Source organism: Pholcus phalangioides, unplaced genomic scaffold (assembly GCF_987345545.1).
Source record: "Pholcus phalangioides strain wild (caught in Gottingen) unplaced genomic scaffold, Ppha-v1.0 ptg000002l_1, whole genome shotgun sequence".
In the NCBI taxonomy this organism is placed as follows: domain Eukaryota; kingdom Metazoa; phylum Arthropoda; class Arachnida; order Araneae; family Pholcidae; genus Pholcus; species Pholcus phalangioides.
Genome location: NW_028301595.1, coordinates 4787952 through 4896713, shown reverse-complemented (window position 1 = coordinate 4896713; position 108762 = coordinate 4787952). Strand labels below are relative to the sequence as shown.

Here is a 108762-nt window from a genome sequence, read left to right as displayed (position 1 = left end):
CAAGACCTACTGCGTCCGTTTTTCTACTCAACATCTTTACTCTACCAAACATAAACAAAAACATTGTGTTGCCACACACTTGCAACTAATAATAAGGATGAACTACATAATCGATATACAATCGATATATCATAATAGAGAGATATCATAGTAACCTAGTAAATCTGTAAATGTGCCACGGATCACTTAAGGCAGTAGTTCCAAAGCCTCCTAGATACTACTTCTCCTAGTACTTCTAGGAGGCTTTGGTAGTTGTTCCTGTGGCGCTACTTGTCTTTTACAATTTTTATATTTTTGTTATATTTTTTATGCCACTTACTAGCTAGGCATTATCTAGTGTGTTCTTGTATTGGAGTTCAGTCTGGCTCCAACTGTCGACCGAACATGTCCTAAAAGTCTCTCTCTCTTCTATTAAATAACTAAAAAAAGAAAGGAGTCATGACTGTATGTTTTCCGAAATAACAACCAGACACATCCACCAGCACTAGCATCACCATAGTACTGGTGACCCGGGTAAAGCAGATGTTTGACAGCCACGAACTCGAAGAGCAGACGAAAACAAGTACTCTTTCTCCCTTCGTAATATGTTACTTGCTGCTTTTCTTCTTTTTTTCCCTGTGGGTGGTGCGTTTGCTGACTGATTGAGGGGGCATCTCCTCAGTTCTCTTCCTGGATTGTGCTGAACTTTTTTTGGATATGCCGAACGCTACCGAAGAAACAGGTATGTCTTCTGAATTAGAACTTTCGCGTGTTTCTTTTCGCGCGCCTTCGATTTGGAAATCCGATGTCGATCTTTGGTTTCTTCAGATTGAATCGAACTTTAAAATTGCCGGAATTACTGATCCTAAAACGCAATTTCACTGTGTTGTGACAGCTCTCGATGTTGAAGTTTTATCATATGTTAGCGATTTGATCAGAGCTCCTGTTACAGACGATTCTTACAACCAGTTAAAAACACGCATTTGTCAACAGTTTTCACTGTCGGAAACTTCCCGCTTACGAGTTCTACTCCAAGAGCTCATTCTTGGGGATAGGCGACCTTCTCAGTTGTTGCATAAGATGCATACATTAGCTGGCAAGAAAATTTCAGATGAAGTGCTTAAAACCCTTTGGTTACAACGTTTGCCTATCCATACACAGCAGATACTTTCTGTTAGTAAGGATACATTGCCGGATTTAGCAGAAATGGCAGATAAAATTACCGAAGTCACTGGGCACACACCGACTATTTCTGAGGTCAGCCGTAATGAAACCATCAGCTTGCAATCACTTCAAAGTAAAATTTCGACTTTGACCGTTGCTGTTGACCGCTTATCCCGCTATAGAGAGAAAAATTTTAACAAAAAGGGAAGAGTTCGTTCAAATTCTCGGTCTAGAGAGAGGTCTAGTGGCGATGGTACACCCAAACGTAAACCTTATTGTTGGTACCATTTCAAATTCGGTCGAAAAGCATCAAAATGCATTAAACCCTGTGATTGGTCGGAAAACTAACTGGCCCATCTGTTTTGGCGACAGCAGGTGATGGCCGGCGTTTAGTTCGCCTTTTTGTTCATGATCGAAAATCCGGTACTGGTTTTTTAGTGGACACAGGCGCTAGCATTTCGGTTTTCCCACGAGATACACAGGTACATAAAGCAGCAGATACAAACTTTTCGCTATACGCAGCTAATGATACTAAAATTTCTACGTATGGTTGCAAATCTTTATCAGTGGATTTAGGGTTACGCAGACTATTTAGATGGTCCTTCGTTATAGCTGATGTTAATCGCCCGATATTAGGTGCTGATTTCTTAGAACATTATGGTCTATTAGTTGACGTAAAAAAGTCTCGTTTGATTGACAGTTTGACTTCACTTTCAATCAAATGTAGCAATGCCAGTTGCCCTACATTAGGCTTAAAGACCATTAGTGGAGATTCGCCCTACTTGAAAATTTTATCTAAATTTCCTAATCTAACGAATCCTTCTATGCTTGGCGCTACTTCTAAAAAACACTGCGTTACACATTGCATTACTACTAAAGGTTCTCCTGTCTTTACCAAAGCCCGCAGACTTTCTCCAGAGAAACTTGCTATTGCAAAGCGTGAAGTTCAAACACTAATGGATCAGGGCATACTGAGACCTTCAAAAAGTCCATGGGCAAGCCCGATACACATTGTTCCTAAACGTAATGGAGAATACCGTTTATGTGGGGATTACAGAAAACTTAATTCTATAACGTGTCCAGACAGATATCCTATACCACATGTTCATGATTTCAGTTACGGTCTGCAGGGAAAAAACATTTTTTCTAAATTGGACTTGGTTAAGGCTTATCATCAGATACCTTTAGATCCCGAGTCTGTTGAAAAAACTGCCATTATTACCCCATTCGGACTTTATGAGTACTTATATATGTGTTTTGGATTGTCTAATGCGGCACAATCATTTCAACGGTTCATAGATATTGTCTTAAGAGACTTGAACTGTTATGCATATTTAGATGACGTACTAGTTGCATCAGCAACAGAAGAAGAACATCTTAAAGATCTAGAATTGGTTTCTGAACGTTTAAACGGTTTTGGTATAATTCTTAATCCTGATAAATGCATATTTGGGAAATCTGAGATAGAGTTCTTAGGATTTTTGGTTAACAGCAACGGCATTTCTCCTTTGCCAGAAAAAGTCGACATTCTTCGTAATTATCCGCAACCAAAAACGGTTGATGAACTTCGAAGATTTCTAGCAATTCTCAACTTTTACCACCGTTTCTTAAAAAACGCAGCATCTGACCAGGCTTCCTTACACGATTTGTGCAAAGGAAAGAAGAAAAAAGATAAATCTCTCATCGCCTGGTCGGGGGAAACTATTGCTGCTTTCGAAACGTGTAAACATGCTATTACCAATGCAACGCTTTTGGTTCATCCTAAACATGATGCTCATCTTTCGTTGACAGTCGACGCATCAGATTTCGCTCTCGGAGCTGTCTTACAATAAACTTCCGATGGTGTCGTCGAACCACTCTCATTTTTTTCTCGAAAGTTAACGACAACTGAAAAGAACTATAGTACTTATGATCGCGAGTTGCTTGCGGTTTATAGTTCTATTAAACATTTCAGACACATGTTAGAAGGCAGACCATTTACGATCTACAGTGATCATAGGCCTCTAACTTATGTTTTTCACAAAGTTAATGATAACAGCTCTCCCAGACAACGACGTCATTTAGAGTATATATCACAATTTTCTACGGACATTCGTTACATTCAGGGTGAGCGAAATGTTGTAGCGGATGCTTTTTCCAGATTATCCGAAATTAATTTACCTGACTCGATTGACTACGCAGCTATTGCTACTTCACAGAGTACAGACGCTGAATTAACAGCCCTCCGACAACCAGGTGGGGTGCTCGATATAAAACCTATCAAATTCGGTCCTCAGGGTACAGAACTTTTTTGTGATTTATCCACTGGAATTATCCGTCCCTACGTACCAGAAAAACACAGATATCACGTGTTTACGGTCCTTCATAACCTCGCCCATACAGGCGTTAAATCAACTGTAGACCTTATTCGTCAACGATTTGTGTGGAGTTCAATACGCAAGGATGTCACACGATGGACCAGGGCGTGCATCGAGTGCCAACGCTCAAAAGTGCATCGCCACACTCGATCTTCCATCGGTGCATACCCTTTGCCCCAATGCAGATTCTCACACATTAACATCGACATTGTTGGTCCTCTTCCTCCTTCTCGGGGTTTCACCTACTGCCTTACCTGTGTGGATCGATACACCAGGTGGGTAGAGGCTTTCCCGATGGAAAACCAAAAAGCAGAAACTGTCGCAGAGACATTCTACTCTGGCTGGATTAGCAGATTCGGAGTTCCGGAATCGGTTACCACCGATCAAGGGAGACAATTCGAAAGTGATTTGTTTCGCGCATTCGTTCGTTTTCTTGGAACTCAGAAAACACGCACGACAGCGTATCATCCGTCCTCCAATGGCATCGTTGAAAGATTCCACCGGCAGCTCAAAGGTGCCATACGCTGCCATGCCACGGAACGTTGGACTGAAGTGTTACCTACTATACTTCTGTCCATCCGAGCCAGCATCAAACCGGACATCAACACTTCTGCTGCTGAGATGGTTTACGGATCACCATTGCGCCTACCTGGTGAATTCTTCCGTAGTTCCGACCCTCAGCCAACACAGCCGGAATTTCTACGTGCTCTACGAGATCACATAAACACTTTACGTCCGATCCAAACTTCAAGGCATGGGACTCACAACGTTTTCGTTCATAAAGAACTTGCTGTTTCTTCCCATGTGTTCGTGCGGCTGGACACCGTACGAAAGCCCCTTCAACAACCATATTTGGGGCCATATGAAGTGATTGAACGATCTCCAAAAGTATATACAGTGAACATGAAAGGCAAACTAACGAAAATCTCAATAGACAGATTGAAACCAGCATTTTTGCTTGATTGCACTTTTAATGAGCAATCACCGTTCACTGAACCGAAACAGCCTTATGTAACTCGATCAGGGCGTACGGTTCGTATAAGAATTGCCTGAAATTATTCTTATTTGCATATTTTTTGAAATTAACAATATTATTGTTTTTTGCAACATTTTTTGAGAATTAATATTATATTTTGCAAAAAATTTTCATTTTTCAATGTTCTTATATGTATATTATATATGTCTATTATCTATTCTAGTAATCCTTTTTGCATATACGTACATTTACTAATTTTTGATCATTTGTAATTTATTTTTTTTGCTCGACTATTAATTTGTGCATAAGGTATTTTCGTATTACGTATTTTTTGCATTTTTCGAACAAAATTTTGTTTTTTGCACATGTCAATGCCATATTAGTTGCCGTAACTATATTGTCAAATCGTCGTAACTATAATGTCATTATCGTCGTAACTATATTATCATATTTTGTACATTGTGCCATATGCCGTCGTTCAGACTCGTGGGGGAGTACTGTGGCGCTACTTGTCTTTTACAATTTTTATATTTTTGTTATATTTTTTATGCCACTTACTAGCTAGGCATTATCTAGTGTGTTCTTGTATTGGAGTTCAGTCTGGCTCCAACTGTCGACCGAACATGTCCTAAAAGTCTCTCTCTCTTCTATTAAATAACTAAAAAAAGAAAGGAGTCATGACTGTATGTTTTCCGAAATAACAACCAGACACATCCACCAGCACTAGCATTACCACATTCCCAACTTTTTGAAGCGCGAATCCCTTTTGACAAGAAATTCATTAATGACCCCACCCCCAACATAGGATGACTGAGTTCCCGGGACATTCCGATTTTTACGTGTAAATGTGTTGCTCTGAAAGCACATTTCGGGTGGGGGGGACGGACGGACGCTTGTTTCGATTTCAATTCGGTATACATACTTTTAACGGCATTCATTATTTTTTTAAAGGCCCTTTTTCAGTTTCAACATATTTTTAAAATAAAATTTAAAAAAGTAGTCTTATTTTTGGAGAACCTCTCGCGGCTCCCCCCCCCCCCCAGTTAATTGACACGACCCGCGCTTTGGAAACCACTAACTTAAGGGATCCGGAAATGTGCCGCGGGTCACTTGTGACTACATAATTTTTAGTGTTGTAAAACACAACTGTTTATTCGTGTATTGTGAATAAAAAAAAAATGGTTGAGTGCTGCATTCTATTTGTCTACAATTCCTAAAATTGGTGACGTTTTAGCCAATGCAGTAAGTTGCCAAAACATAGTAATTTTTATGTGTATTTGAGATTCCTCGATAAATATTGCATTTAAAAGTATGAAAATTTTCACAAATGCAGGGGTGGGAAGTGACTAAGTCCATTTCGGAGCAGCAAAATTCAGGATTCGGAGCAGTTTTGGAGCAGCAAATTCAGGATTTGGAGCAGTTTTGGAGCAGCAAATTCAGGATTTGGAGCAGTTTTGGAGCAGCAAATTCAGGATTTGGAGCAGTTTTGGAGCAGTAAATTCGGGATTTGGAGCAGCAAAATATGGGATTCGGAGCAGATATTTATAAATTGGAGCAGTGAAATTAACAAGAATATTTTCATTAACCCTCAACCCTTTTCAAAATAAAACTGCACTATCTTTTGTTATCAAATATCTTTTCGTCAGCTTGATTTTTGTTTTTGGTGTTTTAGGCTTTTGACATCTTGTTTGAAAGAGCGGCTATCATAAAATTTTTTGCACCCGTCTATTTAAGATGATTTTTGCTTACTGAGGGCACTATTTGCTGCCTGGAACAGCAGCACTTCAAATGAGCTAAAAAAATTTTATGAGTTTTTAATTTTTTTATACTTGGAAAGAAATTGTTGCAAAATGGGAGAGAATTTCGGAAGAATCAACTCGATGTTTGGCGATTCAGCACTCATTATCTGGCGAGATTGGCGATGACACTCGTTATTTGGCAATATTGGCGATTTAACGCTCGTTATTTGGCGATATTGACGATTTAACGCTCGTTATTTGGCGATATTGACGATTTAACGCTCGTTATTCGGCAATATTGGCGATTTAACGCTCGTTATTCTGCAACATTGGCGATTTAACGCTCGTTATTCGGCAACATTGGCGATATTCGGCAAAGTTTCTAAACTAACATTCGTAATTCGGTGGACATGCACTTTTTACTCCCGGAATGAAAATTTTTTTCACGAAACATCGGGATTTAGCACAATGACAATCGACTACAGTAATTTCTGCTGCTTCCAGTGACGACTTTTTTTTTAAACGGAAACACTCGAATTTGTACTTTAAAGCTGAAAGGCATTGCAAACCATCTTCAGTTCCACGATCACAGACAATATCGGGGTTTCGCGCCGATAGTTTAAGTATAGTGGAATAAAACACGCTCTTCTCGTAAAGAAACGTTTCGTGGCTAGGAGGAACAAAAAATTTTTGGCGTCCTTTCCGAAATTCCGGGCATACTGAAGCAAAATTCGCTATTTGGCGCAGAAAAATGCGAAAATACGCTATTGGAGCAGGATGGCGCAAGATATTAGTTTTGGCGCAGTGCGGCGCAATTGGCGCAGAGTTCCCACCCCTGCAAATGCCCTTCCTGAGCCGCATTTACATTTGAATAATTGGAAGTTTTGGCACACAGGAACTACTTTTCGTTAACTGAGAGAAAGCATGTTTCTTACGTCCACGGTTGCAGAGACATCTGCTGCACAAATAATTTGGGACAAGCCTGTACACTAAGCAATGAAAACTGGTTTTAAAATATTGCTTGACAAGGATAGTCCCCTTCCCTTAATTTAGCCACCATCCCAGAAAATTCTGAAATATCTGGACTCAAAGAATTGTACGAGTTGAACTTAGTCTGTTCACTGCATTTAAAGATCTTGTCTAATTACCTTGCAGATCTCGCATTAGATGTGAGGTGGGGATGGAAAAATTAGTAGACTGAAGTGTATTTTTGTATTCTTTTCATCATGTGTTTATTATTTTATAATTTTAAACTTGCAAAAAAAAAAAAACCTGTGCAAATAACTATCATTATCAAATACATTAACAAAACATATTTGCTGCAATGAAAAAAACTTATTCTGAATCGTACATTTATCCAGAATTTGATATCAAAGTTGTCTGAAAGAGTTATCCTTATTGAACCTCGTTTTTCCTAACATGGACCAGACAATTAAAAAAGCTGCCATCGCCAGATTTTTTACAGCATGCTGGGGAATCCAGTAATTTCAAAATTGCTTTTAGAAAACATTTCAGAACCAATTTCATAACCATTGAAAGAAATTCTAGAATAATTGGAAAAAATATTCCAATATTGATGAAAAATATTTCCAAAATAGCCCAGAGTTCTGTTCAACCCGCCACAAGAAACTACCATGTGAATACAGTCAAACATCGTTAATGAGTCACTCTTGGGAGAGCAAAAATATGACTTAGTAAGCGGAGTGACTCGTTAAACGGAGTAAGCCCTAGCTGTGCCAATTCCTGCCCGAGGACAATTGGGACTTCCAAAAAAGTGACCCGGTAAGCGGAGTGACGTGTTAACCGGGTGACACACTAACGAGGTTTGACTGTATTTGTTCAATTACTTCGTTTGTGATGTTTCCTTGAATTATGAAATTGTGACGCACTAACGAAGTTTGACTGTATAAAGGCCCATTTAATACAGAAGTGTGAGCGCTATTGGACCCATCTAATTAGATGCTGTGTGAATAGAGATTCTGCAGTATTACTTGTTGGGCCGCTATGTGTAAAAAGTCAGAAGATTCTTGCATTAAGGACTACTTGCACACGTAACCAGCATCTTCAGATACAGAATACAATCTAAGGGTGTGATTATAGTGTACATGTGTTTCCAATTGGTTAAAAACCCGAATTTCAAGCTAAAAAAAATTGCAATTCCAGTTTTTAACCAATCGGAGATGATGCAGGTTTCTAGAAACGGAAGCACGCATGCACTATAATCTCACCCTTATACATGCAATCCTGCAGCTCCCCATAATAGTTTAGCGAATCTTCTCACTTATTAAAAAACAACTTCAAAGCATACATAGGCACAAATATGAATATCTCCAGCTTGCTGTGACACCTCTGACAAAGGTTACCAATAGCCCTAGGAACCATGACACTTTTAGAAGCATTCACATAATTTCTTATTTTAAATAACATTCTTTTATCAACTTGCCCAATATATATATTAACATACCCGTAAATTCATAAAAATATTCATAGGACTTGATATCCAAAAACACTACAACTTCATTGTTCACAAAAAAGTGCTTTTTTATTCAGATAATAGAGCAGAAGTGAATGGACATTATACTTCCAGATTTTCCCATTAAAAAAAAAAACTTATGTAATTTATATATAAAAAAGAAAAAGATCACACAGTATAATCTTTGAATTCCAAACAATATTTTTTTCGTGTAACAAGTATTTTCACAAGTACAAAAAAGAAAAGAAAGCATATTCAGGAATGAAAGGTATATAATCCCATTATTTGGTCTCATTGAGCAGAAAAAAGCACATTTTTTTCCTACACAGCCTAGACATACATATATTTATAGTTATATATATTTTTCCTATTTTGACCAATCATTAGAAGCCAAAAACATACGACAATCACTAAAATTATACACTTTTCCTTCTTCATACAAGAAATTAAAAAAAAATACGAGTTGCCATCACACAATATGGAATTTTTCACCTTTACAAGATGGTTTAACCATTTTTCTTTTCCAATAGCACAGGTAGCAGGCATCTTAATACCACAGATCAATGATGGTATACACATACATCGAAAAAGCTTATTCTCATAAGTTCAGAGCTGCAATTTTTTTTGGAGAAACAGCAGCAATGCACAAAATGAAAAAATAAGGGGGAAAAGGGAAAAATTTTGTTTTATTAGAAAAAAAACTGATTTTGCAGCATCACAAAAAAACTACTCTCTTTCTTCATCACCAGAGTCAAGCTTCACCTTCGAAAAATCAAAATCTTCACCAGTTCCTCTTCGGAATATGTCCAACACATCCAGACATGTTGTTTCAAAATGCGATGTTGCATCATAGGATTCACTGATGAATATCTGAAATTTTCAATACCAAAATCATTGTGATGTGAAAAGATCAATTTGGACATCTTCAGAATTTGGCATTACTGAACATAAAATGAAGAATAGCTATAGGTGTCAATATCTATACTGGGAAAATCTGGGATGCCACTTAACGACACTTCGCTGGTAAAGAAAACATGTCATACAAACAAAAGGGGAAATTATGGATTTTTGAGAGAAGGATCGCATAGGGTGACTGTATGATCTGTTTTAGCGGGACATTCCTGAACTAATAAATTATGTTAAGATTATGACTATAAATATGAATATTCATCTCAAAAATATTTGTCATGTCAAACTTTTTCCACAGAATTCATTTAAATTCACTGATCAGCCAGTGCTTCATTTCCTGCCTTTTGCAAAATTTTTAGAGACTTCAGTAACATATTGGCAACTCTGCTCACTTTTGGCATCATATTTAATTAGGTAATTTTTGATATTTGGAATCAAACAATTTCCCACATTTTAATCTATGAAACAGTCAACCTAGAAATGCAAGAACTGGAGAATTTTCTTTGGGGATTTTTCATTTTTATTGGCATAATTTGATTTTAGGGATTTCTCAAAAACAAAAATTTGAGAATCTGGTTTCCGACTGGATTTCAATAAGGCTAAAACATCAGAAGCATTGGCATGGTAATTAGTTAAGCAAGCAGAAAATGTAGTAAGGACTTTTCAAATGACATCCCATAAAACATTTCTTCAAAAAACAACTCATGAGAAACCCTTTTGAGAGTTACATAAGAAAAGAATACTGCATTGTGTATCATGATATGCTTTAAACACTGATGTTTCAATAAGATGTTTTTCATTATTAAACAAAGATAAAAATAAAATTAGTAAATTAAAGTATTACAATATAAAATTTCATACCTGACTTTCCTTGCCATCAATTTTAGGCTTATACACATCACTCACCCACACAAACCTAGAAGAAAAAAAACCAATCAATCAAAAATATTATGCAGGCAACTTGTCAAATATTCAGGGTTCCCAACAAAATCTTCCCAATAATTTCCATCCCTTTCTTTATATTCAAAATCTTTACCTTTTACATTTTCAATGACTTTTCAGGTTGCTGGGAACCCCGATATAGCTATCACATTATCATTGATTCACATGTTCCACTTACCGTAATTTAAATTTCATAGATTGAAACAAATAATCGTTTGTATTATCATTCTACACAAGATAGCTTAATTGATGTTTTGCTAATAAAAGCATAAAAAGTGCAGACATCATTTGAGATACTCATTTTATTTTTCAAAAGATGCTGTGATCACACCAAGTCTTCCAAGTTAGTTACTGTTGATGAAAAATGGTAATCTTATTTTTTTAAATATTTTGGAAAATATAAAAGATATTAATGATTGAAATGAATCTTGAAGATTTTTACTTTTAAAGAGACACTTGAGCCCCCTTTTTCCTAGGAGTAGGTTCTTTGCTCCGCATACAACATGGATCACCCAGCACGACATTTACTCACCAATAGGAAAAGCAGTATGAATGTTTTCCCACAGAGTGCAAGATGCCTCATGCTAGCACTTAATGTCAGGTGTGATTGTCTGACTGGTTCCGAAAGTCAAAGGTGTCATACACACATATTTTCACTATATTTTTGTAAGGTGTCATACACACATATTTTCACTATATTTTTGTTATGTTCAACAGAAATGAAATACTTAGAGATATGCAGACAATAGAACAGCTGATGCAACACGTTGGGAAAACAAAATCGTAGCGTGATAAAGTTACATGTTTCTGGTTTCTGCTGATGTGAAAGAGTTCTATTTAGTTCATGCTATGTAATAACTCTGCTTAAACATTGTAGAAGGAATCTGGAAATTTGTTCCAAACATTTTTTCAACGTGTTACAGTTGGATCATTGTGGACTTGAAGTCATTGGGCTAATGATGCACAGCATGCTATGTGCTGACCTTGAGAATATTGTTTAGAATTTACCATCCATGTTACGTGTATTGGCTATTGCAAAATACTTTGTCAGCCAAGTAACATGCTTTAGACCAGTGTTTCTTACCCTTTTTCAGCTCATGGGCCCCCCATGGATAACTTTTTTTTCCGTGGCCCTCTGTCCTCATCCAAGAATGAGGTACTTTCTACTTATCAAATTTAGTTGAATCAAAACTAAGTTTATGAATGAAATTTTAATAAATCAGATCAATCTCTGGAATCCTGACTAGGCACGGATTCAAAAACGTGGATTATCATCTCTCCCAGGAGTCAAATTATATGGTAAAACAGTCTGTGTAATATACGGGACGATCACAGGAACCTGCACGATAAATCAACCCTTCCAACACATCAACCATTGTTCTGGGAGACCTCCATATTTAGCTGGAAGTAACAGCTTACGTATGAAAACCACAGTACCAGATCACATATAGTGCAGTCCCCCTCCCTCCACCATAGACATGAAGACCCGGGTCATGCCCACATAGACCCAAGGGTTGAGATGGCCCTGGTTCTATGGACGGATCCGATGGATTCTGAAAGTAGTAATATTTTTCAACCATGTTTCACTTTTAAAAGCTTTTTCTCTTCACAGCTCTCTATGACTCCCTTTACCAGCTGTCGTAGCTCACCTTCTGATTTTCTCCTGTGGTCCCCCTAGAATATCCCAGGTTGGGAACCACTGCTCTATAGACCATAGTTTCCAACCTTTTTTGCCCCATCGCCCCCTTCTTCAGAAATTTTTTTCTCCCATCGCCCCCCCCAACGCAATCTAACCCATAGGATCCTATGTTATACCCGTAGTTTCTACTGCCCCCCTGGAACTTTCCATCGCCCCCAAGGGGCCGTTAATGCCCACGTTGGGAATCACTGCTCTAGATGAATGCCAAAGGAAGACCCACCGATGAATTCATCAAATGAACCTACGTTGCATCTCTGATTTCGCATAGTGAAGGCTATGACCAGAACCGGATTGCATGTAATTTTCCAGCATGGCCCAAGGTCTTTGATCACCTGCTTATCTGTTGAGACAGCAGCAAGTCATAATAAGGTTTTAAGGAAGGGTTGGGTTTTTAACGTCCAGTTTTTGACGTGACAAGTGTCAAAAACTGGTTTAAACTGTCAAAAACTGGTTAAAACTGTCAAAAACCTAAATGAATGCTTTGGGATGTTTCAAATAGAATAGGTATATAACTTAATGAAGAGGCACTTTGATATTACAATGTTTCATTTTCAAACACTAATTCATTAAAATTGAAACAAAATATTAATTATAATTTGCAATTTTGAATTTGAGGTACAAAATGTCTAAAATAGATATATAATTAATAGTATGGTTCATTTTTGCCACGTAGCATCCAATAACATGTAACTAATTTTGCGCATTTTTCTACACCTAAACGATTTCTAAGTTTTGAATGGACAAATCCAAAGTTAGAAAATACTCTTTCAATGGAGGCTGAGCTGGCGGGACTGGACAGCAAAAGCATTGCTAGTTTTATGAGTTCAGATGCAGGCTCAGCTGAAAAAGCATTACATTTAGAAAGTCCTTTCCACCAAATCACAGGGTTTGTCATTCTTCCTGCTGCACTGAAATAAGAAGGTGGAAAAGGAGTTTCTTCCACTTCATATGAAATTAGCAATGGCAGACAACCGTTAATTTTCTCTGTCGCCCATGTGCGAGCCGAATCACTTTGCACATCAGTCAGTCCTTCACCTTTATATTCTGGGTGCAAATTATATGCCAAATAATGAAATGGTCTCAGAATCTGGTTCATCCTGTTTTGTATCTTTTCAATGCGAGGCTGAAGAGCACTTTCTTTGAGAAGGCTTAGCCAAACACGGCATGAGTCAGCTATTGTAGCTGTATCTGTTTGAAGAATATCCAATGCAACACTTATTGGCCTGAGTTGGAATGAAAGATCTTTACAGTGTTTGTATAAATTATAATTGTTGATTAAAATAACAATTCCTTTGTCAATGCCATTTTCGTGATCTATTTTCTGAAAAAATGGCCCATTGTGTAAAAATGTTTCAAGACAAGTAAGTGTACTCTTCCATCGAGTATCACCAGGTAATTGGGGTTTTATTAACCCCATATGTTCATTAAGCATTCCCGAAGGCAAATGATGGTTTCTAAAGTATTTTTACCACCTGTTTGAGCACAGCTCCGGGTGTTAGATCTTGTCCGAGTAAGTTGAGCCAATGAGAAGAGCACCCATATTCTATTAAATTTTGGTCAATCTCATTAAGCAAAAGTTGCCTGGCTTTCTCCATTACTTTCGCATTATCAGTTACAACTGCCTTTACTTCACAAGAATATTTATCGTGGGCCAAACGTATGGAATTGCCAATTATTTGCTTGTGGTAATCTGCATTTTTCATAACAGCACCACACTCAACAGCTTCAAGAAAATAGGATTTACCTTCAGAATGTATACATGTAGCTATGACTGGATCGTTATGAATATTGCTCCATCCATCTTCAATTAAAGTTACAGCTTTTCCACTGAGATTGTCTTTTGCAGTTTTCTCAACCTCTCTTGTAACTTCATCAAGCAGTGACTGAGCCAAAGCTTTTCTACTTGGGGTATTATAACCAGGTCGCAAAGCAGAAACTAGATCTTTGAAACTTGAATGTTCACCAAAACTGAATGGGATATTATTGGCATAAAAAAACTTTGCCACTAATAAATCAATTTTTTTAGTTGTAGCAGAATTTGATTTTGCAATAAAGTCAATTTTTTGCTTCTTTTTTTGAGTGAAAATTTCAGGTTCTGTTGATTCCAACAAAATAATAGGCTGTGAAGCAGTGGACTCAGTAGATGTTGATGTAGTTGCTTTTTGTACATCAGGTATTTGTTCAACATCATTGCCCCTTCCAATACACTGAGCTATATGGCTCTTCATCTTGTCCACACGATTACATCGCATAACTCCACAATTAATGCATTTTGCATATATCTTTCTATTTTTCTCTACTTTATCAAAATTTTGCCAGGCTATATGCTGTGGCCTTCCACTACGATTCATTATATTTTAAACTAATAGTAGACTAAATATTTATGATTTCTTAGAAATTGGTTTCACTAAACATAAAAAAATATCAAATGAAATTTCTGAAATTGGTTTCCATATTAATCCTCACTACTTTACAATTCAAATAATAAATAGCAAAGTTGGACTTTTCTCTAGTACACTGGTCTTTGTCCTCTAAGGGCAGCTGGTGTCTTTATTGGATTATAAGACCATCTGCCCCTAGCATGATAATGCAGTCACTACTGTTGCTGCTTCTTGGTGAAGGAAAAAGAAAACCCTGAGAGATAATATACCACTACATTTAGATCTGTGATGCAATCCCCATTCATGAATTTTCTAAAAATAGAACGTCAGAATGCATAGCCCAAGGTTAGAAAATGTGGTAAGAATTAGCAATTTTGATATTGTAGTATAACTTAAGTAACTAAGATACTTTATATAAAAAAATATGTATATTCAGGCTACTTTTATAAGGTCTTTTTGAAGGGGGGGAAAAAAACTCTTATTTAAAAATATACCACCAAATGTAACCCAAGAATAGAAACTGTGGTAACAATGAAAAATTTTGATTAATAATGAACTAATTAATTTTTCAGGGGAAAAATTATTTTAGGATAATTTAGTATTTTGATTGCTGGATATACATATATATATTCTAATGTTATATACAATAAGAATATTGTTTTAAATATCTGGGATTGTCTAGATAATATAACAGAAATCAACATTATATATAGCAAGCATGAAAGAACTTTTTAAACATGTATCTGTTGTAAAAATAAAAAAAGTAAAGCAGATGTTGATATGCAAATATATATATATTCATATATAAATAAACAGTTGAAGAAATTTTAGAAGGTTGAAACTATCTTGAATACATTACATATCCTTCTGTAGTTTTATGCTATGCTCTACTCAAATTCTATATTTTACAAGTATATATACATGTATATAATTGTCCAAAATAATTATGTGGGGGGGGGGGGAAGATTATTTTAAAATCACACATTATGTATTGCAGCATAGTCACTTTAAGCATTACATGTATGGTGATGCTAGTGCTGGTGGATGTGTCTGGTTGTTATTTTGGAAACATACAGTCATGACTCCTTTCTTTTTTTAGTTATTTAATAGAAGAGAGAGACTTTTAGGACATGTTCGGTCGACAGTTGGAGCCAGACTGAACTCCAATACAAGAACACACTAGATAATGCCTAGCTAGTAAGTGGCATAAAAAATATAATAAAAATATAAAAATTGTACAAGACAAGTAGCGCCACAGTACTCCCCCACGAGTCTGAAGGACGGCATATGGCACAATGTACAAAATATGATAATATAGTTACGAAGATAATGACAGTATAGTTACGACGATTTGACAATATAGTTACGGCAACTAATATGGCATTGACATGTGCAAAAAACAAAATTTTGTTCGAAAAATTCAAAAAATACGTAATACGAAAATACCTTATGCACAAATTAATAGTCGAGCAAAAAAAATAAATTACAAATGATCAAAAATTAGTAAATGTATGTATATGCAAAAACGATTACTAGAATAGATAATAGACATATAAGAACATTTAAAAATGAAAATTTTTTGCAAAACAATACTAATTTTCAAAAAATGTTGCAAAAAACAAAAATAATGTTATTCATTTGAAAAAATATGCAAATAAGAATAATATCAAGGAATTCTTATATGAACCGTACGCCCTGATCGAGTTACATAAGGCTGTTTCGGTTCAGCGAACGATGATTGCTTATTAAAAGTGCAATCAAGCAAAAATGCTGGTTTCAATCTGTCTATTGAGATTTTCGTTAGTTTGCCTTTCATGTTCACTGTATATACTTTTGGAGATCGTTCAATCACTTCATATGGCCCCAAATATGGTTGTTGAAGGGGCTTTCGTACGGTGTCCAGCCGCACGAACACATGGGAAGAAACAGCAAGTTCTTTATGAACGAAAATGTTGTGAGTCCCATGCCTTGAAGTTTGAATCAGACGTAAAGTGTTTATGTGATCTCGTAGAACACGTAGAAATTCCAGCTGTGTTGGCTGAGGGTCGGAACTACGGAAGAATTCACCAGGTAGGCGCAATGGTGATCCGTAAACCATCTCGGCAGCAGAAGTGTTGATGTCCGGTTTGATGCTGGCTCGGATGGACAGAAGTATAGTAGGTAACACTTCAGTCCAACGTTCCGTGGCATGGCAGCGTATGGCACCTTTGAGCTGCCGGTGGAATCTTTCAACGATGCCATTGGAGGACGGATGATACGCTGTCGTGCGTGTTTTCTGAGTTCCAAGAAAACGAACGAATGCGCGAAACAAATCACTTTCGAATTGTCTCCCTTGATCGGTGGTAACCGATTCCGGAACTCCGAATCTGCTAATCCAGCCAGAGTAGAATGTCTCTGCGACAGTTTCTGCTTTTTGGTTTTCCATCGGGAAAGCCTCTACCCACCTGGTGTATCGATCCACACAGGTAAGGCAGTAGGTGAAACCCCGAGAAGGAGGAAGAGGACCAACAATGTCGATGTTAATGTGTGAGAATCTGCATTGGGGCAAAGGGTATGCACCGATGGAAGATCGAGTGTGGCGATGCACTTTTGAGCGTTGGCACTCGATGCACGCCCTGGTCCATCGTGTGACATCCTTGCGTATTGAACTCCACACAAATCGTTGACGAATAAGGTCTACAGTTGATTTAACGCCTGGATGGGCGAGGTTATGAAGGACCGTAAACACGTGATATCTGTGTTTTTCTGGTACGTAGGGACGGATAATTCCAGTGGATAAATCACAAAAAAGTTCTGTACCCTGAGGACCGAATTTGATAGGTTTTATATCGAGCACCCCACCTGGTTGTCGGAGGGCTGTTAATTCAGCGTCTGTACTCTGTGAAGTAGCAATAGCTGCGTAATCAATCGAGTCAGGTAAATTAATTTCGGATAATCTGGAAAAAGCATCCGCTACAACATTTCGCTCACCCTGAATGTAACGAATGTCCGTAGAAAATTGTGATATATACTCTAAATGACGTCGTTGTCTGGGAGAGCTGTTATCATTAACTTTGTGAAAAACATAAGTTAGAGGCCTATGATCACTGTAGATCGTAAATGGTCTGCCTTCTAACATGTGTCTGAAATGTTTAATAGAACTATAAACCGCAAGCAACTCGCGATCATAAGTACTATAGTTCTTTTCAGTTGTCGTTAACTTTCGAGAAAAAAATGAGAGTGGTTCGACGACACCATCGGAAGTTTATTGTAAGACAGCTCCGAGAGCGAAATCTGATGCGTCGACTGTCAACGAAAGATGAGCATCATGTTTAGGATGAACCAAAAGCGTTGCATTGGTAATAGCATGTTTACACGTTTCGAAAGCAGCAATAGTTTCCCCCGACCAGGCGATGAGAGATTTATCTTTTTTCTTCTTTCCTTTGCACAAATCGTGTAAGGGAGCCTGGTCAGATGCTGCGTTTTTTAAGAAACGGTGGTAAAAGTTGAGAATTGCTAGAAATCTTCGAAGTTCATCAACCGTTTTTGGTTGCGGATAATTACGAAGAACATCAACTTTTTCTGGCAAAGGAGAAATGCCGTTGCTGTTAACCAAAAATCCTAAGAACTCTATCTCAGATTTCCCAAATATACATTTATCAGGATTAAGAATTATACCAAAACCGTTTAAACGTTCAGAAACCAATTCTAGATCTTTAAGATGTTCTTCTTCTGTTGCTGATGCAACTAGTACGTCATCTAAATATGCATAACAGTTCAAGTCTCTTAAGACAATATCTATGAACCGTTGAAATGATTGTGCCGCATTAGACAATCCAAAACACATATATAAGTACTCATAAAGTCCGAATGGGGTAATAATGGCAGTTTTTTCAACAGACTCGGGATCTAAAGGTATCTGATGATAAGCCTTAACCAAGTCCAATTTAGAAAAAATGTTTTTTCCCTGCAGACCGTAACTGAAATCATGAACATGTGGTATAGGATATCTGTCTGGACACGTTATAGAATTAAGTTTTCTGTAATCCCCACATAAACGGCATTTGAACTTCACGCTTTGCAATAGCAAGTTTCTCTGGAGAAAGTCTGCGGGCTTTGGTAAAGACAGGAGAACCTTTAGTGGTAATGCAATATGTAACGCAGTGTTTTTTAGAAGTAGCCCCAAGCATAGAAGGATTCGTTAGATTAGGAAATTTAGATAAAATTTTCAAGTAGGGCGAATCTCCACTAATGGTCTTTAAGCCTAATGTAGGGCAACTGGCATTGCTACATTTGATTGAAAGTGATGTCAAACTGTCAATCAAACGAGACTTTTTTACGTCAACTAATAGACCATAATGTTCTAAGAAATCAGCACCTAATATCGGGCGATTAACATCAGCTATAACGAAGGACCATCTAAATAGTCTGCGTAACCCTAAATCCACTGATAAAGATTTGCAACCATACGTAGAAATTTTAGTATCATTAGCTGCGTATAGCGAAAAGTTTGTATCTGCTGCTTTATGTACCTGTGTATCTCGTGGAAAAACCGAAATGCTAGCGCCTGTGTCCACTAAAAAACCAGTACCGGATTTTCGATCATGAACAAAAAGGCGAACTAAACGCCGGCCATCACCTGCTGTCGCCAAAACAGATGGGCCAGTTAGTTTTCCGACAAATCACAGGGTTTAATGCATTTTGATGCTTTTCGACCGAATTTGAAATGGTACCAACAATAAGGTTTACGTTTGGGTGTACCATCACCACTAGACCTCTCTCTAGACCGAGAATTTGAACGAACTCTTCCCTTTTTGTTAAAATTTTTCTCTCTATAGCGGGATAAGCGGTCAACAGCAACGGTCAAAGTCGAAATTTTACTTTGAAGTGATTGCAAGCTGATGGTTTCGTTACGGCTGACCTCAGAAATAGTCGGTGTGTGCCCAGTTACTTCGGTAATTTTATCTGCCATTTCTGCTAAATCCGGCAATGTATCCTTACTAACATAAAGTATCTGCTGTGTATGGATAGGCAAACGTTGTAACCAAAGGGTTTTAAGCACTTCATCTGAAATTTTCTTGCCAGCTAATGTATGCATCTCATGCAACAACTGAGAAGGTCGCTTATCCCCAAGAGTGAGCTCTTGGAGTAGAACTCGTAAGCGGGAAGTTTCCGACAGTGAAAACTGTTGACAAATGCGTGTTTTTAACTGGTTGTAAGAATCGTCTGTAACAGGAGCTCTGATCAAATTGCTAACATATGATAAAACTTCAACATCGAGAGCTGTCACAACACAGTGAAATTGTGTTTTAGGATCAGTAATTCCGGCAATTTTAAAGTTTGATTCAATCTGAAGAAACCAAAGATCGACATCGGATTTCCAAATCGAAGGCGCGCGAAAAGAAACACGCGAAAGTTCTAATTCAGAAGACATACCTGTTTCTTCGGTAGCGTTCGGCATATCCAAAAAAAAGTTCAGCACAATCCAGGAAGAGAACTGAGGGGATGCCCCCTCAATCAGTCAGCAAACGCACCACACACAGGGAAAAAAAGAAGAAAGGCAGCAAGTAACATATTACGAAGCGAGAAAGAGAACTTGTTTTCGTCTGCTTTCGAGTTCGTGGCTGTCAAACATCTGCTTTACGTGGGTCACCAATTCTGTGGTAATGCTAGTGCTGGTGGATGTGTCTGGTTGTTATTTCGGAAACATACAGTCATGACTCCTTTCTTTTTTTAGTTATTTAATAGAAGAGAGAGAGACTTTTAGGACATGTTCGGTCGACAGTTGGAGCCAGACTGAACTCCAATACAAGAACACACTAGATAATGCCTAGCTAGTAAGTGGCATAAAAAATATAATAAAAATATAAAAATTGTACAAGACAAGTAGCACCACACATGCAATCAATGTGCGTATTTTCAATGGGAATTTATATGTTGAAAAGCAGTATTTGAGGTTTTTGACAGTTTTTGATGGAGGGTTTTTGACGTGACAGTTTAAACCGTCAAAAACCTGCCAACCCTGTTTTAAGGAGAGTTGTATGCGGGAAAGGGAAAAGATAACACAAAAGCACAACAAATTTGCAAAGAAAAAGTGTCACAAACCAAAATTAAAGTGAGTAAGCATATGTAAGGGTACGTTTAATATCTTTTTGTGAGCAAACTTTACCACTATGTAATGGTGAAGAATTTTTTAAAAATCATTTTTCTATAAATTAGTGATTAATCAGGATGTGCAATTTCATGATGTGTATCCTTTCTTCTAACCTTATTATATGCACAAGATTGGAGGTGGTTTGGTGAACACTACCATGTTTGGCTACTTCTCCCCCCCCCCCCCCATAGAGAAAAAAAATAAGGAAAATTTACACCTGCCTCTTTGGTGGATTTTTTAGTTTCATGCCCCTTTCCCACAACTCTAATTTTTCCTCTATTGCCAAATGAAAAATACCAGCCTTTTTCATGTGCCATGTAAACAGAGCTCTAGGACAAACAATCACCTGATATATTTGTGCATGTATAACAGAACCCAAAAGAGAAAACACTTAAATTAGACAACGGAGAAAAAAAAGATAAATTTCTAACACCAACTCTTTTCCCTCTCAAACTAGGAACAAAGAATAGTTCCTTATCTCTGCAACTGAAGATGAATGAGATTGTAGTCAGACAAATTTAGACATCTGTCTCCTGTAAGTGATTTTATATATATAAAATCAACACAACATAAATATAGCACTTTGTGGGCAGCAACTACCTCGCATATGATTTGCAAACAGAAAGATTTGCCTGCATCCGCACATTACATACATTTTAATGGTGACTTAAGTTTTGAAAGTTTGTTTACACGTATCAAAAACCATATTTTAATATTTTCAACAGTCATTCTTATTGATTACTATAGATTGATGTACCCAGTATTATCTGAAAATGTAATTTTGAAGAGTAATTTCTTAAAATTCTAAGGGGTGTTTTTGTGAAAACAGGTTTTTTAAAAAATTAGTGAGAGACAACTATTAAAAATATTACCCAAAATTAGAAGGGTATTTTCATTACTGACAGATTTAACGTAGTAAAATCAAATTTTGATGCACAAATCTTGCATCAAAACCGAGTCATTTTTTTCAGACAAAAAATCTGAAAAATTACATATTTATATACATGGTAAACTATACCCACATATAACTTTTTTTTAACTTACTTTTGTTTAATTGTTCCCAGCAAGTCAATACCAGGTTTAATTTCAAGCTCTGGATTGTCAGTTTCCACAGTTGTGCTAACCATAGCGATGAACCAGTTCTTGGCTGCAACTTGATGGGTGTACGACACGAGAGAAACATAAATATCTGAAAAAAGGGGAAAAAATTATTATTCTTAACAAATATACAAAGATGAAAATGATTCACATCAATGTGACTGTTTCATGAATCAAAACATGATTCAAGTTATTAAGGCTTTCTCCAATTTCAGTTGACTGACACAATTTGAAAAAAAAAACCAAAACAGCCGTTTCTCTCCAACCTTTTTTATGTCGCTGACCCCCTGTAACAAAGATGGAAGCAGCATAGATGCCCTGTAGCGAACAGGATGAACCCCCACTGCAGCATAAAATCAAAAATTATAGGTTTTCATAATTTGTGTCACTATTTCACATCATTCATGCAATGGTAGTAAACTAGAATGATTTTCAAGGACTAATTTTGTTCATTTTCCACAACAAACAGGTGGGCAGAGCTGGGTAAGCATGTTGTATTGGATTAAACCATCTTTGTAGGTTGTTATAATGCATGCAAAACAAGGTATGAATAGGATGCTATATAATGTAGAAAACATTTAGGACTTATTGTACTGGTCAATCCAATGGAACAGGTGCTATTTTTATGAAAATTAGGGTTTTTCACAATTTTTGAAGAACCCCTTGTGGCAGCAATCTCCTGTTGCCAAACTGGAAATGTCAAGATTAGCTTGAAGCTTCTAGATTTGTGTAGAGAATCTCGATCTTTGGGAAGAGGCCCCACTCAAACTTGGTACTACGAAAAAAAATTCTCTGGACTGTCTCTCTAAGGTTCGACGAGTCTATAAAAACGATACAGACAGAAAGGAAGAGTCAGTGTTGTTGGACGTTAAGCTTAGTGCAAGATTCTTATTTGTCGATCACGTTTTGTCTGCTTGTAAATAGCTATTTTATATGTGTTTTCTGTGAATAAATCTGACGTCCTGAAAACTACTTCTCTCTCTCACCCTCTGATCATTTCAAGGACTTGTGAGACATTATCCGGAACACTATAATACATGATTATAACAAGCTTTGACTGTTATTAAAGAATGAACATTTAATATAGGTCACATGCAACATAATCAGAAATTTGAAATTTAATCATAAATATATCTTCAATCTAATTCAAATTGTAAATCTTTTTCAGTTACATCACAATAATTGACCTACCCATTTTATAAGGTTCAGTCACATTTAATAAATACTACAGTGTAAATCATAAATTTGTAAAAAAACTGTTCTAATACAAAATATATTTGAAAGTACAGAAATTACCAGAATTTCGACCAATTTGTTTCTGTGGAATGATAATTTGACATGAAAGAGCATCCTTTGTGTTTGGAATAGGATGGTTCAATAAACAGATACAACGCACAACCTAAGGGGGGAAAAACTTTTGAGAAAATGAATTTATACACATCAAAATACAGTGAATACAGTTTCTTTTTTTCTTGTTTGGAAGAAAACTATACAATTTTATCTTTTTCGCTCAGCTGTACCACTGAGTACAAATTAAAAGACATTTTCTAACCAAAAAAAAAAATCTGAACATTGTCGACTTTTTGATTAATGTAACAGGCTTGAAAATGGTTTACAACCCCCCCTCCCAAATCACCTTAAAAATAATATAATTTTTCTTTGGCAGAATCATTAATTGCAATCTACATTGGCATCATGTGTCCACGATTCCCTTAAAATCATGATCCCGCAAAATTAAAATCAATTGTACACATTTTGTTAAAAAAGTAAGACAAGGGGGAGCCCTGCATTCAACAAAATGAGCCATGCCGGACTGTTCTTACGCATTAATGAGCGCAGGTAAAATTAAAAAATTAGAAAGTAACGTTTCTTGTATATATATGCATGCCGATACCAATCAATTTTGCACAATCCAAAACTTTGAAAATGAGCGTTTTATTTATTAACCATATATACGAGAGCCGAAACTATTGTTTAAGAGTGCATAGCTCAGTCTGTTTTCCAATTAGGAAAGAAGCACAGTAGAGGACGGATCCAGCCCGGGGACTCTAAATGAGATAATTCTGTTTTGTTTTTTCACAGTGCGAGGCTGGTGAAAAATATTTCCCGAGCCAAAAAAAAAAAGATAGCTTAGGGAGCCCTACTGCAAGACGTGGGGCCACTAGACCAGTGTTTCTCAACCTTTGGTTACCCGCAGCACAGTTGATTTCTTTTCCTTGATTGGAAGACCTAGGCATACACAATATTAATGGGAAATAAATGAGTAAAAATGAAGCAATAAACCACTCGCTGCCCAGTTTGGCGGCTGCAAGGGCCCAGCGGTTGAACACTGCACTACACCAACCAAGGGCCCTTTTGAAGGACGGATTTCACATTCCTTTTCCTATTGAAATTTTTCAAAGTCTAATGTTAGACTTGTTATTTGCTCTATCGTCATTCTTAGGAGTCCATCTAGATCAGGCATCTTCAATCCATTGCTTGCGAGCACCCAGAGTGCTCGATGCTCATGCTCAATTTGGTGCTCGCGAGCACTTGAGATCGTTTCATTTAAACACCTTGTGTGAATTGCATTCAATTATTAAAATCATGCGAATTTCATGGCCCTAACGCCCGGGACAATCACCATCATTGTTTTTTTATGAAAAATTTATTACGGCCCACCCAGTGAAAACGTTGGCTTGCAGACCCGCAAAAGATCCAACACCCCTGCTCCAGGATGTGTGGGGAAGGAAGATCATGTCCTTTCAATAGAAAACCAATATTGTTCCCAAGAGGACTGGCTACTGCTGTGGTCTATTACAGCCCCCTCCCCCCTTCTAGGAATTATCACGTGATCCTGAGAACATTACTTTGGGGGAATATTAGATGTTGAAAGGTGTATTCAAGCAAAGAAAAGGTTTTTTTGCTCATCCAGTCTAAATAGCTTTTTTGTCCCACCCACATAATGCCAGCCGGCTACATATTGGCATTATTTTCTGTTACTAATCCCCCATCCGTCCCTCCGGGGAAAAAATAAAACCTGAGAGAAGAAATATTGAATGCCACAGCTTCTCCGAAGCCTAGATTTTAGGGGGGGGAATCAAACTCTGGAGAATAAAAAAATTGGTGACCTTTACTCAAATTTTGTGACTTTTTCAAGACTCCCGTGACCTTTTTCCTCATTCCATGACACAGCACCATTCTACTGTTTCCGTGTCATTTCACCTGCAAGATCTCAGTGGGATAACGTAAGGAAAATTTTTCTTGGTTAGACCGAGTTGATAGAAAGAGCCATGTAAAAAAAAAAAAAAAAAAAAAAAATCGAGTAATCGCTAAAAAAAATTATTTTAACACAAGCAACATTTTCAGCAAGTACTCTGAATCATCCAAAAGACAACAGGTCCTTAAAACTAATGCTGCTGTGAATAAATGTTCCTTTAGGTTCTACTCAGTGGTCAATTACTGAACTTCAAATATAATTTTTACTCAATCTACTTTAATATCAATAAATTTTAATTTTTCAGATTATTTATCAACCATCATGACAGTCTTATGGCCGTATTCACAGACAGAGTTTAAACTACAATCGCAGGTTAAAGGATTAGAGATGGACACGGATTGGTTGAAATCGTGAATCTGTGTCGATCACCAATCCTTCCACCTGCGATTGTATTTTAAACTAGGTCTGTGAATATGGCCATTAGTAATTATTAGGTGATAGGAAATACCTATTCTGAATGGTCAGTCATTCAAAAGAACAATATCAGCCATTTTGCATAGCATGATTTAGCTTGAATGCTCATTTTTCAATTCCTAAAAAGTTTACCTTATCGGCATCTTAAAGCTTATCGGCCAATAAATAATTTTTCACACATATTTTGTAATTGTGTTCATTTTCGGGAAAGCAGGGGTGGAAAGTGACAAAGTCTATTTTGGAGCAGCAAAATATAGGATTTTTTTCGGAGCAAATATTCATAAATTGCAGCAGTGAAATTCCATGATTCCCCCTCCTTTTCAAAATAAAACTGCACCGTCTTTTGTTAAACATCTTTTTATAAGCTTCTTTGTTTTTGACACCTTGTTTAAAAGAGTGGCTGTCATAAGATTTTTCCCACTAGTCTGAGATTATTTTTGCTTGCTGAGGGCACTATTTTCTGTCTGGAGCAGCAGTTCAAATGGGCTAAAAAAAAATTTCTATAAGTTATCAATTTCTTTTATACTCAGAAAGAAGTTGTTGCAAAATGAGTATTTCGGAAGAATAACCACAATGTTTGGCGATTCAGCACTTGTTATTTGGCAACATTGGCAATTTAAAGCTGTGGTTATTTGGCTCTTTATTAGTTTCTAAAAATTAGCATTCATAATTCGGCGGACATGATCTTTTACTTCCAGAATGAAATTTTTTTTATGAAGCATCAGGATTTGACACAATGACGATCCACTACAATAATTTCTGCTGCTTCCAGTGGAGATTTTCTTTTTTGAAAATGGAAACTGACTAACATTTGCGCTTTAAAGCCGAAAAACCATTGCACACCATCTTCTGTTTCTCGATCATGATATTTGGGTTTTGCGATGGAAAGCCCAAAGAGGGACCAATAGTTTAAGTACAGAGGAATAAAATATGCGTTCTCGGAAAAAATATCACTGCAATTAGGAGCAAAATATTTTTGATGGCAACTCCAAAATTCCGAGCATACCGAAGCAAAATAAGATATTTTGGCTATTCGGCACAGAAAAATACGAAAATACACTATTGGAACAGGATGACGCAAAGCCCCGAGAATTTTTTTGCATGGGTGGCTGTAAGTTAAATAAATTTAGAAACTATGTTTTACAAGAATAGGTTAGTGAATGAAGCAATTAAATTTAACAGGAACCTCTTTGTATAAATATAATTTCAAGGAAACATTAGGAATTTTGAATTACCTGACCAACTTTTTTCGCCATATCTGGTACATATGAAGGATCACAATAGACTTGTTTGCACTTAGCCGTTTCTTCACCGGAACGCACACCAACGACTCTGCCACCTTCCATGACTATTTCATCAATTGGTTTATCTAGCATGTATGTTCCACCATAGATGGCGCTCAACCTAATTATAAACACAAATTAAAAAAAAAACAAATCTATAATAAAAATAAAATTCAGCCAAAACAAATTATCTTAGAAAAACTGCAATGCATAAATATTGAAGAAAACTTTGACAATTTACCTAGCAAAACCTTGGGGAAGTTCACCAAGGCCGTAGAGAGGATACAAATAAGGACTCTTGCCATAACGAGCAAGGGAGTCGCTATACAACTTGATCCTGTTGATGGTCTCTAAGCAGGGCTTTGTCAAGTAACTACAGATAAAACAAATATATTTTCATCATGTAATAGTCATAACCATCACCAGTAACAAAAAAAAAACCCATCTCAAGAGATTAAAAATTCAGGGCAATTCGAAATTTTTTTTTTTTTTCAAAATTCTGCATTTTTTCAAATTAAGAAAACTAACAATACAGAATAAGAACTACATGAATATGAAGGAAAAACATCGAGGTTTTAGATTATGAACAATCAATGATACTAGTGTTGTTTATGAAGTTTTTTGGTGAACAGAAATTGTGTCTAGCACAGAACGCTTTGTGCTCTTCGGGGGTGCATGATGTCAGCCAGTAATCACTGTTCAATGTGTTACAAGCCATACAAATTACATAAATTGATCATGAACTTTGATGCTCGGAGAAAAAAAAATGAAAAATAGACGATAAATTAATATTCCCCACGATGGCTCACTCCCAATTCCCAATCAATTTTTAATCTTATTCTAAATTATATTGCACCATTTCTCAATGAAGGAATATAAAGGCCAGTAAACATATTACTGTGCTATGCTGAATGTAGTGAAAAATATAGGTTTTAGCCATATGCAGTATTTCAACAAGTGCAACATTCATACTGTCTTTTTTCAGCCAGATGCATTTTCATTGCAACATAACAAAATAAGTTTTTTTATTACATGAATCCAATGTACAATTTTCCAGAGAAGTTAAAGGTTTACTACGATTTTTTCTTCATTCAGTATTATAACATCCTAATACAACATTCGTTTTCTGCAGAAGGGGGAGGGGGTACAATAAAAGTGGACTGTATTAATAAAGCATTGTTGTGGAAGGTTTAATTGTTCCTTCAGACTTTTGTTTATATATATATACAATGGATTGATGTATTTACAACACGTTTAAATCATAGAAACAAATACTGGAAGAGAAAAATACGGCATGTGTCCAGAGACCACAGAAACATTTGCATCTGAGTAAGACATGAACAAAAACAGCCAGATGGGTTTGATTCAAAATTCCTGTGTGGTGTTACCACCAGGAGAAATAAAATAATTTTATGAGCTGGGGAGACACCACAGCGCCATCATGCGGGAAGCACTACAAAGGTCTATAGTATCAAGAGATGACAACGTCAAAAGCAGTATAAAAATTTTTGGTGGCACATCTATAAGTATTATTAATCAGTGTTAGTATACCAGAAAAGCAGCAAAAAATTATAATTGATTAGTTGTTTAATAAAATTATGCATCGCTCCTGTAAAGTTGTTTATCACATTACATTGATATATCCATAAATATCAATACCGACAACCTCATTAAAACTTTCAGTGATCAAGTAATGTAAAATTTTGATGTTATTAGACATCCTGGAAAGAACCAGCGGCATATTAAAAAATTAATTTTTCATAAAAGTATTTTATTATTGAAATATTGGAGAGAAAAATATTAAAATATACAAAAATTTGCAGTTTATGGAATGGGATAATATTTTCTTACTCATCATCACGATACAAGGCCAAAGCATGCCCAGTGAAATCAGCTGTATCTTTGTCTAAGCCGAACTTCTCATAAAGCTGAGCGGTAGTCATAACATTAGAGTCAACATCTTTATGTGTTTTTGGATCATACAATTGGAATTCTTGAACATAGACTAGGAAATTTCTGAATCGTCTCTTCTCAAACATACCCATGAGGTCTGAAATAAAAATTAAAGGTATTATAGTCATATCTTCGATTATATTTTGTAAAATTTTCAAAAATTCAGCATACTTATTGAACTGATTTGAAAAACAAAAAAAAAACTCAAAGCAATTCTTAAATAACTTCAATGTACAAAAAAAAGAACAAATATCTTCACAACTAGCAAGACAATGAAACATGATTTTGAATAATTATAATACGATTATAAATAATCATACCAGTGCAGTTAAAAAAAGAATTTAAGATGTTGTGGTTTGTTACATGAATTTTACTAATTACCAACTTGTAATATTATGACTTAACATTCAAAACATTACCATAAAAAAACCAGTAATCTATATTACAGTAAAACCACTTTTGCTGAAATTGGCGGGACAAAAAAATTAGACATCTGATATTCAAAAATCATACTTTTATCAAAACGGGGAAATCATTATTTGACTGTAAGAGAAGAGTGACCACATTCAACACCATCCACAACAAAAGGCCTCTGCAAAAAACTCATGAGGTCACTGAAGTTATTTCACCTGTAGCCATTGAATACAGGTTGATGCATGAGATAAGGTGTTGCCAAATCTGAGGGGGATGTCCATTAAATCGGGTTTTACTGTGATATGCAAATTCAATTCATATACAAACCCAAGTGTGAAAAAAAATCATGAATGAAAATATGCAAATGAAATCATTGATTGAATTTGCCTGAATTACTTGATGCAAGTGCCTCCTTTTCATCAGCTGGTACCTTATAGATCTTGCCACTTTTGTACACATAGCTTCCTTCAATAGATTTAAATTCTAAATACCTAGTAACACCAGTATGTATGAGGAGTTTGACAAGCTGCCCTGGAAAAAAAAAATTCAGTCAATTTCATTTTAACATAGATCATTTGCATTTACCAAGCTGAATCAAAGAGCACGACATTCAGAACAGAATTTAAAATGAATTATTCTACCATAGCAGTGGCTCCCAATCGTTTTTAGACAATGCCCCACTAAAGCGTCTGAAATATGTAATATATGTGCCCCCCCCACAACAAACTTTTTTGAGGAGTACCCCCCCCCCCCATGAAACTTCATAGTTCTTTTACAAAATTTTGTTCTTACATAAAAAAAATTTCAGACATTTCAACTACTGCGGTGGACATTATCGCGCAAAAGGTGACAAGCTAGGAAACGAAGCGGCCATCTTGGAGGACCACCTATTAATGTCAGATACGGCACATGTTCCATGCCTCTAAGACGAGATAGAATCCATAGCATCTTCAGCCGAAGCACCAGTAGACCACAAGATAGAGTGGGTCTCATCCAAGGAGATAGTTTCATTTCCTTGCTTGCTGTTAACTGCACTGATGTGATGTCAATCCACTGCAGTAGCAGACTGAAGAGTCTGCTGATAGAAAGCTGCAAATGCAACAGTACCCACAGCACAACAGCTTGAAAAGTGTATATATATGGATACTCTACTTATTGTTTTCACATTGCTATATGAAGAATATTATTTTGTTTGGGGTGGGGGCATGACAGGATTCGCGCTGCCGATCGCCATTGCGCCAAAATATTTCATTTGGCGAATAAATAAAAGATCGAGTTCGCCAAATCAAGAGTGTCCATCCGGCCTCTTGATGGTTGAATCAGCCATCTGATGCATGTGCAAAAATTTGGAAGTGAAATTTTTGTTGGCCAATCACAAACAATGTTCAGCTACTTTCAGTACGGTTCCAGAGGAAGGTGGGAGGTTGACAGGGACGATCAACCTCATCTAGAAGCGTTACTAGTTGAGCGCACCCCCCCCCCCAAGAGCCTACATGCAAAAAACAACCTGTTGTCTGAACCCTTTACTAGATGATAATCCTTCCTTCAGCAGAGATACCGCCGACGCACTACTGCGCGTCAAATACCCGGAGTTTCGGGAAAGGATGCATAAAAATTTTGTTCACGCTTCCTGTGGGACGCGTACTTTCCGAGTTTTAAGGAAAAAAATACGGAGGGGGATACACACCAGTGTACCAATTTTATTTTTCCTCCTCCTCACCGTTTATCATGATCGCAATGACGTGTTGTGACATAAATGAATGAGGCTGACGAAATATCAAGTTGCGTCCCAGAATGAGAGCGGCTATTATACTGAATTTTCAAATTTCTGAGTGTTTTCCTCCTGCGGGTTATATGTCAGAAATTACGGCGCGTTCAAGGCTACCCACCTACGTCAGAGACAGTGTATTTACCGCTTAAATTTGCTTCGTTTTCACGAGATTGCAAATGCGTTTTTTGGAGAATCGCAATACAATTTTTCCAAGATCGTTGGAGAAAAAGGAAAAATCTGTAAAAAAACTATCACATAAATATCCAGTCATCAAGCCCAAGCCGCTATGCGGTTGTGAGTTTCATGTCATGAAAATCCGGGTTTCGAAGAAAAAAAAGGATTTATATGAATCAGAAGATGATCAGAGTCATTTGCTTTAAATTTATTATTGGAGCTAAGGTTTTCAAATCAAATTTATTCATTTTCAACATACAGAGATTTAGATTAGTTTAAAAAAAACATCTAGAGGCTGTGGTGCCTGTACGGATGATTGAAAATTTACATGATAATTAATGAATTAAACATAAAACATAAGACATGAACAGCAACATTTTAAAAAAAGACACATACAACATAAAAGGGACAAAATTATCTCTTTCAAATAAAAAATATATGTAAAGATAAAAAAATCAAGAACGAAAAAACATACACAACACAAAAAAGACAAAGTTCTTAATGCATGGCAAGAAATGTAAAATAAACAAAACATTAGATAAAAAATATATTAAAAAAATGAAACTCGCACATACATAGACAAACACAAAGAACAATTTTTTTTAATTGAAAAAATATGCGTAATTAAAATGACAAAGCTAAAGTGAATAAATTTTATTGCTCTTCCTAAAGGTCAAAATAAGAGTCCTCTATTGAAATTAATAATTTGAATAATGATTTTTTTTTAAATGCCACGTATGTGGGTATATTTTGTATCTAGTGGTAGTGAATTATATAATTTCGGAGCTAACTAATAAAAATGTTTGCGAAAAATTTCTTTCCTAAAAGTAGGAATACGGTAAATCATACGAGGTCTTCGCTCAGAAACATTATCTTTTAAACTGCATAAGCTTTTATTACAGTTTAAAAAAGAATACGAAAAAGAACATTATGGCTCTATATTATATTTTTCTGAAATGAAAAATCAATCAGTGAAATTATAGACTGATTTATTAATAAATACTATAATTTGTTTAACTTAATTACATTTGTTTTAAATTAGTTACACATGTTAATTCCTCGTTGTCTATGGGTTGATGGTTTTAAGTTGGAAATCTGATAGTGAATTAATATCACGTATATAACTGTTTGAATATAAACACTGTTTTCAGTTTTTTAGTTCGTCATAAATGTTATTTCTACTCCACATCTTATTTTTCATGTATGATTATGAGGCAGGTACTGTATTTAGTACAGTGATTGTCCAAAACCCTGCTGAATCTCTCCAAACACTTTTCTTTAAAAAATATATATTGAAGGTACCAAATACGCATAGTCAGTTATAATCATTACATTATTGTGAAACTCAACATAAATATTATTTTTTATTAGATAACAATATAATGATGTGAAAATATATAAATGGTGTAGTGTTTATTTGATGCAAATTGTTCTGTTTTGACTTTTCAAACTTTTTTAATTTTGAAAAGATCTTTCAATTTTACATTCCCAATTTTTAAAAACTAATTATAAATAAAGGAAAATATATCTGAAGAAAACTATGCAGCACCTACTCATGACTAATAAAACACAATTTCACAAACACTGATTACGCCTATATGATAAAAGACTTCAAGACCCAAAGTTTTTGTTAAATTTAAATTTCCGCGGTTATGAGGCTACGAGCTAATATTTTACCGAATTTTCAAATTTTATCTTACAAATCATTTTGGCACAGATAGGGCAGCTAAATTAGTTATGTGTCATATCAAATGTTAAAAGGTGCAGCTGTGCTTGATTATTAGTGCTAGATTATTACGTAAGTTTAATTTTATTCTGTAGGTTTTTTTCTGATTTCCATGCAACAACTTTTTATCCCATTCTTGTATCTTTCATGTTTTCATAAATCTAATATCTAACCTCAAGACAGTTCAGTTTCAATTGTTTGATAACCTGATAGTTATATAACCCTTTGCACATACTGTTTTGAATTTCAAAATTTTATATTTAATGTAATTTTTATATTATAATTTATATAATATAAAATTTATTATTTGATTATAGAAGTTACTTCTTCATCGAATTGCCAAGTTTTTCACTTAGTTATAAATATGAGGTTTTGGACAGATTAGGACAGTTTTAGACAGTACGATTTTATATTTTACCGCACTATCCAAAATCTTGCCAACTCTGGCAAATATTGTTTATGCCTATTCATGCCTTAAAAATACAGAAGACAACTGAATGCTATTGGGTAGCATCAGAATCACCAAACTTATAATAGGCCTATGTATCTAACTGCTTTGTAATGCAAACTGTTGTTTCACCTATTTGCACCATAATTTTGAATGATGAATGCTAGTTACTGTCCAAGACCATGAAGAATAATAAATACAAAATTATTTTTTTTTCAACCAGCAGAAGTTTTTAATGACTACTGTACTTATTGAACCCTCAAACTAAGCAAATGAAAAACTAATAAATCAAATGGTCCACATACACCCCATCCCCAAATAACCTTCAAAGCGATACAATTTCTGCTTTGGCAGAATCATTAATTGTAATCTCCAACATTTGTAATATTTGGCAATATATCAAGGATTCCCTGCTCAATTAAAATCAATTACATAAATTTTGTTGATAGAATTTGGTAAAAAGTAGGAAAAACCCGAGCAAGTAGGACATTTTACTGAAAAGTAGGACAAGCGGGAGCCCTGAAAATGGGTGCTTGTTGCACACCTCTAGCCAGTTTAATTTCTGACCTCACAGCAAAAAATCATGGCTCTTAATTAGTATTCTTGTACTGAAATGGGTATTCTACTACCTCTCTAATATTTGGTCTAACTTTTTGAAACACCCTGTATTGTTTTCAAATAAAAAAAAGACATTCAGAAAGTGACAAAAAATTTATAAAATGAAAAATAATTTACACTCTTCCCATGTTTCCTCTTCGTTTCCAACCCTTTGCATATACTGTTTTGAATTTCAAAATTTTATTATATTTAATGTAATTAATAATATAATTTATATAATATAAAATTTAATTGATTATAGAAGTTACCTCTTTATCAAATTGCAAAGTTTTTCACTTATAGTTATAAATAGGAGGTTTTGGACAGTACGATAAAAACCACGGTATTTACCATGGTTTTTACCGTACTGTCCAAAACCTTGCCAACCCTGGTCTGAACAGTTTTCTGGCACTTTCGCAAGATAGCAGCTCTGAACATACAAATTAGAGGGTTTATAGCAGGGAACAGATTTCAGGCACTTTCCCCTAAATCTTTGTATTGAACTTGTCTTTAGAAAACAATTATTTGTTTGATGCACATGGGTGTCTGTAAATGATGGGGGGAACCAACTTTATATTTTTTCGAGAGGAACCCACTTTCACTCAAAAAGAACCCAGATTATGCCAATAACCTGGGTCTCAGGGCATCTCTGCCACAGTATCATGAACCTCATTATAAAACAGTTGCAGAACAAGAATAAATGTAAAAAATATGTTCCTGTAAGTGGTCCCAACAGGCAACAATTGAATTTCAAAAATGCTTTTGAATTGTGGACAGCAAAAAAAACTGCAAATTCTTGAGAACTACAATATTTTTTGTACTGTAATTTACATTTTATATTAAACAATTTTTATTTGTACATGATTTGCATTATGATTTATATTTTCATCTTGAACTTAATATAAGTTGTTTTGGAATCTGCATTTTATGACGCGTCAATTTGGCTAAGGTTCTCTCTCTTTTGACTACAAACTCCTAGCAGACAAAGAAGGCAGTATTTGGAGCAGGCAAGCACAGAAAAAAATAAATGTTGTGAAGGGTATCTGAAGTCCCTGCCACCCGAAAGCCTACTTCATTGAAAATATATGAAATTTTTAGGGAGGGGGTTAGTGATTTCTAATCGTCGCTTAAAGAGTTAACAAGTAGAACACCAGAGATTATAAAACGAGTGTAACAGATACTTGCGGATGATCAACGGCTGACTTAAAAGTTACGAATTAGCACGACCCCCTCAGACTTTATTCCCTGGCTCAAAGTCATGACAGGCCTACACTTTGTAGAGATACGTACCAGACATCCAAGTCAGAGTGACATCGTTGCTTTAGGCAATTCCAAAGAAACCTTATGCTAAGTTTTCAGTAGCTTTACAACAGTTATAAAAAGTGTATTGTAACTAATGAAGATTACTTTGAAGGCCAATAAAAAGGTATTCAGAAATCATCAACGAATAAGGCAAATACCAGGAAATATTAAAAGTTCCTAATGCATTTCGACAGCCATAGATTGTCAAAATACATTAGGAATTTTTAGTATTTCCTAATATTTGCCTTATTTGTTAATTTTTTGAACACCATTAGGCAGTCATCTATTCTTCCACAATAAAGGTATTCTATTTATATCTTTGGTTTCTTTTATTTCCCGAGACCCACTCACCACACTTTTTTGAATGCACCTTGTACATTAACTGTGGAGCAGAAAATTACGATGCAATAGGTCATTCTGATAACATTGCTAGATTGGGAGTTCCATTTAGAGGTATCCTTCATTTTATACCAGTATTTCTATACAAGATCCTAAGGGTTGCTCAAGTTGAGGGGTGATGAGAAAAAATTATAAAAATAAGAGGGACAGTAACACAGATAAGTTCAGGAAACTGCTTCACACAATTTATATGAAACCTCTCTCAACAATGATAATTCTTCCTAGAATATTTTCTCGCACAACAGAATTGCATGCAATTCAATGTTAAACTCCCTTAAAATACAATGATTTCATTTACTGCAATAAATCAGTGCTACGATGCTAGAATTTTAATTCAAGGAGAGAAAGTCTATGATGAATTTTTTTTTTTGTTCAGAATGGCATAAAGATGATTATTAAATTACCATTTGCCATGAGAAACTTAGGTATCAGGTCAACATTCCAGTCTCTAGACCTGCCATATTCTTCCAATTGAGTGGCAGGCATGTTGAACTTAGCGAACAACTCTTCCAGAGGAGTAATAGAGGCACTCTCTCCTCCATAGTACTTATTACGATCCATATGAAGAACCTTCTTTCCGCTTACAGACAGCATTCCACTCAAGATACATTCCTAAGGAAAAAAAAAAAATTTTTTTTTAGACTTCCCCACACCGACATAAAATATAGTCAGCAGCAAAGTTTGTTCAAAATTCATGGTGAAAATAAATTGGTGTGATAAAAAATGGTGAAATAAAAAACCATGTTAAAGGATAGGCAAACTATCAGGGTTCATACGAAATTTCAGAAATAAAAATTAAGTTTTTAAGCATCGCATGAACCCTGTCAACAAAATATTTTGCCTGTTTCAGCACTTGATATATTTCTGCTTGACACACGTGCCACCTATTTTAATAGCTCATTTTCAACTTGGACAAGCACTGATACCTGAACATATTTTTTTGTCAATTACATTTTTATTTGTGTTTCATTTCTCCGTTTTTTTTCATTGATTGAATGGTGGGGGGGGGGGGGGAAATAACATATTTCTAATTTCTTTGTTTTGCAAGAGCACAAGAGGCACTCTCAGACGTGCCAACTTTTGGAATTAAGAAACCCGGAAATTCTTCCGAAGCACTCATAGATTCGATCAAAAAAAAAAAAATTTCGAAAACCTTTTTTTCGACACAAATTATGAAAAAGTTCCATTGCCCCCCACCCCTGAGCAGAATATAATTCTATGTCAGTCTCTCCATGCAGAATAAAGAAATCACATTTATGTATACTGTTCATAAATCATAAGTTTTTTTTCGTGGATGCCATCAGTGATTGATAATCTTGAGTATATGAACTCTCAAAAGCTTTATATTCAGCTGTATATAGCTTAAAGTTTTATATTTTCTTTTTGAAGACATATTTAATCGGAGGAAACAATCAAAAAAACTTCAAAATACAAAGCTGCTGACGAAAAAACTTGTGTTTACTGCAGGGTTGTTTTGGTTTAAACCACGTTTGTTTAAACCAAGTGGTTTTTTTCAAAAAAATCAAATAAAAGTTACTTAAATAAAATTTTTGTCCTTGAAAAATATCATATTGGTTCATTATTAGCCAAAATATTTTATTTTTACCACATTTTATATCCTTGGGGTACATTCTGATGGTATATCTTTAATTGACATAAGATTTTATAAGTGGCTTTTTTCAAAAAGTCTCAAAAGTGGCCAGAATATATATATAGTTTTTACATGAAGTATCTTAGTCATTTAAAGTTATATATAAAAGCCAAAATTTCTCATTCTTACAACATTTTCTAACCTTTGGCTACATTCTGATGCTCTATCTTTAGCAAATTCATGAATAAGGATTGCATCACACATCTAACGGCCGTATTCACCGTCCAGGTTCAGAACGCGATGCAGGTTCTAAACCGCGTTTCACCTCAAAATTGGTACTCACCGCCCCTGAATTGAGATCCACGGACCAGCTTTTCGAGCCTGAAACTGAACCTCTGATATCGGCGATCCAGCAGGGTGGATCGAGTTTCAGCGCATGTGCAGTGAGCATTATCGGCGCTGCAAACACAAACAATGGCGGTCGCGCTGAATTGTTTTTACGATGAGCCGGAATGAAATAGGGAATTTAGAATAATTTATTAATTATAAGGTGATGAGTGACCGCGTTTAGGTATTAAATATATGTTAAGTAATTATCCCCGATCAATGAAAGCTTTCAACTACTTCTTGAAGCCATCAACAAGTGACGAAAGAAGGGGAGTAAGTGAGTAATGATACTTTTCTATTATTTCCTTCATATCTGAACTTCACTCGCTAACAAAATTATCATTATCAAATAATGATAGAATTGTATGTGTAATATACTCATGTATTGATATTAATGACAAATTCGTCTTTATGGTACCTGAAACAGGGTCGTCTTAAGAACACCATGGGCCCCCGGGCCAAGTGGCTTTTCTGAGAACCTACCAGGTAAATTACAGAAAATTTCAACCAAATCTCATTTTTGTGAGGCCCCCGTGCCGTGCCTGGGTAGGTCCATCCGTTAAGACAGCACTGGTAGTGGGCTGTCTTGATGCAGACTTTTTTCTTGAGTGGGGGCCCTTGAGTGAGTATTATGTAAAATAAAGTGTACATTTTTGTGAGGGTCCCCGTTCTCTCGGCCCTTGGGAAGTGCTCCGGTTGCCCCAGCTTATTTACGGTACTGACCTAAAGGTTAAAATGGCAGGGTATAGTGTCACGCTTTTGAAGTTTTTTTCCTCTGAAAATAATGTATCATTGGTCTGAAAAGAAGTCATGAATATCTCTCTTGAATTGCAGGAATAGTCACTTGTGTATACAAAAAAAAAATTTCCCTAACCAGGGCCATCTTAAGAGCATGATGGGGAGCCCCCCCCCCCCCGAGACGAGAAATTTTTCTGTGGTCCTACCTGGTAAATTCTAGAAAATTTCCTTTTTCTCTTGAGGAGCCTCGTACATTAAGAACTCGCAAAATGTACTAGGCAAAAGTGATCATTACAGTAGTGCATTTTAATTCCTAAACAATACAATATTCACCAACACTCTAAAATATAGATTTGTGTATGAAATGTTTCGTCTCTTAATATGAAAATATTTATATTAATGCCAAGCAAAATATATTACCTTTTTTTAGCTTTTACTTCTTGGCAGGAATATATTTATTTGATGCTTTGCTGATATTTTGCTGCTGTGTGTAAATATGACATTTTCCTTCTATATTCAGTTGATCTCGCTTATAACATTCCCATGTATAATATTTTCCTGCTTAGTACTCGAATTAATTTTTATTAAGATTTCCTGTTTAAAGAATTTTCCCCGCTTACATTTTTCATGGTAATTTTTTGAAAAAAAAAAAACCTTTATAAGCAGAATCCACAGTATTTGCACAAATGAAAACACGTGCACAACAAAAAATATTTTCTGTGATGCACTCTCATTATCAAAATTCATATAATTATCCGCTAATTTCATTCTATTTGTGCATCAGTATTTTGCATATAAATATCAGTTCATTCGTTTATTATTTACAGTTAAACCTCACTACAATGATACTTGATATAAAAATAAATCCCTCTACATCGATATTTTGAAAGTCTTGTTTGGAAATTCCTATAGTATAATGTTAAACTGCTGCCACTCGATTAGAGATGCGAGATGAGAATATTAATATGAGAAATAACTTGAGAATAATTCTTATTATTTTTGATAAGAATATTCCCCAGTAATTTATAAAAGTAGTCTTTCCAAAGAATATTCTCTAGGATATTATATATAATTATATTATAAATAACTGGAGAATATTCTTATTAAGAATAATAAGAATATTCTCAAGTTATTTACAATAGTAGTCCTTCCAGAGTCCTTCGTTACAATATTCTCAAGAATTTTACATCTCTAATCTTAATACAACAGCAATCCCTCTACAATGATATTTTTTCTTGATTTGCAGAATATCATTTTATTGAGATTTTAGTGTGTGATCATACCTTTCGTGCTCAAAACCCCAATTCAAAAATTGATGAAATTACTTTTTGGAACCTTATTTATGTGCAGTTCATGCCAGCATTGGGCAATGATTGAAATTTATAATATTTAAGTAATCTATCATTACTTAACTAGTACCACGTGATTGCTGATTACATGTGCTTTATTCGTACTATGCAGTATGATTTCACTGTATTTGAAATCACAACACATGAGTATGATTTGCTTCATTCTTTAGGGAAATTTTTTTTCATGAAAACTATGTTTTTAATTTTTCAGATGAAACAAGTATTTGGGAGCAAAAGTAGGGTGAAAACGCATCTATGATAAAAAGATGAAAAAGATAAAGCTCGTCTTCAGTGGCCACAAAAAATGTGGCCACTGAAGACGAGCTGACTACATCACGGAAGAAAATCTCTATTTATTTACAATGTTTGTGTGTGTGTTATACGTACCATTATTTTTTTAGCAATCTCAAATACTTCCATAGAAATATGAATAAATTATTTTTGATAATTGATTTGTCGTTATTTATTAAGTGAGGAAAATGTTAGCTTTTGTTTACGTAGTTTGAATTTGTGCCTTAATTATGTTCAAGTTACAGTGTAAATTTTGAAAGTAAGGAATTACTAGATTGTGATTATCATGTAAATACAGTATATATTTAAAAAAATCCAGATTTAACTACCAATCCTGCTGGTAAAAAGAGGGATGGAAAATGATTTTGTTGATGAATAATGACGTTGAATCTATCTATATATGTCAAGTTTTCTTTAATTTTTAGTCTTGGCTATTAGTTTACCCTTTAGTTAAACATGATTCAAAAGGCAATGCATTTTACACATAAAAAAAAATTGTCCATACACAAATGCTTGTATTGACTGTCAGATTTGAAACTTTGTTTACAGATTTTTTATTTTTAAGAATCTTTCAGCTTCAAGGACGTCCTTTCAACTTATATTTAATAATATAATGAACTGTTTTGAACTGAATCTAACTATTTATGTAAGCTAATCAAAAAACTAGTACACATGTTCGAACAGTTTTTTGTTGAAAAGAAAACTGTTGGGTTTAGCATTTTATACATTGAGAGGGAGGCACATCTTGTATGTAGGATTACAACTATCATACAAGTTTCAACAAATATAATTACAAAAAATCAGTCTCAGATATTAACTTATTTGGCTAATAGGAAATGTAGCTATTTATGTTCAGTAATTTAATATTCAATGTGCATCGGAAGAATTACTATTAGCACTAGTGCTAATTACGAATTTTTAATGCTAATTACTATTAACATAAATTTTTTTTTGGAAATAAAATTTACTGAATTTTGTACTTTCATTTTAATATGTATCTAAAAATTTGATTTCAGGTACAAAACAATCATAATTTAAAAAATATTCAGATAATTATTTTTTGAAAAATTTCCAAATATAAATTTTACACAATTGCGACCGTCATTTTTTCTTTCATTTCATTCACGATTAATAAAATTTGTATGTGCTGATACATTTTTTTTCCTTCAAAGCAATGAAAAGCGCATAAGCTGATTGTACGTGCGATATATAATTTATCTAATCTGAGAATATTAGCAATTCCGTAGCGAAATGAAAAACCATCATTATAGATGTAGCGGGAGTAGGAAAGAAAACCGTAGCTGGAATGAAATGGAATTTCCATTAAAAAGGGGATGATAAAACCATATTTTGCTTATCGAAAGAAAATTGTTGAAAAACGTAAACACAAGAATCCTACCGTTGAGTTTTCTACTTCATTAGAAGATCAAAAACCCTTCATCCAATCAGCGTCGGATCTACTCTCGCCAAGCTAATATACGCCAAATACTCGCCAACTGAACCGAGTTTCACTTGATATGCACTCGAGACTCACTGGTGAATGCCAAATTCGTTCTAAAACTGAAACGGGTTTCAACTGATCCGCGTTTCAGGACCGTGAGTGGTGAATACGGCCGTAAATGTAATGGTGTATTATCTCACAGAGTTTCTTTTTCCCTTTACAAAGAAGCAGCTACAGTAGTGACACATCATGCTAAAGGCAGGTGGTCCTATAATCCAATAAAGACACCAGCTGTCCTTAAAGGACAAAGACTAGTGTACTAGTTGTTACATTACCTCACATACATTTTCATTTTTTTTCCCATAAGAAGTAGCACATCTCTTACTGTATATCTCCCAGTCTTAATATTCTCTCTCTCAATAGTTGTTTTTTTTATACTTTCACACACACACTGTTAAGCCTAGTTAATCAAGGTTCTTCTGTATAGTAGTAACAGATTTATGAAAAATAATCAGCTATATACAGCGTGATTATAATTTAAGTTTTGATTCCAAAACTATACAATAAGTACTGATCAGAATGACTTGAAAATTTCCATGGATACTCCTGAAACAATGGAAGTTTCTTTCGCAAAAGAAAAAAGTGTGAAATATACAAGTAGATGATGCTGTACTTGGCGAGCAATATAATCTATTTTGTGCAACCACATCATTTTGGCACTTCCACAGCATCAGTGTGTGGATAGAACTATCAAGATGCACATTGCAATACCGGCAAAGCAGCTGCTGAAGACTCATTTTGACACGATGCATCTTAACCCTTAAAACTTCTAGCTGTGGGGGGTACCTCAAAATGTTATAAACAGTGGTCAGATTGCAAACTTTGGTGAATTGCAATTTCCAGCACATTCCCTATATGTTACAAGTTCCTCAGGAATATTAACGGGGGGGGGGGGGCATTTGGTTTAATAAAGCTGAATTGCAAGCACATCCACATTATGACCATGGCATACTCAGATTCTGTTGTTGAACAAGAATTTTTGTGCTTTCAATCTCATAGCCAGAACACGCGGTGGACAACATATTTAACATTTCTTAAGTAAATTGTAGTTAGTCAAACCTCGTTAATGAATCACTCTTGGAAGAGCAAAAATATGATTTAGTAAGCAGAGTGACTCGTTAAACGGAGTAAGCCTTAGCTGTGCCAATTCCTGCCCGAGGGCAATTGGGACTTCCAAAAAAATGACCCAGTAAGCGGAGTGACGTGTTAACCGGGTGACACACTAACGAGGTTTGACTGCATTTGTTCAATTACTTCGTTTGTGATGTTTCCTTGAATTATGAAATTGTGAAATGCTATAATTAAGGTATCATTCTGCCATGACTGGCTATCATTTCCATTCTGTGAGCAAATTTCCCACATGTTGGATGTCATTAATTTTACATTTTTAAGTATTTTTTCCCCTTTATCAAATAAAGTTTAATATTTTTAGGAATATTCATGTAAATTTTCAAGTCATTCTGACAATCGTTCTTTTTTTACAGTGTTTCGAAATCAGAACCTTAGTTATAATCACCCTGTATATCGTAAATCATTGCTAATTAATCTGCATTATTTATGCTTTATTAAATACATTATATTCACCTAATTTTTATTACTTTTTGCAAAATTGCTTCCTAATTAAATATACTGAAAGTAACTGGAGAAAAACCTTTATATATTATATGATTAATAACAACATTAAAAAGAATTTTCAAACACACAGTAATTGATTGAGTTAAGCAAAAAATAATTAAATTGCAAAAGTTGGTTTTTGTTAAAATGTAATAAATATTTATTGATTAATTAGCATGGGAATAGTGTTAATTACATTAATAAACATTTTATTTTAGTTAATTATTGGAAGTTTGAATGATTTTTCAGAGATTTCATTGCTTTTAATGTTAATACTGTTTAAAACAAAAAAACCAGTTTAAACCAAAAAAACACGTTTTTTTTTCAAAAAAACCGGTTTTTTACCAACCCTGGTTTACTGCTTGGCTGTTAATGGAATATGAGGCGGACACTGTTTACCGCAAAACGAAGAACATCTTTGGTTTTGGTTTGACTTTGAGACTGGAACTAAAACTAAACTCTCCTCCCCCCAACTCCTGACGAAGATCTTTCATATATACTGTATCACTCGCTGACTCACACAGAGAAGCATGTTCACGTTCAGTTTGTCTGATTCTTAGTTGTCTTATATTTGTGTCTTGGTAATTTGTGCTAAAATGTTTAATAAATTTGTGTTATGTGTACGCCTCGGCTTCAGTGGTGACTCTCAAATGAACAGAACCTTCTGAATAAACTTTTTGGTCGTATTTCCAAGCTCTGGATTATTTTCCCTCTGTTTCCATTGGCATGATGGGATCTTCTCACGGTGAGCTACTGTTTTCGCTAATCTTCCGGCCTTTATATATTTTTTTTTCCTGTAAAATTCTAATATTGTTTGCATAAAATAATTTTATAGTTGGAATTATATCTTCGTTTTCCCCCATCTATTTCGTTATTGTTATTACGAGATGGATGACGGTACGGATCCCACGGTGGTCGCAAGGGTATCTTGTAAATTACCTCCAATGTGGATAAATAATATTGCTTTATGGTTCGTGCAAGTGGAAGCTAATTTCGCAGTAGCACAAATAACTTCCGATATAACGAAATATAACACTGTTTTAGCAGCTGTAGATGCCGACTCGCTTCATTCGGTTTCAGACTTGGTGCTTAATCCACCAGCCGAAAACAAATACGAAGCACTTAAAAAAAGGCTTATCGCTGAATTTACAGATTCTAAATCGATACAAATCCGCAAACTGTTATCTGAATTGACTCTTGGGGATAAGAAACCATCCTCTCTACTAAGACAAATGAAAGAGCTGGCAGGAAATTCAGTAACTGAAGATTTTCTAAAAACTATTTGGATGGAAAGGTTACCTTTGAACTCTCAGGCCATTTTATCAGTGTCAACTGCAGATTTAACTTAGTTGGCCACACTAGCCGATAAAATTTCCGAAATACGACCAATACCGAGTATTTCTGCGCTTTCTCCACAGTCAGGCCCTTCATCAGATTCTGTGAAATCTGATATTGCACAATTGCGTAGTGAAATATCGCAATTAAAAATTCAAATTGCAGATTTGTCAACGAAAATTAAAAATGAAAATTATTCAAGAGGGCGTACTCATTCTCGCTACCGAAGCAACAGCCGTAATTTTAGAAATCGTAACTTCAATACTACACAAACACTATGCTTCTATCATAATAAATTTGGTGAGAAAGCAACAAAGTGTTACCAGCCGTGCACATACAAATCAAAAAACTAAAGCACGCTGCTGCATCGTTACAGCATACTTTTTCCGGTGCAGCAGCAGGTCCTACTAAATGTAGACTTTACGTATATGATAAAGCGACAAATTGTAATTTTTTAATCGATTCGGGTAGTGACATCTCTTGCATTCCTGTGTCACCCAATGTGAAGGACAGTTCTTCACATTTTCTCTATGCAGCCAACAACACGAAAATTCCAACATACGGAAAAAAACATTTAGAGCTAAATTTAGGGCTTCGTCGAAATTTTCGTTGGACTTTCCTCATTGCAAAAGTCAATACTGCTATTATTGGTGCTGATTTTTTAACACATTTCGGACTCGTGTTGGATTTAAAAAATAGAGCATTAATTGACTCTATCACTAACATGCAAACAAAAGGTGTACTGTCCAATGCTGCAGTACCCACAGTGAAATTGATTGTTGGTGAATCACCATATCATAAAATTTTTGAACAATTTCCAATTTTGGCAAATCCAATACCGCAGTTTTCCCGTCCTCCAAAACATAACACTCAGCATTTTATTGAAACAAACGGAAGTCCAATTTTCTGTAAACCTAGAAGGCTGCATCCAAAAATATTACAAGCAGTTAAACAAGAATTTGAATATTTGATTGATAATGGAATTTGTCGCCCATCAAAGTCACCTTGGGCTTCTCCAATTCATGTAGTTCCGAAATCAAATGGAACAACCGAATTTGTGGTGATTATCGTCGCTTGAATGCTATAACTGTCCCAGATAGGTACCCATTACCTCATATACATGACATAACTAATGTTCTGCACGGAAAGAAAATATTTTCCAAAATTGATATAGTAAGGGCATACTATCATATTCCGATAAATGAATCCGATGTACCAAAAACTGCCGTTACTACTCCCATTGGTAGTTTTGAATTTTTATATCTCCCATTTGGTCTGAAATGTGCACCAATGACATTTCAAAGATTTATGAATGAGGTACTGAAACGTCTCGATTTTACTGTCAGTTATTTAGACGATGTCTTAATTTTTTCTGAAAACGAAAATGATCATATTAAGCACGTGGAACTTGTTTTGGAAAGGTTTAGTAGGTACGGACTAAACATAAATGCTTCCAAATGTGTTTTTGGTCAACAACAAATTTCCTTTCTGGGTCACGAAATATCAGCAGGTGGTGTTCGACCTTTGGACGACAAGGTAAAAGCTATAATGAACTATCCACGTCCAGAAAATCTGGTGCAACTCAGAAAATACTTGGGGTTACTAAATTTCTATAGGAAATTCATTTCACATGCTGCTGAAGTACTAGCACCATTAACTGGCCTATTAAAAGGGTCTAAAAAGAAAAATGATCAATCTCGCATTACATGGTCTAAAAATTTGTTAGATTCATTCGAAAAATCAAAAGAAGCTTTGCTAAACGCTACTTCGCTAGTGTTTCCAGAAAATGAAGATAAGTTAATACTTCATTGTGATGCTAGCGAAATTTCAATTGGAGCTACCTTAAGTGTAATGCAGAATTTAGAATATAAACCCCTGGGATTCTTTTCAAGACGTCTTACACCTACACAAATGAAATATTCAAGTTTTGACCGTGAACTATTAGCTATATACGAGTCTGTTAAATTTTTTAAACACATGCTAGAGGCTAGAAACTGTAAAATTGTTACAGATCACCGTCCATTAACATAAGTTTTTCGTAAGGCAACGGACACTTACTCGAATAAGCAAACACGGTGGATTTCTTACATATCAGAATTCACTACTGATATCGAGTATCTAAAAGGTGAGCGAAATGAAGCTGCCGATGCACTATCGCGCATAAGTGAGGTTATTGTCCCCCAGCCTCTTAATTATGATGAACTCAGTAATGATCAAAAATCAAACGAACAACTGAAACAACTCATTTCAGACACTAATACTGGGTTGCAATTGAAATTAATTCAATTGCCCAATTCAAATTCTCAAATATATTGCGATCTTTCAACTGGAAAAGTAAGACCTTATGTCACTGCTAAATTTCGCAAACAAGTTTTCCTAAACTTACATTGCCTTTCTCATCCAGGTATTAGAAGTACTGTTGACCTTATACGTAACCGTTTCGTTTGGCAGTCTATGAATAAAGATGTTCGTGAGTGGGCACGCCAATGCATTGATTGCCAACGTTCTAAAATTCACAAACACACGAAATCAGAATTAGGAAAATTTTCACTGCCAACTGCACGATTCCAACATATTCATTGCGATCTTGTGGGACCCTTGCCGGAATCAAACGGGAAAACGTATTGTTTAACTTTAATTGACCGCGTAACACGTTGGCCGGAAGCATATGTGATTTCAGATATTACCGCTGAAACAGTCGCAAAGACAATCTACTCTGAGTGGATTGCCCGATTCGGCACACCAGACCGCATAACAACTGATCAAGGCAGACAGTTCGAGTCAAGACTAATGTCTCAGCTCGCTGATCTTCTAGGTGTGGAAAAGTGGCGAACATCACCGTACAACCCAAAAGCAAATGGGCTGATCGAAAATTTTCACCGTCCATTAAAAGCTGCAATTATGGCTCACCACACCACCAAGTGGACAGAAGTCCTTCCAACCATTCTTCTCGGTTTTCGTTCAGCACTGAAAGAAGATATAGGTGCAACACCAGCTGAGCTTGTCTACGGTGCTTCCTTGCGCCTTCCTGGCGATTTTTACGATTCGAGTGACAAAATTCAAGATCCGTCCATGTTCATCGAAAACCTCAGGCAACACATGAGAGCATTAAAACCGAAGCCAACAAGCTCTCATAACAAAAATAATGTGTTCGTACATAAAGCATTAAACATCTGTTCTCATGTATTTATCCGACATGACAGGTTGAGAACATCGCTTCAAGCACCCTACTCTGGACCGTTTCCGGTGATCAGCAGAAAAGAAAAGAACTTTAAAGTTCTGATAGATGGAAAACCAACAAATGTATGTATCGATCGAATCAAACCTGCATTCACAGTGAATGAGGATGCTACAACTACAATTTCGAATACAGTGTGTCCCAAAATTAATGTGCTTCCGAAACCACCAGACCGCTTCACGCGTTCCGGAAGACAGGTTCGCTATCCTGTCAGATTTAACAATGTTGTCAGACTGTGTCGTTAGTCACTGGAAGGGGGGTACTGAGGCGGACACTGTTTACCGCAAAACGAAGAACATCTTTGGTTTTGGTTTGACTTTGAGACTGGAACTAAAACTAAACTCTCCTCCCCCCAACTCCTGACGAAGATCTTTCATATATACTGTATCACTCGCTGACTCACACAGAGAAGCATGTTCACGTTCAGTTTGTCTGATTCTTAGTTGTCTTATATTTGTGTCTTGGTAATTTGTGCTAAAATGTTTAATAAATTTGTGTTATGTGTACGCCTCGGCTTCAGAATACAATAACGATTATACAAGAATTTCGGCAACCAAGGTCATGCCCCAGATAAATGATTGCTGATAAACGCTATGCAAACAAAGTCACGTCTTTGCCAGTTGCTTAAATGCAGTCACCAAGACTTTTTTGATACGGCTGCTCGATGGAAATGACCACGGCTGTCCTCTATAGGTGTTTTCCCTAACGACGACTACTTTCATTGACGTCACGACAATGTGAAAGCTCTCTAAAATCCAATTTTCAGCGAAAATCCGGAGAAATTTTTAAAAATCCAGAGAGCGGGAGGAAGGATGAAAAATCCGGAGTCTCCCGCCTAAATCCGGAGAGTTGGCAGGGCTGCACTCTCAAAGACTTCAGATGAAACATTACTGCAGCTTGATGTTGCAGTCAAGAAATTTTTACAAGGTTCATACTCTTTGAAAATTAAAAAATTCAAGGAAATTCATATCGCTCGTGATAAAAATTGTGACGTTTGCAAAAAATTAAATTTGAATTTTCTTAATTTATATTCAACATTCTTATTTTTAATTTAGTGTTTGAAAATGCCAATTTATTAAAGTTATATAATTTTTAAAACAACTATAGTTCTCATTTCAATTTAAATGCAATATTAAGTTCTTGTTTTAAAAAACTTTATTTTGTTTGAAACTATTGAAATTAACCTTCGATAAAAGAATCAGAAACATGAAGTTATATATGTAGACAGACATGCCAACATTGGCTTAAAGCTCGCCAGTAATGATGAGTGTTCAGCTTTGCCACCGGGGGGGGGGGGGGGGGGGAAGGGGGGTCCCCTAGGACAACATAATCATTGTACAATAAAAAATAATCACTCAAAAAAAATTTTTTCAATTTTAATTCAAAGTTCATTAAATACAGCATCTCGGTGACACTGGAAGGTAAAGGGCTTGGGCCATATCAGCACCCCTTCCAGAACATTGTTTCGAGGTTCCAGATTTCCTAAATAATTCATGAATTTGAATGCAATCCCAACCTGCATACGCCCTTGTGGGCCATATAACGAACACCTAGCAACCCTATAGCTCCTATTCCCATTTTCTTTGTATCAGAGCTCCTGTGGCACCTATGACGAAACATTCTTTCCGATATAAGTTTTGTGAGGTCTACCATGCACTACACAAATGAAGCTGGGTCCGCACCCGCAGCGCTGAACCATTCAAAAAACATGTTAATTATCCACAGCGTGGGACGCTTTTTCACAGAAAACAGCCTTTTACACATTTGAGCATCGAGTAGAGCCAACACCTATAGCAGAAAGCCTCCGCATGAAGCTTTGACGTCACTGAAGTTGCTCATTTAACCTGCAACCACTAGATAAAGATTTCACATACGTCTGCCTGCTTTACCTTTTTTTGCAATATATGCAATGACTATAGGTGAAATGGACTACTTCAGTGACATCATGAGCTTCGCGCAAAGGCTTTCTGCTATGGAAGGTGTTGGTAGAGCGGTGGGTTTAGAAGTGACTTTATAGACAGCCTTTGAGCACAGACAAAACAGATCGGCTCCAAGTTTGTTTTCTCTCGAACTCTCACATGCGTATAGGAACTCGTAGTTAGAGTAAAGAGATCGATGCAATTCGATAAAAATAAGTAAAACATCACAAGAAACTCAAAGACCTGATTTTTTAAATCAGATTTCTGTAGTATGAGAGTCTCCCATAGCCACGTAGTTCATTGTGGCTGTCCGTAGAAACCGTAGTAGGTGACAACCCTGTGTGGGTGACATATGATCCATATTTCCTGAGACATTCTCATAGTTTTACGTAATTTTGACCAGCCAGACGTTTTCAAAAATGTCCTATTATTCACGTATTTTCAACAAAGGCTATTTGAATTTCTATTCTCCGCTGTGAAATCAAGTATTAAAATTATTTTTTCAACTATAAATTATATAATTATGGCTTTAAATATGAATATTCATCTCCTATATTTGTCACCAACTGCATAGCATTTAAATCACTGCTTCAATGAAACAGTGCTTTATTTTCTGCCTGTGGTGAATTTTTGGGTTTTGGAGCAATAATTGCCAACTTTTGGCATCATTTTTTGGCGATTTTCTCATTTTTTTTTATCAAAGAAATATGATTATCCTACAAATATACAACTAACATTAACTGCTTCAAAATATTTCAAGCTATTGAATTAAAATGTTAAGCACAGTGTTTTGCTGCTAGATTTTAGACATCTTTTTAAGCACAGAAATACCTCAGTATGTGAATGACCGTGTCTTTTTTTAAACATATTGTCTTGTAACTCATCGCACTCACTTTCACACCAGTGGAGCATGGTTCATCTGGGATTTAGTTGGGGTGAGAATAAAATTGTATGGAACAAATTCACACAATTTTTCAAGCACTCATAAGCTCTTGGAAATAGTTTTTTTTTCAAGGACTATACGAACCCCGTTTTAATTTTATTTTATATATTTTTTAAGGAAGATTTTTATATTTATCCCCCAAAACTTATGATCAAACATTCCTTCTGATCACCTAATGCCAGGAGAAAGATATTTTCATATGCTTTGCAACACTGATAAAAACTATATGTTGAAAGCATGTGCTTTAGGGAAATAGAAGGTTCTGAGCTGAAATACATGGCGAGATGAAAATTTTCATTTATATATTCCTCATGAAAAAAATAGCCAGGAGAAAAGACATTTAATAGAAACTCTTTTTCTGAAAATATCTAACTTGTGCAGTAATTTTCCAACTCTAGTAGATTCAAAAGAAAATTGAGATGTCAAGGAAACAGTTATTTTCCGGATATTTTGCTGAGGTGAACTCTAAAATATCCGGAAAATAACTGGTTCCTTGATATCTCTGACTGAGAAAAAGCCATTTATCTCACTCTAAAATTGAGATGACTATATTGCTACCCCCTTTTTGACACAAAATTTAATTGGTTTAAGTCCTGCAACACCAGCTGCCACTTATGTTCTCAAAATGCCCCCCTCCCCAGCAAAGCAACATTCCAACAGGGTTCATACAAAATTTTCAAAACAAAAATAAGATGAGTTTTTCAGGAGTCATGGTCGATTCTTTCCCCCCCCCCCCACCCATAAAAAAATTACATCACTAGACTAAAAACGAAAGAATGGCATGCATTCGGATTGATTCAATTTTAAATGAATTTTTTTTAATTTCTAGTCCAATGGTTCCAAGATTTCAACTTTCAGAATTAAAATTATGGTGTGAAGGAATTTATTGAACAGCTGCTGAAACGGAAGAGGTATGCTGCGACTGTATGTGAGAGTGACAAGCTGCTGTTTGAGAACACAAATTCGAACAGTAACAGAACATTATGAGAATTAGTTATTGAGAAGTTAAGTAAGAAAGAAGAGAGTTGGGATAATAGCATTGAAGTGATTTAAAGACATCAGAAGTGATGTACTGAGTTTCCAATAAATTTCATTTTTATCGTAAAAATATCCAGTTCATTGCTTTAGCCACAGCCACTGTGAGAGAAAATGCAAAAAACCTTTTGAAATTCGGACTGAATTAAAAAAATACAATTCTATATGAGGAATAGCATAAAAGATTAAGATGACATGAAAATTGCAGAAAAATATTGATCCATCAAACGGATGCTAAGGGATTGAGGTGCCACTCAGTATACTGCATAATACAGTCAGACGCAGCTCCAGACATTGTTCTATAAGCAGCATCAGTTAAACTACCGTGAAAACTCCCAGAGGTGTTCAACTTTTTCTCACAGAGGGAGTGGGGGAATTTTTGGCTACTGGTTCCGTGGAGTTATTTCTAACACATGACCAGTTTGTAACATAGGCAGGAAAACATCAATATTAACGATTCTGTAAATTTTTTTTTTTTTAAAACAAAAGCGTGTAATCATTAATTTGCTAAAATACCATAAAATCGTAACTTTGGCAGGTATACACAACCATTGGATCAACCAATCCCCTCCCCTGCTTTCCAATTACAAAGGAAGAATTTTTTTTCTCCCTCTTTATATTTGGGGGAAGCTTCCTCTTATTTTTCTAGGTAATGCTATTCATCACCATGGGGGGAATGACTATTCTAAGGATCGTCTCTCCAGAAAAAAAAAAGACTTTTTCAGGAGTGGCTGTAAAAAGTAAGGAGTTATAATGGCCCTTCCAGAGAAAAATGAAAAGTTAGGACTTTTTAAGGAGTTGGTAAGGACCGTACAAACCCTGTCCAAGGTAGGAGAGTCCCTTAAAAATTCATGAATATTCAACGCAATTCTAACCTACATATACACCTGTGGGCCGTATATACATGTCTAGCAACCCTAGACACCCCCATCCCCATTTTCTTCGTATCAGAGCTCCAAAGGCACCTATGACGAAACATTCTTTCCAATACTAGTTCTGAGAGGTCAACCCTGCACTATGCAAATGAAGCCAAGTATGCAACCGCCACACTGAACCATTCAAAAACTTGTTTTTAGTCCACAGCGTGAGGTGGTTTTGATGGAAAACAGGTTCTTATGCATTTGGGCATTGAGTAGAGCCAACACCTTCTATAGTAGAAAGCTTCCATGCGAAGCTTTGACGTCACTGAAGTCGCCCATTTTACACCTGCAGCCATTGGATAAACATTTCGCATACATCGGCTTGCTTTACCCTTTTTTGCAGTATATGCAATGATTAAAGGTGAAATGGATGACTTTAGCGATGTCACAAGCTTTGCACTCACGAGACTGTATGCTTAGGTGGTGTTGGTAGAGCAGAAAGTTTAGACACGGTTTTACAGATTACCTTCCATGCACATACAAAACAGATTGGATCAGAGTTTGTCTTCTCTTAAACGGTCTCACATGCGTATACAAATTCATCGTACAGTAAAGATCGATAGAATTTTAAAAAAAAAATAAAAATTAGTAAAACACCACATGAAGCTCAAAGACCCAATTTTTTAAATCAGATTTGAGAGCGTCTCCAATAGCTCCGTAGTTTATTGCGCCCGTCCGTAGAAACTATGGACAAACCTATGTAACAGTTGGCAACTCAATACTCATAGAAAAATATTTAAAATTATAAAAAATATTAAAGTAATACTGATTCAAAATGTATGTTATTGGAAATAACAATTAAGAATTGAACAAATAAAAATTAAGAATATATTTTTACTTTAAGATTAGAAAAGTTATTTTAAAATTTGAAAAATGGGCTGGAGACAGCCAAGGAAAAAAAGACATTTCCTTAAGAAATGAAAATCTATTAGAGCGAATTCGAAAAATGATAGGAGTTACATGTCAAAGACAGGGATATAAAGAGAAATAGAGATGGGATGAATATTCGGTTTGGTTGAATATCTGTAAATCCAAACAGAAACTAATTTTAAAAAACGATCAATTTAAATTTCACATAAATTAAAATTTTGCTGATTATATTTTGTGTGGTGTATATCCCTTTCTGTGAGAGGTTATGTCAGGGAAAATTTCTAGGATAAAGAAAACATGAAACTATGAATAGAATCCTACTGTAGCAATGTAAAAGTGAGCATAAATTAAACAAGTTCATTAACTGAAGGATGCCCCTAGACAAACATTAAGCTACTGAAAGAGGCAAAGAACATTTAAAGAGGAAAAATAAGAAAATAAGTCATGAATTTTATAATGCATTACTAATTTAAAGTAAATAATTGACATTTTTTGATTAGATGTAAAATTATAACAAGTGCTGAAAACATTGATTCTCTAAGCAATATTTAAATACAATACAATAGAACTTGGTTAATTCAAATTTTGGATAATTTGAACTATTACGAACTCCCCTTGAGTTTTCTGTCTAATTTAATGTTGAAATTTGTTTAATTCAAAATTGGGGGACAAAAATTATGATTTTTGTATCAGAAAATTTAGTTGGAAAAATTCTAAAAATCACTTTTATTTGACCCAGCTGTAAAACAAGTTTTGAATATTCTGCTTTTCTCTATTCTTTCTATGATAATTTAATGCCTATTTTGATATTGTTCAGATGGAGTGCATCGAGAATGTGTACCACTTGATCCCAAAGCAGAATATGCCGAAGTCTGCGACATACGTCACAGAACAATCAGTTCCACTGCAGAATATGGAAGAATTTTAAGAAAATACTTGTGTAAAAAACACTATTATGGGAACTTTTACTGCAGAACAATTTCCAGTCAGCCGAGTTCTTGTTGCAGAACAATGCAAAACATTCTGCTTTGGGACCACTTGATACCAATTAAGTTCAACCTATGGATCAAAGTGTACCATTCCAAATCTGAATATTTTTATACTCAAAGTGCAAATTGTAATACGTTACTGAAAGTGCATTTCATTGATAGCATAAGAATGACAAGCAAAATTTGGAAAACAGTTTCGTAACCGATGATCATGAATTGTTTCCATAAATAAGGCTATAAGCATGGTCAAGAAATTCTGCAGTGATGTTGATTTCAGAACAGTAGTTAAGATCAATTACTATACGTTAATGGACCGACAAACTCAGAGGATTCTCAGTATACATCAAGAGGAACAAAACTTGCAATTGAACATGGTGTCACAAACCACGTTGAGAGGGTGAAAATTACAAAAAACACATGCAGGTTTTGACGTCACACTAGAATGACAAAAAATACAACAATGACTACAGATTTATTTGATTAATTATTACAAGAATGTGCAATGACGTCAGCCACTGCCATTCTAAGAACCCTGAGTTTGTCAGTCCATTAACAGAATACCCTGTATAATTAAAATTGGGAAAACAGTTTTGTAACTGATAAATTTTTAATTGATGACTAAATTGATCTTCCTTCCCATGTGAATTTTGATGATTAACTTGCAATTTATAGGCGTTTTACAGGTCCAGGATAGATTGATTTATCCAAAATTTAAATTATCCAATTAAACTTCTTTCCAGTGACTGAACTTTAAGTTAACCAAGTTTGACTATATAACATAGTTAAATTTGATTTTCAGTATCATGACTAAAGATCTTTAAATTACAACAGTTTTTAATATTTGAATAATAAATAGCATAATTGAAATGCAATATCATTTTCAATTAAAACCAAATTTTATTTATAATTCTGATAAATTTTAAGAAAATCGATATTCAGCCAAAACATTAGCAGAATATATTCAGTATTCGTCCCATCCCTAAATAGAAAGCAATGAAAACATTTTATGCCAAATATATTTAACATAAATTACGTTAAACGTCTACTAATTTAACGTCTACAGATATAAAATTCTTGAGAATAGTCTTTTGGAGAATGTTCAAGAATATACTCTAATAGGACTATTATAAATAACTTGAGAATATTCTTATAAGTTCATGAGAATATTCTATTATTTATAATATAGTTACATATAATATCCTTGTGAATATTCTCTGGACGGACTACTTTCATAAATTACTGGGGAATATTCTTATAGAAAATAACTATTCTGAAGTTGATATAATAGTCCTTCCACAGAATATTCTCCTTGATGAAAATATTCTTCAGCTACCAAAATCTTTGCAGAGAGTATTATCAAGAATATATGTAATAACATGTATTATAATCTTGATAACTTGAGAATAATTATTTTTGATAAGAATATTCTGTCCCCGTCAAGAAGATTGAAGTTTGTATAGACACCACAATATTAAAGTTTGAAAGCAAGAAAATTAAACTAACATGGCTGAATTGCACAACTTTTAAAGAAATGTAAGTGATACAGAATTTAAGTGTATGTGCATTGAAGAAACAGTTTTGTATCTTATGAAGGTGATTATATAAGAATTGTTTCCTTTATCAATCAACTTTGATTTAATTTCTTTTACTGTGAACTTATTTCTGAAAATTTATTTAATAAAATTTAAGCTTTTAATTGAAAGGTTTCTAATATCTTTATAACCAAACTTTTAAAACCTTTCATCATGACCTGGAGAATATTCTCGAACTAAAAGTTGTCATTGGGGGTGATTATACCAAAAATTGTTTTGTTGTAAATGTTTCAGACAATGAAAACTGGTTTATATTTTACAATGTACACAAAATTAATAAAAAAATTTAAATTATTTAAAAGAAATAAATATTCAATTATTCTCCAATTTCTACATCCAGGAGAATATTCTCGTTCTCCGAGAATAGTCTCACTTCACATATCTAGCTTCATTTTTGACAGATCAGGACACTTTCGGATACATTTTTTGCAGGGTTTGAAAAATTTTGAGAAAAAAATTCGAGCACCATCCCGATTTCTAAGAATTTTCATTATCCAAATTCATTTATTTTCCCACAACCAATCTTCTTGCAACAGTTCTATATACAACTCAAGGTAGATATAATTACACAGAAGTGGGCGTGTTCATGTGTGAACAATTATTCCCTTGTTTTGTAACGTCAATTTTATTAATCAATACACAGTTTAACGTGCACCAAAAATTTATATTTAGACAATATAAGATGTACCTACACGTTTAATTAGATATTTTAAGGTTGTGGAAATAAATTAAATTTTCCCCATTCTGCCCAAAAAACCTGCTCGGGATGGGTTTTTTTACAACCCTAATCTGCATATGTCCTTGGGGGGCCATGTATACGTTGCCTAGCAACCCTAAACTCCCATCCGTGTTTTTTATATCAGATCTCCTACGACAAAATATTCTTTCCAAAACAAGTTCCGCAAGCTCGACCCTGCACTATGCAAATGAAGCCGGGTCCAGATCCTCTTCGCTGAACCACTCAAAAATCTATTTCCAGCCTACAACGCCAGGTGGTTTCGACAGAAAACAGATTTTTGTACATTTGGACATCGAATAGAATGGTCGGTTTTAGACCCGGCTTTATAGATTGCCTTCCACATATAGACAAAACAGATCGGTTCCCAGTTTGTCTTCTCTCAAACTTTCACACATGCCCCAAAGCAGAATGTGTTAAAATCTGTGACATACGTCGCAGAACAATTTGAAAGAAAAAGTGCAAAAAAACAGTATTACATGTATGGGGATTTTTACCGCAGAACATTTCCAGTCAGGAGGGCTCGTCGCAGAACAGTGCTAAACATTCTGCTTTGGGACTCACATGCGTACACAAATTCATCATTATCGTAAAGATCAATACAATTTAAAAAATTAAAATAAGTTAAATGCCACAGAAACTCCAAGACCCAATTTTTGTTCTCTTTTAATCAATTTCCATAGGATGGAGAATATCCTAACTCTGTAGTTTATTACAACTGTCTGTAGAAACAATGGACAATTCATAACAGTTGGCAACTCTGAATAGACGAAAAAACCAAAATTATAAATGACAGGGTCGCTCTGCGACAGAGCTTCACAAATTGAGAAAAAAATCATGGCACCAACCAAATTTAAACAGCCAATCACAAGGCTGAACAAATCATAAAATAATCTAGGTGACAGAAAAAATATTTCCCTGAAGAAAAAAAGTCCAAAATACTATATACGATTTTTTTAAGACGGTGACGACTCTTTCATGTTCGCAAATATGCTGCTATAAATTCAACATTTTGTGCTGCTGCTCTACCTGCAATTTAATTACACAAAAAAATTTTAGGTGCTAATACCAATTTTTTAGTCGCCATAGCACATCTGCAATTTCCTTTTTAACCTGTTGGCACTTCTATTAGTGTTTTCTCTTTTATTCATGCTTCTAGGTTACCATTTCTTTAACTTATTGTCAGTTATCTCCTGAAGGTGAAGCCATCCCTAAAGATAGCTAGTAATAGGCTTTTGCATTGAGCAACACATTTGAATCAATTCCGTTAGCATTTTTAAGCCAATATATATTTTTTTAGTTCTTTTAGACATTGCTCCATACTTACCATTTTCGTTATCAGTCGTTGTTTTGTTATTTATACATGTAGTTTTTCCTGTTGGAATATATTTTTCTCAGTTTGTACACTCATATTTTCATTTTTATGAATTTTTTTACATACTAGCCATTATCCGACAATTATGTTTTTATTGAACTTTTTTTGCCACGCTCGTTACATTTAAAATAGAATCCTGGTTTTCATTTTCTCAATCCCATATCTGGTCCAGAATATATTTTAAATCTTAATCCCTTATTTTGTCTAAAAATGTTTCGCTTATTATTTTTGTATTTTTATAGTCTTTAATTTTTAACAGTTGTAATAATGTTACTCTTTGGTAAAAAAGGTTAATTTTCCATAAGCATGGGCTCCGGCAACTTAGACTTTTCCCCATCAAAATTGGCAACCTTGATAGCCGATACAGTGTTCACTACTTTTCGAAATTTTTACCTAACTGCATTAATTAACAGCATATTTCATTAACTCAATTTTTTTGTGTATAATTTCATCAGTCTCCCACATATTTAGATTGATTGTCGTGCATTTCAACATATTAGATTGATTTCATGTAATAAACTGAATTTTTTATGCAATTGTACATGTTCTTCGTCAGCCATCTATAAATGACTGGCGATTGGTCGGAGTGAAAAAAATTGTCACATTGGCAGTGACCACAATTATGGAAAACTAACTGGGGAAAAACCACTGAAAGCATCACTATTCTTGTCATGCTTTCAGATGTTCTTCTCGCCTAAGAAAAAATCTCGTAAAAGGGATTATACTATAGCTACCCCAACTTGAGAATGAAGTTGAAACTCAATCATCAAGGAAGGCAGACTCAAAATTGATAATTCCTAAAGACAGCAACAGGAGGTTGTGTCCAGAGCACGACAAATTTCAGGCACCAGGTCAACGCCAACTATAGTACAAAGCTTCCACTCAAAGCTTGACGTCACTGAAACATGCCATCTCACTTTTAGCCATTAAATATAGCAGACCGACGCATGTGCCATCTTAACCGTTTTTGTAACATATCCAATGGCTAAAGATGAGATGGCCAACTTCAGTGACGCCATAAGCTTCGTGTGGAGTCCTTGTTCAATAGTTGGCATTGACCTGGTGCTTGAGAATCGACCCCTGTTGCTGTTTGTAAGAATTACCAATTTTGAGGTGTTGGCCAGTGACAAACCTCACTGTTACAAAAGGGCATCGATGATGGCATCCAATTATTTTTTTATGTCTTATAACCGAATTGAAGTTTCTGACAACACAAAATTATTGCAAATTATGTCGGTGTGTCCACCCGAATGGAAAAGGTTTCCCCATAAGTCCCAGAATACACAATTTCACACCAATTTTGTCGATAAGAAGAAATGGTTGGCGATCATTAAATTTTGTTGGCGCTTTTTTTCCAAACCCAGGGGTTGTCCCCAATTCATTATCTTCACTCCCAATATTCAAGATTACAAATACGAATTTAAATTAACAAGGCACTAGACAGTTTGAGAGTTGAGCCGAGGGGTTTTTCCCCCCATTTTTTAGACAAAGATATTTATTTAATCAATATTGCTGTGTATCCAATGTACACAGGTTAGAAAGGGGAGAGGGGGAAAAGAAGAGTTACTTGTAATTACGCAACGCCCGTACTGAATTAAACAATATAATGACAACACGAATACCAATTATAATTAATAAAATGGCATAAATTATATAATTTTTGAGGTCGAGGGAGGAATGTTTCAAAACGTCAGTGGGCTGTGGTCCGTAAAAAAAAAAGAATCGGTTCTTAAGGTTAGGCTTAATCATTACACTGCCCAAAGCTGTCGGGAGAGCAAAAAAAAAAGCACCAATTAATAGAAACGCTTCTCATCAATTAATAGATCAAATGAATTAATTAATTACTTTGAGGCCGGTTCCCAAAACGATTGCATCGTATTCTTCATCCATTTTCGCTTGGGGGGGAAGAAATATATATACTTTCTCCTAACACGTAAGACAAGACACAGTTGATGCAGCCACACAGTACAACACACCGCCCGCGGTAGGATGACTGTAACCGTGGATCCCCCCTTTAACGAGGCGCAAATAAAAAAAAACCACTGGACGCGACCGACCAATAAACGTCCAGGCGGACGGACGATCTCAATCAACGTCACCACTCAGCAACCAATCAATAACAATCTTTTATTTGTTGAATTCCTGTCTTATTCAACGTAATGATTCGCTGTTTTTTTTTCCGCAGACTTTTTTTTTCTCCCATCAGAATTAAGAAGACTATATAGAAGAGTCAGAGTTGATCCACTTTGCCCAAGAATATTTAGAAGACTATAGACGGCAGGAGAGCGTATGTAGAAGGTGGGCGAGAAGTCAATAGAAACTTTAAAAATGAATAATGAAAACCAGGAAAATAACCTAAATAAAAAACAGTTTGCAGGGTTAGCATCGCTAAATCACGGTAATTTTTTTAAGATAGGAACCCCCCCCCCCACCATCAAGAAACAGCCGATAGGTGGCACTGGTATGAGCGACTTCGGTGGAAATATGCAAATGAGACGGTTATAAGAACTTGCGCTCATAATCCACAATTAGTTCACCGGTGTAAACCGTGTATGTGGACCTGCTGCACTCTGCTGTTGCTGGATTTATGACTCGCCTGAAATGTGTTATACCTTGTGGTGGTAGTCAGTTGAAACACACACGGTTTTAATAAACGATTTGGAGGCATTCTGTCCATTATTTGTATATCTTTTCTTTGACTTGTCGGCTGTTTTTTTTAGTTATTTTTCCCTGTCTTAAAAAAATTCCCGTGACTAGCGATGCTAAGCCTACAAACCGTTTTCTATTTCGGTTATTTTCCGGTTTTTAAAGTTTCTACGAACTTTTTGTATATAAAGTGGTTCTAGCAGAACAGAGGCGCGTCCCAAGTGGACGCCTGACTATAATAGACATGTTTTTGTTAAGTCCAATTTTTTTCAAAATTGACGTGATGATAATAATCGACATGTCCACTTTTAAAACGTCAACTTGACGTCAGAAAATAACCACAAGTAAATAGTACTTTGACTATTGAAAAATAGAAGACGCCATTCAAAAAAAGTGATCCACGATTAAAATCACCATCTGTCCTCTTTTTTTGGTGTCCTTTCAAGCGTCCTCCTACGCTTTAGGTAATTCGTATTTTTTTTTTTTTTTTTGCCGCTGTGGTGTTCGAGTGGTCATAATGACGGACTCGCATCGCGGGGACCCGGGTTCGAGTCCAACCGTCACCACAGTGGTGGTCGGCTGAAGTTGGTTTTCTGTGGTTCCCAACGTTCTCCCCGTTAAAAAGTCTCGCCACAAAGAGCAACAGTCCTACAAACAGTACAAATATTCAGTCACTACACATCATTCACTTCACTTCTGAAATATACATGGCAGCACTGAAAAATCATACACAACACTAGATACGCACTCAGACTGTTAGGTACACGCACTTACACTTCCGGCACAACTCACTAGGTAGTAAATTGCCTATGGCGATGGACCTGAGTTCTGCTCGGTTAATAAAAAAAATTCGTCTTTTTTTACCTCTTCAGGTTTCCGGAACCATTCTATTTTTCTCCACTTCATTGGCAGCGCATGAGTGTTTTTTTTAAACCAACGCCCTAGACCAGTGGTTCCCAACGGGGATGCAGGAGAGCATTTTTGAAGGTGCAAGTGGAAATAAAATTGCAACATATTGACTGATTATTCAGGAAAATTAAAATGATGATAAAAATTTAGTTTTTAAATTTCTAAAAAAATATGAATCATACCACTATTTTGAAGTCTCATTTTTTTTACTTCTGCTCGCGGAAATGTGTCATAAAATTCTTTTGCGAGGTAAAGAGCTTCTTTTTCGATTTGATCGTACTTGTTTCCATTTCGGTGGAAAAAAAAATTTCCTTAAATTATGCCTATAAAATGTCTGTAAAATTATTTACCCAAAGTTTAGGTCCTAAACTATTTTTGTGGTTTGTTTACATTGGTATATCGTGTTATTAGCATGTTGTGCTTAGATTTGATACTGTCCTGAATACATATTGACTCAGGAAAACGTCAAAAAATTCAGTTTCTGTCAAATAAACTTTTTAATTAATCAATGAATCTTTGTTTACCAAATCTAAAAAAAAGATTTTTTTTTTTAGTTTCCTTTTAGAATTAATTTTAAATACATGACGCCAAAATTTAATATTAGCCAAATAGCCGAAAAGACATTAAAGAATAAGCAAAAGAATTCAAAGAAATTAATAATCAGATATTTAATATAATCAATTACAGAAAAAAAACCCGAATTTTTATGTATAAAAAACGTATTATCAAAGGGGGTGTGGGAAGGTATGTCGCCTTTTTTCTAGGTATGCGGGAAGGAAAAAAGGTTGGGAAAAAAAAATAGTCGGAAAGGAAGGATAATACTGCCCTAGACGAATTCAAGTTGCCTCCAAGCAGGGCAGATGCTATTCTAACCATGGCCCAGTTTGCCCCAGGATAACATGAAAAAGACAGTCGGAAAAACAGCTCTAAACGAAGAATAACCGCAATATACATTTTGTACCATTGTTTACTCACGAACAGCAGATGCCGTGTTCTGAAGTGGAGGGGGGGGGGGTTACCCCTTATAATCAAAAATAAAGAAAATGGGATGCAAACAACACTCAATGCTGATTCCTATGGGAAAAAACAACTTCCTAGGGTATAGAAAAAAAGCCCCCCTTCTTGCTCCAGGTGAAATAATGAAACTGACTAGAGAGAAAGTGTGCACATTCATTTAAAGCGAGCCTGGAGAAAGATTTTTTTTTCCTTCCTTTTTTTGCTCCAACTCATAATGTCTGTGCTAGACATATGCCAAAATGTCGAGACGTTTCAAGCCCAAGACTATTGTATGTAGCTTTTTGGCTCTCCAGTAACACACCGATATAGAATGACGCAGAGATTTTGATACCGTTCAACGTCGTTACGATATCGTTCGACGTAGAAATGTAATACATGCATATGCATTTGCAAATTTTAACCTTTTCAGAATTAATCATGCCCCCCCCCACATCCTGGAGCAGGCTGGAACCTTTGGATGGCCTCCAGATCAGACTTTTCGCGGGCCTCTATACAGTGAATTTATAGAGTGAAAAAACAAAAAATGATGAGAATCGTCCCGGGCCCCAGGGGCCCCTTGTGGGGGCTATGGTATTAATGCACACAAATACATAAAATTGAAAAATTTCAGAATAAGTGCACATTTTCTTCACATTTATCAACATTTTTAAACATTGAGCAACATCACTGATCGACTCCATCATCCTAGGCTGAAATTTGACCAAACTTTCCGATAAGTTTAAATAATGTCTTTGCAATATTTCATATTTACTAATATGAGGTGGGGATTACACATAATCACCGTGAAATTTGAAAAACAAAATCTATCAAATTTACAGAACCTCAAAAACGCAAAAGAAAAAGATCAAACGACGATCCGTCTCCCTCCGCTAAAAATGCATTGTTTCCACCATTTGGTCGATTTTATTGCTTTGCCTGGATCATGGCAAGACGTTTTCTTTAGCACAACAACCTGCTCCTTTGTTACATTTATTGGCATTTCTGAAAGTTTCCATAGCCTTGTTATATAAGATCTACCCTCAGGTTTTTTTTCTCCCGTGAGACTTTTTTTTTTACCAGAGATAATTTGGCATATTAATCAGCGTTAAGCGATTTGAGTATTTCTGAATTAAAGAGGTAACAACCCCCTCCCTTCCCACTTCAGTGCACGGCATTCACTGTTGGTGAATGAAAATGGTCGTAATACGGTTTTGTTGTTCCAGAGCCCAACTGTCTTTTCATATTGTTCCGGACAATTTCCACAAGACTTCGAGATTGCAAAACAAGAAGCAGTTCGACGGGCAAACACAGATTTATTTACAGAACAGCAATTTTTACATGTATTTATAAGCAGAGATATACGCTAACCAGAGAGCGAACAACTTTCTTGCAAAGTTTGATCACAACTGATTTTTCATAGTCTCTTATTGAGCGTCAAGTCCAATAACTCTCTTCTCTTTTACTCCTCGTCATGATCCCTTATATAGATTAGGAGAAATTTCTAGTGAGTTATACGTGATTCCTGGAAAATGGCGTCACTGTCTTGAGGGGGGGATCTTCTAGAATGTTCGCTGCCAATCGCACGTCTGTTCGATAAACCGAAACCGATATCAACTGCCGTTGCAAACCATCCCAAGATGGTCTCTCTGGGTGGTCAGCGGTCATGTCTGTCTGCCGTTGCCAACAGAAGATTGCGATATTACCAAGAAGATCTCTCTAAAAAAATTGCGCCATCTATCATCTATAGGGATCATATATCATCATCATCATACATCGTAACAATATTATCCTGGAGCAAGCTGAGCCCTGTTATGGTCTGTTAAAATAACATCTTAATAGTGTATTACTGTGTATTTAGTATAAATTCACCTGTGAGTAAATTCAGCGTCCTTCGTGATCCAGTGCCCAGGCCACCATTCCCTACCTTCCGCTGCGGCCCCGAAGACTCGAGCCGAAATTAGGAAGAGGAAGTATCAAGGAAGTGTCTATTGTGTCTATAAGTCCGGTCGCTAACCTTGGGGGTGAGGCAGCAAATTTTGGATTAAAAAAATTGACTGTTACAGTGGGGGTGGTTTTATGGTAGCAATGGAGAAGCGGTGAAATTATCCCCCCCCCAAAAAAAAAGTCTGTGGGCCCTACAAATATACAAATACAACGCCACAACAGGCGAATTGCCCAACGAGGTGACTGACTTAAGAACATCATGGATCCCCGAGCCCCTACCTACTACTACTACACCACACATGCACCCCTCCCCGCGGAACCCCCCAACGAATCGGTACATGCGGGAATGTGCGTGTACGTGTAGTGAAACCTGACATGAATTTTTTTTTGTTTCTCTGTAATGCTTGTGATGTGTAGTGCTGCCATCTGCCACCAGTTTTTCAAACTATGAGTGAAGTGTTATGATTGAATGATTTATCGTTGTGGGACTGTTGCTCTCTGTGGCGAGACTTTTTAACGGGGAGATCGGCTCGCATTTGCGCCTTGAAGTTGGGAACCACAGAAAACCAACTTCAGCCGACATTACTTAAGACATTACTTTTTTTTACCGCTGGAGCTGAAATTCATTATCAAATAAGCTATTAGATATTTTTTAAATCACAGTTTATATAATTAAATAACATTGAAATTTCTGATGTATAAAAATTTTCAACTCATTCATATGAAAAAAAGAAACTAATTTTTGTGAGTAATTATAGATCAATGACCATACATCCCGCATTTCTCGGGATAGTTTTTTTCCCAAAGTATTCGGCTGACTCATCTTTTTAATGAGAATGCTCATTTTATTAAGTATGCTAACCATCGAGCTTATACAGTGGAACCTTTCTATAACGGACACCCATGGGACCAAAACTTTTGTCCTCTAACGCTGAGTGTCCGCTACTAGGGAGGTACGATATACAGTAGAACCTCGTTTATACGACTTTCAATTTATGCGATGTTTGGCTTCGGTCTCAATTGGTTTCTACATGTTACTGTGGGTAAAAATAATACACCGGTGGTTATGCATAGTCATCAATCGTCTCAATGAAGAAAATATTGATTAAATTTCTCTAAATTTATCACTTTTACCGGCGGTTATGCATAATTCTCAAATAAAGTTACGAAGTCTGATAAATATAGAAAAATTTATAACCTTTTTTCTCTTCATTAAACCAATTAATTATTTTTACCCATACATGATACGTGCACTACACATATTTTGCAATAAAAATTAAATTAAAAAATAAGTGTGATAAAGAAATAGACGTGTTTAAAAAAACTTTCTCTCATTTTCTGTATAAAACATAAAAAAGTGTATGGATTCAATTTTATTAACACGTTATTCTAGTATGAACAATTGAAAAGATTATTGAGTTCAATGAAAAGTTTCACATTTTCATTTAAACAAAAATTGCCTTCGACTTTCCATAATGACATTAAAACCAAGAAGCCGCTATTGGAATTGGTGTTCAAAGAACATTCATGAACCGTGCATCAATAAAAAACGATTGACGATTGTGTCTAGGGCAGGGGTCTTCAACGCATGGCCCACGGTTCACATTTGAGCCGATCTCCCTGTTAAAAAGTCTCACCACAAAGAGCAACAGGCCTACAACGGTTCAAATATCGATTTATCACGCTTCACTCTTGAAATATAGATGGCAGCACTTCAAGTAACTAATTGACGGAGTGTATCATATTTACCAATACGAGCTTGACCTTAACCATAATATTAGTTGAACATGATAAATTCTGGGTTTATGAACAAAAATTCACAAATTAGAGTTTGGAAAAATAATTACAGGTACTGTAAAATCGGACATGTCCGCTAACGGGGAGTGAAATATATTTAAGTCCTGTTCCACGGGACTGGGGATCAGAAAAGTGTCCGTTAAAGCCGGGTTTTCCTAGGAGTAGAACTTTTGTGCCGTGTGCAGCGTGAAAACGCTGCGTGTGCTGTACGAACCTGCTCCTGGGAAAGAAAACCTGGCTTAAGAGAGATTCCACTGCATTAGTGGAGGGTAGTATGACATCAGCGGTCTTGGCATTGCTGAGAACGGTGTCGCCAACATCATTTGCCAGAAGATCACGTGACTCGTTGAATATCAGCGCAATCTCTGTTATTTTCTGTATGACGAAAGACATACAGAACAAGGGTCACTCTCCCTTGTTAATAATACGACAGATACTGGCTGAGATATCGATGTTTCAGGAAAGGAAAATTCATCTCTGCCCTCACAGGGGCACAAACCGTGGTCTGTCGTTTGCCGGACAAGTGTTCTACCTACTAATCTATGAAGACAGATGGCATTGCCCCTCCTTGGAGCGTATGTATATGTTGAATGGCTCCGTGCAATGGACGTTCCCGTGAGGACAGAGATGAATTTTCCTTTTTTGAAGCATCGATATCTCCCAAGGAGATTATTCTTTCCTCCATGGATATCTCCTCACTCAGCCAGTTTCCATATCTGTCGTATTAACATGGAAGAGTGACGTCTTTCGTCATATACCGCCATCTGGTGGTCCTGATGTCATCTGCGAGCTATTAGAATGTCGCCACCGTCCATTGCACGGAACCATTCAACATATACATACCATCGAGAAGAAATATAACAATAATAAACTTCATTTCTCCTCTAAGATACATACGCTCATAGGCGTAGGCAGAATTTTCTCAGGGGGGGGGGGGCAATTTTTTTTTTCCTCAAGGGGGTGGGTTTTACGTTTTTCCCTGCAAAATAACACTATAATCGCTTGAGGGAGAGGTTAGAACCCCAAAAACCCCTTAGCGTACGCCAAAGCATACACTCCAAGGAGGCGGGGAAATTCTATCGGTCTTCATAGCTTAGTTGGTAGACTCGTCCGGCATACGACAGACCGCGGTTCGTGTCCCCGTGAGGACAGAGATGAATTTTCCTTTTCCAGAAACATATCGATATCTCCTCACTCAGACAGTTTCAGTATCTGTCGAATAATAGTTTATGACATTATAATTGCTTTCCACTTTTTCAATCCTCTCAGTTTTGGAAGCATAAAAAAGGAGTTTAAAACAATCAATGAAACAGATAATTCCAGAATTAATGAAAGTTAATTCCAGCATTAATGAAAGGTAAATCCAGATTGATGAAAGGTAAATCCAGATTGATGAAAGGTAAATCCAGATTGATGAAAGAGATATTCCAAAATTAATGAAAGAAAAATTCTAGAATTAATGAAAGAGATAATTCCAGCATTAATGAAAGATAATTCCAGAATTAATGAAGGGATCATTTCAGCATTGATAAAATAGTTAATTTCAGCAATGATGAAAGCGATAATTCAAAAATTAATGGAAGAGGTAATTCCAGAGTTAATGAAAAAGATAATTCCAGAATGAATGAAAGAAAAATTCTAGAATTAATGGAACAGATAATTTTAACATTGATGAAGATATAATTCCAAAATAAATGAAAGCGATAATTCAGTATTCATGGAAGATCATTCCAGAATTAATGAAATATGATTTCAGAATTAATGAAAGAAAAAATTCTAGAATTAATGAAAGAGATAATTTCACCATTGATAAAGTGATAATTCACCAAAATAAATAAAAGTGGTAATTCCAACATTAATGAAAGATAATCCCAGAATTAAGGGGAGAGATAATTACTAAACTAAGGAAAGAGATAATTCCAAAACTAATGAAAGCGATAATTCCAGATTGATGATAGTGATAATTCCAGATTGATGATAGTGATAATTCCAGATTGATGATAGTGATAATTCCAGATTGATGATAGTGATAATTCCAGATTGATGATAGTGATAATTCCAGATTGATGATAGTGATAATTCCAGATTGATGATAGTGATAATTCCAGATTGATGATAGTGATAATTCCAGATTGATGATAGTGATAATTCCAGATTGATGATAGTGATAATTCCAGATTGATGATAGTGATAATTCCAGATTGATGATGATGAAAGCGATATAATTCCAAAATAAATGAAAGAAAAAATTCTAGAATTAATGAAAGAAATAATTTCAGCGTTGATGGAAGTAATAATTTCAAAATTAACGAAAGATAATTCCAGAATTAATGAAAGGAAAAATTCCAGAATTAATGAAAGAAAAATTCTAGAATTAATTAGAGGTAATTCTAGAATTAATTAGAGATAATTCTAGAATTAATTAGAGATAATTCTAGAAGTAATTAGAGATAATTCCAAAATCAATGAAAGGGATCATTTCAGCATTGATAAAATAGTTAATTCCAGCTATGATGAAAGCGATAATTCAAAAGGTAATGGAAGAGATAATTCAAAAATTAATGGAAGAGGTAATTCCAGAGTTAATGAAAAAGGTAATTCCAGAATTAATGAAAGAAAAATTCCAGAATTAATGAAAGAAAAATTCCAGAATTAATGAAAGACAAATTCCAGAATTAATGAAAGAAAAATTCCAGAATTAATGAAAGAAAAATTCCAGAATTAATGAAAGAAAAATTCCAGAATTAATGAAAGAAAAATTCTAGAATTAATGGAACAGATAATTTTAACATTGATGAAGTGATAATTCCAAAATAAATGGAAGCGATAATTCCAGCATTAATGGAAGATCATTCCAGAATTAATGGAAGATCATTCCAGAACTAATGAAGGAAAATTCCAGAATTAATAAAGGAAAATTCCAGAATTAATAAAGGAAAATTCCAGAATTAATAAAGGAAAATTCCAGAATTAAAGAAGTAATGAAATAATTAATGAAGGAAAATTCCAGAATTAATGAAAGTTTTTCCAGCATTAATGAAAGAAATTTTTCCAGTATTAATGAAATAAATAATTTAATTTTTTTATCTTTAGATGAGTCCTCTGTCTTTTTTTTAATCCTTAAAACGCAATATTACTGTACATTTCAATAAGGAAATTGCCAGGCACGAATTGCGTTATTCAACGAGTCACGTGATTCACTTGCATTCGATGTTGACCCTGTCGCAGCGGCCGCGTAAATATCCCGTTTTTTTTTCAAATATGGTCACGACGAGCTTATACCAAGAAAATAATGTTGTTTTTTTTCCCTCAATGGCTATAAATTTTGGCATCGTGGCTAATTAGCGGTTAATGGCCGTTTCGATGTCGCCGCCATGAATAATGGCCTGATTTAAAGGCCTTTCGTTTATTTCTGTGCGTGAGGCTGATGGCGACGTCCATAGGTTGTTGTCTTGTTTTGTCGTCTGTTACTTGTTCGCGGTGTTTTGCAGCTGAAACGTCACTGCCCGCAAATGGATGTCTTCCGAATATTTGTTTACTTATGCACTGCCTCGCGTTAAAGTAATTTGTTAAAATTTGATCTCTCTTGAATGAATTAGATGGCCATCCTGTTTGTAGAATAAAATGACGGAATCGTTGGAATCCGTGAAAAGTGAACGGGATGAGCTGAGGCAAGAGTTGGAAAGACTCAGCTGTGAGCTCGAACAGACCAGCCATGAAAAGAATCTCTCGGCCCAATACGGGCTGGTGCTGTTGGACGAGAAAGAGTCTTTGCAGCAAAGAGTCGAAGAGCTCGAGAATTATTACGACTCCACCAAGGCGGAGCTGGACATGCTGAAAGAGGTAGTATCACATTCTTATTGATAAAGAGTTTTAGGATATGTGTATATGACATCAGTTCACATATACGAGCATGGGCGGCGATACGAGAAGGGGGGGGGGGGTAATGCCACCCATTCGCGGATGCAGGACGATGTGGCGGAAGGGGCGAATTGTAAGTTCATTGACAGTCCGGTATTTTATGGGTCAAATTTTACAGACAAAATTCCCCATTTTATTTCGCTATTAAAAAGGGCAGTAGTTCCCATGACCGTCCTACCTCTGTATTCACAACCGAGTGAAGGCATCTTCAGCTGCGAATGAAGCAGACATCGGTCCAGTGTGTGCTCTGCCTTTTTTTGTGTTGGTGCATCGGATCACCCTGTATTTTACAACACAGACAAATCCCCCCCACATTATGGGGGGACACTGGGGATGGGCAATCGCCCACCTCTGGATTTGCGTTAGATTCAACCTCCTAGCGTCAATAGCAAAGTCAACCGACCTAATGTACAGGGTGGGCATATGCTAACTTTACCAATATACAAGTTCTTATGGGTGGTAAAGAAAATCCATAATTTTGAATGAAATTTGATATATATATGTCTCAATACCCGTCTTCATGCATTAAGTGATTTAGTAGTTGAATAAAGTTTAAGTTCTCGAAAAAGTGCTCGTGTGTTAAGTGATTTTGGAAATGCTTTATTGATAGTTTCTATACAAGGCCATGCCCAACTATCGCATTTGCATAGAACCTACTAAAAAAGAAAAAATGAGTTATAGTATTCTGGGGTTTAGAAAAATGTCTGAGACGTAGAGGTATAGGCAGTTAACATGCAGTTTTATCAGCTTTTTTTGGTTGGTATTCTAGGGTGTGGCTCGTAGCTCTCGCAATCAGTGGTGTAATTCATGAGAAATTTCTTTGTAGGTAATTCTAATGGTTTATCAAATAAAAGAAGAATTTGATATAAAAAATAAATTTAGTGCAATGCTTTTCGTAATGTTGAATAGTTGATTATGTATTTTTAGCAACAGATGGCATCACATTCATTTTGGATGTATGTGGGAAAATTCCAACCCTTTTTGATCTTGAAGTAAAAATCTCTACACCTGCATCCAATTTTGACAAAATTTTTAATTTTATTATACTCCTGGGAATACGTCGACCGAATACTTATTTTATACTAGATTGTTTTAACCTTAAGCTCTATAGCTTCAACTAACCACAAGGACTGACATGGACCCGGGACGATTTCTATCATTTTCACACGGTAAATTTACTATGAAGAAGAACCACCAAAGATCCCAGCCCAGGCCCCCCACTGCCAAATGGGAGGGGAGGGGGTGCCATACTTCTACTATTTCTAATGTAGATTGATTTTTAGATTGTTTCAGTAGTCATGTCTGTAAGATTTCACAAACAATTGTGGTAAAGATATTCATCTGCAAACTTTAGGATTGACCAACCACAACGCCATTCTGTATTTCTGTAGAATTCAAGTCAAAGGAAAGATATAATGGAGTGTTAACAGGTTTATGCTCTCAAGATCAAAATGAACATCCACGAAAGAGAGCAAAATGACCACTTCCAATGACGGACCATGCCCACTGGTATATGGGCGTAGATCTACTTAACCGAGAGAATAAAATATGGTTTATTTACTAAACAGAATCACTTAATAACTAAAAGACACGTAAACACTAAACATCTGCATACATTTTAAAGTACTTGGCCAAGTAGCCTACCAAACCAACAACACAATTTATTTAACACTAGGTTTAATAAGAGGTCATTTTGACCCCTCTGAGAAAACCTTTCGTTAATTTTCTTCAATTTGTAAAACATGCTTTACATTAAAATATCAAAAATAAAATAATAATAAATAATAATAAAAACTAATTATTATAATGATGTAATTTTATTGAGGTTCGTTTTTTCTACTTTAACTTCATAAGATAGGTCAATTTATATTTTTTCTAATTAAATACTGAAAGGGATCATTTTGATCCCTTTTGCTAGAAATAGGTATGTCAACTCATGGTAAACCCAGTGTTAACCAGGGCCACAACTAGATGCTTGGTCACCCGGGGCAAGCGCACATTTTGACGCCTCCTTTGTAATGTTGAAGGAGAGGTTTCAGAATGAAATTTGCACCCCCCTCGGGTCTAGCGTCCAGGACACGAGACCTGCCTGCTCCCCCTAGTTGTGACCCTGGTGTTAACTGCTAAATCACTTGCCATGTGTAAACGGGCCTTCAGAGTATGTGCTCAAGAATGAGAAGAGAAAAACCTAGAGAGCTCTCACAGTTGTGATTAAAGCAACAAAAATTCGAATAATTCATATAGTATTATTCTCTTTTACGCAAAGAAAAAGCGATGGTTGCTGATATTCATAATCTGCTATTAACTTACAAGAATTGCACACAATGGGTGGGATGCAGTTTAAAGAAAGATGCATGGCTTTCACTAGGTCCACAAATAGTGGTATAGTCCCCCTCCTCTCCCAGGGCCATAACTAGGCTGGGGAAACTAAATGAAGCCTTACAAAAAGTTTACTTATTTTGCATAAACTTTTTTTCTTTTAAAGGGTCCCTCCCCCACAAGAAAATGCCTATCCCAGGGCCCCGAGAAGGTATGCTACAGCCCTACCCCCCTAATCTTGATGCTAGAAGTAGGAGGGGAGGAGCTGATTATGATATTGTGAGAGCACAAGTATTACATGAGTACATTACTTTCTGATAGGAAGAAAAAAAATTACCTCCCCTTGAGAAAATCCTGTTTGAAATGCCTACTATGGCATTTAGACAGGCATCTATATGCCCATCTGTTATCTAATTTCTAAACTTTTATAAAATATTTCAAAAATGAATATGAAGGTCTTCTAAAGCAGGGAATATTGTTTCTAAATCAGTTTTACATTATTTCTAGGCCTTGGCAAAATTTCAAACGACTCAAAAAGTGACTGCTACTAGTGGCATTGAGCAAGAGGAAAGTCTATTGTTAGAAACTGCAAGCCGAGAAGCTTCACTAACTACTACTGTATTGGAACTTGAGAAGGAGTTGAAACAGGTAGATTTTTTTTAATATTCAAATTTTGTTCTTGACCTTATAAATGGAGAGACGTGTGCTTGACCCTTCTCATAAAGTTTATGATGCAGGTAATAAAAAAAAAAGTATTATATTTGATGTCACAGCATGTCAAAAAGTGAATATAAACTTCAGGTAAAAATGTAAAACTTTGATTTCATATTTTTTATGCAAGTATCTCATTTTATGTATGTACAGTCGAATCTCGTTATAACCAACTCCACGAGACCGGAGAAATCACTTCGTTAAAACAAAATTTTGTTATAAGGGAATTAAGAATTTTTGCATTGTTCCTATGTAAACTTATCTGGGGGGGAGATGATAGGAAAGTGTTTGTTAAAACAAGGTTTTTGCTGTAATGGTATTCGTTAAAACGGGATTCGACTGTATTTACTTGCAGTTTTAGGAAGTCTGATAATTGAAAGTGTGTATCGGTGTTTTTGAGCAATTGAAAATTATTTTCCTGTTTATATATATTTTAGGCAAGACAAGAAGTTGCTCGAGTAGATGTGGAAAAGGAAAGAATCATACAGGAAAACATAGACCTTGTTAAAAATTGTGATATAAGTGAATGGGAAAAAAGGAATTTCAAAGCAGAACTCAAGGAATTGAAATTGAGAGAAGCTCGTCTTTTGAGTGACAATAATGAGCTTGAAGAAGAAAACATCTCCTTGCAGAAGCAAGTTTCTGCTTTACGTTCTTCCCAGGTAAGAAGGCAAAATTTTGTTTTTAAATTAAATGTTTTTTTAAGAAAAAGAAATGATCCATGTGTATTTTAAATACAGTAAACCCCCATAATTGCGTCTCTTTTACACCCAAATAGTAATTTCCCTTGTGTGACAGATAGACGTGACACTCTCGGGAACTCTCTTTCTTAGCTGAGATAGAGACTCGCGTATACAAGTACTCCGGCTCCGCTCTGGCCATGGTAACTAACTCCAGGATATCTCATCAGGATGGGTCTACGTCAAAACATCGTGAACAAAAACATCTCCCGTCAAAACATCACCGTCAAAACATCGCTTGTCAAAACATCGCCGTGACAAAAACATCGTTTGTCAAAACATCGCTGTGACAAAAACATAGCGGTCAAAAACATCGCCAAATACGTCAAAACATCGCCAAATACGCAAAACATCGCCAAATACGTCAAAACATCGCACGTAAAAACATCGCAAGTCACAACATCCTACGTCACAACATCCTACGTCACAACATCGCACGTCAGAATATCGCAGGTCAAAACATCGCAGGTCAAAACATCGCACGTCAAAATATCGCAGGTCAAAATATCGCCTGAACATGGCCCTGGAAAAAAGATCGCTTTATGAAAAATTTTTAAATTAAAAATTGTAATGGAAATCACCTCATCCCTTTTTTTTGTTCAACTGGTAACCAAAGCTGCACTAAAAGTGCATTAAACTTTCAAGCGGCTTTGGTTGTGACAAAGCCAAACTGTCATGTGTATGTCTGTGTTCGACTGTTTCCACACCTATCAGACAGATTTATTGTCATATCGAGTATCATTAAAGCAAGGTTTCACTGTATAGGAAATTTCTCCAAGGGAAGCTCAAGTTGGAAAATATCAAGATACACATACAAACAAGCAGTGATTTTCATGTCCATATAATATGTTACTGCGCCAAAGCCTGAAGTGTGGCCAATTCGTGATGGGACCAGCCACTTTGCAAATTGGCCAAAGTCTGAATTGCAGAAATGATTCAGACTTTGGCTGACTATTTTGAGAAGTGTCTGGAGATCCCCAGCCAAAGCTTTATGTGCTGATGTAAGATAACTTGGTAGGAGCCAACTCATTTTTTTTAATCACCAACGTGATATACATGTCTATGTATAGCAACTGTATTGGATTAGGTCCATGTGACAAGCGTAAAAAAGTGAAATTTGACAGAAACCTATAAAAATAATTATATAAACGTATAGTTTTTTCTGCCCAGTTTTGCAGGGAAAAAAAGATTACTGCATTGTGACTGCGGTTTCATGGGTTCTATAACTAACATGGGCATAATTATCACGAAAAAATATGTCACCTTGACAATGATCCAGAATCATGTCTTTTGTTATCAGACTTTGGCTATGGATCACCGGTCACTTTGCAAACTGGCCAAGTCAATATTTCACAAAATCGGCCAATTTCGGGCGTTGGCAGTTACATATGGCAGTTCTAGAGGTGTGTATGTTATAAGAAAAAAAATTGGCCTATATGGATTAATACTAGAAGAAAGAGGAGTGAGGTATATAATAGAGCAAAATTATGATTATACAATGAATGGATTTTAGTTGTAAGCAAGATGTGAAATATATTTTGTGGCAGGTTGTTAGTGTCCATTACATCTAATAATATAAGATACTAATATGTGAAAACAAAATTTCATGTGATATTGATGTTGTAGAAGAATACACATCCATTGCTCAAATTTATCTTTAAAAAAAGTTTAATATTATTAGGTTTAAAAATATGTTTCAATCTGTTTGGGGGTATAATTTTTTTACTTTTTTTCTTTTTATTGTTCAGCAGGGGTATATTTCTTCTAATTTCAATTTTAGGTCGAGTTTGAAGGAGCAAAACATGAAATACGTCGCTTGCAGGAAGAGATTGAGGCAGCTAATGCTCAAGTGGAAGAGCTGACTACTCTCAAACGTATCACAGAAAAACAGCTGGAAGAAGCGCTTGAAGCACTACAGTCAGAACGGGAACAGAAATATGCTATCAAGAAAGAACTAGACCAACGAGTCAACTCTGAATCCATATTCAATCTTAACAACTTGGCACTCACCGGACTTGGATTTGGAAGTAAGAAATGCTGCAATAGCAGTGCCGTTGACTCTGCAGTGCACTCTACTATTTCACTGCATGCAAGTTTTAACAGCTTGTCTACTAAGAAGCACAGATCTCTAAATCTCAAGGGGAAAATCTGTTCATGCTTTAGCTGTGTACTCAGAGCTTTAGTTGCTTGTTTTCTCGTAATGTTTTCGCCTTAACCAATCGGTCATTTCTATTGATCATTTAATTTTTTACATTAGTCTGTTGGAAACATTTTGCTTTCAAAACCTGATTGCATTATCTTCTTTTCATATGATATTGTTTCTCATGGTACTATAGTATTAATTTTATATTAGATTCCTTTCTTGATAACATTTATTTTGTTGCTATTTAGATATGAAGTTTATTCAGTGAAAATATTAGGCTGTTTTTTTAGCACTTTAATGCATATGTTATATAAGGATTGACTTTTAAATAGTGGCTGTGTACACTTCTATTGATGTGCTGTGCAACAAAGCGAGAAAATGTTATTTACACCTCTGTTAAAGTTAGATACATATCCTGCCTGAGAGCAAAGTGACTATTCAGGATGTTTCAAAAGGTTTTGATGGCAAGGTGATTTCAATGGCCCTTGAGATTCCCCATGAAAAGAAGTTGAGTGAGGACAGATTGGTAGATTGCGGGGAGGGGATGTCATCAGATGAGCCCTCTGTGCCTTGCATTAGTTTTGAAACCCCTTGTATAGACTTACAGCCTTTTCCCATTCCATGCTCATGAACAAGGTCTGAGGTCATTATGAGCAAGTCCTCAAACATATGTTCACAATGCTTTCAGCAAGCTCAGCCAAAGCTGGATAAAATGTAAATGTGCTATAGGTTGTACAGCACTACAGTGTCAGTAACGATTCCACAATATCTGACCTTACAGAACAGTAGTAAGATGAGTAAATGCCTCACACGCAAAGCAATTAAGAGTACAAAAGTGCATGAGTTGACTTTATCACTTGGGTTCAGAAGTTCTCTACTACTCTCCATAATCCTCAGATTATGTTCCTGTGACTGACCAGTCTGATGATGTCTGTAATATCGAAGAACCATGTCATTGGATTGTCTATGATGACTGTAAAGTGCGCAGAGTGGCATGTTCACAGGAGCAGCAAATTTGAAGGATGGGTGGTTAAGAAAATTTGACTAGAATGGGAGGAAGGGGGCAAAATCATAAATCTGATTCTTCCATCATTAAGTTATTTCTTTCATGAGCTATTATTATGCAATTTTGCTGTTATTTAAAGAAGTATAAATGCAATTTTTTTCATGTTAGCAGTCGCAAAAGACTAAGTTGATATTGTTTTGAGAAAAAGCTAATTAAATGAAGAATTTATTTATGTGAAATTTTATAGAATAGTAAGGTAATTTATTTAATTTTATGTTTTAGTCCGAGCTATATTCACATTGATTCTCTAATGGAGCAAAGTCGAAGCACTTAGGGGAAGATAGATTAATTGGATTAATTGAAAATTTCACTGGAGGTGTAATCTTTCTAAGATAAAAGAGTTTTATCCAATCAAACATTGGTTCTTGAAGTGCTTCCAAAAATTGGTATTACTTAGAATTATGGGGAAATTCAAGCTCTAGAACTTTGATTTATAGAGAATATGTTACCTGAGAAATTACAATTACTTCAAGCTATCAAAAATTTGAATTATAGAAGTTTGACTTATCGAAATTCTATTGTAGTTTAATGTCTTCTAAAAGCCAGATCTGAAGTAATCATCTAGATCAGGGATGGCCAACAGCTGGGCTGCATGCAGCCCATGAAGTGATTTTGTGCGGCCTGCAACAAGGTAAAAGTACCATGAAAAAATTAAATTTGTGATCATTATTTGAAGTATTGGTTCCAACAGCAGATTTCTTGATTAACAAACTGCTTACAAACTTATTTCTAGTGATGAAATTAATTTAATAATTAACTAAATAATTCAATTAATAATGGAGCGGCTTATACACTGAAGTTGTACCACTGATGCGGCCTGCGACGCTATAGTTGACCATTTTGTTGGCCCGCAAACAGAAAGAAGTTTGCCAACCCTGATATAGATCATGGCCCAGTTTCCCAAAATTGTGAATAATTTATTAGAGGCATATTCAACCGATGCTCCTCATCACATTAAAGAATAAAATCTTGATCGATACATTCCTAAATAAATCTTCCCATTCAAGAATTTACATCCTACTAGTCTTGGTATAAACATTTGTCAGAACTGCCAGATGGGTGCATGTCTGATACTGGGTGTGAAGAGTGCTTGTGACTTGAAAAGCTGAGGATCCCGGTGCATAATAATCACAAATTCAGTCAAAGTCTGTTATAATGAGTACAGCTAATAACGAGTACTGCTCTATAACAAGGAACTTGCAGGTGTTCGTCAAAGAGCTAATGTTAAAGATACAAAAAATATTCGGTTATAGAGAGTTGAAAATTGCAAAGCTTTTACTATATTAAAAAAAAAAAAAAACTCTTAACACCAGTTTTTTTTTCTCTTAAGGAATCAAATTCCAAAAAAAATCAAATCACTTATGAAATTTTCACCTCTTAAACATTACTCAGATGTAATTCTAACGAAGAATATGGATTCAGAAAAGCCAAATTTTTTGCCACCTGTCCTAGTTTTAGATTTTTCCACTACACACAAAATGTGTAACAATTTTATTCGACTTTTGTTTCTCTCACTAAGATATAATTACTGCCATGGCTTATTTGACGAACTTACAGTTTAAAGTTATTTTTGAATGGCTGAACAAAAGATGGTAAAAATAATTTCAGATTAGCAGAAAAATGTTTGTGCCCACAATGACATAGAAGTGGGCAATGGTATAATATGGTCATTAAGAATTTTAATTGTTCAGTTGGTTGGCTAAATTGCTTTGAAAATAGGAAATTCTATGCCTCTTAGAGAATAAATGCGGCTGTTAGACCAAAATTCATTTTCATAGCTGGAGAGTTTTATTCATCCACTAATATTAAAACAAAATCCTAAAAGATGTTTTAGTGTAAATAAAGCAACAGTTTTCAGCAATTCCTAACCTGACGGCAAGAAATTAAATTTGCTTGGAATGAGAAGTATGTTATAACAATTTTCGTTGTGATTGTGAGCTGTCATTTTAATGGACTTTTACTGCAGTGCAATATAGACCTCTGATTGCATTGCTAGATTTTATGAAACCATCCATCCATAGGTCTGATAATTACATGAATTCCCGGTGTTATATATATATATATTTATAGGTTGGTGATTGTTTGTTAGCCACAAATCTTGACAAATAATAAATTCAAATAAACATGCTTTTTTATGAGTGATGTGGAAAGAATATATATAGGAATGATCGATCAAGTTTATACCTTTCTGAAAATATGGTGTCCAGGAAGATATAAATTTTTTCATTCTTTCTACTAAAAGTATATTTGAAATGCAGCTACATTTGAAGCCAAAATTATTATGGCAACCAGAAGTGAATTTTTTTAATAATTTTACTTTTAATAATTTTTTAATAATTATAATAATCAGTAATTCCAATTTTCCCTGTGTATTGAGCTTACGAAGTGTATTAAGTAGTACAAAAAGAACTCCATATACATAATGCTTGTGTGTGTACACCACAAGTGTATGCGTAAATGCTCTTACAATGTGTAAGTGTATCGAGCTTGCAAAAACGTGATTCTTCCAGTTAAATGAAATGTTACTCATATTTTTTTTATCATTTGAATATAAACTATTTTTTGTAATTAGTTAGAATTTTGAGTAAAGTATTTTGCAATTGCATTTTTATAGTTTAAAAAAATAAATATCTAAACCTCTTTTTTGTCGTATCTGGGATATGAATTTTAGTTTAATTTCATGTGCATTGAAATGTATGATTTCATATATTTATTCTTTGTTATTATATATTTATCCAAAGAAATCTATAATATATACAAATACAGAGCTTTGTTAGATATATGGAGTCAGTATTTTTGTGAATAGTCACATAGACAATTGCTCAAGTATTTTTTTTTTTTGTACCTTAGTACGATTTAATAAAAGTTTAGTTCGTTTATTGAAAATGAGTTAATTTCTTTCGAGTCCTGTATTATTTTTATGCTAGAAAATGCAGATTATGTTTTACCTAGTGGTTCAGTTGAGATAACCGCCAATATCCAGAAATTTGGGCATTATAAATTGATAGCAAACATAAAAGAATCAACAAAACTATGTATATAAACTGTTTTTTTCAAAAACAGTACTGTTGAATATGCAACTCTTCAATTTATTGGTAGATGGGAAAAAACACAAATTAATAATGAATGTGCCTGATTAACTATGCTCAAAATTTGTCAAGTTGGAGAAAATTCAGTTGAATTATAAGATAAATGAACTGCTTGTTTTGGTTCAAAAAATTTATTAGAAAATAGCATAATCTCTCGAGCTGTGTATATTAGGAAACAAACACTTTTCACTGTTGATCTTCTATGGTGATCATTTGAGCAATGATTTTTAAATCAGACTCCATGTTATATCTAATAAAGCTCAAGTACTTGGCAGTATGGACTGTTTGCAAAGACATTTTTAATTTATAGTTTTATCGCACCAGTTTTTATAAATTTTCACAAATAAAAAGTAAATGAGCTGAGATTTAAAGTGGCAGAGTGAAAAAGGTTTTTCTCTCAACTGCTCTGAGGTTATGTGTAGTTCGCATTGTGGAATTCAGAAGTAAGATAGCAGCACTTCTGGAAAATATTATAGGCATTCCTTGGGAACAAATTTTTTTTTGGGAATACAACACATACACGACACATTCTTACCTGCAGCAGTGTTAGATGGTCCTCAAAGGAATATTTATGAGGTGTGTATACCGTATAGTATTAAAAAGTAGGTCGAGTGTTAGCATATTTCTGGTAAAAAAAACTCACTAAGAAAACTTCAGATTTCAGTGAAACTAGGCATGTCTACTTTGTAATATTAAAATGTATAAATGATTACAAATCAATATCAAAATGAAATTATCATTTGTTGCGTAGAACAGCACAATGACATGAAGAAAAGACCTTTTTGGGCTGCCTCTGGCATCATTACAAGAAGAGACATGGTGTGACATTTTCATGCTACAGGCTCTGTATGTTAATTTAAGACAGATTTGTTCATGCTTGTTATGGCTGGACCTCTAGTTCCTGCATGTTTCCAAGTTGAAGTCTTTCTCCCATGCTGAAAAATGCTTGCTGTGAGTGGTAAAACATGTGGCTTCAAGATTTCCTGGACAGATCATTTTGCTGTTATGGTTCCTGTGTCATGGCTAGAGATGACTGGCTGTCTTAAGTGATGGCTTTCCAGACCACCACACTAGCAGTTGAGGCGATATGTTTTGCCAAAGAGTGAGGCACCATTGTCAAATACTATCATTATTGGACACCAAAGAGAATCACCATTTATCTTTGAAGATGATATGGCACACAATCCAGAGCTATCCAAGTTCATTGCTTCAGACACTACTGCAAACGAAGACGACAGTGGCACAAATTGGATGGACACTGTGAGAAAAAATCGTTTGATTTTCTGGGTCTGATACACTAGAAAAAATTTCTTTACTGGTCAGTTCTTTGACTATGCCAAAGATGATGTGTCTCATTGTTTATCAGTGATCTACATATGAAGAAAGAATGGAAAAATTAATTTTTTAACACAACTTATATATACTTCATTAATAATGGTGAAAATTATGAAAAAAAAAATTGAATTAATTTCTGGTGTATAGGTCCCCCCCACCCCAGAACCGATTTTTGCTACTTTTTAAGAAAAATTTCATAGTTTTAATTCGCACGTCACCTTAAAATGAAAACCTCCTACATCGATTTTTTCGAAAATGACTTTTTCACATGTTTTAGATTTGCAAACATTGTATTTTACCTATTCGGGGCATTTCAAGTATTACGTAAGCAGATTTTCAGCTATTTTTGACCCCCTCCCCCCACTTGTCAGCAAAATTTCGTCAGCAGCTTAGAATATTTCATATCTTCAAAAAGGGGTGGTTGATGTAAGCAACCTTCAAACCCCCCTCCCCCCTTGTCATCAAAAGTCAGCATGCCCGAAACCGCCCCCCCCTCTCGATACTGACGTAATACTTGAATGACTCCTTATAGCTTTTTAAGAAAAAAAAAGGCAATGATCTGCTCTCTATGGAGAAAAGAAAATTAACCCCTTTTGTGTGTTATTTTGAATGGGACATCTCATCTTTTATTGCTCTTTTGTAAAGTAAGGAATTTTTGATGTAAGAGGTTTTCATTATATATGTGATGAAATGTGAATTTCATTCACCTGTTATAAAATATTAAGAAATGAAAAGAGTAGGTGGACACACACACATTTTTTTTGTGGAGAAAAATATTACAAACAACTTTTTACTCTCAATTTATATGCCATCTGTACATCTTTAACAAATTATTTTTACAAATATTTATTTCTATTCTGTCTCGGAAAAGAAACTACAGATAATATGCAGTGGTCTATGTAACGCACAAAAGAAATCCCAATGTCTTTTTAACTGTAAATCCTCAGATTATATGCAGGAAGTTTCCATAGTTTGTGATTAGAGCCATTAATTGTAAGGAAATTAATTTATGGAAAACATTTCAGTACAAAAACAGTACTCATATTCCAAACACACCCATAGCCATTAAGTTATTGGAAGTAATAGGGGGCTCTGCCCATGGGCCAGATAATACAATTTTATGCATATGAATATACCTTGCATTGAGTTGGATTTTGTTAATATTATAAATTACAATAAAAAAGTCCATGTATCTGAATTTTGGTGTTTCTAAAATTGGAATTGATGTCTGCAAGCTTAAAAATCCTTTTCGATAAAATTCTATTCAGGTTTCATGAAGAGCAGTCACACGGCTTACTGGACATCATCAATCCTTCAATGATGTCATTTTGCTTCAGGTTCATATTGATAAAAATGGCTTTCATCATCTTTTACTGAAGTTATGAAAAGGTCATCTCTATCGCAGTATTTCTTAAGAAGGGCTTGACTTTTGAGCTTTATGGCCTTCGATTAACAAGCATATTACTCATCCAGCACAAACTTCTCAAAACCTAGCTTTTCAATTGTTTTTTATTTTTTAACGTGATCCTCGTCTATTCCCAAGAGATCAATATGATCTGTCAAGGGAATAACTATACAAGGATGACGTCACTCTCCGCTACCATACGAGCGTTTTAACAACTGGCTGTTGCGAAGATATATTTCAGAAAGAGAGAAAATTCAACTGCCCCTGCGGGGAATCGAACCCATGTCCTTTCACTTTCCGAGTGAACGCCCTAGACCACTAGACTGCAGAGGCACAGAATCTCTCAATCTTTCCTTGGAGCTCGTGTACACTAAAAGGGACTGTACATGGACGGCCGGACCAGACTCAGGCCAAGCTCACAACTGCTGACGCTGCCACCAGATGGCGACTTATACAAGGATGACATCACTCTCCGCTACCATACGAAGGTTTTAACAACTGGCTGTTGCGAAGATATATTTTGGAAAGAGAAAATTCAACTGCCCCTGTGGGGAATCGAACCCACGTCCTTTCACTTTCCGGGTGAACGCCCTAGACCACTAAACTACAGAGGCACAGAATCTCTGTATTTTTAATGCTAGTATTATTTTTTAATACGTATTATTTATGCTATTAACAGATTTTTGATGCTAGTGTTTCTATCTTTGAAATGTTTCACTGATCTACCTGTAAACTGCATATGCAGCTCGTAAGTATTCCTCGGTTGACAAGAAAGACTTTTTGTGGATATTATACCAAGGTGAACTCTGAAAAGTCTATTGGTGCCTGCTAGAAATCAAACCCTGATTCTTCTGTGATCCAGGCAAGCATGCTATACACCACAAGCTGGGAGTTCACTTCCCAGTGGGGACCAGTAGACTTTCCTTTTCCAGTTCACCTTGGCATAATATTCAGAATAAATCTCTTCTCTTGATGGATTGGGCTGAAAAAAACCATCTCACTGTTCCTTGGCAGAATTTCTAACAAAATTGTGCATGCCAGACAGAATCATGGGTTTGTGTCTTATGCAGTGTTTCCCAAAGTGGGCAATATCGTCCCCATGGTGGGTGATGGAATGGTCCAGGAGGGCGATAGAAGTTATGGATTTGTCATATGATCCTATGGGTTCATTTGAGTTGCTGGGCGATGGAACGAAAAGTTTGGGTAAGTATGGTCTAATGTATTTATTATGTCAAGGTATGCATATTTATGTTAAAGGTGCTGCTATTTGTGGAAGAACCGGGGATAAAGTGTTAGGTAACTGAATCTTATGGTTTATAAGTATTGTGTTGTAGGAATGCCTACATTCTGTGAAAAGATATTTTAAAATTGGGGATCTGGTTCATATTTGCTCCTAGAAATTGCAAAAATTCATAAAATCAACTTCAACCGACAACCACTGTGCTGTCTGTAGTGGGCTTTCAAAATTTGAGGCCATCACAATGATCACATAACAGCCATCTTTTAATGCTGACAAAATTTTATTCGTTTATACGACTAGTTTTGATTTTTTTACATACTCTGGTGATTATATGAAAAATAATCAGCCTTGGTAGTTTCATTGAAAATTACCATCTCTATTATTTTCTTACTATGTATATATATTTTCAAATTTGAAATGTGGCTATCAAAATACCGGGTGTTTCAAAAAGAATCATCCGATTTTTTTGTATTATTATTGCTGAATATAACTATTCAGCTTTTAATCCGTTTTGATCAAATAATGTATAGGTAGAAGGAAGGAAATTTCGAGTTCCACGCAGTTGCCGACAGGTGGCGCTAACACTCTTCGGCCGCCACTTCGGTGTTTGTCAAGATAGCAACTGCATAACAGAAATCGTTTTGTGTTCTAAGCTTAATGAAGTGAAAGTCCGTAACAATTCTTCATTGTGCTTTTCATCGACAAAAAATACCCTGACATTCATCTTACCGTTCAGAGTATTAGGCGATGATATAAACAATTCAGAGACACAGGTTGTCTGTGTAAAGGGAAATCTCCTGGCTGTCCCCGCATGTCAGACGAAAATGTGGAGCACATCCGACAGAATTTCGCACATGTGAAGTCCACAGAAATCCACAAATCCACTCGCAGTAGATGCAAACATATTCGCAAAAGTTTGGGAAGAATTTGACTACCGTATAGACATATGCTGTGCATCCCAAAGTGGGCATATTAGACAACTTTAATTTGGTTTGTAAAAACTTTGATTAGCCATGTAATATAAAATTAATCTTAAGTGTCTATTTTCAATATTTTTCGTAATATACACATTTCAAATTGGGTGATTCTTTTTGAAACACCCTGTATATTAAATGCCATCCTATTAAAATTTTATGTGTAATTTCCAAACTATTCAAATTGATACAGGAGTAGATGAAAATCGGATGATTTCTCATCATAATTTCAGATCATTTTATTAAGTTACTACTTATAATCGTACATGCACCTCATACACATTCTCTTACAGAATTTCTAATGAATCAGTACATGTCATGTTAGTTTTGGACACTAACCATTACAGTAGGGTTTTTCTTACGTTACATTTTACCTTTCACGAAAAAAAAAGTTTCGAAAAATGTAACATATGCCCTTCTTCCAGACATTCATTCAATTAATGTTGACATGACAAAATGGTTTTTTTTTTGTTTAATTTATTTTGAATGGTCATAATTCTCAGGGATTTCTCTTGCAACAGACCAAGACAGATTGTTGACAGATAATTTTGTGAAGCAGAAATATGTTTTTTTAAGCATAATTACAAACAATAACTATTAAACAATATTGCAATTGTATGTAAGAAAGGTATTTTTTTTGCTGTACTTTTAAATGTTTTCTTTTCTTTTGTAATCTTAACTAATTCCATCAGTTGTAACTGAAATCATATGAATGTGTGATTTGTCAGCATACATTGCATCAAGGAACAAAGTAAAAAAAAGTGCTTAAAATCAAGGAAATGTGCAAAACATATATCAAACAGAAAACATTTCATGAAAATCAACTGATGCAGCTATATGTGCAAATAAATATAGGTATTGTATCATATTCCTGTTCACAGAAAAATAGGATTTCATCATGAAAAAAATGTTACAAAAAATACATCCTGCATCAGTGGAGTCACTATTCTAACTTATGTGCGTCCCTAGAACCCAGATGGTTGGATAAACCAGAGTCCTTATGGAATAAAAGTATTGCATTAGATGTATGAATTACATCTTTCCTCTCTCTTTTCCAAAATTTGGGTATTCACTTCTTCATGACTTGAAATTACATTATCTTCCATTTGCATCTTTTTTTCATGCAGTTTTGAATTAAAGGACAATATTGTAAAACATTTTACACACTTCCTATTGTTTGCTGCTTATTTCTCTCGCCAATTGAAATCTTTTGCACCTGTTGAGCACTACGATGCATTACGTAAGAGAAGCTCCATGGGACAGAAGAGGATATGCTTTCCAGCAAAATGCATACATGCATTTTCTTCAATGAAAAAGAAATGACAATATTTTCTTACATCTTTGGATGAGACAACTGGAAATGGTCTCATAACTGGGAGAGAGAAAAGGTGGGATGTATATGTAAGCGAGAGATTACTGTACTTATTTCATAAATAGAAAGCTTAAAAACAAATTCAGATCACTGGATTGTTAGGAACTTAATTTTAAGGTTTTTTGGTATGCATTTAAATGATACGTTTACTTACTTTGAACTTGTGTTTTAAGTATGTATTTTCTTGTACATTCCAGATAACTTTCAGCACGATGGCAGTAGAATAGAAGAAGATGATGGAGAAGCTGAGACACCAGTTTATGAATCACAACCTTTCATTCCTGATGGAAGTGAGCATTTTTATTGAATTTATTTTTTTCCACCTTTCTAAAAAAAAACCCATTTATTAACCCTTCTAACTGCACAAAAAATTCCAACTTTGCTTTTCTGTCTTGTATAGATGTTATTATTATTCTTCGATATTTTGTGTGCTATTAACAGTGTTTTCCAACCTGTCATCTGCAGATCCCCAAGGATCTGAGAGTACTTTGTGAGGGATCTGCGAATCTTTTTTATTTCATTTACTACCATTGCATTAATGACGCATTTTGTGTTATGAAATAGCAGTTTATTACTTTAATTTTTTTATGATGTACAAATTATGAAAGTTTGATTTGTAGATTATATATTTTATGGGAGGGCGCGGTGTCAAAATTCACTTTCTCTAAAGAGGGTTCGCAACATTAAAATGGCTTAAAAACACAGGTTTAAAACATATTTAGTGAGAAATTACTATCTAAAGCTGACTCATAGTGTATATATTTTTAAAACCCATATAAATAGGTTTTTTTTTAATTTAATTTGGATCATACTTTTAATTGCATAGATCATGAATAGAAAATCGAACAATATAAGGTTAAACTTAGATAAACACTCGCGCGCATTTAACTTAAATTTCTTTCTTCAAATTATTAAATGCTCACTAAAACACTCAGGCAAGGTAGCCCAGGTCAATAAGATACTTGTTTAAAGTACCTAAGGATGTTTATAGGTGTCATAAGTTTGATACCTGATTCACCCTTGTTGGAAATTTTCCTGACACAAAGGTACAACAGCAGGGTTCCAAGCTACCTGGAAAATCAGAGAAATGAAAAATAGTTAGGGAAAATGTAAAATATTTTATAAAAGTCAGGAAAAAGTTCTGTGAAGGGGGAAAAACAAAAAACAGAAATTTGGAAGATTAAGATTTCAAATTATATTTAGTTCTTCCAGAGTTTTGGTCAGGGAAGTTATCAAGCACATTCTGCTGGGAAACATGAAATGGTGATTTGACCACAGAAAAAGATTGTTACCACAGGAAGTCCCAAACTTCACTTTGTGCAACTTCATAAAAACCACAGTCTTTTGAAAAACATTTGATCAACTCCTATATTTCATGGACAGCATAAAATTAAATCGCAAAACCATATTTCTTACAGCTATGTGAATGTAGTGAGTCTACCAAAATATGTAGAATATGGCACTGAGAGAATGCTGTCCTGTGCGATTAAAGCATGCAGTCCAAAATGAAGGAAATATTGAGCTGTTTTGGTGCTACATGTTAAACATTTATATGTTGTAAGCATATTCAAGCTTACTTCATTCTCAATATGTGTGCTCCAGCACCACCTATCGATGGATTTTGGTACTATTTTTTTTTATTGCATAAATAACCAGCACATCATTTGAATTATCTGTATTACAAATTTCGTCTCATTTGAAGTGCTCTCGAGAGCTCTTCAAAATCACGCCCAGAGCTCTCTGAAGTGGGGAATATATCTCTCGCTAACCACATTTCAGCACAAATTCATCTGTCTTGTTTGAAAGAAATTTTTTCTTCGAAATGAAATCTTTGTGAGAATAAAATTGGATATATTTTAATATTATTTACACCAATTATGATTCAATATATTTCTTCCCTTTTTGTTACTCATTTGCTTTGTCTTGCCTAAAATGTTTGTTTATTATTTCATTTGTTATCCTCAGAAGATGGAGTGTCAAAACCACAGTCATCCACAGTTGGAGATTTGTTCAGTGAATTGCACAAGTCTGAGCTGCAAAAATTGGAGAAACAACTAGAACAGGTTAGTATACTTTCTTTTTAAATACCTTGAGTACACTAAAGAAAGATTATAACTCGTGTTTTCTCCCACTACAAATATCAGTTTATTAGATGCATGCATAATCCAAGTTCTTATACAGCAGTATGAAATTTCATCATTTATCAACATAAGCATTACTTTGATGATGTGTAATTTCATATTGGTGTGACCTGAAGACAATTTTAAATTTATGATATTTTGTGGATAAGTTGTATTTTAAGTGGTAATGAGGGTAATCAAAAGTATATGAAATTCAGTTATATATTGTCCCTCTCATGCTAGAAGCAAAAATGGGCAATGTCCTTGGAAAAAAAAAAGAATGTGGGAAATTAAATTTTTGAATGTTTATTGTACCTATGTTTTTGTATGGAAGTTATTTTCCTAAAATGTTTTGTAATATGTTTCAATAGGAATACACATTCATGTTTCAAGCAAAATTAGATATCTAACCAGCTGGTAAAAAAAAAGTGCTTCTAGCATGAGGGGGAGGGGGGCAATATATAAAGGATGGACGAGAAGTCCAAGACACATTTTAAAAATTTATAACAAATCAACCAATTAATGTAAAAAGGTGCACACACAGGTTCCATTAAAATACTTACCATGGCCTAAAGCTTTTTTGAAAAATTTAAAAAAGTTCAAATTTCACTCACAGGTTATTCTGTAAAATGAAAAAATTGACAGAACACATAAATTACAACACAAACAGTGCGTAATTAATGTTTATGACTAGAGCCTGGAAGTTTACGCATTAAATTGGTTGAAATAGGCAGGCAAAAAGACACTAAAAATGCCTAAAATAGGTACTAAAAAATATTTATAGTTTTTGGAAGGAAAAAGAAATAACTAAAAACAGATATTAAGGGTCCAAAAACTATATAGCTTAAAAATTAGTTGCACTTAATCCATCTTTTATTTTAATTATAGTTTATTATAACTGCATTATTATCCAAGTTAAATTGATTTCAATTCCAAAATAAAATGTTAGTAGACCCTCAGGATTATGCATATTCAAAGACCGCCATTACCAGATGCGGAGCGGGTAGAGAAAATTATCCGGGGCTCCCTGGAGTTTCAAATAATCCTCGTTTATTTGTTGTATTATTGGGAATAATCATTATCATTTCTATGGTTGAGACATGTCTATCTTGTTCTATTTTTGTAGAAAGAAAGAATAAATTTTTTTTGTTATACCACACATGCAGGACTCTTTCAGGTATGATGCCCGCGTGGCCGCATCTGTCACACACCCCTGAGGGCGACTCTTGTCAGTTTAATTGAATACTAAATATCTGTTTTAAATAAATATCCATGGTTGTTTGCAGTGCATTTATGGTGCAAAAAAAAAAAAATTAAAACAACATGGACCCTGGAGCCCAGTCGGCTCCTACTCTGCCTTGTCTGAGTCATGACATTAATTCAAGACCTATTGGGACAATCATCGGTCCGCAATACACATAGAATGCAGTACAATCAGTCAATATTTGAGCGAGACATGATGTGAATCCTGTGGGGAAATAAATTTCTAACTTCTTTTTCCTCTGCTTTTCTAACACGGGCTGTGTTCATCTGAAACAAAATCATTCACATCCAACACCATCTGGTCAAAGCAAAGTTAATGCATGGCAACACCTATCTCTCAGATCACTTGGTTGCATCTAAATGGGACTGGAAGGGAGGGTTGCTCTTTCTGAAGATAATTAATACTGAGTGTTGGAAAATTTTAAAAAGAGCAATTCTTTTGAAGTTCTCAATGCCCATAATATCCAAGTTTTACAGATTATGGCCTCTGATATTCACTAATAAACTTAAAACTATATTAAAATAGGCATTTATGGCATGAAAATTTCGAAAAAAAGAGTTTTTACCAAAAAGTTTGAAAATGCACAAAAAAAGGCATGTATGGTATTTTGTATGAACTTCTGGGCTCTATTTATGATGATTTGTGTTACATAAAACTATCATGTTTCAACATGTGTGAGTGTCTTTTCCTGCTGGGGATTTAAACTGCTATTTAAACAGGTAAAATGAAATTTCACCCATGAAATAGAACATCGCTCATATTGAAATATGGTAGTTTTATGTAACCCAAATTGTCGTAAACATTAATTATATACACTTTGTGATCATATACCTATGCACCCAAGGGTTCCAAGGATGCAGTTACAAATTTTCTGAACCATAGTACAGCTGATGCTCATTATAGGGATCCCCCCCCCCCGTATTTGCACTTAGAATGGATGTTATGCTGAGGGGTAGCTGTATTGAAAATTTGAATGAATATATATATACATATAAGATTTAGCTTCGTAATAAAATCCTGTTTGGACAGAATAGAACAATTATATTTTTAATTTTTGTTATAATGTAAATTTTTGCACAAAGTAATTCATTCAAAGTAATGCCTATTGGATGACATGTCCTTATGTGATGGTCAGAACTTTGCATACCATTCCTTTTCAATCTGATTTCTGAGAAACCTCTGACCTTGAAAAATTGAGGAGGGAGGTACAGTCACCCATATAGGTGTTTAGCAAATATCTCTTAGGGTATTTTGTTATTATTACAAGCAGATTATACTGAATTGTCCAAAATTAAATGCCTTAAAAATATGGATATTGCTTCTTTTTTTTTAAAAAAAAGGGTGTTGGTTAGAGCTGAAAAAAAATAACATGGTACGAATAGGAAACATTTAGAACTTATTCTACCTTTAAAATATTGGATATATATTCATTGTACCTCTTTACTTCCAATAATTCACTCTTCCCCCCCCCCCCCAACATATATCCTGGATCAGCATCTGCAATGAAATAACATAAAATGCGCTCTTATCTGAAATGTTATTGCCCAGTGCTCATGAAATTGTTTGTTTTCTTAAGTACAAGTCTCTTCTTTTTAAATTCATTTAATTAGGTTAATAACATTTATACATGTTTTAGTTTCACTCAATAAAAACTAAAATTTGAACTGCTTTTCAATCAAAAAAATATTGGTGTATTGAAATTATGCAACATTTATTACTTTTTTGAGGCAATGCAAGGTTATGGTGTCGCAGGGAATTTTTCTCTAATAGGGTTGTTAATAAATGGAATAGCTTACCCCCGGAGGTAGTAAATTGTAACACAATTGGCAGGTTTAAAAAGAAATACGATAAACATGTTGGGGTAAATCGAGAAGCTATCCATTCTTAGAATAAGACAACCATAAGTATTCTTTATGGGCATTGTATAATATTTTATCATGTGTATATATTGTTTATAATTTTTGTTAATTGAATTTTTAATTGGGTTGCTGTATTTTTAAATTATATGACATCCATATTTTTATGGGCATCTTTTTATTAGCCACCTTGGGCATTTTGCCTGTTGTGACGTTGTATTTGTATTTGTATTTTTGTAAAAAATTCTACACATGTAATATAAGCCTTAATATGAATGATCATGAAGATGGTTTCTATATGATTATTAAGAAATTAATATAAAATATTATTTGGTATTTGCACAAATTCAGGCTGAAAGTGAGAAAAGTAAGCTATCTACTAGACTTCAGGAAGCTCAGCAGTCATTGGAGAAAACAAAAGCTGAATTGAGTGATCAATCAAATAAGATATCAGCTATAATTGATCATATCAGTGCCCTCAGTTTGCTCTACAGTAATTTTGATGATGAAGACAGTGGATTTAAGGACAAGAAAGTGAGTGAAATGAATTTATACTAAAAGTTATAAATTTTTTTAATAGTATGATTATAAATGATGCAGCTCCCAGAATAGCCATTTTGGTGCTTTAGCATAACTGTTGTCGTGCATGGAAATACACTGAGGGGCCACTTTATTATGACACCCTCATCAATATTTCATTGGACCACCTTTTGCCTTTTATACAGCATTGATCCTTCTTGGCATGGATTCTCCAAGATGTTGAAAGGTTCTCTGTCAAATCTGAGACCATGCTTGATGAATGACGCTTTCCAATAGTGAGAGATGGGATGGTTTTGGATCTAGATGCCTAATGACTTTTTCAACTTCATCCCATAAATTTTCAATGGGAATGAGATCTGCAGGATTGTAGGGACCACCTTAAGCAAATTAAACTCTCCTTTATGTTCTTTTAAGCCAATCCTGTACGATACTAGCACTATGGCAGAATGCATTATCTTGTTGAAAGCAGTCATTGCCATTGGAATAAACCATCAACATTACAGAATGCACTAGGGTCAGCAATGATATTCAGATATGTCTTATATTCAGACGTCCATGAACACAAATGAAAGGGCCCAAAGTATGCCAAAAAAACATTTCCCAAATCATCGCATTGCTTCCACCAGCTGGAAGAGTTGTAACACAATTGGTGTCTACGCTTTTGTACTGTTTCCACCTAATTCTCACTCGCCCATCTGTATGGTGTAACTGAAAACATGATTCATCGGACCACATAGCTTGTTTCTAATTATTCACTGTCTAATCCTCGTGCTCCAGAACCAATTCAAGACATTTTTTTGTGTTAGTTGTAGACAGTAGGTGTGTTCGAACTCTCCTTTGGCTGCCATATCCCATACGATGCATTGCATGGGAACAGTGCTTTCAGAGATCCTGTGAGGTGATCCTTGATTAAGATCTTCTACAATTTGCTGCACTCTTACCATTCTGATACTGATATCTTTCAAAAGTCTGGGGACTCTGTCCCACCCCAAGTGACCCCAAGTCATTCACCAGTCAGTGACGACCACAAGTTACCCATTGAGATCTAGTTTTTGCCTGACAGTCCAGTCCTTGAACACTTTAATTACTGCTGTTCTTCACAATGTACTGATACGTGTACTGTAAGATTTCACAAATGTACTGATACTCACTCCATGGCTGTGAGCTCCTACAATCATCCCACATTCAAAGTTTGTCAAATCATGTTTTTTCCCCCAATATCTTCACAAAAATATACTACTGTCTCTGGAACTAAGCTTTCCTTTTTTGTACTAGCTTATCCCTTTAGCGTTAACAGTGTGATGCCATAGCTCATTTGCTTAAAATGCTCAGGTGGTCTTAATAAAGTGGCCACTCAATGTTTTTGGTATGAGAGAGTATTTGATAATGTACTTGATTACTTATCCCTTGCTTGTTTTATGTTTTTTCCCCCTCAGGAAATATCTGATCTTCTACTGCTCAAACGTTTGCTTCAGAAGCATGAACAGCGTTATGTCCTCGCACTCCAGGAAATACAGCAACTTCAGAATGCCATGCAGGACTTGAAGAAGCTTAATGATGTGGTTGTGGAATCAGATAGTCCTGCTAACAGCAAATTAAAAGAGGAAGTCACCAAGTTGAGAATTAAGGTATATAGGCATTCTAAATTCATTCTGTCTGGAGCTATAATCAAAACCAGGGTTGGCAGGTTTTTGATGCCTGGAAGTTTTTGACAGTTTAAACTGTCAAAAACCTCAAATATTGCTTTTCAATGTAAAAATTCCCATTGAAAATACACACATTGATTGCATGTAATGTTTAAAGTCACTATATTATGCAAAGAATAAATAATATGATTGTAAAATAATTTTCTGCTCTCTACGAAATTATTTTGGACATTATGTATATTTTTTCATGTAAAGTATGTAATTTTAATAGAGCATAATACATAAAAGCTGAAGGAAAAAGTATGAAAATATTTGATGTTCTTCAATTCAAGATCATTCTTGACCTTCCAAAATTCCTTTAACTGCTTATACAATATATGTGTATTGATATAAACCATAAGTTTCTAAACTTTTTCTTCAGAAAATTTTTTCTCTCATTGCCCCTCAGCTCAAACAAGCCCATAGACTCCTATGTTATAACCGTAGCTTTTATTGCCCCCCTGGACCATTCCATCACCCACCATGGGGTGATATTGCCCACTGGGAAACATTGATATAAAACATCTGTGTTCAAAATAGTATCCAAAAGCATTCATTTCAGATTTTTGATGGTTTAAACCAGTTTTTGACAGTTTAAACCAATTTTTGATGCTTGTCATGTCAAAAGCACCCAACTCTGATCAAGCATAATTATGAAACTATAGCATTGCTTGTATTTATCTTGGTGATTATCATTATCATCATAGAAACAGTTACACAACGTTTTGGGCTGTAGTGGGGACTGAGTCACATTTGTATCAGGACTACTGATTTTAAATCATTAATTTTGTATCAAGTTTTTGTCTAATTATAGTTAAACCTTGAGGAGTCGTTCCTGCCCTCAGAGCCCCAGTTTCTTTGAAATATCATAAAAAAAACACCTTTAACCCTTTATAGGGCAAAAGACTAAGGCACAGATTTTAATCTTTTTTTTTTTTTTTTTTGCCTTGTTATATGCCAGTATGTATATGAGATCATGTTACTGTAAGAATTTTATGAATATCATCGATATTATGCAAATTATGCGGTGGGAAATTATTATCCCACTGCCTGTTTAGTGCAACATGCTACATCGAATGAGCGATGGGGTAATAATTTCCCACTTTGTATCTATATGGAAAAATCACGTGAATGAAGCAAAATTTTATTTAAAATCAAAGTGATGTATGAAATTACCTTATTCTTTGATATAAAACATGAAAAAAACCTAATGCACAAAATAATAATGAATGAATATCAGACTTAGGAGCCATAAAAAGCAGCAAAATAAACTTTACATAAAGCCACACATTTCTTAAAAACCATATTGCTCCCTTTCTTCTTTGGTCTTTGTGATTCAGAATGCACAGCGCCTGTATTTATTAATACAAATTGGTATGTGTACTTGTTTTATGTTTGGCCTTTTTATAGAGCTTAATTTCCCTATTACATGCAAACTCATGCACAAAGCAGATGCCTTTTGAGGAGCTAGAATATTTGCATGCAATGATAAAGGAATTACTGCCTATAATATCTGTGCCATAACATTTGAACAAAACAAAAAACGCTATTTATAAGGGTTACACATTCAATAATTTGAAAATAGCAAAAAAATTCGTAAATTATGGCACATTGCTGACAAAAAAATGAAGAAAAAAAAATTAAGTATGTAGAATCAAAACTGTCATTATTACTTTAAAGCTCTCTTGTGAGCAAGATTTTTGATGTCATCAAGAAATGTTTAATACCAAATTAGAAATCGAATCAGATTGAAACTGGTTACATATCTTTCAAATCACTGCTTTTTTAATAAGGAAAATTTGAACGTGGACTCCACAGAACAACGACATCCAACTAAGTACTGCTACCCAGTGAACCACTGGGAGATATACTTCTCACTTTCATCAAAAAACATTCATTGAAGGCAGGAAATGAATCTCGTATGAATAAAATGCTTGCATCTATGAACAACATTCCCAAGTTCATACAACTTCACAAGAAAAAAGAATAAATTTTAATAATTAGCTTAATTTTTAGTGGTGGGAAATTATTATCCAAGAGACCTATAAAAGATTAAAGTGAAATGTATCATCTCTGACCTAGCTGAGTTGAAGGTCATCCTCAATTAAATGAGCAGTTCAGAGAACTTCGTCCTCGTCATAAAAAATTGAGTTCTATGATCGCATAGGCCCAGTGTGAACATCTGTTTCATTTTAGTACTTTTTGAGACTGTTGCTTGCGCAGTCAAAATGGCTCGTAATGTAATTTATGAACAAGAAATAAAACGTTTATAGACATCATGGGAAGAAGTATCCATCAAGGAAGAACACTGATTAAGATAAAGAGGATGAAGAATTTTCCTAAAATAAACAGATTAGTGGTCTTGTCATCTGAAGTGAAAATGAAAGCTGATCAAACTATACTGATTCATTGACGTTTTTTCCAAAAAAGATTGGGTTGTTTATTCATGTTAATAAAAGTGAGGGAAAAATATTATAACTACAATCATCAGTCTTTCAAAATAATAGTGTTTTAAGTCGTAATGAATAGGACGATGATCTGAGTAACATAACAATATTTATTCGTGCAAGTAAGTTATGACTGTCATGTACAAAAACTGAAAAGCATTAGCAACAACATTACTTCGCATTCAAAGTATATATATATATATATATCATTTTCACTTATACGCATGCACATAGTAAACATATTTGCATATGTGCATGAACATCATGATTCTCTGCATATAGCTCCAGAAAAATAAAGCTGGCCTTAACAATTTGACCTGGGCTTTTGCCTAGGTCAAGTTTTGTTGTTCATCAGAATAGCAAAAGTGTTAATATTTTGATCTTTTAATGAACAAATTTTTTCTCTACTCTTATTCAATTTTCAGCTCTGCAGTTATGAACGCAGGATCAAAGAGTTGGAAGAAGATCTACTGGTGATGGGAGAGATAACTGGGGAAACAAGAAGCAGGCTAAATGTCACACAAGTACGATAGCTATTACTTAAAATATCACATTGAAATTTAAAATTGTCAATAAAGCACCTATTCCTTTATACTTGACTGGCTCAAATAAAAATATAAAATGATGATCTAATAAATTCAAGTTTGAAATTTTAATTCATTAAATTAAGGAATCAAGTCATTCAATTTAATGTAATGTATGTGTGTTAAGTAGAAAACATGGTAGAAGATGCAACTGTGGCTAGTCATTTTTCCCCCTTCTTCCTCTTGTTCAAACTCTTTATAAATCTTATTTCTATGAATGGCAGATATACTTTTCTTTACTTATTAATTGTACACGATCCAGGTGTATTGACTGTTGTCAATTCAAGCTATTGCTCAGTTATTATCCCTATAGGCATATGCAAGATTTCCTCAATTTGGAGGGGCAAGTTTTTCTCTGAAAAATATTACTATAAACCCGGCTCTGCATATGCCAATGATTATCACCATTTAAAATGCTACAAGTCTAATACCTTTAGACAAAAAGTATTTTTTTTCTTTTTTTTTAATATGCTTCTGGCTATAAAATTAAGATTTTAAATGTGAATCATCATCTTCAACCTACTGCTGTATGTATTTCTCCTACATCTTGAAAACATCCTGAAAATTTTAAATGCATATTGCATGACATGATTCCACTTATATTGTATCGTGATCTTTTATTTTTACTGTTTATTTTACCAGTGTTTGATAAGGGTTTTGAACAAAATTTGGTACAAGGCTTGAATTCAGTTTCCCCCATCCTCAGTTATGACAGCATCTAAGATTCTGTCTTGTCGTTATAACTGAGGCTGACATTTCTAAGATATTTTTTTTATGAAAAATATTATCAGATGCAATGAAATAGTTATTTCATTATACTGTAGTTAGCTGACCATATTTGATAAAGAAAAATACAGGAAAGTGGGATCATGAACTGAACACAGCGATTGCCACCAAAAATATTGCCATTGGTGGGTCAAATTGCCAAATATTGCTTATAAATAACTCTTGGTGAGAAATACAGTGATACAGTAAGTTTGCTAGAATGTATTTCAGGAGGGGGAATGAACACACAAAATATGAGAGATTTACTGAATAATCTAAAAAAATTACTATGAATTTTATAGTCACCTTTTTTTCAACATGGTTTATAAATTATTCAAATTATCTTCATCCCTGATTATAGTAAAGATTATACATTAAAGTAAGCTTCGTTGGAAAAATGGGTCATTTTTATTTTCACTTTTTAAAAAAGTTAGAAAGGACTAAATACAGGATGTTCCCTATACAGGTCATGTTAATGAGCAAGTCGGAGAGTCAAACATGTAATAATTTTTTTCAAAATTAGGCATCCATAGAAAAATAAATACTGCTTTGATGTGTGTGTGTTGTGATTTTCTCTAATTCTAGGAATTTCTTGTGATAACACATTAGAAATGGAAGCAAAAGTGTCGAAAAATTGTCATTATATCCGAGATCGTTGCGTTTTCATCGACATTATAAGCAAGATTTATTAACATTTGGGAATTAGTCCAGACTGCCAATTATTAATGTTATAGCCGAGGGGTGTCATTACAACCAAGATCGTTATATCTGAGTTTGACTGTATATAACTTACGTCTTGAATAATATGTTGCTATCTAAAACTGTTCTATATACATCGTTTTTGCTGTCTGTTTTTGTAACATTATCTAATCACTGTATTTGCACGTGTGTGTATGTTGCAGGATGACCTTTTGGCAATATCTGAAGAACTTGCCCAGTTGTATCATCATGTGTGCATTGTCAATGGAGAAACACCCAATCGCATTATGTTAGATCATGTAAAAGGATCTCACACTAAAGGTATACTGAAAATTATCTTGTTGACAATGAATTTTTTTGTAAAATGCTTTGTGGGGGGAAAAGTATTTGATACCAATAAATTTATAAACAAACACTTATAATAGTTAATACAACACTATTTACATGATTGTACATATAAATCATAGATACACAAGCTTCAGACCATGAGCTAATATGACCACATCGTCAAAGAATTTTATCTGGCTTACATATCAATTTCAAAATACAGTGAAATCTCGATCTATTATTCCCATGGTTGGCACAGTACTAAATTCAATGGAGGGAAACCCCTCTAATTCAACATATGGTGACTAAATTCTGCTTAGGCTTATTTTAAGTCATTGCTCATTTGTATTTCAATAATTTTTTTTTAATGTTTATTTGTCAACTGATATATGTCAAAGATTCTCTCTCTCATCTTTGGGTGGAGTTACTTCCTGTTACTCCCCTGTTGGAACCTGAAAACTCAACCTGTTGTCTATGAAAGCCACAGATAGATGTGCATGATTTCCGAAATTTTTGAGTGAGATATGGTCAAGAAAGCTGGATCAAAATGTTTTAAGTGAGAGGAGGAAAGTTGTTTTGGACAATTCCACTACTCATTCACAAATTAAAGTTCTTCTGTTAATCAAAATATGATTTTTCTGCCTAATACAAAATTATTTGCGATATGGGTAATTTTAATAGAAAATTGCATATCAAAATATTTGATGAATTCGTAGATAATGCAGTATAAAATCTTTTAATTACATGCAGGTACATGTACATACATAAACAGTTTTTAAAAATTACTGAAGTCCCTAACTTGAAAACCCCTTTGTCAGCTTGTTTCTCTGTCCCCTCCGGTTGTCAAGTTATTGAGATTCCTTTATATATATTGTTCTGAAATACACTATTGGATGTGCAGTTTGTTGTAATATGTGTAAGAAATAGAATTATATATGGTATCATTGTGAGTTGGGCACATGAATGCCAAAATTCTGCCACCAGATTTATCCAAGATCTCTTTCAGCCCAGCTTCGTGGCAGAGTCATATCACATTATTGGGAAAACTTGCCTATCTTTGACCGAACAATGAACGTCCCTAAAATATCTAGTTCCAATAGACTATTGTGCCCAAATCAGTAGAGAAACTTATTTTTCACAATGGTAACAATGTGGAAAGTACTTAAGCGAAAATCACAAACTGAAATTAATTTCGCCAGAGTTTTTCGTTGTTATTTGACTGGCGAAGCTCTTATGTTCCTGCAGCCAAACGGTTTTGCGAACCCGTGATATAAATGAATCATTTTAATGAGTTTTTGTTTTCTGTGCTAAAGTGGCACTTTTTCTGAAAGTAACTGCACTGATTAGCATAATTGATCATCTTTTGGTAATACCAACCACTGAAGAAATCGTGAAGAAATTTTTTGAGAAATAGTTTTTCCAGAAATAGAGGTCTGACTGCATTCCAGTCCAGTGAAATTGATCATGAATATTTTCCCTATTGTAGCTTTTCTACTGAAATATCGGCACCCAGGATTTATCAAAAACTGAATCTTCCTTCAAATGGAAACTGTCTGTGAACTTGAACTATTTTCTAAAGGTAAAAAAATAAGAGTGAGCGTATCAGGTGTCACTTTAATTGTGATGCTATTGTTTGCTCTCATGATTGGCATGTTGCAGTTGCAATTGTTTATTTAAATTTTAGAATATGCTGTTTCGCAGTGTAGGATATCGGTAAAATTTGGATTGAATTCAAGTTTTGTGTTTTTCTCCTCATCCATGGAATTCTTTGTTTTGCATATGCAAACAGCTATGTTGTGTTTGTACATGGGTTGTTGAGGATTTTAAGAGAGTCCCAATCACTATTACGTTCAGCTTTTCTGATATATTCATTTTTTTCCCCTCTCTTTGAAATAATTTTAAACTGCAAAGCATTTTTTTAAAAAACCAACACATTCTATAAAATGACCATATAAATGGGGGGGGGGGTTGTTTTTGTTTCTGTTGTTTTGTTATTTAGAAAATTAATTTCTTCTAAAAGAGTTGGATACTAGATAAAATGCCTATGAAGGTGGTATGGTATAATGGCCAGTCAAAAAGTACTTAAAATATATTTCTTTTGTTAGGTGAGAATGTACCACAGCCATCATTGCCATCACCTGTGGAAAAAGCAGAAGCTGATCCGCAGGACAACAAATTAGATTCTCTCAAAGACAAACTGAAGACGGATATTTCTTTCAAATTGCTTTTGGAAGGGGAGAACAAAACAAATGCTAGACTTGATTCTGGTGGTGCATGCAATCGACTGATTGACACTATACAAGATCAGGTACGACACCTGAAAAAGGCTATCGAGCATACAATCGAGCTGAACAGACAGAGAACTGTCCATTCGGATGAACAAAGTGGTCCTTCTTCTTTAGCAGAAGTTGATGCTCTGCAGGAACAAGTGATCACGCTTAAATCAATGCTTTCAACGAAAAGGGAACAGATAGCAACTCTAAGAACTGTTTTGAATGCTAACAAGCAAACAGCGGAAGTAGCATTGGCGAATCTCAAGTGCAAGTACGAGAACGAGAAAGCAGTCGTCAGCGAAACAATGATGAAGATGAGGAACGAGATGAAGGCTCTGAAAGAAGATGCTGCCACTTTTGCTTCCCTGCGAGCCATGTTCGCAGCTCGCTGCGAAGAGTATGTTACTGAATTAGATGAGCTGCGTCGTCAGTTTTCATCATCTGAGGAGCAGAAGAAAGCACTGAATGCTGTCCTTCATCTTGCGATCGAAAAGAAAGTTGCTCTGCAGCATCGGTTGGAGGAAATGGAGATGGAAAAAGAGCGGAACCAGACACGTCGTCATAGTTCCCGAGGTAGGAGTTATCCTAGAGGTGGTGGTAGCACCCATCATTCCCCTGCCAGCTCTGGTAGTTTTATTCCAGGTCGACGAGGACATGATAGCCCTCACTATCACCATCACTGACAGCCTAAGTAACATTTCTAAGAAAAGCGGCGTTGAACATATGACACAATGAGCATGTCATTTAAATGTGGCTCTCAGAATGATCTCAAATGAAATCCACATTCACAATTTCGCGGAATTCTCAACATGAAATTTTAATGCATGCTTGATCATACTATAATAGTTATTTTGAATTGTTTCAACTTATCACCTGATGCAAAAGAAAATCCAATAGCTTGAGCTCAGACAACCAGGTGTTCGTAACGAAAACTTTGTGTGTAATAATTGTCCACTAAGCCCATGTTGAGACTTGGTTACGTTACATCACTTTATATTGGACGATTCAATTTTTTTCTTTTAGGTAACGCGATTGCACATCAAATTTGGCTCATCAGTGGCTGAGCTTTCTCGTTTGACTTCTCCTTCTAGAAAAAAATAAAATTGTCTGATATGATGTGATGTGACATAGCCAAGTCTCAGCTTGTGCTTGGAAGACTATATTTGCTTTAAAATACATATTTAGGTTACCAGGCAGCTTTTTTTCTCTTTGAAAAATATATTTGTGATACTATTTTATAGCTAATGAATTGAATTATATTATAGTAAACATATTCATAATTATATTTTTGCTCTTGTCAGTCATAATGCATACTTTTTTCAGGTTTCTGAGGGAGTATGTACTTATTTTGTAACGTTGATGATAATTTTGTTATCTAGGTGATAGTGCGATTGCCTTATTTATTACGTTATATTTTATAGCTTGTTATGTTTATTACAATATCGTAGTTTTTCAATATTGCTAGACTACTTTGATATAATTGCTTGCTAAAACATGGGGGTCTGAATGAAAATAAATAGCAACAGGTTGATTTGTTTATCACCAAAATGAAATGTTACACAAAGTGTATGTAATAATAAATTTTCCCACTCATTCATCAGTTACTATCCCATGATAGTGACTGACAAGCAAATATTTCAGTCGACAAAGACCATGTTTCTCAGAATTTCTCTGCAACACCAAAAAAATAAAATAAAGGTGTACCTATATAGAGTCTGTCTATGGCCACTAGTTTTATATATGCATACACCTTTTACTCATTTGCATCCTTGCTTTTAATTCTTTTTACCTGGCCTTATCGTTCATCGATTAAAAAAACCCAGGTTTTGCTATACGAGTGAATTGTTAAACTCTTGGTGATAAAGACAACCTCGAGTTCATGATGTTTTCTGTTTCCTGATTGAAATGGGTTAGGGATATCGTCTTTCTTACCAGATCCGTGCCTGCCACTCTATCTCAAAGAAGAGAAGGGTTAGGGGCCGAGAAATTTATAGTGGAACTCTTTTGAGGATGAGTTTGTTCTTTTTTATTATCTTATCTTGAAGGTCTTTTATGGTAATAAGCTGAAAAGAGACCATTATGTTTGTGTCTCAATCTTTTTGCTTACAGGTTTTGGCAACTAATGTAGGTAATAATGTATATGTATAGTTGAAGTAACAGTGATATGCCTTTGTTATAAGCACTTGCACTTCTTCTACTATGTATATTTTACTCAAGGAAAAAAATCTGCATGAGAATCTCTCACGATAGAAGTGAAACTTCCAGGTTTGACATGACTAGATTCACCTCAATTGAATTTAATTTTTAATTATTTAAAATTGAATTTTTTAACATTTTAAATTCAATTAAATGCCATAATAATCCCATAGTAAATCCCATGTGGGGCAGATTTGTTTACTTAACATTTCTGGCAATAATCGTGGTTGGCCCTAAATCAGAGAGGAGGAGCCTTTTTATCGGGACTAAAGTCTAGTACAGAAGTGAAGAGTAAGAAAAGAGAAATAAGGAAAAAAAAAGTAACGTATTGGAAAAGTCAGAATCGAACCTGTAACCTCTGGATTACGAATCCTATGCTGTATGGGGTCATTCAAGTATTATGTCAGCTGATTTTTAGTGATTTTTTTTACCATCTCCCACTTGTCAGCAAAATTTTGTCAGCTCTGCCTCTACTTCCTAATGCACTATGGGATCAGAGACATACATGGGGGAAGGTGCATGAGCCTTCCCCATGCCCCCTCACTTTTTCGTAATGAATTTTCTCTCCTTTACCAACTTCCCTATTATATCCCTTTCACTGTTACGTCTCTATAGAAGTCTTTCATGAAATGCCATATTTTTTTTTAATAAGGTAGGCTTTCTTTTCCGATTTTCAGCAGTGCAAAGTAGAGGGTATGGAGGGGAAAGTGTTTCATTGAGAAATGAACTTGGCAAAATATCTGGGCTTTGTCTGAAATAAGAGCTTGTAAGTGGGCCATATATCTCTCATCAATGCTGCTGAGAGGATTAAAGAAGTTGTGAAAAGTTTGAAGTGGTCCTTCACTAAATTACACTCACATTAAAGTAAAAAACAAAGTTTGAAAGACTGAATGCCAAGTGGAGATGAAGTTCAGGAAGAAAATTTACATTCCTTTGTAGGGAATCAAACCATTAACTTCTCGCAACTTTGTTACCTTTTTGTACTTTGCATGAACAGCAAAGAGTGACATCATTTCTCTCTATATGTTGTAATTTTTTGACTATTGTCATTAAGAGCTATTATTATTACTAAACCTCACATATATGCACCTCATCCCATATTCCTTTGCAGAATTCCTAACGAATGGTTACATGTTGGAATGTGCATGGGGTATGAGTACATTTCAAACACACTATTGAATGTAAATTGACACAAAAATTGATGAAATCACAGCACTGGAGGTAATTTTAAACTAATGAGCTAAACATTTCGTGAAACTAATGAAAATTTTAGAATTGGTGAGAGGAAAATGTTGTGAACCTAACATGATGTTTGCTTCTGTGAAATGCTTCTTATGTGTTCCTTGTCAAATGCTGCGAATTCATTGCCTTCCGAATTCAGAAGCAGACAAAAGTGGCTGTTTGTTTTCTGCTTGTGTCGCACATGAATTTTTTGAATGTTGTAGGCCTGATTGCTCTCTCTCTGTGCCAATACTTTCTTTTAAACGGAAGATTGGCTCGCATTCGTGCCTCGAAGTTGAAAAATATTAGTTGAGCTAGGAGACTGCCTATGTGCAGTCATGTTTAATGTTAATATAAGCTCCAAGGGAAGAGAATGTCAGTCCTCTGTAGAGCACTCTCCTGGACTGTGAGAGGTTGGTAGTTCGGTTCCCTGCAGCAAAGTCGTCCTTACCAGATGCATCTCAACAATCAGGGCACAAAAATGTTTAGTACACCCTTTGCCCCGAATCCGTATCTAGTCCAGAGGTTTTCAACCTTTCTCGAGTCTTGAGCACTATTTATGTTTATCATCAAACAAAGAGTACCCGTATGGCAATGTTGACATATGTATGCTTGGAATGTTGCATAATTGTAATTCCTGAATGCAATTTTTACAGGGTGTTCAATTGAAGCATTGAATAAGTGCTCTTGAGCACGAAATCAGGCTTGAGAATTGAGCACTCTTGGTGCTTTAGGGAGCACCATGGTGCTCACAAGCAAAGCAAAAGGTTAAAGATGGCTGGTCTTGTCCTTTGGTGCATGTTCAGAAGTCGCTCTTCTTTTAAAGCTAGAAGTGAAAGTTGGTTAATAACTATAAATAAGTTTTTCCCCCCTTGTGGTTGTGAGCGAATATTTATTTTCTGTAGAGGGTAAGGAAAGACTCACGTTTGTTGCCTCAGAGTTATGAAATCAACTTTCACTGACTATTGACTTAACTTTCATTGACTATTGTTCTGTCTGGAACTGAACTCAAGATTTCATGACACAGAGCAATATATCAATGTATTTTTACTGTGATGAGAATGATTATGCTGCTGGCAGTACTTATCTTTGTTACCAACAATTCATGGGATAAAATTACTCATGCCAATGATAATACTCAAAGCGAGTAACGTTTTATTTTCATTTGAACAAATAATAGGTTTGTGAACCTGTTGCAATTATTTTCTATTCAACCCATGTGTCCTATTTATTATATATCGGTGATACACGATTCACTATGGTGTTTTTCAAAATTTTACTCCATAAGTTGACTCAAAACTTTGATTTTATTTATTATTATTTGTTTGTGTATGATGATTTAATACATGCGAAACACTCATGTAATGGAGTTCTGTAGGCATATATGTAAATTATCTTGGGTGTGATAACATTGATTGTCAGACTATAAAATATTTTACTTTAAAGTAAATGATGTAGTTTTATTTTGGAACTTTTTCTTTTTAACCCCTTAACGATCACAGACGAGCAGGGCTGGTCATAGAAATTTTGCCACCTAAGGCTAGTGAAATTTTGTCATCCTTTGGATACGACTCTCTGAAAAGGTTTTCTTTTTTCCTTCTCTATTACACCAATACAGTGATTCCCAAAGTGTGGGGCATGACTTCTCCCCCCCCCTCCCCGAGGAATGGTTACGCTGAATAATCCCATAGAAAGGACACCAACAATAAATAACCTCAAAATTTATCATGTTCTTTGCCTGAAGCAAACTTGGCATTAATACAGTATGGTGCAGACATTTCTGTTTTGTTTTTTTCCCCCTCCTCATTCTTCCATTACTCCTGTTTATTGATTTCCCCTCTTCCATGTATGTATCTTTCTACTATATACCATATTCCTCCACACATTAACCAGCATGCTGGGAAACATTGTGGCAGACCAGCATCAGTGCCTTCTTAACTTGTGGGCCCGGGAGCCTCAAGTGCATAATTGGCCTTGTCATGATGAGATTTGGTGCTATGATTATCGAAAGAAAGCATAGAATTTGTTATCAGGTATATTGTATCAGTATCAGCTAATTTGTATCAGTATCTAGCCAATATTAGGGCTCTAGAATATCACTTTTCTCAGGGGCCCATGGCGCTGCTAAGATGGCCCTGATCAGCATGCCAGAAAATTTGAATCACAGATGCTGGAAGACTATATCTTTATTTTAAAAATCCATTTAATTGGCTGAATGCATACCCCTGGATCCTTATTAAACCTCTTTTCCTGGCATGCTGGTAATGGACCAGCCTCAACATTCAAAAATCTGGTGTCTCTCTAGTTTGGCTGCATGCTGGCTAATGTGGGGGGGGGGGGAAATGCAGTCTTTATAAGAGAGAAAACAAGACAAATTGGGAGGGGGGCGAGTGTTACCTCCTAGGTATACATTTATCTAGGAGGTGATGCCTCCAGCCCTGAAGAGTTTGTATGAATTTTTTACTTTTTTACACTTTAAATTGGTTTTAGAGCTGCTAGTGTAAAAAACCTGGCCTCTAGCTCGTCAGAAATCTCAGCCGGGAGGCCCGGTTTCAGCACATGGGATCCTGAGGGTGCCCTCCCCCGTTTCAAGAAATTACTATTCATGCGCCTCCCCCTTCTCCAAATGGGTTTTGAAGCCAAAATTTTTTAACGACATCTTTCAAATATATTTATCATATGAAAAATCAGAAAAAATACCTAAATCTCTGGCTGACCTTTCGACCCCCATCGGGAAGGGGACATTTTTACATTAAAATCTTCAGCAATGTATACCATTTATCATTCCCCTCTTCATTGTACCAGAAAAAAAATCTTACGAGTCAGTATTGTTAAAACTACTGTACGTAGGCAACATCTCGTTATCATCAACTTTTTTGCCTGGGTCAAAATGTTTTTCTCTTATCTTTCTTTATGCATTGTGTTCCCTGGCTCCATCCTTTTTCATGAATTTTAGAAATGTCAAATATTCCCTAAGCACACCAGCAGCATTCCTAACATTTTGTGATATACTAGTTGGGAATTACAGTCCTATTATAGCGTTAAATATATTTCTACCAGGGGCAGCTCATCATAAAGATGTGAGGAAGCACCTTCCAGTGTCATATTTACAGGGGGGGATTAGCAGGCTATAGCTCCAGGGCAACAATTTCAGAGGGGCAGCAAATTTGGGGAATGATTTGCCAAGAAAATTAGTAAAATTGGAGAAGGGTGCCAAAATTTGTATAACCCAAAATAAATTCATCTCTGCCCAGTCAGCTAGGGGCTAGGTCAGTGAGTGACTAAGAAAGTGACCTAGAGAGCAAAAGTGTCCTGGTGTTTCCCGTTTTTTACACGAAGCCTACTTGAATTTTTATTCTTTATTGAAGTTTGCAAGCATGTGAGTGCTCAAAAGAGTGACTTGAAGTGTGAGCGACCATGAATGACCAACAGGAATGACCTACAAAGTGACGGACTAGGTCAGTGAGTGACCTAAAGCATGTGCAAGCTTGTGAATGACCAAAAGAGTGACCTAGAATGTGTGCAAGCATGTGAATGACCAAAAGAATGACCTAGAGCATGTGAATGACTTTTTAAAAAGTGTGTGAGCATGGGAGTGACCAAAAGAGTGACTCAGAAACACGAATGTACTTGCAGAAAAGGAGATAGGCCAAGCACACATACACACAGGGTGTCAAATTCGGGATAGAGTGGTAAAAAAATTAGACTAGAATGGGCAAAGGTTGACAGAATTTGTATAGCCCACAGGCGACGAAACCATAAATGCACCTTTGCCCTAGAGAATTTCAAGCCATCAGTTTAACACCTTGAAACGTCTAAATTATAATTCAGTGTTTTTGAGTGTGTGTGGATGGCATAAAATATGACAAAAAAATTAAAAAGTAAAAACATTTACTGCATCAAATGAACAGTCAGTCATCTTTGACAATCAACAGTCAATCTCATTCATTTGTCACACAAAACAAAATTGTTTCTTGTATTAAATTTGTGTTTCGAGAAAATGAAAAATACTGTAAATAACACATTCAGATGACTAAAAATAGACTTGATTTCGTGCATCAAGTTTTATGTGGAAAGTGATTTTATTTTGATATAGATGTGAGTGTGTAGTAAAAATTTTTTTAATCATAAATTATCGAATAAAATAATTAAAATAAGTACATAA

General features: G+C 35.2%; 2 protein-coding genes across 2 annotated transcripts; one reads left to right on the top strand and one right to left on the bottom strand.

Annotated features, from left to right (window-relative positions):
- Positions 1-9241: 9241 nt before the first annotated feature.
- On the bottom strand, positions 9242-60017 carry Gdi (GDP dissociation inhibitor). The gene is made up of 10 exons (XM_089237263.1): positions 59859-60017; positions 35995-36202; positions 29570-29704; positions 28658-28856; positions 27048-27179; positions 26759-26927; positions 23147-23249; positions 21797-21941; positions 10459-10513; positions 9242-9558 (listed from the first exon to the last, which is right to left on the bottom strand). The coding sequence occupies exons 1-10, from the start codon at positions 59901-59903 to the stop codon at positions 9415-9417; spliced, it is 1335 nt and encodes a 444-aa protein (XP_089093389.1). The 5' UTR covers positions 59904-60017; the 3' UTR covers positions 9242-9414.
- Positions 60018-69640: 9623 nt separating this feature from the next.
- BicD (Microtubule-associated protein Bicaudal D) lies at positions 69641-106047 on the top strand. Its single transcript, XM_089237262.1, has 11 exons — positions 69641-70148; positions 73053-73193; positions 73694-73918; positions 75777-76023; positions 86818-86910; positions 88586-88683; positions 92212-92394; positions 93837-94028; positions 96958-97056; positions 98784-98901; positions 101013-106047. Exons 1-11 carry the CDS (start codon positions 69930-69932, stop codon positions 101861-101863), a joined length of 2466 nt encoding a protein of 821 aa, XP_089093388.1. The 5' UTR covers positions 69641-69929; the 3' UTR covers positions 101864-106047.
- Positions 106048-108762: the final 2715 nt, after the last annotated feature.

Bases quoted from the DNA above. Each gene is read 5' to 3' on its own strand.
- Gdi (XM_089237263.1), bottom strand. From the start codon at position 59,903: ATGGATGAAGAATACGATGCAATCGTTTTGGGAACCGGCCTCAAA. The intron at 26,928-27,047 runs GTAAATTGTCAA...GTTTATAATTAG, and splicing joins CTTCCCCAAGGTTTTGCTAG to GTTGAGCGCCATCTATGGTG. The intron at 21,942-23,146 runs GTAATTTCTGTA...CCCTTTTTTCAG, and splicing joins ACAAATTGGTCGAAATTCTG to ATATTTATGTTTCTCTCGTG.
- BicD (XM_089237262.1), top strand. From the start codon at position 69,930: ATGACGGAATCGTTGGAATCCGTGAAAAGTGAACGGGATGAGCTGAGG. The intron at 70,149-73,052 runs GTAGTATCACAT...CATTATTTCTAG, and splicing joins AGCTGGACATGCTGAAAGAG to GCCTTGGCAAAATTTCAAAC. The intron at 97,057-98,783 runs GTACGATAGCTA...TGTATGTTGCAG, and splicing joins GCAGGCTAAATGTCACACAA to GATGACCTTTTGGCAATATC.